General features: G+C 41.3%; 4 protein-coding genes and 5 non-coding genes across 9 annotated transcripts; 1 reads left to right on the forward strand and 8 right to left on the reverse strand.

The window, feature by feature from the left end:
- Positions 1 to 1847: 1847 nt before the first annotated feature.
- On the reverse strand, positions 1848 to 18030 carry LOC118795873 (protein ECT2-like). Its single transcript, XM_036554629.1, has 24 exons — positions 17910 to 18030; positions 17642 to 17721; positions 16448 to 16531; positions 15384 to 15566; positions 14696 to 14785; positions 13915 to 14022; positions 13125 to 13198; positions 12355 to 12485; positions 11456 to 11571; positions 11017 to 11079; positions 10467 to 10689; positions 9141 to 9262; positions 8585 to 8704; positions 8416 to 8484; positions 8080 to 8190; positions 7402 to 7498; positions 7055 to 7136; positions 6811 to 6889; positions 5971 to 6090; positions 4982 to 5120; positions 3912 to 4066; positions 3111 to 3218; positions 2721 to 2825; positions 1848 to 1937 (listed from the first exon to the last, which is right to left on the reverse strand). The coding sequence occupies exons 1-24, from the start codon at positions 18028 to 18030 to the stop codon at positions 1848 to 1850; spliced, it is 2670 nt and encodes an 889-aa protein (XP_036410522.1).
- Positions 18031 to 20730: 2700 nt separating this feature from the next.
- On the reverse strand, positions 20731 to 74730 carry LOC118795345 (guanine nucleotide exchange factor DBS-like). Its single transcript, XM_036553769.1, has 29 exons — positions 74535 to 74730; positions 70533 to 70616; positions 65386 to 65500; positions 63779 to 63869; positions 62892 to 63005; positions 61715 to 61831; positions 61129 to 61278; positions 60097 to 60221; positions 59803 to 59917; positions 59521 to 59640; positions 58210 to 58401; positions 57287 to 57478; positions 56470 to 56647; positions 54685 to 54788; positions 53146 to 53234; positions 40241 to 40307; positions 39596 to 39711; positions 37910 to 37979; positions 37695 to 37787; positions 37298 to 37390; positions 35571 to 35696; positions 34613 to 34834; positions 34099 to 34191; positions 32874 to 32952; positions 30618 to 30687; positions 30133 to 30230; positions 25324 to 25439; positions 24821 to 24936; positions 20731 to 22346 (listed from the first exon to the last, which is right to left on the reverse strand). Coding segments are annotated over exons 1-29 (3174 nt in total). The 5' UTR covers positions 74563 to 74730; the 3' UTR covers positions 20731 to 22345.
- LOC118795346 (lactosylceramide 1,3-N-acetyl-beta-D-glucosaminyltransferase A-like) lies at positions 43380 to 49058 on the forward strand. The gene is made up of 2 exons (XM_036553770.1): positions 43380 to 43655; positions 47482 to 49058. The coding sequence occupies exon 2, from the start codon at positions 47759 to 47761 to the stop codon at positions 48896 to 48898; it is 1140 nt and encodes a 379-aa protein (XP_036409663.1). The 5' UTR covers positions 43380 to 43655; positions 47482 to 47758; the 3' UTR covers positions 48899 to 49058.
- Positions 74731 to 94588: 19858 nt separating the features above from the next.
- On the reverse strand, positions 94589 to 100406 carry LOC118795496 (eukaryotic initiation factor 4A-II). Its single transcript, XM_036554020.1, has 11 exons — positions 100312 to 100406; positions 99000 to 99057; positions 98759 to 98891; positions 98305 to 98444; positions 97572 to 97740; positions 97263 to 97372; positions 96655 to 96798; positions 96146 to 96283; positions 95849 to 95938; positions 95413 to 95492; positions 94589 to 95314 (listed from the first exon to the last, which is right to left on the reverse strand). Exons 1-11 carry the CDS (start codon positions 100338 to 100340, stop codon positions 95170 to 95172), a joined length of 1236 nt encoding a protein of 411 aa, XP_036409913.1. The 5' UTR covers positions 100341 to 100406; the 3' UTR covers positions 94589 to 95169.
- On the reverse strand, positions 96353 to 96535 carry LOC118796189. Its single transcript, XR_005005869.1, has one exon. It is a non-coding gene; the product is annotated as a small nucleolar RNA SNORA81 (small nucleolar RNA).
- LOC118796190 lies at positions 96875 to 97052 on the reverse strand. Its single transcript, XR_005005870.1, has one exon. It is a non-coding gene; the product is annotated as a small nucleolar RNA SNORA81 (small nucleolar RNA).
- On the reverse strand, positions 97444 to 97515 carry LOC118796192. Its single transcript, XR_005005872.1, has one exon. It is a non-coding gene; the product is annotated as a small nucleolar RNA SNORD2 (small nucleolar RNA).
- Positions 98652 to 98722, reverse strand: LOC118796191. Its single transcript, XR_005005871.1, has one exon. It is a non-coding gene; the product is annotated as a small nucleolar RNA SNORD2 (small nucleolar RNA).
- LOC118796193 lies at positions 99237 to 99307 on the reverse strand. Its single transcript, XR_005005873.1, has one exon. It is a non-coding gene; the product is annotated as a small nucleolar RNA SNORD2 (small nucleolar RNA).
- Positions 100407 to 114125: the final 13719 nt, after the last annotated feature.

Consider the following 114125-nt stretch of genomic DNA (forward strand, 5'->3'; position numbering starts at 1 on the left):
AAGCAACCTCTGGTCTAAAGGAAAAAAAAGAGATGCTACTAGCAGAAGGCTGGTGAAATAGCGCTGCCTTAAACTGAGGCGATGCCTACAACCGGGAGCGCGGCACTGCTGCGCTCTTCATTACGGCGTTCATCACTTACGTGCCACCGCCCCCGACAGCCCTCTCCCTTCTGTAAACCTTACCCGCTTTCTCGGTGGGGGAGAAGACATTGAGGATGAAAAATCGCAGGCCTTTCCCATTTTACTTTAATCAAAGCTCCAGTCAGAACCATAAAGATCACCCGTCAGAGGCCTCGGGGCAACTAAACCGCGTCAGATTGCTGCTCGGGCAAATCAATATTTCATTGCAGGCGTCTCTATCATTTGCGCGGGTATTGTCCTCTCGGAAGCCTGGGCTACAGCTTCATGCTTTCTCTTCATTACAGCATGAGGAATCCGCGTGACAGACCGAGATTCTGTACAAAGTTCTGGAGTGCCAGAGATGCCTCTGGTTTCTGTTCCACGGGATCAATTATTAGGCTGAATTAATGTGGGTGACCAGGTGGTCACGGCACTCAGTGCTATTTAAAGACCTAAAATCTGCAGGATTGTGGCACTCCAACAATAAAGCTGCCCACCCTTACAGTACAGAATACAGATGACAATCACACATACTAAAAATAAACACATGGTGTGAACACAACTTCACCTGTGGAATCCTGAGAACTTCCTTATCCAAGACTTGTCACCCTGGGGGTAATATATTGAACTAAATGATACGCTATGCCAAGAGGGACCAAAGACAGACTGTAGTGAAGGGTGAGAGCAGTCACCCCACCTGGCCTCTATGGGGTACCAAACTGCAGCTTTGACCGCAATGCCAAAGAGCCAGGCTCGTTGGTATGGCAGTCAGAGCGCATACTCAACCATAGAGACAGCACTCTGTCACATAGACCAATGCTTTATAACAGCTAAAACTTAAAAAAAAAACTCTCCAAACTAGAACTGGCATGAAAGGAAAAAATTAAGCAAAACAACAATATCCCCAAACCACAATGATTCTACTTACCATGGCACCTCAAGTGGCAGCCCAAACAACACAAGCATGGATTTATTCTTTTATTGAAACAGAGTAAAACAGTGAAAAAGGACCTTTCACATATTCTTCACAAATCTGTTGACAATAGCACACAGTTTGCTGTAGTATACAAAGCATGTAATTTGCTTAAGTTTTGAGTGGATACATACTCATATATGCTGGTGTATCAATTGCCTATGATGGTTAACAGGTATTGCACTTAGGACAAAGAAAAAGTGTACATTATAAATACTTTAAAGAACAGTTGACATTTTGGAAAAAATCTGAAGTGACAGGGTATTGTCCACCCCCATTCTTATCAAGTAACCTGTCTAAAACAAGCAGACGTTCTTGATAAATCACGTTATGTCAAGCTTGGTCGTCCCTTTTCTTAAGCTTATAAACTAAAGCAACACGTTAAAAAGCTTTATAAAAGCTTTTTATTTCCTACATGTTAAGACACCGAGGAAAGCAGCAGCCTTGTTCCCACAAAGATGAACAAAAAAATTAACGGTTAGTTCACTGAAAATATAATGCTACATCAACCACACATCAAACACACAGCACAATTTAAGACAAAACACTAGCTGTCAGCTAACGTGATGAGGGCACAAGGAGGGTAACTTTGCAATGACAGACGAAACAGGATTATCTCTCATTTTAAGGCACGATTGCCTGTTGACAGCTCAGGCAGTTGGTATATACACATATCTTCTGTACCATTGTTTGGGAACTGAATAATACATTACTGTCGTAAACAGATACAAGGCTATTGACCCACCCTCCAGTATCATAAGAGGTGACTTGTAGACCGACTGTAACTTAGGTATTTCCTCTCGAACATCGACGGAAGGTCAACCATGGATGGGGAATGGAGAGCCTACAGATGGAGGAGAAAGGAAATGATCGTATTCCACACTAAAGCGGAAAAACAGAGTCTGTACATAAAGGAATAAAAGATGCTTTGTTGCAGATCGTCGTTAACATCAGCAGTGAGCAGAAATGAAAATTCTGAACAAGCCACCCTTGTTCCGGCGCGTGCCACCCAATTATCGTTTTTTGCGTTCCATTTTTAATGCACCTGGAGAGCTATTTAAAAAAAAGTCCAAGGTGGAAATGAATTGTCGTGCTGCAGAGGCAGCGTCTCACGGGATGGGCGCTGTGAAGGAGGAGGTTGTTTCATGCCTGCGGTCTTCAGAAAATAAATAGATTTCTTGTTCTACCGTGGAGCGACTTCGAAATTCCAAAAACGTATGCACAACACAGGAAAAAATAGTTTTTAATAATTTTCTTCCAGAGCCGTGGAACACAAAGCCAGTCAAAATGCTGATTCCAAGGAAGTTAATGAATACCTAGATACACATTGCTTAAGCATTTTTGGCTGTCTAACTTAACACTCAACGTTTTAAAATATAATACAAAATTTTAAAGAAGAAAAAACATATTTTCCTTTCCAGGTTTTACAAGCTCAAACTCAAAAGGACTTTTTAAAAGTACAAATATTCCCCAGTGGTGAGGTGTTTTCTAGATTTGAGCTGATAATTACAAACAACATCTGCTTGTGCTGAGTGGGCAGGTAGCTGTGAGAGACACATGCACACATGCTGACAGATACACACATGCACATGCACAGACATAAACACAGCAAAGGGGGGGAGCTTACAGAAAGGTGGCTCTTGAGTTCAGGGTCGTCAGGGGAGCTGGTGGCCATGAGGGCCCTCTGGATCGCCCGTTTAGGCGTTTTGGTGAACGAAAATGCTCTCGTGACCTGAAACGACCACGCACGCACACACACGCCAGGCCTCTGCTATGATTAAGATCAAGCTCTGCAATGACTCCTGAACACACAGCACCGTGGTCAATAAACGTCCACTTAAAGGAGACAACTGTCTAATTGATTCTCATTGATCTTAAGCAATTTAGTTAGGGTGGATTCACTCGTTTTGATCGGGGGAAGGGAGCCTGTCATTGACCGTTTTGTGCGTTATCATTTTGGACCATCTCAGAATTCAGATTGGCAAAGTGATTCTCATTTCACTTCTGTCCACCTCACCTTTTTTGATGTCTTTTTGATGGCTCTGGACGCTCGACTCAAGGTGCTGTCAACGTCCTTTGTGTTCACTTGGAGGGAGTCAGGATCGGCACACTTTATCAGCACATCCTGTTCAAAATGGAAGGGATAAAATACACAGAGCTGTTAAATATGGTAGACTTTGCTTAGCTTTCAAAATGCAGTTAAGACGCTGATGTCTGGCTCCATGAGCTGCAGGGACTAGTTGGTATTCAAAATGAAGCAGAGCCAATGAAGTAATTAAGCGTCAGGAGGAGTGGTACATATCGCCACCTAGTGGATAAAGCATGAAGAGCGAGGATGCCATATTGTGCAAAACCCAAACCTAGTTATTTATTAGATATTAGCCATACATCTCCTCATATTTCCTCGCTACTGAAATCACATTAAAGACAAGGCCTACAGGGCAGGGAAGAGATGTGCTCAATAATGTCTGAAGTATGAATTTTTAGGCACAATCCTGCTTTCCAATTCCAGGTACAGGGATAGTCAAATTTAAGATGAAGCACAGCGGACATTCGATTAGACTTAGCACAGCAAGAAAGGCCGAATTTACAACCACCACTAAATACTGGCAAGCTTAAAATGACCTGTGTTTTTCAGTCTCAGGCACTGCAGACACAACCTGGGCATAAAACACTAAACTATCAAGAGATAAACAACCTCTCCCATAAAGCAGAACCAGTCGTGTGTGTGTGTGTGTTTGTTCTTGCATGCAGAGGGCTCATCAAAGTGCTCCAGGCCCACGCCATCCCCGTGGGGACCCAGTGGGGGCGCTCTCACCGCGTCGGCCTTGCAGATGGTGTTGGCCACCTGCCGGCACAGTGTCCTAAGCCAGGCCGCCTTCGCCACGTCCTGGGCTGTCAGCTGGAAGCTGAACAGCAGGTGGTCCTGTTCGGTGGGCAGGTGCACCAGCAGGGCGAAGGCGTTCCTGCACTCTGTACTCGAGACACAGACACACCCCAATGGATGTCATTTAAGCTTCGCCCGTCCTTGATCTGTTCACCTCATGCTGGAAAAAATCGCAGGTTGCCCCTTCAAAGAACAGCCGTCGGCAGACAGCAAATACCGAATTCAAAACAGACAGACAGACAGACAGAAATTGCATTTTACAATAGAGGCTTCAGTGAAAGCCGCTTTGACTGTTTGCAGATTCGGCCACAATGTTACCTCTTCAATTGCTTCTTGAATGCTATTTTCACAATTTCCTGTACACTCTGTATACACTTCATCTAAAATCTCTGCATCAGTGGCCTTGTGTTGGTTCTATTCATTTTTTTTTCAGCATTTGCTGTCCATTTCCTAACCAGCGCTATCAGAAGCAACTTTGATGCCATGAAAAAAGGCCCAGCAGACAAGGCATTGCTGATTGACTTTAAGTGGTGCCTGCGTTTCAGAACCATGCCACTTCCCACGCTTTCTTCATGTGAAAGACTGCATGTCCGTCATCGTCCCCCCAACCCCCCCCCCCCCCCCCCCCCCCCCCCCCCCCGATCCAACAGAATCTAGGTCAAACTCAAATTAAACATGCTTTAAAGGCAGTGACTCATGAGATTGCGTTTCATTTTTGCGATGATCTACAGCAAATAAAAATAAAGCCCACTTCAGATGGAGCTCTAGGACCTTCCCATGTAGCAATTTTCCTGCACCACAAAACCTACAGGTCATCTTCAGGCCCTACCCGCTGTCCTTCGTTCCAAAATGGGGAAATTATGATATGAGTACAGCTGCTTGCACATGAACAGCAATGACGGTAGTAGTAGTTTTAATATCTAATATACAGCACCACATTTTAAAACATACCCCGCCCTACTGAGGGAGCAAGACAAGGGGGCTGAGGTGTTCCCACTCACCATCCGTGTCCCGCAGATCCAGTACCCTCCGGATCTGGGACAAGGGCATGAGGGCGACATGCTTGAGCGGGGCCGGGGCGCGCGCCTGGACCAGCGGGCTCCGGAACGTTCCGATCCCCTTGTGCCTCCTCCTGGCGATCTGTGGTGGCGACAGGAGCAACATCACAAGTGGTCATGCGGAGTGCGGTCAGGCACCGGTGCCTCTGTAACAAACCCGAGCGACCGCGCTCGTTAGTGACTGGACCGGACACGTGGTGCTGAACAGGAATCGGCAGCCGGGGGCACGAATGCGGAGGCGCCGACCGGAGATTAATTGAGAAGCGTGGCTTCGATTTTCCACCCCCCTCCCCCCCTCCTCTCCACTCATTACCTGGTGGGCCTGACATCGCTGAATCAGGGGGCTGACACTCTGCCGTTGACTGCTCACCCCTGTCTAATGCAATGCCGCTAATTAGCAGCCAGATAATAGCTGTGTCAGCAATTCATTGTGCGGGCATAAATAATTCACAAAAAAATACACACACACACACAGACTCCACACACACAACTGCGCTGCCCTTCGCGGCTGCGTCTGCACATTGCGCGAGCTGTAAGCAGATGGCCCTCATGGTTTTCGACATCAAAGGGAGTGTTTGAACAAGAGCCAGCGCTGAATGCAGGGCGAGAGTGTCAACTTCAAAAGAGCGGAGGGGATATTTGAATATGACAGTTTCTGACACGTAAGCTTACCAAAGTAATGCCCAGTGTTAACATAACAGGGATTCCCGATCATGCAAGACAGAAGAGCAGGATTACAGCAAAGACCCTGCCCCACTCCCAGCCTATCCCCACTCCTCTTACCAGCAGAGAAGCTTGGTCAGCAGTTTTTTGTCCCCCCATTGTGGCAAAAACATGCAGAATCCAAACAAATTAGTTGAACAAACTGCAACCTGCATGCCTTGCTAACTGGCCATACCCCCCCCCCCCCCCCCCCCCCCCCGGTGCATTACCTCCAGGCAGTCGCTGAACAGAAACAAGGTCACGTGATCCCCGCGGTCACAGGGTTTGTCCCCTAAAGCAACCGTCTCTACCCGCTGGACCAGGCTGCGATGCGAGGACAGGAGGTTTGCCTGTGGAGGGTGTACCCAGAATGCATTTCACTCCCCCACGAAAACAAACAAGGAGCCCCCCTGCTTTGCTCAGGAACAGTGTCAAATCCACCATATCCATCATTACTCGCATCGATACAGACACAGGGAGACTCCGGGAAAAATGAACACATAGGTGGTATGCCCACCCCCACCCCCGCCTCAAATGCCTGTGCTCGTCACCTCCAAAGCCCTTGCAATCATGAGTGTTTATTCGCTGGGAGTACGAAGTTCCACAACAGGATTCAAGAGGCGCACTTGCAAACCACTCAACCATTGCCAGACCATGCTCCCTCATTTTCCTTTATAATCACTTCAAACCCCATTCAAGAGAAAACATTACCTGGCTATCTCAGCCTCAGTCTCTCCACACAAAGCGGCACAGAGCACCGCACATGCAAACCCCAGAGACATGACTACAACTAAGCAAGTAATTAATGTAAACTAATGAAATACAAAGTAGACATTGCAGGGTTTACACATTCACAACAAGGCTATACATTTAGATATATCTGCTTAAGTAGACAGGTGCAGGTGTATAAACTGGAATGCGGGTGTGACCTGCAGTAGAGTGATTTTTAGTGGCTGGGGTCCATTGTTGTCTTAAGGGTAATTGAGAATAAAACAACCAAATATACATTCAATTCCTGCAACATGAAAATATGCACGATACTGATATCTGTATATCTAAGCATAACTTACTGGACAACCATCGACTTCGTAAACAACGTCGAAGATCTGTTTCTGTCCCTCTGTCTTCCTCTTGTCCTCATTTATGTGGCTGAAAGATACCCATTGTCAAATGCAATTAGCTTCCATTATATAACTGCTTGAATAGCTCACGTTGACAACAACCCTAAACATAAAAATCGAGGCTTCCTTTTTCAAAGGGATGCAAGCAGAACGTTTGCAGCGGTATCCACTAAATTTAGCAAGCTGGCCTTACGTCATAACCTCCTTGAGCGATTCCACGGCTTTTTCCAAGGTGACCTTATCGGGATTGTCCTCTGGAGTGTGCTTCTTTATATCTGAGAGCAGGGAGGAGCAACACAACATTTATTCTACCATTGAATTGGGGAGGCAATTTCAAAAACGAAACAGCTAAAGCACCGATATACAGGGAACATAAAAGGAGGCACATACAGAACCCACCCTAAAACTCATGATCACCGGCAAGCATTTCATGATCAATCAGAGGCTTATTAGGGTCGCTGATAAAGGAGCTAGCATGTTTGGAGCCTTCGTGGCTGGCATATAGAGCGCTTCCGATCCACGTGCTGCGGAGAGTGTTACCGTTGAGGAGGAGAACGACGCTTGGCAACCGCTGCACCGGGCGAATCAGCAGCTCCGCCAGCGTCTGTCGCCCACACTCCGGCTTCGCCTGATTGATCTGAAGATAAAAACAAGCCTGCGATGACTCACACACACACCTGTCACCGGCACCACCTCCCCACCTCCACAAACAAGGGAAGAAAAGTCTGCGCAGCAAACATTCCCCCTTCTACTTAATCTAGCCACAGCGCGCTCTGTCCTTTAAATTTGAGCAAGGAGCTCGAGCACGTCACAACGTTCCTTTTTCCTCACCGCACAGTGAGTTCCGCTACGGTGCTGAGAATTCAGTGTTAATTAGTGTTAATTTAAGTGTTGAAAGGGAAAAATGTTATTTTTAAAGAGGCTATATATGAAAAGGCAAAATTGTTAACCAACAGAAATCCCTGAGACACTAAGCTAGGTAGAGTATAATAAGCATGTGAAGTTGTATGGAGAATGACTGATCAGAAACTATTACCATAAGTAGTCCTGATGCACAACAAAGGTCTTGGCAGATTCAACATGCAGATTAAACAACAACTAATACTGAGTCGTAAAAATTGCAGTTATACTGAGTGGTGACCTCCAAGTAATTCAACTGAGCCATTCAGAACAAAGCAGTCACTGAATAGAGCCCAGAAGTGCTGCGATTGTTCGCACCTTCAGGAAGGCGTGGAATCTCGGTTTCTGCCTCTCACATCTTACAATGGTCTCTTTGCTCATCTCAAAGAAGTTGACAAACTGTGGGTAAGCCTTAACCAAGTCTTTGGACTGAAACAAAAAAGGAAAAATGTTTTCACAAAAGCAGTTGTAATACAGTTAAAAAAAAAGCTTACCACTGGTGTTAACTATATTTTATTTTGAATTTTTAAATTCAAACTATAAAGCCCTTATTAACGGTGAGATTACTCAAACTGCACACAAAAATGAACAAAGAACAAACAGCTGTAAATAAGCTGACAGACATAGTTTACATCAACATGTCATTCCACTTACATATTTGAGAATGATATCGCCAACACTTTTCTCCTCCGACCAGTTAATGACCAGCTCTTCCAGATCTGCCTAGCAAATGCATGTAACAATTACAAACACATCCAAGTTAATATGACTATAATTAAAACATTGTTTCATTTACTTTGAATGTTGGATAACCCCTGCTTACCTTTATCCTTGTATGTACTTCATATATATCTGGGATGCTACCAAAAATGGTCTTGATTTCCTCTTGAGCCAGAATTGGACCTCCAACTAGTCCCTCTTTCTCCAGTGGATACTTAAACAGCTAAAGGGAAGAAGCATTTTAGACAATTTTCCAAACTTTAAAATAAGAAGCTTTTTACAATTTATAAGTGTATTGAGATTAGGAGGAGGAAGTGTTTATAATGGCACAAAACTGCTGTGTCACAACACTGTGCTGCACTGAACATTTGGGCCCATCACATGTTGCTCTAGCATCACTGTCAGCTCGTTCAATGCGGGTCTTGTTGGGCAAGCAGGGCTCCGCGGGCTGTCGAACCAAGCATGGCCAAAAGAACACAGAAAAGCACTGGGAAGCGTCACCCCGAGACGCCATCGATGAGCCTTCGGGCGGCTGTGTCCCCGCCTTCAGATGGAATCCATCTCCGCCACCCCAAGGACCCCGAAAGAGACGGATATCGACTCGCTGAATAAACTCTCCCGCTCTCGGCTGGCCAGAGGCGCCAGCCCGGCCCGCCCACCTGTAGGATTGTTGTGAGGATGCCCACGTAGTTGCTCTCAGTCTGGTACAGCTCCTTGGAGACCTGCCATCTCGCTGACGGCTTCGGGGGGGCCCCCACGCTCTTCAGTGGCCTGGACAGTTCTGAGACAGCAACAGCCGACAGTGCGTGAACACAAGGTAAACGCACTGGGGTGTTTGAAAAGGACTAAAATACACCTGGGCTTCACAGCGCAGTTCAATAAAGGATAAATAATAAACACAGACATTTCTATACTTTATGTTTGTCAATGCCTCATAACTGTTATACCCATGGTGCACTGCCAGAGTAAACCCCTTGTAATGATTCTCACTGAGCTCTGTGAGGCCTCACTACTGTATATAACACTGAATTATTTATTTGCTTAGCAGATTCCTTTATCCAGGATTACTCATATATCCCCTCCTTGCTGCTAATGACGTAACTGGAGCTAAGAAGCTCAAAAGTGTTGCTTAAAGACACCTGGAGGAAGTGGATATGTTTTGGAGGAAACAGACAATGAAATATTCAAGCATTCTGAACAATGAAATATTCTCCATGCATAAACCATATATTCCTATGCTAAGACTAAGTCTGCAATCTGTATGGGCATCAGATTCTTCCTCCTATTGACTTGCAGCAACAGCTCTGAACCAGTGGAAATCCTTCACCACTGCATTTGCTAAGTAACTGGCAGCCACTTCACCTGCTGGGCATGTGAAAATCCGCAACGATTTAGACGGACTCTTGTGGTTCCCCGAGGTCTAAATCATGGATGGTACAGAGACTGCTTTTAAATGGATGTGTCCGTCATTCTACTCTGACCCTCCTCTGAGATCTGACCTGGACTCGGTAACACTGAAATGCCCAACGTGTCTGAAGAGTCACAGCCATCTGAGTATGCTCGTGCTACCAATCTCTACCTGTCTGACCTTATCTTCCTCCTCCTCACATTCCTCCTCTTTTGTCTTCTAGCAGGCCTGGCCAGGACTTTTCCTTTACCTGCTGTCTAGGTTCTGCTGCATTACATGTTCTGTAATTGGGAAAAAATACTGACCAGTCTAAGCACTATTAACCTCTGAGGGACTATTGAGACTTCCTTCTAGCCTTGAAAGCCATCAGCAACTGTCTATTCAGTTAAAGGCAAGTACTCTAAACAAGATGAACAACGTGACCTCAGAAATTAACCTCCTTTTATTATTTCATTCCTGTTGCGTTGTTGAAGATAAAAACAGTCCTGTTGTGTCAGTGTTGGCTGGTGGACATAAGTGGAAGACTAGATACTGCGCCCTGCCAATAGCAGTTCACCTCTCCCTTTTCCAGCCTAACCTCCAGGAGATTTTCCGGACTCAGGCGTGTTGGAGATGTCCAGCAGGGAGCCTATGGATGCCGGGTGCTCCCCTGACGGCCTCTTGCGGGGAGGGAAGGGGGAGATCTCCGTCTCTTTGGTCAGCTGGGCCAGCGTCTCCCTGAGGCGCCGTTTCTTGTGGTGGCTGTAGGGCGTGCTGAGGGACAGCAGGGACACGCACTTCTGCATGGCAGGGCCGTCTGGCTGAGAGAGACAGGCTTCATCATTACATGTAACTAACTACATGTAACTATAATGACAACTTACTGTGCAACTTGGGTCACATTACATTATTATTTAACAGATGCTGTTATCCAGAGCGACTTACATTGGTTGCAGTTTTTTTTTTTACAATGTTATCCATTTATACTGCTGAATATTAACTGAGGCAATTATGGGTTAAGTACCTTGTTCAAGGGTACAAAACATTAAGATCAAAGTCTTTGGTATATTAACCAAAGAACAGGTTTTGCTATTTATTTGTATGAGGTGACAGGCTTGACATCTTCACAAAAGACCTTTCTTTTTTACCTTTTCATATAAATACATTGATTCTCCTGCTCTGCCATCCATCTGTATACTTCCCCAGAACCACTATAACGAGGAGAGTCTGGTAAGTAGGGAAATTTCACATATTATCGCCTCAAACATCCAGAAGAAAGACACAGAAGCTTTTATGGAAATGTATTATATGCAAATAAAAATTTGCAACAGAAAGTAGTGAGACACATTGAAGTGGTAACAAGGACAAGTGGGCATATTTGTTGAAGTGAAACAAATTAAGTGAACAACTCTTTAAAGACGAAAATGACTTTTGTAAATGAAACCTTGAGACAAAGCAATTCTTAGTTTAATTCGAATACACTGACCTAAAAATACAGAGGAATGCCTCTCAAATCACCCATAGTAAGCTGGGTAGGGGATGTAGAGAGCTTTTTCCAGCTCCGATTACAGAAAAGCTATGAATTACCTCCTGCTTTACAATGTACAATCTTTTTGGTGGCAAGAGAGGAAGCTCTTTAACAGAGTTGTCCTCTACTACCAGGTGGGTGCACTTCTCATCTCCGACATCCAAGAAACGGCCACCTTATCAAACAAACACACACAAAACACTTATCAAAAAACACAAAAACAATTATGGCAAATCTTTCTTGCACTAAAAAGTATTATAATAATATTACATTATTAAGTAGCTTGCTCATGGGTCCAAAAGCAGAGCTGTACCTGGGGTTTAAACCAGCAACACTGTGATTACAGTTTGGGTTCCTGAAATACTGCTCTTCCACACCAATATTTTCATGGAAAAAACTGAAAGTAATCTTCCTGGGATTGTCAGGTGAAGATGCTAACTTGGAGGGATCCACTCCAAATAAAACCCTTTGAATCTGATTTACTAAGAACACTAATTAGGGCCACTATTTTGCGTGCAATTAAGAAATTTGCACATGCAATGGTTTTCACTCTTTGCAGGTAATTTGCTAAAAGTAATTATGTAAATGATGACAACCACAAACAACTGGATTTAAATATGGGCCATCCCTTTGAAAAAAAAAACAAACTGCACTTGCTTGAAGCTTTGGTAAATCACATTAGTTGTTTCACAATAACCCAATGGTATTTTCTCCTCACGCTATTTTACCCTTTCCCATAGGAACACCTACAATTACACATTCATCCACGTGGACTAGCAAAAAGCCACAGTTCATACATCTTCCACATTTCAGACATGAAAATCACGGTGCACAACATTAGTAGATAAAACCTTGGTGATGCTTTTGCACATACTAAAATGCCTGCAAGCCTTTAGAAAAACAGGCCCTTTGTGTTCATGTGTGCCACCTCCTGGGTGTGTGCTCACATAAACCATACCATGCCTCAGCGTCCTCTCCTCCATGTTCTTCCTCTCTTCCTCAGAGAAGCCCAGGAAACTGAGCACGCAGTCTTGGAAAGGAGGGACTTTGAATTCATTGCGGAACTCCTCGTCTCCCGCATTGAAGTCCCTAAGAGAAATGAAGCCTGTGTCACAGACTGTTTGATAAAATTGAGAGTTAAATGAAGAGAAACGGGAATAATGGAGACTGTATAAGGTTTACTGTAGCCATAGGGAGCGCTCTCTTATCCTACCGCTTTATAATTTGCCCTAAAGTTTGTCAAACTACTTCAAGGAAAAGTTGTTTTTTCCCAATATCTGCACAGCGTTCTGAGCTTGATGATTGACATGGCAAAATGTACAAAAGATGGGGAAAAAAAACACACTTGCTCAAAATGTTAAGCGTAAGGACAAACAGTGAAGGGACTGAACTGCTAAGTGACTGGGCCTGAATAGATGAATGTTTTTCCAACATGATGCCCGCTTTCTGATGATCTGACTACTGTGCGGCTATTGTTCTTCTAGCCTTGTAAGTTGCTGTGGATAAGAGTGTCTGCCAAAAAGATTATAAACAATAATAACAACATTCAGACAGGCTTTTCAGTCTTTTTCAGGGCTCACAAGCCTCCTGATCAAGGTTACGGACAGAAAAAACAAGACAATAACCAGCAGGGCAAACAGGACTGAGACAGCTTACCTCTGTTTTCAATGAATAGTTTTCAGAAATATCGCATAAACAAACTGGCTTCGACACAGACGCCACACTTACACCTTGTCCCTCTGTTCCCAGGAGTTATGGATCCAGTCTGGGGTAAGGATTGGCGTGCCCATACACACCGCCAGCTGCCAAAGAGACAACGGCCGTTTACCAAGTCACTTATAACACTCACAGTACTGTTGGTCTTCAGTGTGACTCAACTTTGTGGACACATAATTAGCTGCATGAGAAGCATGTAAAAGAATTTCAACACCAAGCGCCCCACGCGCTACGTTTTCTTTGCAGAGATTGGAGACGCCCTACATCTTTACAAAAGTGCCAGATCACAAACACAAGAAACAAAAGAGGGTTTTCACGTGAGCGACAACTCTGCATGAGGAACAGCATCTTTAGCCAAGGTAAAAAAAAAAAAAAAAAAAGTTCACTTCTTTTTTTAGACCCGGCTCCCTTTGAAAATGAGGGCGCGTTCCGGCAAAATGTAAAACACACCAGAGCTGAGTGGAGCTACGAGGAGAGCGGAAGACAAAAGTGCACAAACGAAAGAATGAAAGGAGTCCTCTCATCTAGGAAACCTCTCAGAAGAGGAAGCCCAACAGGAGACTAAAGAAGCCCCGGGAGCACAACCTTCAGAGCACAAGCACTTTGGAGACACACACTGCTCCGCACCTCCACTCAAGGCATTTGATCATCATCCAGTATGCACCTGATAAAGTACGTTTGGAGAAGTTCTGCTAAAGCATATGAAAAAGCCAATGCTACAAACACACCACTGATGCTTTATTCTTCAAATAATTGATTATAGAGTGAACCTGTGCTTGTCACTTCAACGTTGCACGCTCACCCTGTACTTCTCTCCGTGAGTTGAACATGCTATGAGGTGGGTGACTTTGGAGCTGAAGTCCTTGCGAATGGTGCCCCCCATGTGATGCACCAGGCTGACCAAAGTCACCTGCAGAACACAGTGGTGATGAAAGCAATCTAGTTAGATTCTGTGATAAAACTATGAAACCCCAAGGAAATATTTTGGTTGAACACACTAAACATCTGCCACTTCAGGGATGTCATTCTAATACCGGTCCATGCTACACATTCTGTCTGCTTGGCAGAACAACAGCAATGGAATAGCCTAATGCTGCCTGTTGCTATGGAAATGTTGTAGCATTTCCCTCAGAATTATAGAACTGTCAATGCTTCTGGCAGCTGTCAGCCTTAGACTGATGAAATTATTCTAGTAACATTTAATCTATTAATTCTAACATACATGTAATTATACATATATGTATACAACTGGGGAAATTTTTTTTTATTTTTCATTTTAAAAAAGCTACAAAGGACTATAGAAAGACTACATTGGGTCATTTGGATACCACTGTCGTGTAACCCAGACAATTCTGAAACCTGGGCTCATTCTGATATGACCAAACCATTCGCTTGGTGTGTCTCGGTATGGCCAATGGTGCACTTTCCCTGATGTTTAATGAATGGAAAAATAACTGAAAGATCACAAAATGATAATTACTCTGAACAGACCCTGGGGACCCTTTAATTTAAATCGATCGATGCTGCAATCAGAGTCTTCCAAAAGGCACAAGGGCAAGCTAGCGTGTCAGAAGCAGACTTACAACTTCCTCTTTCTTACGAAAGCCGGTGAAGCAGAGCACGAGGTTCAGCATGGTGGTGGAGTACAGTGGTCGAGAGGAGAAGGGCAAAGGCTGCAACACACAAACAAAGCAACCGTGGAACTAAGCACTGCCTGGAGGGGTTTCTGTCCTAATAAAAGACCTTTCAATGACATTTCTGGTATGACGGGGGGATCAAAGGCCACATTTTAAAAACAAAGTCGGGTTGCTACTGACACTGTTACCAGTTGAAATGCATAATACTTTCCTCCCCGAATCTGACGCTGCGCCTTGTTCGGCATTCAGAGTCCATTATAAAAATCTTACACTTTGAGCTGTGCGTGCTTATGTCCAGTTTACATGGCTTTTCCCAGCTGTGCATTGCTTTCTCTTAACCTGAAATCTGCAACTTCAGATTATGGTGGCAGTCATGTTCTTGGCTCTGCTGGAATCTAAACTTGGAGCAGTTTCTCTGCTTTGACAGTGATGAACAAGATCTTTTGGGTTTAATTCTAACAATCCAAACCCTTCTGAATCACATTTCGGGGTATCATCTGCATTTCGCCCCCGTCCCGTCATCTTAGCCAGCGAAGCTTAGTACACAAAAACAAGTCAAAACTCAAGAGTCAGAAATAAAATAGGTATATTTAAAAATAATCTCCGTTTTAAAAAGATTTGCAACCAATTTTACCTCCTCTCTAGCCGCGCAGTATCGAATGAGTGGCGGACCCACGATTCGGTTATCGTTCTTGTACAAGTAACTGTAGTCAGGTGACCGAAAGTCCGTCAGCACAAAGACTGTCTCAAACTCGGTGTTCTCTCCATCTCCAAACTCCCTCACGTTGTCCGTCTTAATGCAAGGCACATTAATGTCCTGGACAAAAGAATAGTGCAAAGTAAGAAAGCAGATTACAGCCTTATGACTGAAACAAATATCCAAGTGTTCCAACCATACACAGTCATTTATGAAGCTCAGAGTTACGAGGTCAAGACACATTGAACAGTGACAGAAAACTCATGATATAATTAAAGGCAGCCTGAGTTATTCAATTATACAATAAAAACCAGGGTAATCGTGTGGTTGGACACAACAAGAAATTATACCTTGATTATTGTGTGATTAGTACCTCCAACTGAACGCATTCTAAGAGGCTCACTTTAAAATATTTGGATTATTTTCCTGGACACTTCACATTAATTTCAAGTCCCGTATTTGCATGCATACTGTACTCTGTTTTCAGACATATTATGTGCTACCTTTACAGCATGCACAATGCTATAGACTACCAGAGTACACAAAAAAAAATGCAGCACAACCTGTCTGCCCAACCCCCCCCCCCCGGTTTCCACCAATAACTGAGACAAAGAAACTGGACCAAACTTCTCAAAGTGCTCATTCAAGTGAATGAACAGGAGTTCAAGATAAGCCTTTTGAATTCTAGAAAAACAGGAACTCTAACCTTGTGAATTCTGCTAGAAATGAATGAGTTTCTGCACATTTAGATGTGAGGACAAGATGGTACTTTTCAGAGTAAAAGTCCAAGAGGTCAAAGTGAACAAAAAGCACAAAATGAAGGCATAATTTATTTTGTCAGAAATGTTAACTCTGGTCACTAGGTGCTAGAAAATAATGATTAATAGTGATAAGGACACACAGAATTAATACCAATTTCCTTTCACTTGCCCATGCAAATTCTGCCTAAGATTCTCTTTAAGCATGCAACTGAAGACTTGAATCCAGAGACACAGGCCTACCATATTAACTATTGATTTGATCAACTCAGTGCCTGGAACTCCTCCTTTAATCTTTACCACAGGGACCTCCATTACTTTGATGGCCTGCAAGAACAAAGGATATGATATGGTGCGTTCAACAGAGAAAAGTACTTGAACAGGCACAGTGCAGTCACATAAGTATTGTTAGTATTTAAATATTTCTTACAGGGAACATGGACTTCAAACAGATGCAAAACTTATGACTCAGGGAAAATCTTTTGCTAAATTAATAAAGCTCAGAGCTAGAGGGGACGTTTTGGTGAGTCATTCGACAGACACCTCCCTCTGCTCAATTCAATAATCTTCTACTGACGAGTGGCATCTGAAATGGATCATTTAAAGCCTTACTAAGCCACAAGCTTCGGCTGTCCAGCATGAGATGGTTTTGTCAGAGTTCCGTGTCACTGTGGCCCCTCCCATATTCCTCTCTACACCCTCACTACACTGTGCACTCAGGGCAGCAGATATGACTGGGCTTTGGCAGAGCAGGTGGCGTGGAATTGCAGTGAAGTACCTGGGCTTGTTACCCAGAAATTACCGGTTTTATTCCCACATGGGGCAATGCCACTGTAGCCTTGAATAGGATACTGTACCTGAATTACTTCAATCAAGCTGTATAAATGGATAATATACAATATGTGACATATCTAAGTCACCCTGGACAAGGGCATCTAATACATAAATCTATAAATAAATCATTTAAATCCCCCATTGCCCTTTTATTCTAACCAAAGAAAAGATTTAGGCTTCTCCTTTTAAGACATAATCTACATCTCTGGAAAATTCTGGACAAATGTATGTTATAATGCTTATGTGAAATCTTACTCCAAGTACACTTGCAGATTCTAGTTTTCTATGTGCAGGGAGAAATATTGTGGTTTATCATGCTCTCACTGAATGGACCTACTGAAGTGATGATACCCTGGACCTATGAGGTCATCCGCAGACAAATATTACTGTGGTCACCAACCTCGCCTTGGGATTGTCCAGCAAACCAGACATTTCTGTCTAATCTTTGAACACATTTACAGAGTGCCTTCCTCCAATTCACAAGGACAGGGACACGCCTTAAAGAGGCATTAAGACAGAAAATACCAATAATGTTCCCCAACCCCTACCAGACATGAATTATGCATTTTTATCTATTAAATATTTATTGATCTGTGCCTTTACCTCCAATGTTTTCACAAGCTCTTCATTGCTTCCAGCATCTCCAACAAGTACAACTCTGGTCTTGACTTGCGGCAGACAATCTGCAAGCAGATTGATCATCAAAGCTTAGTGAATCACACTATATAGACCATATAAAGCATATATACACGGACCCACTTCAATAAGCACTTTCTGTGTGTGGGTGTACAGAAAAATCACATTCTCAACAAATATTCCCTAATATTGACGTTTTCAAAAGAGGTTCACTGGCTGAAGAGTCTTTAGCTACCGTCTGCGTCATCTGGTGTTAAGCCCCGAAACAAATGGTCCTTGGACGTATCTAGCATCCTGGAGTCGCACACTGAAGACTCCACCAGCAGACTTTGGGTTACTGCACTGCTACCAGCCATAGCAGCGTTTACTCCGGCCCTGTGCTGAAGAAGACATTATGTATTAAAATAAAGTCAGAACCACAAGGAAATGATCTTTGAAGTCCGCTAATAGCCCCAAAATACTTATTTTAAACATCTCTTTATTGTGCTAGAAGTAGTTCTGGATAAGAGTGTCTGCTAAAAATGCAATGTAATGTAAACAGAAATAGATGCTCTTCACCGGACAGCGCTGCCCTCTGATTATTACATGCGAATATAAATATTAATAGCCCTCCTATATTGAACTTCTCCGAAGCAATTGCATTTCTATGTACATTTCAGTATTTCTGATATCTAGAAGACAAAAGGTTTACATTTTTAGCCCCTGACACGGCTAATTAAAAACATAAATCATGTTTATAGATCACAAGAATTTACACACCGCTCCCTACTGCAAAACTAATCCTTTTCTATCTCAGTTGGTCCTTAAAATAAATGATCTACTCTGCTAAATATTGTGTACCAACAACTTACTGGCTAGTTTCTAGCTGGCTGAATACGAAATATTACTGCCATTGATTATAGATCGGACAAGCACATGCTAGACCGATGGATAAAGTGTCTTATTCGCCATTTCCCACTAAACCAGATGAATGAGGAAATGTCACAGCTGATTGACTCGTTTGCTAACAAGCTGTGTGATCTTGCAATGTACCTGAACGCTGAAACTGAAACGCTGCTACAGTCAGGATCTAGCAACCTGTAAGATTGACAACAGGTGATGATAAAACAGTTCCCCACGTCGATACATTAGTGTCAGAAAGAAATTTGCTATGCCGCAGTCTTACAACTTTTGATGAAACGCATCTTTACCGAGCACGCACAACTCACCAAGGAAACCACAGGAAATGCACCAGCGAAGTAAAAGCGTAGGACCCGTCAGCAGCAGACGAGTGACCAGCTAGCACTGGGTTGCAAGATAGCAAACTAGAAAGTTAGAGACCCTTTATCAATGAACTGGTCAATGAACGTAAACTCAACACTGATACTGAAACAAAACTCCGGCGGAAGTGTACAACAGAAATCCATAATTCAATCGTAAACCTCCATTTCCTCCATCACTTTTCTCCATATACACTAACTAGCCGGCTTCAGCAACATTCAAAATCAAAGCAAACCTCCGAAGGTTTAAGTTGATTGGGGGAAGAATGGTGAGCATGGCGGAAGTAGCGCGGCCACAGATGTCATTGGCTGGATCTTCAACACAGAGGGCTGTACATGTAGAAAGGAATGCTGTAGGCTGTAGCGTCCTGCTGTGACATTCCAAGTGCAACGTTCCGGCTTTATTCTGCACTATCCGCCGTAAAATACAATTCTGCCTACTATAAAAATACAATATGTAATAGTCTGAAATAGACAGCAGAACCTCTGTAAATCGGAAGGTTATGGGAAAGAACAATCAATGTCCAAGGAACATATTTCAGTAAGGTTATTTCAGCGATCAAAGCCATTAACTGAGGTAACATTAGTTTTTTGAATCTGAAATTGATATCAGTTATGTTACCACTCATAGCTAAATGTCATGGTGGTAATATGGCCTGTAAAATTTAAGGGGAAGTCTCCAAACTACATAGATAACGTTAGACAGCATAATACGAACAAGCATTGCTGCACGCACTCTCCGTAGCAAGTGGTATTACTTGAAACACGGTTAAAATTGGCTTAGGGTCTCATGACTTTTCTACGACGTGAAGTCGTTGAAATTATATGTACCCGTCACTTCACGTCCAAGTGTATCGTCAGGACCCCGAGGCTCCATCTAACCCAACGCATTATTTCTGTCAAGATCATGAGCATATTTGCGTCCCCAATGTTAACACTTTCTCTTATTCAAAAAACAAAACAGTACTGTTGAAATACAGGGAATTGCGTGTTCTGGGTAGCGCAGTTAAGCGAAACTTTAGCAACAGCTCTGTGTGTTTGGCATGTGCATTATCTAACATACGGGAAAACAGGTTTGAGATCACGTGTGTTTTGAAAAAGGCAGATTGCTTTCGTTGGTATGAATCCAATGTCCCCTGATCCGTCAAAATGCAAGCATTTAAAGTGGGCTTGTGTAATAAGTGGCTTATCTCGGTGTTTCATGCAGAGCAATCATAGATCATGTTGTTCAGTAGATATTAGTATTTTGAAAGTGTGTATCCTACAGGTATGTATTAAGCAGAAGGAAAGCATATTTTCCAGCTTTCAAGTATGCATGAGAGAAATGGTACAGGGGTAAAACAGTTCTGGTGTTGGGCCAGCTAGGTCACCTCTCTCTAGAATTACAGTTTGCCGTGGCCAGCAGGGGGTGCATTGTGCTTTGTCAGATAATTTGACGCCAGAGGCATACCTTTTGAGAACAACGCAAGCGTTTCATACTTTATAGCATGCATTTCTTTCGACCTGTTTTATATGAGGAAAGCAAAGAAAGATTAGTTCCAACCACCTACTGCGAGACAGCATTATGCTGTAAGCCTTACACTAACAGCCTTTCTCTATCAATTGGGGGGAGGTGCTATGGGAAGCCTGGAGTTACAATGATAAATGCAGTCTTATTATCACACCTGAAAAGCACTGATCACCGACAAAACAAACACATAAATACTGCATTTTATTTATACATAGCATTTCTCTATATATTTAAAAATGTACAGAGGTCATATACACATTTTCTTCTTCAATGACATTGTCCTCACATACACAAAATTGCATACATAGTCTAGGATTCATTTTGCTGTGTTTCTAAATTACAATATTGAAAATAAGTTTATTTTAAATACATCTTGATATAAGCAAGAAGCAGCTGAACAATTATGACTAAAGATACTTGGGCTGTACTTGTATTTCTCCTGGTAAAACTTCTTTAATGAACCCTTAGAACACATCACATCTCATTTGAAAACTCCTTTTTCAGGCCCTGACAAACAGTCTTGGGAAGAAGGAGGCTGCCTGACAGGTCCAAAGCAAAACTTCATGTGTGCTTCGTGTTTCATCATATAAAAAGATATAAATCACATTCATTTCTCTGAAATAGAAAATAAAACAAATGACACTGACAGTATGCTTCTTGGTCACAAGTGGCAGAAGTTATCACTAAGTGTACACGTACTTAGCCACCCTAATTCGGTTTTTAAATTCTCAGCTGTTTCACAAGCTGGGGCTATATTTCATCACACTTGTCAAACAATGTTCTGGATCAAGGCTACTTTGACAATAGCCTTAGCTACAGACTTCTTAATATAATGTAAACACTGTCCTGACTGGCAGCCAGTAGAATTGCTAGCTCCTGCCAAAAACAAATAAGCTCTACTAGTTTTGTTATTCAAAAAACAATGTTTTTCATTTGATAAAGTTTGTCATTTAAAAGGTGTCACAAGTCAGACAAAGTCTCAAAAGACCCCCCAGATGTCGTTAAATTGAAATTTGTTTTCTTCTTCCTGTGTCATTATGTTCATTATTGGTCCACAAAATGAGTTCAACACAATGTTCACAAATATACTGGCTATAGAGACATTTCTACTGGCATAGCAGTAAGGTCAGTAGGACAGATCACTCACAGGTCATCTTTACATATAAAGTCTGTCTCCAGATCAGTTCTCTGGTCCTGGTTCCTCTGGTCCCGGTTCCTCTGGTCCCGATATCTGTGCTCCTGTTTCTCTTTGTGATTAGGTCAAGTAATCTCTATGTCCAATCTCTTTTGCCAGCTATATCCCACCCATCTTCTATCCAACAATGATGCCTGCTCTGCTCCAGGGGACATTTTAGAAATACAAGCCAAAGGCATGGCAACACTGCTAATAAAAGCATAAACCCCACTTTAGTCTATGATCCATACTCCTCAGTCAGCGGTGTGGCTTTTAAATGCACTAGGAGGCCAAAGTTGAGTATTAATTTGAGTATTTATGTGAGAAAAATTTGGGTCCATGAATGCGTGGCTGTGACTTGTTCCTTAGCATGGTGTCAGACGCATCTCACTCCTTTTTCTGGGACATGTAATTCTTTATTACTGGTGAGTGCAGCAGCAGATACAGTAGTGTCTTACACTTGCGAGTGGGACTTGTAGTCCTTTGGGCTCCAAATTTAGAGTACAACACCTACAGTAGTGTCCCCCACTCTGAGTAGTGGCAACGCTAGAATGACAGGCAGCATGTAAAGTCTACAGCTGTCTGTGAGGAGATGAGGCTACAGTGAGGACAGAGACGCATCTTGAGCTCAGTGAGCCAGTTTGGTTTCTGTAGCTTTTTTCCCCAGCGTGTCATTCTCCGTGTCCTCCGTGTCTGTTAAAGCGGCAGTGCACATGTCGCTGAAGATATCTGGAAGGGAAAGAGGCAGGAACTGCACTAAATAAACCACACTCACAAGGGGTAAAGGTCTCTGTCTGTGTAGCAAGCAACAGGCATGTGCGGGTTTGCATTTCATCAACAGTAGCAGCGCTCACAATATTTTTCAGCCAGACCAGCAGCATAGCCCAACAGCGACAGTGATCATCAATGAAAAACCAAACAGACTTGCCTGTACCACAATATGCAGGCTGCAAGTGACAAGCGCAACATGCAGAAGGTTTTGCAAGGCATTCATACAAAGAACAAAGCAGTGGCTATACAGATGAACATCTAGGCACATCTGCAGTTTTAGCATTTTTTTTTGCTCAGAGGGACTCGCTAAGTCTTTGTGCAACTGTGGAACACCCACGCAAAATACAGAAACTGTCTTGAGAGTTGTGTTCTAGCAGCTCCAGTTATAAAAAGGCAGTGTTCCAAGCCACCAAGACAAGAAAAAAGTGATTGCTGCCAGGGTAGACTTAGTGGAGAGAAAGACCATGCGACAATGACAGCAATCATGCTCTCTTGTAGTCAGTGGCTTCGGTTTCTCATTATCAGTCTCAGCTACGCTCCGCTACGGTATGCTCAATGCTGCGGCCTCCTGAACCTGCTAAAAGTACCAGTGTTACTGTAAAAGGACCCTCCGTCTGCAGATAGGATTGTGGGTGGAACCATACCGCTCTTCTCTGTAGTAACGTTCTGGGCTAGCCTAAAACATGAAAGAAAGGGCTCGCTTTATAAGAGCCATCAGGGTGTTATTGTTCAACATGACCTGGGAGTGGACAATTGCTGCGTTCCCTTACCTCTAAACACAGTTGAACCATTTATGGCTTTTTAAAAAAAACTAATTGCCGGAGTCAGCTAACAGTGAGTGTGGGATATTTACACTTTTGGACAAAAATGATTTGGCCAGGTTAATCTACAGCAATTTTGTGGAGATCATCTGATCATCCAACAGGTAGATCTTTATATAAATATTTAGAGATTTCAGGTTTCTCAGAGGCACTGTATATGTGCTATCACTGATATGTGTCTAAGACAAAGAACTGTAATTTTCTTATGACTCTGCCTCCCTTCAACCATCACAGTCCTTTTATGGAAGTGCGTTCAATGGTCAAGTTGGGCGTACTGTTTATCATCTTCTCCACCCTAAGTCTGGCCGCACGCAGAGCATGCATTTGATCTCCCAGCTGTCTGTGCGCTTTAAGTGCTGCCAATTGGGCTATGCTGGAAGAAATCACTTCCAGCACTGACTGCATGCTGGGCTGGGGCTAATGCAATAACCGAGTTTAACAAGCGTGCCGTCCTTGTTTCTGATTAAAAGACGTTGCCTGTACTGCAGACAGCATTTTGAATTTCCTTATCCTCTAACCGGAGTGAAGTGGTAAAGCAAACACCTTAGAAACACTTGCTCAACGTATGACAAATACTGTCATAAAAACAGTATTTAATATTTAAACACCCACACCTCCATGGCAAACAGATGCCGTTGTTGGCTCATTTCTTTATTCAGTGTACATTTACTTTACAGTATTGAAAAGCAAGGACAGAAAACAAATACTACTAAAAAGAACTCATTGGCCCTGGAGTAGCGCTCATTCATACAACAGGCTAACTAAATTATTCATATTTTTAAAGGCAAGCTTACTCACTACCACATTTTTACATTCTGTCGATGAGAGGACATGTAATAGCTTTGTTTAATGCCTACCCCCAGGGATGTCAATGACTGAAGGTGGTTATTAAGATGATATATGAGGGAAATGATAAAATATGAGCAGATCCAAAGGATTGACGTAGTAGGCATTAGTCACCTCACATGCACTGGCAGTAGTGAGAGCTAAGCCTCTCATCCACTGGTGTTCACAATGCTGTCAAGTGTGTGGCTGTTTGTTTACAATTGCTGCTTGGAAACATTCAGAGCATGGAAACACATCTATGCTCAAAAACATTCAGTTTTATTATCCCGATAATCTTATTTCAAGCACTGCAATATGTCTATTGAAATATACATTTACCTGCTTGAAGAAGCGTAGGGAAAATGAGTATTCATGCAACAAAACTGAATGTCCTCCCCTATTATCCCAAAATGAAAAGTAGTGCTAATGCCTGGAAAAACCACTTGGCTAAAAGCAGCATCCGAATCTGTAATGACCCTTATCTTTCAGTCACTTCATTTGGTGGGTTTCTGGGTGGCTGTCTCTCTAAGGCCATGATTCAGTCTAGTCCTATTGTATTTGTGTCCTAACACAAGCATTACTATTATTATTTTTTTTTCTTACACATCAACTTAAGTTCAGCGGTCATGGAAATAACAGAACGCTGTGTGACAAATGAAAAGGTGATGCTTTCCTGACTCTATAACCGAAAGTTAAGAACAGAGCACATGGCTATTAGACTGAAATAAGGTCTAAGAGTGGAGAGATGGGCACCAAGGCAACGGGGGCGGTTCCTTCATTACTCACCACTGCCCGTTTTCCACCTCCCCTGGACACTGCTCTAAATCTCCTGGCTCCAGAGACACATCCTGCACCATTGTCGCCTCGTGCATCAGCGGAACCAGGAAGCGGCCATGGTCTTCCTAACAACAAGGAGAGCAGATCGAGATTGCAGCCGGAGGTGATTTTAGGCCATATTTGTGAGGGATTATCCCCTTTTTCTCCCATAACTAAAAAAAGAAAATATCGGTCTCCCACCATCTCCACCAGTGCAGAAGGCCCTCTGTTTAAAACCGATATTGAACATCAAGCTGATTATAAATGAAGGTCAGGTCAGGTGAGCCACAGGGGAAGTCCTGCACCCCTCCGCTTTCGTCTTTCAAGAATCGAGCTGTGTATCCGTGTGAACCAGGATCAGCCGCAGTTGGAAAAAGACTTGAAGAGGAAAATCTTGCATGAGGGTGATTTGGCGGGCTTGGTGAGAGCAGGGTGGGGAGAGCAGAGCAGAACTTATGCTTAGCGGAACTCACGTTTTTGTCATTCACCTCCTCCTCTGCGTCGGAGGAGTTGGACAGCTCATCAGTGCTAGATGGAAGAGTGTCAAAGTCTTCAGAGTCCATTGGACTCCGGTGTCTGTGGCCCCACCCTGAAAACAAAAGAAGAAAAAAGCAATGGCTAGGTGTACCAATATTTCCTGACAAAAAAACTAGAAAGTAGAATACATTTCAGGTATACTTTATAAATGGAGACTGTACTGTACAATGCAGAGAGACACAAGGACACAAACATGGGCTGCATGAAACATCACATGTTGAACATGCACCTTGCACCTAATGGCACAAAATATGGGTAAATCATAAGTGACTGAATAATGACAGCTTCATTTATGAATGCAGTTTTAGGGAAGGAAACAACACCTCAAGTGGAAAACATTGTGCTCAGGTTATGTTGAGGGATGCCACAACATATCATTGCAGTCTGTGCACTGACACATGGGCGTGATACAGTGCCTCAGTTGTGTCCGTTACTCAAGTGTGAAGTACTTAGCACTTGGGACTCCTTGGTATGGTTACATTCACATACAACAGCATTATACACATCACCTGGAAGGAAAATCAAACATAACACAAGCTCTGATTTCTTGTCACCATAAGTATATGGGACACGGCATGCTTACTACTTCATTTCTACACACAAAATGCCACATAAACATTTAATAAAGTCAACTGGAATTGCATTCATGTCAAGCATTATACAGAATCTTCATATATGTCTCCCATCCACCTTAATAATGTATCTGACACCATGCAGGGAACATAAATCATTATGACCACACATTACACAAGCAGGACATAATGAAACGCAAGCTTATTTACCAACATTGACAACAAGTACCAGGTTTAGTGTGTACACTCCCGGACTATAAGGCTATACCTTTGTAACAGCATGAGGTCACTCTGAACTTCATGTTTTAAACAAGATGACCTGTGACACGGCAATCTGTACACGCAGGCACACACACACACACACACACACACACACACACAAAGGAATATGCATGCAAATACATCAAGCAAGCAGATTGTTTTGATTGATTGATGAGTAATTTGACTAATAAAGATAGCATGCTTTTATAACACGCTGTGTTGCCTGATTATTTGACTGGGAGAAAAATAGCCATTTAAGAATTACACAAAATGTCTGCCAATTTACATTTTCATGCAGATACCGACTCACACTATATGTATCATTGTGTGGTCCTTAAAAGGAACCTTGCCCAGTTCTTGATGGATTAGGTTAGGCCCTGGGGTAGGCAATGGAAAGACGAGGGAAAGATTATGGTTGGATATGGCAGCTGTTCATAAATCAGACAGACAGGGCTTAATATACACAAATACATGCTTTCTATGGGGTTCAAATGCATCTAACATACAGATAATGCACATTTCTCATGACTAAGACTTTGTATTTTATGAAAAGTAGATATCAAGTATACTCTTAAGACTTCAGGCCTACCAAAGAGAATAGGGAGATAGTATCAAACATGTCTTTCTCATATGTCTAAGAGACTGAGACAGGCAGCATGAAAAGATGAAGAAAAATTGCAGACACTTGAAGAATCGACTAGTCCACAGCCGCAGATGAAAAATCAATGGCGGATATGCTAACGAGAAGTACCGTATCGACAGGTATAGTTCACAGACTGAGGTTACATCAACACAGCAATAATTGCCAACATAGTCCATTGTGTCCATTAGACAGATTCTTCCTCTATCATTTTTCCATAATATGCAGAGCTGTATGGAATTATCAATAGGCTAAATTGCGGTGAGCACACTAATGATACACTTCTGCTCCTTTAGGAAACACAACACATAATTTTAAAGTGACACGCACATCCAGCTGGTAAAGTTGCACCAATACACAAATGCAACAAACGACATACCGTACAAATTAGTTAATGTGTGCAGTGTTCACTAAACAGTAAGCCCAGGGTAGACAATTTTCAGACTTGAACAAGCAAGCAGTGGAACAAGCAAGTTACCACCCAGCAATTGTTGATCATTCAGTTAATGCATAGCATTCTCACAATGTTGCCGTTGTATCGCAGCAAAAGAATAAATTATCAGAGCATTAGAGAAACTTTGGCACATCTTTGCATATTCACAGAAGAATTGTTTTGCCCATTCATCAAGGAGATTCATGCCATTTTTTGCTAGCATTGAAGTTGGTACATACTAAGATTCTCAAACCCTGAAAGCACAAAAAGCATTTAGAAACACATCATACAATGACCAGAGTATGAACTTGCTTAAAATGATGCAGTTCTGTTTTTTTTTTTTGGCCAAAAGTTGCCACTCTATCTTCAGACTGTGCACCTGAATGCTGACAATTATTAACATTGTCATTAGTGAAACTGCAGTATTATGCATTATCCTCTCAATAATAACACCAAAAAGGACCTCAGACAGAACCTCAGGAATTTTGTAGTTTGCAGGCAGCGCAATGGGAAGGAGTTACAAACAGGACAAGTAGTGAAGTAAAGGAGCTGGGCTTATAACTACAAGGCTGACATTTTGACTCCAAAATGGGGCACTGCTGTTGCATACTCAACCCAGGTCCTTACACTGAATTGCAGTAGTAAACATCCAGTTGTGTAAATGACGCGATACCTCAAACTGCTTGAAGTATGCAAACCACCCTGGATAAGGGTGTATGAAATAAATAATGGCAACACATTCCAAAGGCATTCAATTTTGTTGATAAAACACTCTGATAAAGCTAAGACAGTAATTGCAGATGAGAATCTCCCCTCAAAATGGTATCCTGTGATACAATGTGTAACGAAGGGCGAGAGCAGTCACCCCAGCCGGCCTCGAACCCGGGTCTACGGAGTACCAAACCTGCAGGTTGACCGCAACACCAAAGAGCCAGGCTCATTGGTATGGCAGTCAGAGCGCATACTCAGCTGTAGTGACAGCACTCTGTCACACTGCCCTCCCCTTCGGGAAGCGGCCCACGCGCTTCACGCACAGAGGTGTACCTCGCGCATTCCCCCACTGTACTTCTCCCATCCCAGTGATTAATTTTTTGTCTGGCAGAATAATATAATTTGCTAACTTGACAGAAAACCAGCTTGCAACAGAGGCATATGATCTGCAGCACTACCTGTTATTAGCAGCTGAAGCAGAGAGAAGCAGTGCTGTAGATGGCCTGCAATAAAGTAGGCATTGCAGTGATCGAAAGTTTCCTTTCCAGAAGAGCACTCTGTCCCTGTCACATGTGCATTTGCAGGACAAACTCCCCAGTCTTCCCTGGCCTCCCGCAGCGCGCTAACTGGACATTTTGCTGAATGTCACACTCCACTGATTCGGTAAGTCATCAAAATGGTTTCCCGTCTTCCTATTTTTTTTTTCTTTCCAAAAAACAGTTTCTCGAGAATTTTGAAGCAGCACTCTGCTCCCGAGTCAACTCTGGTTCACCGAGCGAGAGCGGGAAAGGTTTTTAGATGGGAGAACCCCTTAAAACAGTGTCATCTCTAATGGACAAAATGGGGAATCATAGTCCCCTGTCTGAATGGGTGTTGATATCCATTAGGGGGCAGGGGTCCTACCCTCAGTATACAATCTCCTGCACAGCCACAGATTAAGAGCTTACTTTGCAGCAGCCACAGCTTACTTTTATAAGCTATACATAAAACTGAGCACACCAAAGGGCAAGCTCAACACATCAGTACCTCATCTCTTGTTTTCGCAGAAAACCTCCACGCTCAATGAAAAACCCATTTCATTTCTTCTTCTGATTACTGTTTGGGCCCACATGTGTTCTATATAACACTGTATTTCACTATTCTCTTATTACCAGCACCAGTCTTTGTATGACCAGAATAAATAATATCCTCACACAACAAATCAAATATAATCAAAAATTACAAAATTAAAATAAAAAATTCTTTGTGACAGAAAATGTTACACTGTTAATATGAACAAGTCAGGGACTAACAACCAAGTATGCATCCACCACCCACTGAACAATGGTTTAGCTGGCAAAATATTCCACAGCTTTGTCATCCAGAGCCCATTTCAACCAATAAAATTATCAACAAGTATTCTTACACTGTCCTATCTGACAGGGTGGCCACAGTCCTTTCGCGCCTGCAGGGCAGAATGTGTCACTGTCCTCGTCAAAGGGCCACCACTCTGAAACACTCTGCCAAACAGGTCAACACAGGATACGCTGTCACTCGATTGCTAAAAGCTGGCAGAGGCCCATGGGGTCAGAGGTGTGAAATCGTACCCATTACCTCATTCTCTCTGTGACTCACCGAGGAGTTCTGAGCTGAAGGTGGGATCAGCCAAGGGCGATGGCTACAAGGCCACAGGCAGGAGAGGCTTATTAAACAGTATCTCAGCTCCCAAGCCAGCGTTGTGCTGGTGATAATTTGCTGATGACAGCTGCCATTTTTGCATTGAGCACCCATAACCAAAAATGCATAAATAATGGAAATTTCAAGTCAAGTCTGTGGGTCGGTCTATGAATATTCATGGGTTTCCACTCAGGAAGATAAGAAACTGCCAAGCGACCTAAATTGAACCAAGCTGAGGGATCTCACAGAAGTGAGAGAGCAGTGTGCTGACAGCAGGATCACTGTGGACAACACCACTGACTGTCAAGGAATGTGTCTTTTATTTAAAACCCAGCCAGAGTCAGCCATTGTTGAGGAGGCCCTTTAACTATGACTGACTCATCCTCGATGTGTAACATCCACCATATCCAGATACTGTGAGGTGAGTCTGTAGTGAGGCTGCTGTTTGTTTTGGTTCCACAGCTGGGCTCACCTCTCCTCGGTTTATGGGGAGGGCTGGGGCTTCTCCTCGTGTTTCCTGGCTCCGAGCAAGACGAGTCCGACTGCTTCAGCACTCCTTTAGTCACATTTCTGGCAAACAGCACAGAGTTGGTGTCAATCCACTTTTCAGTAACAAGAACGTTATACATGTGAGAATCTGTGCAACTTAAGTCATGACAAGTTGATAACTATATGAAGCTCCATTAGCTTGACAAGCGAAAAACATGTAAGGCCAAGGAAAGATTGTTACAGAACACGTAACATAAAAAGTAATCAGTATGTCTACGAATGTATGCTTGTATTCACATCCACATAATAAAACATATGTATCGTTATAAAAAAGACATATCATTCACTGTTTCTCTTTCATACATTTATCCATTGTATCTCTCTTCTGTTCATTGCCCATGGGGGATGATGTGTCAATTTTTAAAAAAATAAAATGGCATTCCTCTGTGTAGGAAAAAGTCTCTTTACCTGGAATTGGACTTATTGAGAGAAGTGTGGTACACAACATCACTGATCCTTTGGTGCAGCTGACTTGCCTCTGTGAACAGACAACAAAATTATGTCACATGGGAATGATGTCACTGGAAACTACAGGAAGAGATTGGACTTTACCTTTGACCACCAGCTTCTTTCTAGAACATGTCTTTGTTTTTTTGTTTGTTTTTGTTAGATTAGTTAGTTTTTTTTTTTTTTTTAACAATTTAATGATGATATTTGCAATATATTAAGAGGAAGAGAAAGGTGAGAAAAATACATTTTCCTCTGAAACATCGACTGAGCTAATTTATCTAATGCATATCAGGTCAAGTCAGTTAGGCAGATATGGGTCAGATGGGCTGCTTAAAAGAGAAATGTATGATTCATGACAGTGAAAGAGACAGTGGCTTTTGGCCAAACGCCAAAACAGTCTCATCTTCCACTAGTCTCCCAACGGTCTTTAGAGCGTGATAACCGAGGTAGACTCCCTCCGAGCTGAATTTCAGCTCATGCTGGTGCAGAGCTGCCGGCTGTGAATGAAAGTGTTGTTCACGTCCGTCTCCCGGCAGTGCTGCCCCTCTGTAAGACCTGGTCAGTCTTGCCAGCGCAGTGTACAGCAGCGGGATGTTTTCCTGGCTGTCAGACAAGAGGCGAGGACCAGGAAGGGTCTGTGCTGGGTCGCAATGTGTGTCTGAGCTCACCCCCCCCCAAACACCTACCATCGCAAACTGATGATGCATTCACGAAAGGGTTCTTAAGACCTTAAGAGCCGCCTTTGCTGATTATAGATAGACAATCTGGAGGCCGAACAAAAGACTGAAGCCCTTTCATTTTGTTTCAAATGGCAAAGATTACATATAAGCACGCTGGTTGATGTTTGATATAACATTCACATTTCTCCTGTGTTTTTGGTGTACAATAGATAAGGACAATCCTGACTGAGGTGAATACAACCCATATAAACTGTTGATGAATCTCAAAGTTGGCAGATATTATTTGATAGGGATTGTTCAGGGTATGATTAAAACACTACGCAATTTCTTTTTTTCTTTTCTACCTGATGTTGCTATAGTCACCACAGCTTAATTGCTGTCACTGATTAAGAAATTATACCATGCTGCTAACTAGTGAAAGGATTGAGTAAGACAACTAATGGGACCTACTCCTAAGCTTGTATTTTGATCACGGAAGTGCTGTGAACAAGGACATGATGTACTCTGCTATTCAACAAAGGTACCACTGGTGGACCACAGACTCATATCCATATTGTAAAAGAAACTACAGTACGTTCTTCCCGTAACGGCAAGGGCATAGATTTGCATATGGACGGTAGGGACATGTCCCTACCAATATTTCAGCGAACTCGTTCGCATTATCTTTGGAGTGAAGTCACATTAGATAATTCCGATGTGCCCTTGGTTATTGTGTCCCTACCCATGTTGAGACCAAACCTACGCCCTTGTGTAACAGTCTTTTTGAAACATCTACTGACCTGGGATGGGTTGGGAATTTGCACATAGACTGTGTATCTGATATTGGTAAATTATTCATCGGAAGCACAGCCTATCTTTAGATGTTCAGACCCAGGTATTAAGTCATAAACTGAAGCATGGGCATTCAGGAATCTGCTGGTAACAAAAATGAATCTTAGTGTGCATTATCACTATTAGTATTACCACACACAACGTTTTACAGTGCATCAATGGAAAAAACCTGTATGACAATGAATGAAATATGTGGCTAATAGTGGCTCTTTTCTGTCCATCAACAGGGTGAGATGAGCAATTCCAAACCACGACTGAACTAATGAAACACTGTAAGCGATCTCCTGTCTGCATAACAACTACAGAATGGCATGTGGAATATACACTCAACCAATCAGCTATCCTCCTAACTCTTCTGCTGAATGCAGGCTGGAAGTGAAAGATGAGAAAACATTACAATACATTACATGCATTTAGCAGACGCTCTTATCCAGAGTGACTTCCAACACAATAGAACATAAGTGTATCCATTCAATTTACAGGAGCAACAGTGTCAGACCAGGCTAACAACACTCCCAGACCAGCGAGTAAGAGCATAACATTATTTGAGCCCTACCACAAGGTAACTTGCAATCTGAAAAAAAAAGAAAGAAAAAGCACAAGCACGTGATATATGGAATATTCCCAAGGAGCAGCTGCTCTCTAGGTGCGGCTCTGGAGGGGTAAGGGGTAAGTAGTTGAGAAAAGACGTGTGAAAACATACCTCTGCAGGCCTCCAGCTGTCCCGTCAGCACTTTGCGGATCTCTGACACCCACGAGTTCTTCACTTCCATAGAGGGGGCCTGAGAACGGGACGGAACATGAGTGTCTTTTCCAGTAGGGCTTCCTGGCCCAGGCCTGAGGCCACACTGGGCTGTGCTCCCTCCTCCAACTGAGCTCCTTATTCTTTAGGTGTGACAGAGCTGTCCATTGAGCGCTTATCTGGATTTGAAATCTCCTCACATGCAATCAGCCACTAGTCCTTTTAGAGGGAAACCTGACGTGATGCATCTGGTGCCAGTGAACAGGCGCAAAGTGCTAAAAGGTGGATTTTTCCACCTTTTTTCAGCTGCCCCCTAAACAAAGTCAAGGCGGCTGCCATTAAAGAAGCTTTATTCATTTTTGAATGAATTGTTCCGGGTCCTAAAAAAAACTGAAGAACTCATTGGCATTCATTATGTGCTTATGCATATGCTTTTATATTTTATATTACTGTTTACATTGTCTGTTCATCTAATTTGTATGACATATTCATATAACTAAATTCTTTTTAGCAGACTATTGGTTTCTACATATCTACAATGCATAAATTAAGACTAAAGCCATACCTACAGTGCTGTGGATGCAAGCTATCACATGCATTGTCATCACTTCCAGTATCACTGGCAATTAAAAATTATTTTTAGCATTTTTAATAATTGTGTTACATCCACCTGACTTTCTTGTAATGAAGCAAGTCTGCAACACCACCATATATTCTTCTGGCAGGCACCGCTGTGATGCCTGCAACATGTGATACAGAGGGCAGATAGACACACCCAGCAAATGACTAGGGGATGGACCAGGACACAGCCTGGACTCTGTGCGACAGAATGCAGCCCGTCTCCACTGACTCCATTCCACCGCTCCCATTTTGCAAGCAAAGACTGCCATCCAGTGGCCAATGCAGGAAGTGACAGTTGAGAACTCACTTCTTTGCTGTTCACTAGCAGCCATTATGTCATACTGAGAAATGGCAAGGAAGACACATATATCCCTTTTATGTATCACAATATTGTGTGAAGATTGACTGAATGAGACATGGTCAATTACTGAAAGTCAGCAGTCATACTGCCATAAGCAGAGAAGAAGCTGGAAAAAAAGCAACTGAAATTTTGTGATTGAAATGACTACCTGTATGCATTTCCCCACAAATAAACAAGAACTCCAACACAGGTTAGCCATCATACCTGAATAATGTAGACTTCCTCCCTTCCATTATACCATACTTCAAATTTTTTCATGTCCCCCTTCACATTTTCTGTGATTCCAACAGCACTCATCTGCAAACAAACCACAGGAGAGGGTCACAAGGGCGCGGATTATCACCACAGCCTTGCTGCTAGGATACAAGCGGGAAGGGCCTGCTTAAAGCAATGGTTAAGTATGAAACGCTCGGAGACTGTGGAGATCTCAAATTTCACACGTTCGGGTTTTTCAACATCTGCCACCTGCTGATAAAATTACTTCCTCCCTGTTCCTCTCGCTTCCTGTTTCTGTACGTTGAGACTCACATTTCAATAGATGTTGAACTGAATGCAGATAATGATGCACTGTTTTGCATACTCATAAATTTTTAAGCCCAGCCAATGGCGGAAATACAGGAATTTCCAGTTTTCACAGAGGGAAGCCTCTGGATGAGGGTAAATGCATGAACAAAAAGGCAAAGTGCATGCAGAGAGGGAAGGGTGGTCGTGGACCCACCTTTAGGGAGTGTTTGAAGCTGTAGGAGGGGGACTTCTCGTGGCCCTCCGAGGGCTCCTCCCTTCTCTTGCAGAAGAGGAGCATCTTGCTGTAGAGGAACAGGTGTCTCTGCATGGGCTTGAAGCGGGCCAGGTCTTTCACCTTGCTGTGGACCTTCTTGTGGTCGGTCCACACGTTGAAGGAGCCCTGCATCAGGAGCTTGCCCAGGTCGTTCAGGTTGCCCTAGGGATAGATGCATAGTAACATTCAGAGGCCCTACACAGAAAAGCAGAAGTGTATCAATGCTCTTAATAGACTATCAGCTTATCTTGAACCATCACTGATGGAAAAAAGTGCACAGTAAGTTTCAGGGTGCTATTATTATGCTGAATAAAAAATGACTTTGCAACGGCTACATGAATTTGACTGCTTGATAGAAGAAACAAACTCACTTTGAGTACTTTTTTAGTGTGCTCTTGTATGGTAGTGATAGTGACAAACGCACAATGATTGCTGCACATTTGTTACCTAGGAGCTAAAAAGAGATCAGATTACAGCCTTGTACAGACATGCTTGGCACACACTTTGACCCTTAGTTTGACAGCCACTGAATTACGGAGCTACTTGGAATTCTGATCTTTGATTTGCACAAACCCTTTCATTAGTTGCCTTGAGGAAGTGCACATCTGGGTCCTGATCAAACCTTTAAAACACTCCACAGTTTATCACCAGTGATAGTAGTCCAGCTACTGAGGTAATCAACACCACACAACACAAAGCAGGCTGCCATTAATATGAGGGAAATGCATAACAAATGAGAAAATGACAGACACTGGTAGACTTGATGGCAGTTGTTTTAAATTTTACTGGACCTGTGACCAAGACTGAAGTGTTGTTGTGTGATGTTACAGTTACGGCAAGTTACCTGCACAAAAAAACCAAATGAACAAAAAAAAAAAAAAAGTAAAGCAGCACACACCTCAAACCCCGTGATGGCAATCTGATGCATGGAGTCGTTGACTGACTTTATGATGTCAAGCACTGTTGCCAGGGCCTCCTCCAGCTCCGCGGTGCCTTCTGTGTTTTCACTGCACTTGAGCATCTCCTGGTCAGAACCAAAAGAATCACATTAAAAGCTGTCTCATTAAACAGAGGTTGCTGACCCTGACTTATTACCAGAATTACTATCTGACTTATTTCAGATTTGAAAAAGATGTCAGATGAGTCCTGGGTTTTTGTCACTACTCTTGTGCTCTTGAGCGCAGATCTCCACTTAATTGCCTCAGTGAACATCAAATGTAAACTAAGACAGCCACACTGGATGAAAGCATCCTGGCAAGCAGCTAAATAATGTAATGTAAGAAGTGCTTTTGTCATGAATGGGTAAGCAGTGTAATCTGAGTGTAGATCAAACCAGTGACCTTTGCTACTACATCATAAACTTCGTCATAAGAGACATGATCTGTTCAGTGGGTGTTCATGAGGTGTGACCACCATTCATAACATGCTCAAGGAGACACTGAGCTTTGCCACAAATGCATGATTGTAATGACTAACTTCACTTTTAAAACTTTTAAGGCCATCATCATCATCGGAGTGCTAACCCGTAATTGGCCCTTCCTTTGGAACAGATAAACCATACTGAGCTCCTGACTGCCAATTGAAAAATGCAAATCCAATGGTTATCACACTGACTTATAGAAATTTTGTAAGAGTAGTGTCACACATTGCGGGTTACAGTCCAATCACACACAGTGACTTTCCCAATGACTACGACACTGAACTATTGATTATCCCATTGAGTCCACAGGAAATCTCTCTCTAAAGCTCCCACAGTTTAGAAATGGCAGTTACACTCCCTCACACTCCCTCCAGCAACTGCAGCTGGCTAAAAAGAGCTTACTCAGGTCAGAAGAAGCTAGAATTGCAGGAGCAGTAAAGAGTACTGCTCAGGTTTGAACAAATACCATTACTGCTATAAAGAGCTGGATTATGCTCATGCCTTCAGTGATCACATCCTGACCCTCACAATCACATGTAACTGAAAGCGCAAAGGTCATACAGGGCACGGCAGCAGTTGTGCCTCATGTTCACAGTGACTGCAGTCAACACGTGTCTGCGAATCAGCTGAAGAAATTTTCTCTCAATTCACTCGCTGAAGTGGTATTAGCAATCAACAGCTTTAGCCAATCACAGAGTAAGTTAATGACCCTTACCTAGTTGAACATACAGAATATGACACACATAAAATTTAACCTCTTCTCAGTTAAAGCTCTCATGAGAAGCTCTCATGTGCTCCAATTATGTAGAAAGAGCAAATTTATTCATAAGAAAAACTGAGCAAATACATGTTAAGCATTTCATGCAATGTGGGGAAGAGTTAACGTAATATGCATCGAATACAATTGTTTTCTGAATATATGTTCACTCTTTTGGACATAGTGTATGAAAAGCTTTAATTCTGAAAAGGTTCATGTTCATGTTTGTAATATTTTCTACAGTGAACCACATAAAGTCATAGATTGTACTTGTCTTGGTCTTTTGTTATTTTGGTCATAGTGTGTGCTCTTCTAATTCTTAAAATTAACTTTAAGTATTTCATTTGGAATTGTGATCTTTTGCTCTAGTGCCTAGAACAACCCTTTTAACTTATATAAAAGAGTCAGACTGACAAACAAAGACAAATTTTGTGCCAAGTCAACTTGCCCTCAACATCAGCTGGTACTTGGTGATTCTTTGCACAGGTTTCAGTAAGTATGCATCCAGGGAGAGCTTGTGGTCCAGCTTTTTTTGGCATTCCTATGAAAAAAATAACACAAAAATCCTAAATATTGGCACTCAGCAGTGCATATCCAAAGCTAATACAACAATGAAGAATCCTCTCCTTCTACAACCACCCTTCATTCTAAAGTCCAAGTCGTTTTTTTTTTTCCAAGCTGGGAACTGGGAATTTTCCTACTGACGAATGCCAGCATTTGAAAGTAGAAGCATTTATAAATTTAAAATGGCCTGGTAAGGGTATCAACTCACTAAGCAAATAAATATGACTTTCATTTTAAATTTTGTTCCCTCTACTCTCACATCATTTTGGTAGAAGAGCCACCTGAAAGAATGCACTGTCTCCACACTGTCTCCACAGAGCTTCAGATCGAGGCTTGTTCTGACAGTACTTCGCATAGATCTGCAGGTCTTCTTTCTGAAACACACCACAGACAGAGAACATGTCTCCTTGTTGTACAGAAACACACTCTCCATGCAAGCTAGGCTGTAATGTGTCAAGCACCCCCAACCCGAAAATGTTGCAATGAATGCACTTACTCTTTTCAAAAAACACGTTCCAACCAATTCCGGATTTTCAACACAATTCTCAAGCTCTTTCAGAAATGTCCTACAGATGCAAACACAAGAAGAAATGGGGAAAAGAAAGGGAAGATGGTGATCTTAACAGTCAAAGTCACAAGTACAAAGAATAAGAAATGGCAACAGGAAGCTGAGACACAGAGATGTTTACAATGCCCATTCTCTGCCAAGTTACAGGATTCATGCTTGGGAAAGCTGAAGCTGAAAGGCAGGGATAATTATAGTAAGTTGTCAAAGACAGTGAGAATTCCCCTCTGTTGGAGAGAAGTCTCAGCTCGCCTTTGTAGGGCATGTATGTATGTCAAAGCTCTTGAAAGCTCACCCAGGAAGGCTGAAATTCTTGGGAAGCGTTAAAGTTGAGATGACATTAACCTAGTTAGACACAATACCCCTCGCCTTTTTCAAAATGGCCTACTTACGTTTAACACATTTTCTGTCCTGTTGAACCACGTTATGACACAACATTTGAATACTGTAGCCCATGCAAAGTGATAGGTGAAAGAAAAATAAAAACATGGATTGTTATCAGACCGCCTAGGACTGACTACCTCTGTTCTTCTAATCTTCAAAATACATAGCAAATTATTTTGTTAAATGCAAATGCCCCCATTTAAATTCAATTACAAAAGAAGCATTCATTCACAGTTCATAATAATAATAATCACTTGTTCATACAAATGATGCATTTGAATAAAACTGCATCCAAATACAAAGCAGATACAATAATGGTTCAAGTGAATATCAAAACCAGCCCATTTGTGGAGAAAATGTAAAGTTTCAATACAAAGCTCATCTTAGTTTAAATTTATAATGTTGTCCAGCATTTAAAAAAGACTACAGCGATATACTGTAACATTACTCTGACCAAGAAACATATGTAAAACCAAGCAAAGCCCTAAACATAGTTGCACTTTGACAAAATCAAAATTCTGCCCAGACGCTGGTGTCATAGATAGCTAGCCAGCCTCATCTATCAAGCGGATTTGCACACAGTACAATAAGGGTAAATCCAGTTGTGCTTTTGAGTTGCAAGTAATGCAGAGCTTCCGGGCATGAGAAAAATCAAGTGTTTGAACAGTATGTCTTCCAACCCTTGTAATTATGATATTCTCACCATTTCAGTCAACATGTAAAAATTTCAGATGAGCTATTAAAATAAACACTATTGTTGATAATTACTTCCAACATAACTGATGCAACCTAGTCCATTTTTCTCAAGAATGATGGAGTGACAAATTGGCCTACTTTGCAAAATAAATAGTTTTTAAGATCAAATTGTTTAAATTAGCTGTATGGCTGGTTAGCTATTGTACAGCATGCAATGTTTCGATCAATCACTTCATAAAGCACTGTCAGACGCATGCAGTATTGGTCGTCTTCAGGAGTATTAGGATGCTAAAGAAGGTCAACGACTTGCCAGAGCTGTGAACTGTTGGCCATCAAGTCGCTGCCTTTGCAATGTAATTTGCATTTAAGGCACAGCCCTAATATCTGATGTACACCCAATGCATGAGACTTGAGGGGTCTGTTATCTGTTCAGCAAGGCCTGTGTTCACCCAGTGAAAGCCTGTTATAAATCCAAGCCATGCTGTAGTATGAATGTGCTTGCATGCATGTATATACACAGAGAAGGACATTCCTTACCTGTTGTGGAACTCGTAGATTTCAGAGAGGTTGCCAAAAAGCACTTCTTTTTTGTTTTCCAAAGCTGTTGGAACTAGGCGGGATAACTCTGTGTTCTCCAGCTCAGCGGCGTATCCCTGCAACATGGAGCCCCCAGGCAAATAATCAGTAACAATGACAACAAATGATGATAGCACCATGGACACTGTTATTGACCCAATTAAAATATTTTACACATCATATGAATACACAAGTTAATATGGAAAACAAACCTCACAAAAAGCCATCAACTTGGAATAAATCTCATTTTAACTGCCGCAATTGACTGTGATCTGGCAGCCGCCAGACAACAGATACGGGACACACCTTTTGTAAACACTCGCTCCCTTATCTCACATACAACAGTTCTTTCGTCTGAAAACCGTCACCTTAAGCACCTCACATTCCTTAGCCATCATGCTAAACAAGACCAAAGCTGTAATGTGTGTGTGTGTGTGTGTGTGTGGGGGGGGGGGGGGGGGCAGTTTCTGATGAAAACGGGAATTTGGGTTTCCTTGTGCAAGTTAACATGCAGGCCTGCTGCATTTGAAAGGTCTCCATGGCACCTGGCTTGACAACGACTGATCGTGTACCTTGGTCACAGGAGAGCCAATTAAGACAACAAACCTCCATAATACTTTGCAACTCTTCCACGTATAACCTCTCCGTTTCAATCATCTCATTCAGGATGTGCCTAGGGAGACAGAGGAACAATCTGTTAACAGAGTGTTATTATGAGATAATGTTATTGTACATTGAAAATCATCAATATATTAGTAATGCTGGCAGTACAGAGATCATGTACCATTCTCACCATTACTAATGCAATCATAACAGTGTACAGTACAAAATAATACCCTACTTATCACTGGTGAATTTATCGATTGAATCTGTATTTGTTGAGTGATACAGGGAGTAAGCAACATCTAATGTAATATCAAAGCTTTCATGCATGCATTTTTTTACTTATATCCCAAAACTTGTTCATTAAAAGAGGTTTAGCAGAGGTATCATTTGCTCTGTCTAATTAATCTATTAAAGAGCACATTGGTCTAAACTGAGGTCTTACTTTTGTGCCCTGGTGGCAGCACCAAGAAGTAGATTGCTGGTTGATTACGGCTCAGGTTTATTGCTCAGTTAACATGTTGACATACCAAGAGCTAGGCATCCATCACATTAGGTGTCATTGTCTAAGTCTACAAGTATTCATCACAAAATCACACACAATGATTAAAACCAACGATTAAAATTAAGTACTCAAATGGAAAACCTAAAGACATGAATGTTAGGTCATTCTACTTGAATCTGCTTTGCAGTTTGCCCAGTACATTGTACTCTTTGTTACTAAACGTTGTGGTGAACAGCAGGCAACAGAGAATTGGGGCTGCCAGGAACTAAACTGCAGTCTTATGTGCTACAGCACCACATTGCCACATTGGTGAAAAGTCTGGATCCATAATGAGGTCACAGCATACTCTCGCCAAACTCAGCCCTTGCCACATAACCCTGAAGCTGCATAACCCTCCCCCATCTACCTGACCGACTTCAGCGTGTGTATTTTCACTTTGATGCCATTGTGGTGAAGCAGAGGTGGGGGGCCAGCTACTGTGAACTAAATAAAGGTCATCTGCCCACAGTGCATAGACGTTACCACATAATCAAAGGACTGTACCTATCAGCAAGGATGTAGCATAACTACTGTTTTTTAAATGGAAAGTTCCACATATTTACACTTAACATTTGTTACGTTGAAAGGATGTTTTCAGGACATGTGGGAGTGATTGAATGTTGGTACGCCGTCTTTTGATCCAATTACCCTTTTGTGCATAGCCTCTACAGCAGTTCAATGCAAAGCTTTATCATCTTATTTCAGTAGCAAGCCTCATTTTTTACAATTTGATACCATTAGAAACTAGTAACCCTGCTATCTATACTTAAGTGAGACAGCAGAATTAGTAAAGCAAATCATGTTGGATGCAAGCACATCCCTGGAGAGCAAACACATGCCGAGCCAATGCTGGCACAGCTGCATACAGAATTCGACCATCAAGCCAACATTGGCTTTAGGCGAGGTGGGCCAGTGGCAGAAAACAAAACGTCAGCTGATGATCAGCGAAGGTCGCAAGGGTAGAGTCGCAGTTCCACCACTGCCCCAACATCAGATAAACGATGGCACAGTTGGACGCTTGCCAGATTTGAAGCCATGGCAACGAGGAGGAACATTCTAGGTTAGTCATAAGGCAGGTTGGCCATTGCCTTTCAATTTCCTCTGTGGGGAGTTCAAGAGAGAGAATTAACTTTAGCAGAGGTGAGAGAACTTTAAACCTTGCAACTAACATTTTTAAAATCTCTAAAATTATGCTGGTGTTTACATTTGAGTTAGTGAATGATTAGCCCTTTCGCGCTTAACCGGTGTGATTAGAGCACTAGATTGGAAAATTTCTAGATAACGTTAGCTTTGAGGAAGCAGTGATTTAACGCTACAAAGTACAGCAAATGCACCGGTGAAAACTAGGAGGAGCTTAATAACGCTAATGAAAACACAACGAACCATGTAACGTAACACGCGCGCTACATAGCATAAAATAAGTAACCTACGAAATGGTTAAGTATTGTGTCATGCATAATTGTTAATAATTTTTAAGGCATACGCAACTGGTACTAGAACGTGTTAAATTCTGTCTTGAGGTGCGAGACATGTCGTTAGCGAACTTTGCTAATGCTAACTTAATTACCATCAATGAGGTGAATGAAAACTAGGAGTAGCTAGCAAGCTAGCAAACTAGAAATTAAATATATTACAACATACCTAAAATCTTCCTAAACATCCGTAACGAAATAATTGATTTAGACTGAGGGTGGGTGTTAACAGTAGCCTATTACAGATTACCTCTCCTCATATAGCTATAGGTGCATCAGCTAGCTGGGTGTCTGTTGGATAAAACTATAGTGTTAACATGACTTGAAGTAGCGAATTGTGCTTCCATTGTTGGCCACAATTTCACAAAAATCTTAATCAGACCGTTCTTACAAAATCAACTTTCCATCATTTGCTTGTAGAGTTTTATTTATTTATTTATTTTTACACGATTTTGCAAAGAATTTAAGTGACCATGTATGTATTTATCGTGCTGGAATTTGCTACATAATACACAGAGACTTTATTCATTAAAGACAAGCATTTTTGTTCGTATTATAACTGCAATCGTGATTTAAAAAGTTAGCTGCATCAATTTGAATGTACTCCATATGGGGCACACATTTGTGGGAAAGTTTGAAAGCTGAACGAGTCAGTGGGTTTAATTTCAGCAGGGCGGGGTCAGACAGAATGGAGAATGACTAGCCTTCTAGCGAAACTTTGACTGGACTCCGGGGTGGTTCCAGGGGTCAGACGCCTGCTTCAAACATATTGATCATGTTAGTTAATCATAGCCTTCATCCCCCACCAGGTTTAAGAACCCTCAGCGGACTGAAGGGAATAGACACCAGCGCTATAAAGTGGCTGCCCCGGAACAGATGAGACGTTTAGAGAAGAGACGTCTCCTTTTGCTGGAATCTGTGCAGATAGCAGCGTACATTATACAGACAGCGCGAGATCTTCAGATAGACCACACATTAAACATTTATTGCTGTATACATTTTTCTCAAGCAGAGAGGAAAAAACCTACATATAGTGTGAGAGTGAACGAAATTTTTATGTTTGTGTGACATATCATGCCTTGTGCTGCTTTCTTCTCTTGATACATATCAATAAATCAGCATGAGTTTGGGGCTGGCAGTGAATGAGAGGGCAGAGCTTCCCCTCTGAATGAGCTTCCTCCTCCTCCACGCCCACATAAAGAAAGAGCAGCCCAGGCAACGGTCACAAACGCTTCAACTCGGCTCAGGGAAGCGCCGTCTGGCTGCCGCTAAACTCCACTACCGCCTCCATTCACCAGAGGACAAGCAAACAGTGGATTTCTCTACTGTGAAGTCGACATCTCTGGAAAGCCAGCGCGCTCTTTCCCAGCATATGGACCTAACCACAAATTTTCCCAGGCCGGTAAGTGCTTTTCCTGAGGGGACTGCCCCCACTCCCCAGTTGGAATTCTATTTATACTGCAGCAGACTATGGAGAAATGCAGGCAGAGTTGCTCTCTTTCACAGGCTGATTTTAGAATGGGGTGGGAAAAAATACATTGGAAAAACTTTCTGAACATGTACTAAGGGACAGAAAGGGAAGACATTTTATATTTAGAGCATTACTGAGTGAAGGAAACAGACACCACTAACAGTCTCTGCTGTTTAAAAAAAAAAAAAAGAAAGAAAAAAATATGGAAACTGCTGGAACGGCATTTTTCCAACGTACAATATATCGTTCTGTAGCAAGGCCACAGTATATTAATGATCTACTCGGAAAGTTTACAAAGGTATGTGTACGTTTTGGAAGTTCTTGACCTAATATTGTTGGGTGGGGACGTGCACACAGTAACACACCTATAACATGGATTCTGTGATATGGTTCCCATCCATTTCTCAAGATAGGTTTGAAAAACGAGGATAAACATTTGCTGTTCCAATGTTAACATTAACACCAGGTTTATGCAAGGATATAGAAATGTACTGGTTGTTTACAGTTTGGAGTCTGTTCTTACCCTCAGAAGGATTTCTCTTTACAACATGGTGTTAAGTTATTATACCTAAATATGAAGCAACTGAAATACTGAACAATGAGGGAAATGTGTGCTGGTTAAGCACTGTATTAAACACAGGTAATATTTGACAGCTTACATGCTTTTTTTAAATAGAGCTTTTAATGGGAAAAAACCCATCTGTGTCATTCACATATAAACAGATAATCACAACTGTTGCTGAAAATATTTGCATCTTAAGGAAGCTAAATGGACAGAGAAACAGAAGTGTCACCTACAAGCCTATGTAAAACTACATGCCATTTTCTTTATCTGAATGTCCTCCAGCTCTGAAAATAATAGTGAAAGTGAAAAAGAGGGATCACACTAACACTGGTTGTAGGAGGTTTTCTTACAATAAATAATAAATGCCCAGTTTTAGATCAGTGAGTAGTATGAAACAAATAGTACTAACAGGTTTTTCTGGTATATAAATGATTTGCAGAGCTCTGTCAGAGACAGCCTCACTGGCTGCAGGCAGACCGTAATGCCGTTTTAAAGCTTTTTAAATACACTGACTGATGCGGGACACTAGAGCCAATGATCCCTGCGGTATTGACACTGGGGCTCTCAGAGGCGTGCTTACCGGTGCCTCATTGTTGCCGTTGCCGAGCACAAACTTGCTGTTGTAATGGCATTGTTTTGTCGCTCTGCTTTTTTTCGCGGCCCTCAGCGGTTTTCGACAGGGCCGCCACCTAAACCCCTCCATTATGGGCGCCTCGTGGCGCATTTGCTGCGTAGGCTTTTGCATTCATTTCCAGGCGCGGCAACATCCAGAGCACGATCAAGAGATTTCTCAGCCATGGCCCCAAACTCAAACAAGACCCCAGGGCAGGAAAGCACAAATGTGTTTCCTGTTTTACACTAAAAGGATACATCCCTGAATCTCCGAGATGTTAACTTCACCACCCTGCTACAACAAACATGCCCTGCACTGCCAGTGTAGGTATTTTATGCACCATACTACACACAGAGCCATTTTTATCATTGCACTGATAGCTTTGTACATCTGACCATATGGTGTAGTAAATCTTCATTTTTAGCTCTGACCTGCTTCGTTTTTGCTTCACTTATTTAACAAAGAATGTGTAGACTGTGCCTTGGGGGACCTAGCATATTTTCTGGTGCTATTATTAACTTTCAACTTGCATATGACCCTGGAAGGTAGAAGGAATCTGCCTCAACTCACATAGTGAGTGAGAAACTTACACTAATAGAAACTACTCATCAATGAGAAAATGTTGCAATATTAGGGAAGCAGCGATACTAAATTTGAAGTGAAACTGCTTTCGGTCATATTATTTTTAAAATGGTTATTTGTCACAGATTTTTATTTTGGGGTCCCTGAAGTAGATTGTTCATTAACTTCATGATTTCATTCAATCATAAAAAATAGAAAGCAATTTTGAACCACCACAGTAAAAGTGTTCCGGCATATTGACATATCCATTAACTGGTGTTTTAAAACAATAAAGGGTGAGGTGAAAAGGGTCAAAATCCTGCTAAATACTTAAAGAAAGAGTCCATTAAGAAATTCTGCCATTGATCAATATTGTATTCGGTGATGTCATTCTGCAGTAATTTAGGTCATTAACTATGTAAGCAATCTGTGTGAGGAGGGTAGTTTTTGAAGGTCACATTAGCCAGCCTCTTTTGGCAAGCACATTATAGAACACGTGGATTATGTATGTTCCCATGTGTTATAGTCTCATGTGGACTGCAACTTCGTTTTAGAGTAAACAAGGGTGACAGATATACACCTCTGCATGGCCGATCTCCGGGTCTGAACCAAATAACAGTATTGATAACTGTCCAGTAACTGTCCTCACAAAATGTGCTTTATAAGAAACAGGAAACTGGCACAAGAATCCTTATTGTCTCGTGCTGCTCAGCTTCCTTACAGCTTCCTTTATGGGAAATGAACTCTACTGCATGAAGAGTAAAAATATGCTGCTAGTCTTGATTTGCCTGCCAGTGATTGACCTTTGTCACATGCCACATATAGAATTTTGTTTTAGGTAACATCGTTAACATAGTGTTCTTAAAATAAAGTTATTAATCCTAAAAGGAATTTCTTTGCCACCAGTCACAGAGACACAAAACATAAAATAACAGGACAGTAAAAACTTGTAATAACAAGTTGCAGAATTTCAGTGCGTGAGCTTATTGCACGTGTTTCACATATATTGCACATAAGAGGTTTCACAGTTAATTACACTTAATTTATTGCACTGCGAGGGATCATATGGTTATGGGGAGGAGTTGAACAGTTTTATTGCTGCCGGTAGAAAGGATTGCTTGGTGCACTTTGGAGCCATGGAGCACTTTGAAGATGTCTATACATTTTCTATATGCTTATTTGTGCTATGATTCGATTGATACGGGGAGAACCATATCAATGAATGTTTCAAACAAAACATATTAGTAAAGATTTACAGTGAGATTACATTTTACCTAAAAGTTCTACCCAAGAGGCAATTCATACAAAAATGTATGGAGTCTGAAGAAGACATGTCACATTCGTAATAAATCTGTAAGAATTAAACCTTGGGCAAATGTAATCTCTGGGATGGTTCTGTTGTTGAAATGGCTTAGCAACACATGATTTAGCGACCCTGAGGTGTACAATGAAAAAAGAACTCTCAAAGTCAAATTGTTGTCATCCTTACATGTCAGACTTGAATAAACAACCTAAGCTACAAAAGTTTCTAAAGAAAGGCTGTCACAGAGTCAATGGCGCTGTACGAAAAAGACAATCTCACACTACTGAGTTCTGATTGATGGTAACGTACTACCGGTGTTTGTTCAGATCGGAAATCAGCAGCAACGAGGCACTTTTTCTGTCATTAAGTGGTAAACAAACATTTCCCCTCGTAGAACACAAGTTAATATGCTGCAAGCCTAAATGTTGCTCATACATTTGGGCACAAGTACATAATTCAGCGCAATGGTGCCTGCATGCACCTAAATCTTTATTTATCCTGGTTACTCTATCCAGCATTCAAAAGCGCCTCTCTCCACTCCCAATCTTTTGTTTGTAAAAAAAAAAAAATCAAATGCAAGATTGTCACTGCTGTTAAGGAAAATTGAATGAGTGCTCCCATTGTTCCCGCTTCTTTTGTTCTGGTTGCCTAGTTTGTATCTTGTGAAGTGTTTATCCTGTGGCTGAAAAATATGTGTTATGCATTTCTTTTACAGAGTTGAGGACGTGATGGGCATTGCGGAATGATTGTAGCATTCTCCCAGCCATTGTGAAGGCGGCAAGCACCCGCCACCATGACTTTCTGGGGCCCACTGACGGCACTGTGACTCTGAGGAGATGGTTCTATGTCCCCTGTGCCGTGCAGGATTGATACAATGGCACTCGGACATGCTGGTCATTTGAATAATTACAAGAGCATCGACCACACGGAGTCAATCACTTCCAATCGGACCTGACAAAGGAAGGCAGGAAGCAGGTCCATAAGATTGCAGGATGTTTATGAATTTCAGGAGGATCAGGAAGTGTCAATGCGTGCAGCTGGTGACAACATGCTTCATCCTGTCTATTGTGATGGTGTGCTGGGAGCAGCTGGACAACAATGTGGTGAGCCACATGAAGTCCTATTCTTACCGCTACTTAGTCAACAGCTACAACTTTATCAACAAGAGCTTTGCCATTAGCCGCCAGGACGCGGACAGTCTGAGCAGCTACCCCTACCTCATCAACCACCGGCACAAGTGCGCCGAGAGGGACGTGCTCCTGCTGCTGTTTGTCAAGACGTCCCCGGAGAACGTCAAGAGGCGGCGGGCCATCCGCTCCACCTGGGGGAATGAGACTTACATCCGCCAGGAGCTGGGCGCCAGCGTGAGGGTGGTGTTTGCCCTGGGGGTCCACCCAGACCCGCAGCAGAGGGACGGCGCCCAGCGGGCTCTCCTCAGGGAGGACCGGAGGCACCGGGACCTGGTCCAGCAGGACTTCGTCGACACCTTCCACAACCTCACCGTCAAGCTGCTGCTGCAGTTCCGCTGGGCCCACACCTACTGCAGCCACGCCCGCTTCTTCATGTCAGCGGACGACGACGTCTTCGTCCACATGCCCAACCTGGTTAGGTACCTGCGGGACATGGACCAGAAGGGCGTGCGGGACTTCTGGATCGGCCGCGTGCACAGAGGCGCCCCGCCCATCCGCCGCAAGGACAGCAAATATTATGTCCCTTATGAGATGTACAAGTGGTCCTCCTACCCGGACTACACAGCGGGGGCGGGGTACGTGGTCTCAGGGGACGTGGCTGCCAAAATATACCAGGCCTCACTGACGCTCAATTCCTCGCTCTATATCGACGACGTCTTCATGGGAATCTGTGCCAATGCCATGGGGGTGTCACCTCAGGAGCACGTGTACTTCTCAGGAGAGGGAAAAGCCCCTTATCACCCCTGCATCTATGACAAGATGATGACTTCCCACGGACACGTGAACGACATCCACGACCTCTGGAAGGCGGCCACCAGCGTCGAGGTGCAAAATGTCTCCAGCGGACTCCTCGGCAGGCTTTATTGCACGGCGGTCCGAGCGGCCCTCCTCTGTAAACCATACTATGTGGACACCTACCCCTGCAAGTCTGCCTTTTTATAGCTTGCGCTGACACTTCAGCATCAATCCGAGCGCGAGTCAGTAGCAAGTCTGAGCACGGGCAATAGTGTGGCTTGAGGGCAGTAGTATGGCATAGAGGTAAGGATCCTGGTTCATAACCGAAAGGTTGCTGGTTCAAGTCCCCACTGGGGCAAGGTACTTAACCCACAATCACCTCAGTAAAAATCCAGCTGGATAAATGGATAAAACTGTAACCTACGTAAGTCGCTCTAGATAAGAGCGTCTGCTAAATGCAATGATGTAATGTAATGTAATGAGTCCCACAGCCTTCTTGAGCCAATGGCCCAAGCTTGTGTATGTTTACCTCCTACTGTCCTCTATGGGCGGAGGGGAAAGATGCTCGAGTGCTGTTTTTGTTGCATTCTTTGGTCTCGCTGAGGGAGTGAAAGCACGCCGGATGGTGTCACAGATCCACATTACCCCTGTTTCTGGTCGAGATATTTCCCATGGCAGCGAAAGAGTGACCACGGGGGAGCAGAGGTGGAGCGTGAAGCTCTCCAGATAAGCTCCTGTCGGGATGCTGCCCAGACATAACGACGACTGTCGGGGTTCTAATTCAATTTCCTGTCCCAGCTCATTAAATTAAAATGATTGAAAATGCATTTCCACTGCTTCGCTTTTTGCCCTTGTCCCTTTTGTAACAAGCTCGCACCAGCTTACAGCAGTTGATACCCATGCACGGTTGAAGTTCCTGCAAAGCGGAGCACAGCCCAACCAGCACACACATCCTGCCACTGGTATTTTCCGAGACATCACAAAATCTGCTTTCCAAAACAGCCACATCCTGCTCTTTAAATAAAACCATATGTACTCTGCATCTCCATGCTCTCAGACCTCCGACCATTTCAGATGTCTGAAAAGCAGTGCTTTATGCAGCATAGACACGAGCTGCAGTATATAAGAGGTGGCAGAGGATTCACACAGTTGTAGTGAGATTACAGGCAAATATACACTCATTTTAAATGATCATAAAAACCACAGCTGCTGCATTCCTTAAATTATTCCATAATATGAAGAGTGGACACTAAGCTGGAGGTCACTGCATTGGTAGAGTATGTTCTGGGTGCATGAAGGTGTGTAAATGTGTATGAATATGGTGCATTCTTTCTCATGTATCACATTATAAACATCAACAGGGAAAATTGTTTTTTTTTCCATTTATGGTAAGAGATGCTCTTAATTGGTTACTGAGTGCTACAAATTTATATCCAATTTGCACAAACTGACAAAGTGGATTTGAATAGAAGTGAAAGCACCTCCAACGTATGTGTGTCCAGAGAACACCAAAAACTGAAAGTGAAATGCAAGTCTTACATGATGCAAAACACGCACACATGCAGAATAGCTTTACATGTGCACTAGAGTGAACATGTGAACCATTTGAGATGGTTCTTGTTTTTTAAGTTGAGGGTGCATTTATTTGATAATTGTTTTTCATTTTTATTTTTTCCCATACAAATGTTGTGAAAGCAGCAAAATTTTAAAGTCTTGTGACTTTGCTCAGGTTGTATCTTATTTGCTTCCCTGAAGGTCAATCATAGGAAACCCCTGAGGTGAAAAATAAATGTCTGAGGGTTTTGCACTTCAGAAGACAAGCAGATGTTTAATTATTTTTAGCTGTTGACAATGATGGGGTATTTTTTGTGATGCTCTTGACAACAACGGTGGCAAATGTAACCTGTTTATGCAGATTTACATTACAGGATCCTGTACATTCTGCCATGTATTAAGTCAAACTGAGTCGTATTGCAGCCTGGAAATAATGATTGTTTACATGTGGCAAAAGTATATTACCAAGTTCTCATGTTGTTTGACTTTGTTTGACTTTTGTGCGTCGAATTTGTTTTTGGTAATGATTTAAATTATACATATACAGCAGCTCAACTGGAATAGGACTGCCATGAAGTTCTTTCTTGACTGTTTGGTAGTGGCTGCAGGGACAGGCCCATGCCACTGGATAGTTCTGATGTGCTCCTCCAGATTTATGGGTGAAATACACCAGCTTTTTGTTAAATAAAAAGACTACCTATACAATAAATATTTGTACAATGTATAATTTATGTCTGATCATAAATGGAAGGCTACATTCCTTGTATATCACACAGAGGAATGTGCCCTTCTACTTTTCAAGCTACCTACAATTACATTCACACCAAATCATTTCAAAAGTACATTAAAATATGCACAAAATGATGTAGTGCATCCCAAGATTTTTGAAAAAGACTTATTTTCAAGACTTTGTTTTTGGACTCATTTTATATGTTGCATGTAAAAAATTGTGGAAAAACATGCATTTTCCTTTAAGGTCATTTTAAGATTTATTATTTTTATATGAATATAAAGTTAACTGTAAGGTGTTTCCATAGTAGAGCAACTTTCTTCCCATTGTTTTTTTTTTTTTTTAATCAGTCAGTTCAAATGACCATTTGCCAATTGGAACTACTGTTCCCACATAATTATACCAAAATATTTAATTTCAGGAATACATAAAAGTCTAAACTGAAGTGACTGAGAGTAAAGATCTGGTGATGTGTTGTTTCTCTTTGCACAAACTGTGCTGTACTTTCCTCTCATTGGTTTACATTCTTGTCGGTTAAATGTGTGCATGTTCAAAGAGAAATGCAACATGCCATGTTATCAAGGTCATCTGTCTGGAAAAAAATTTTTAAAAAGTGAACCATGTCAAAATATATATCCTCAATGTCCCTTTTACAATGAATAGGAAAACTGAAAGTGCATCACAGTGAAGGATATCAACTGTGTACTCTTTTAAACACTATAATGTAAGACATGTTATCTTCACCACTGTTAATCCCTGTTAATCCAATCTTTTTTGCATGTAAATGCTGAAAAAAAAGAGTACAGATGTACACTGATAGAGCACTGCCTTTCCCAACTTGCTTTTCACATACTGTATTCAAGTGCAGTTTCTACACAGTAGGCTAGGTAATCAAGGCTCATACAATACCTTTCACTAAAAAAGATTATACTGCATACCATTGATTTTATGAAATTATTCAATCAGAATTTTATTTATTTTCTGACTTTGCTGAAAATGATTGAAATATGCATTCTCACAAAACCATTGGGTACCAAAACAAGTCCAAAAAAATCTCCAAATAAACTAGAAACTGTGAAGTGTTCACTTATTCAAATATTTAAGAAATCGAAATGTTTGCTTATTCAGGCACAAAAGCAAATGAAGTGTTCACCACATGGAAATCTTCATTACAATGGAATGTTTTACATTCCTGGCTGCTCTTGTAAAATAAATGCAAACAGTACAAGAGCCTATTATTCAGCTGAGCCCCGTTACTTACTACTGAACAAGGTGCTGAGCACCTGAGAGTCAACACACCCTTCCACATGTTTACGAACTGGCAGATATGAGTACATGGTCATGTTAATAACCTCAGGCCAGACAACGCTGCAGTCTATTTATTTGTGGCCTACCAGGGATAAGGGTTGTTGTGACCACGGAAAAATGGTGTTAATATGTGCACAAGGTGGCATATAAACAAGTGCAATAAGTGCATATTTAACAGCATGTGTGTCTTACCACAACAGTATGAAGTGTCCCTTCTCATTTGCCATGGATTACTGTGATGATGATGATGATTATTATTGTCATTATTATTATTACTATTATTATTATTTGCTTGGCAGATGCCTTCACCCACTTGATGGTTGGTGTACATTTTTTGTATTATTCATTCATACAGCTGGATATTTACTGAAGTTATTAAGGTTAAAAATTTGCAAGTGTGCAGTGGTATAACAATCATATTACACCTCCCTTTGCATATATACAGTAAGAGACATGGTTTAAAAGTGCACGTCTACAGAATGCAAAACTGCATCCAAAACCAACAGCCACTCACTGTGATATCTGTGAATTGCATCATCTATACAAAAACCCACATGCTCACGACTGACAAAAGCCACCGTCTGTCTGTCTTCCTGTTTGTCTTCATTTGCAATAAAACATGTAGCTACATTTTATGCATACATGTAGGCCTAAATAACAATGTACTTCACAACAGGGAACAATATTATCAATGCTGGAAATGTGAACAGTTCCTGAAGTATAAAAAAATATGTACTGGGTTCAAATCATATTATTTCTTTCTCTGAAAGTGACACAGTTAACCTTCATAATTGCCCAGGCACAAAAACGAGCCCGGAAAGAAAATGTGTTTGTGCTTCAGCCCAGACTGGCAGCCTCTTACCTCCGTCTGCTCAACAGGCTTTCCTCTGTCTCATTTGTCGTCAGGGCATGGTTTGATCCTCCCTGGCTGGCTTCAAGCATTACTTCAATCTGAGGTGTTGGGGAAAAACAGCTATTAAATGACTGTACATCGCAGGTAATGACTACAAGATACATGTGTCAGATGGAGATACTGTGTGAATTTACACAAGCATTGATGATGTTATACTAGATGTTAGAACTTATGTAGAAACTCTCTCCTCTTAGCTGGGTTTTTCCACTTTAAAAAAGGTGTCCTTTTGGCCCAGTTTGATTGGAAGGAATACACATTTGCCACTAAATTTCAGTTAGTTTCGACATGTATGAAATACGTGTTGTACGTGCACACAAAGGACAACTACAAACCACAGACCTGTTCAAAGTCTGCTACGTGTGAGAGCAATCTGTCTGCTTCCAGTAAGAGACAACTAAAAACCTCCAAAGTTGCTCATCATTTTGAACAATTAGTTCACTGTATTTTTTAATCATTTTACGTTTCTTTGAGAGCAGCACTGGCAAATTGACCAAATCGGATGAAAACCAGAATACATAAAGGTGTGCTTGATGGCTGTTATACAGCTGCATTCTGGTAGTGTAACCACATTCCTTGGCCTAAACAGGGGAGGCCTCATTTTTGAGCAGGTTTTCAGTTATGTACTAGAAAATTCAGCAAATTCAGCACTGCTGGGGGGGCAATGTAGCAGCTGGGGTGGCAGTGTAGCATAGTGATAGGGAGCAGGGCTTGTAACTAAAAGGTTGCTGGTCCGATTCTCTGCAAGGGCACTGCTGCTGTACCCTTGGGCAAGGTACCTAACCCAGAATTGCCTAAGTAAATATCCAACTGTTTAAACAGATAACATGTAAAAACCATAACCTATGGAAGTCACTCTGGATAAGAGCATCTGCCAAATGACAATGTAATGTAAAGTCACAATTAATTTGAGTACAGTTGATAATTCATTGTATGTAACAAAACAAATAAAACATTAACTAAAAAACACTCCTGTTACAGTTTTACAAAGTATCATGCCCTGATTTGCACGGAAAGTAAAAAACTAGATGCAAAAGCCCTCTGTTGGCTGTCTGAACAAAGAAACAGACAATAATGCTATAAATCCAGGTTTGTAACAGAAATTGAGCCTGTACACCCATGAATATGGGCCTGAGCCATGAGTTGGACACTGCCATATATGTTTAGTGCACTACGATGGCCAATGCTTAGTTTGCATGTTGTTACAGCTAATGAACGTGTTGTAAGATGACTGCTCTGTGTCTCTGTCAGCACACATGGTACAATTGGGTTATAGTGGTGCCTGCGGAAGTTCTTCCTCTCGCACAGAGGATATTTCAAAAGATTGCGAGTGTAAAGATGAACAGTTGAACAGCTTGGTCTTGGAAATATCCGCTCAGTAAAAAGAAAGGCTGAGTTAAGCAACAAAGGCAATGGCAAAATTTATGTGGGAGTGTGCGTGTGTGTGTGTGGTCACCCAAAGTAGACCATGAGACAAATAGCTCGGCTTACTTTAATGCTGCCTCTTGGTTTGCGTACGCTTTTCTTTTTCGCCGGGTCAACGTCGCAGGGATGTTTCGGAGCACCAGAGTTCTCAGAACCCCTTCGGTTTGGCGCTGTAACATAGCAGGTGTGAATCGTGTGGTTGGAGGGGAGTTACTGTGGCTTTCATCAGAACAGTCGTGTCGCATACCTTCCCCCGTTTCGAAAATGGAAAACATGTGCCTTACACATACCCCTGTGTTCATTTCATTTTGCCCTGCTTCTTTACAAGTTTACAAGTTAGACAGCTTATGATGTAATGACAAAGGCTGAAACTTTGAGTCAGTTTAGAATGTCAGAAAACAGATCATGAATGCATGCCTATCCGTTTTTAAATAAAATAAAACATAAATCAAGCACACATAAAACAATCATTTCATGTGTTGGCTGTGTGTGTGTGTGTGTGCATGCGTGCATATGTCAGTATAAGGAAAGCTAACAGGCAGACTTTTTGTTGACATTGGCCAGTTATCCTTGTTGCCTGCAAACAGCAGATATGTAACCCCTCTAGAAAAGAAGAAGAAGAAAAAAAACAGATTGCTTGTTTACAACCCCTCCATCGTCAACCTGCTCACGGGACTGCTTCCAGTTTAAGAGTGGTGCGTGCAGTGTGTCTATCCAGCACCCTAATCTGAGAATCTGAAAATCTGATGCAACAGCAGCAAAGGACATCTGAGTATGCCGGGGCGGGGGGGTGACCATACTATACTTCTCGACAGCAATAGGTGAGAGTATGGGGAAAAGCATCTTACAGAAGTTATATTGCATATACTGTATATAAGCATCTCAGGGCCAATTGGAAATTGCATGCGGTATTATGGATTATGGATGGTAAGATTCACCGATTCGCATCAGTGCACCAGCACAAAAGTTCACAATGCCATTGCCCCGATTAACAAAGTGTGCACTGGATACAACTTGGGATGCATCGTTCCTAACATCTTTGCATTGATAAAATCTGATTTACTTATATATAATTATTAGCAGAGGCCCTATGCCTTTATTATTTAGAAATGTGACCAATAATTTGTGCCCAATAATTTTATACTTAAATTGATTCCGCCTCTCTAAACTGTTTCTTAAGCACGCTTTCTCATCTCCACTGCTGTCAGTGGCCAATTCTCGTCAAGTCTCTCAGCCAAGTGTCGCACGAGTTTGAGATGTGTCTGGGCGAGTCACAGATTATCATGGAGGAGGAAGAGCTACACGTTCCACCGAATTGCTACAAATCAAATGTTTGGCGGCGCTTCGGATTTTTCAAGAGAGACGGACAATTTGACAAGACGCATGCAATAAACATGGCACTTTTTTAGTTCATTTATGATTTGCTGTCTGCTTAAGAAGAACCAAAGAAATAAAATCAAACTATCTGTACCATATTGAATTGCATAGCATCATATTCTTTTGCATTGCATCGTACTGCGTTGAATCGCATTGTGTTGAATCAAATCGTGTTGAATTGCACTGCATCGCAATAGGGGTGAATCATATCGTATTGCAAGAGTGGTTGCTTCATATGTATCGTTAATGTATCGGATCGTTGGCAATGCATCGAGATGAGCATTGTATCGGCCTCAGTGATGGAGATGCACATCCCTAGTATGGGTGCAGTCCTTGCCTTGTGTTTACCAAGTGTAAACTGTTGTGTCTCATTTCAGCATCTGAACAGAAATAGTGATTCTTATTCTGGGGTATCAATAGCTTCTGTTCTATGTTAGCAAGATTGCAGTGTTCCCAGGGCTAGTGGTTACTTACAGGTACCAGCTCTCCTTGATGGTAGAGGTGAGGAGCACTTGGGGTAAGACTCAGGACGAGGGGCCACAGGCTGCACCGGCCTAGACTGCTTGGCGGTCAGCCTTCTCAGGCTGGCCTGTCGCTTCTCAAACATTTCCTGGACGTCCTCCAGCCTCCGCAAGGCCTTGTGCACACTGACCTGCTCCAGAGAGACAAACACAGGGAAGCAGCGAAAACTACATCAGACTGGGGCTGGCATTAAGGCGGCAATTCCGTGCCAAGAACAGGACATTCTCTAGGATACATTTTTTAATTACTCTGTTATTTACTACTGTCTATCAAAACTTAAATGTCTTAAAGTACATTGTACAATTACAAGTATTCTGTGTAATTCTATCTGCCCAGTGAGCGGCCCGAAGCAGATGGGCTCCCTCTCTGAGCCGGGTTCTGCTCAAGGTTTCTTCCTGTAAATTAGGGAGTTTTTCCTTGCCACTGTTGCCTTAGGCTTGCTCTCAGTGGGTCTCAGGCCTGGGAAAAAATGTAAAGCTGATTTGTGACAACTTGTGATGTAAAAAGCGCTATATAAATAAAATTGAATTGAATTGAATTCCATCTGACAGCGTAACCTTGAATAAAAACCATAAGAAAATATGATGTTTATACTCTGCTTTAAGAACGCTGTGAGCAGGAGGGTGTTATGCAGGTAATGACAAGCTCTTAGCACTTGCTTAAATAGTAGAGAACAACCTGCCCTGTGGATTGAAGGGGTTGCGTGGGTTGTGTCAGCATGTACACATATTTTTATGTACGTGTTACAGAATGACTTTTGAGTCCCTACCTTGACTTCGGCCGTGAGAATGACCTCATACTGGTCGATCAGGTCTTTGAGACTGGTCAGCTGGTCTTCCTTTGCAGATGCTAAGAACTGCTGGATGTCCTGCAGGGCTGTCTCCGCCCCTTCCAGTGATTGACACTTGTCCACTGCCTGGGAGGCCAGCAGGTATACGCCAGACTCGCACCACTGGTTCACCTGCGATGACATTAGGCACCTTTAGGCTCATCCAATGTTGCCAATATTGCCCACCCTCCGAGTCCTATCCCTTGTGATTCTACTAAAAGCAACTTTCATAAGGAAGCAGTTTTTTTTCTTTTTTTTTGCTGTGTAGTGTTGACAACATTAATCCCACAGTGTATGTACAATGGTACGGCTCACATTTATACTACCTGACTGAAAAACTGATATTGTGCAAATTGCTATGATATACTCCACAGACAATTATTGATCAGCAAAAATGCAAGCACACAAGTATGTGTACGGTTGGATTTATGGGGAGACTGTTTCTTGGAATATCTAAGTTTGAAAATGTCAAGCAAATGCAAGTGCAAGCAACTTTGAGAGACATGGTTGTTGGTTCCTCTTAAACTGGATGATTTGTTTTCTGGGCCTCTACATGCATGTCATACACATGTGTCCATAACTGGTACATTCGATAAAACTGGTGACAGTATATATTATGTTTTTGTACAAAATGCATGAACAGGCTAGTGTGATTGCACAAACAGGCAAAGCTTATACTTCTTATTAAAACAACTGAATTGAAAAATGAATTTTAATTTAGCATCGAATCTTCAAACTGTTATTACCGATTACCCCTGGTTACCAGCCCGGATGCAGAAGTACACTAATCTATGTTCAATCTGACCACAGCAGCAGAAGGGTAGCATATAGATGCTGTCACTCATTGCCATGCTAATTTATACCTCATCTATTCGTCTGAGGATTTCAAGCGATTTTCTGAGCAGGCCGATCTTCCTTTTGGCCCCGTTTGTGAAGTCATCACAGATGCGCCTCAGTTCGGTGCACGCGGGTCGAATGGAGTCGGCGGCGTAGTGGTCGTGCTGGATCAACCGGTCGCCATGCAAAGCAAGCTGCTGTGCCGTCTCCAAGGGTCCCTGTTAGGTGCGAAGCACAGAGGACTATTCATCCCAATTATTTACAAGGGGAAATCTGCTGGGCAAACAAACTTGAGCTACCTTTCCGAAGTCCCAGTTGGACAGCAGAGCAAGTACATTACGCCACAGTCTTAGGAGATGCAGTGTCAAAATTCGTTAAACATGAGCATGGCATTACTTTAGATATCCTAAAAAGATATTCAGCTCGACATTCCCGCTGTCGACCATACATCTGGCAGGTTCTGGTAATGTCTGTGGTGCTGTACTCACCACGGACTTCCACACTGTTTTTGATCATGCCTCTTCATGCATATTATATAGTAGTACAGAACAAAACACTTTTGTCAGTTGCAGAGGGAATTTTAAAACTGAAGCACACCAAATTGAATGTATGCTCAGTCCGTGTCACAGCGGAGTTTCACAGCTCCAGTTGTGGTACCACAGAAACCACAGAAGCAGCATTGTTGGGTACTACCAGTCAAACTGGCTGTAGGTGTGAGAGACAGCTGCAACTTTGACTTTAAGAACCTCTGCCCAAATAGCTCAGTGGTTAAGGTGCTTGCTTTGAGCGCTGAGTTCTAAAGTGACAGGTTCTATCCCAGCCATGTTATCAACTCACAACGACTAGGAGCCCAGAGTGGCAGAAAAAAACTAGCTTCATTCCACTGGGGATAGGGACGGGTGTTTCGGCAGGGGCTGTTTGTGTCGCTGCTCTCCAGCTCCCTGTGACTTAGATGGCTGCCAGTTGCTTGGATGACGTCAGTGAAGCCAAGCCCACCCTCCAATTGGCACATAGCTGACTGTCATGCAGTTGGCGACTTGTAGTGTGAAAAATAAACGTGTCTGGCGTGTGAGTGTATTGGAGATATGCATTTGCTCCTCCCCCACACTCCTGCATGAACACGGTGGTTGTCGCAGTAAGATAAGCATAACATAGCCAAATGGGCACCCTAAAAAAATAGGGCTGCAAAAAAGGAAAAAGCATAAAATTCAATCCCTACTTGCGACATGCCTTGATCCTTGTGGACAATGGCCTGAGACGTTGCAAGAACAATGGCAGAAACAATCATGGTCAATGCATGTATTGATTAAATAAGTATCATGGTTAACGGAACTTACCTGAGCTTTCTCCTCTAAGGCCCTCAGTTCCCTCAGCTGCTGCTCCACTTGACTGACACAGCCGCCACAGTCTGAGATGGCAGCCTGCATATCCATTAGATTTTCCAGTGACGCTTTCACCTGGGGGAGAATGTGACCAATCAGCAACCACACAGCCAAGGAGCATGATGTCAGCTATCTCCAGTCTTCACTTATGGATTACTGCCACACTACAAAACCACGGAATCTTGCCCATTTCTTTCAGGAGGATATGGTCAGTAACATGTGAGTGCTTTAGCTTACTTCTCCATATTCTTGCTCGAAACGCCTGAACTGCAAGCACTGCTCCAGTTTCCGGTGGTGTTTTGCCCAGTTTTGTTCAAAAGCGGTTTCTCTCTCCTCAAGCTGTGCAAGCAGCCTGAAATGGATGCAAAAGATTTCAGAAATGAGTTTGCTTTGCTTTGTCAGGAGAGGATTGTGTGACACCTTGTACAGGGAAAATCACACCTTACACTGAAACTACTATTCAGAATATCAAGCCATTTCAATAAAAATAACCCTGCAAGGATGCATACACAGAAAAATGCAAGAACAAACCTTTCTATAGTTGTTAAGTTCTCCTTCTCATCAGGGGTAAGCTTACAGATTGCATTCCTGATGGCTTGTTCTTGGATACAGGAAAGAAGACTTGACCCTTGTTTCACTGCAAGTTTAAGTTCATCCTGTGAGGATGAATGGATATGTACATTATACATATCTGCACATGTACTGCAAATCAAATCAAATCAAAGTGGAAAAATAAATCCTGCCTAAACATTTACAAAAACACACTGCCTTCATTGCAATGTATCATTGCATTTTTGTATTTAATCACTTAGCCGGCTCTTTTGACAATGGTGATGAATATAGCTCATTATATTACATTGATTTACACATCTAAATATTTCCTCAAGTGATTAAGGTTGACTGCCTTTTCAAAGGGCATAATATATTCCCTTATCCAGAATATTAACTGGCAGTGTTTTGGTTACAAATTCAGTTCCTCAACAGCTACAATTTGGAAACCACAATCCAATAAATTGGTGGAACACAGCAACTTCACATTTTTTTCTGGATGAGTTCATACAAGCGCTTCAGTTCCATAGAAGGCTGTTGCAAACGTTAACCCTTTGATCCATGATTCACATAATCCACTGGTTTGTTGCTAAATGACACAAAATATAGCGTTACTGTAAGTGATTCAAAGTGTGAGTGTGTGGTAATATACACTGACTATAAGCAGGAAACCATGTGTCTGGTCTGAAAATACTACATACATGAATCATCTTCTTTGGGAATGTAGATATCTGTTTTAAATGGCAGGAAGAGATGGAACTAAAACTTCCAAATGGAATAGTTATGGGGTAAATATAAGCAAGAATGTAGATGGAGTTAAAAAACTTAAGCATTTCTTAGTTTTCAAGTACGACGGTTATTTATGGTTAAGTGCACCTAGAGTAAGGGGTCCTGCAGGATAGTGAAAAGGAACTGAATGCATTACGACACATTTGTGGTCAGAAAGGAGAACCACGGCCAGAAAGGGGAACAATGGCCTGACTACTTCACAGCTCAGACAGGCCGTCTCCTGACCTTGAGCTTGTCATGTTTCCCTGTCTGGGCGTCCAGCAGGTCTTTGGCGTGTTGTGCGTCTTCAGGAAGTTTGGTGTCAGCCAGATCTGCAGTGAATTTCTCTAGTGTTTGGGCTGTGGTCCCCACGGTCACTGCAAAGCTCTCGACTGCCTGCAGAACAGCACACATTTCAATACCCAAATAACATCAGACCTAAACATAATGCATTATTCCAGTGACGGGAATGTTGAAATTAATAATGCCCCTCTTAGTGGCAGTCTTGTTATAGTTTCGAATGCCATCTGGGTTTGATTCCTAGCCAGAAGTTGAGTTTGTAACCCTGAATATTGTGTTCACCTTCAGTTATTTCAGGAAATGCCCAGGCTTATAACCAGAAAACTAATGCAATGTGCAGATACTGAAATCACTGATGGTACTGGGTTGACTAACAGTCTAGAAACAATGGAAAGGTTTTGACTGACCGCTATTTTCAATGAGTGAGGGGAGCCATTTTCAGTAAAAGGTGTCTTGACTGGAACACACAGGTGTGACAGAGCTAAGCATCCTCTTTCGATGAGCAGACCAGCAATGGAGCCCGCCGACTCACTGTTCTCTGGTGAATCCACTGACTGTGGCAGTACTCCAAAGTTCCCCCGAGGTCAGACGTCAGCTGAGCTTTGTCAATATGGCTGTGCAAGTCGGAAAGCGAGTTAAGCATGATGATCTAAGGAGAAAGACAATAAAAGGGCAAATAAAAGACCCGTTAATAAGATGGGGAGAGAGAAAAGACTAATTAAGGTATGTTAAGCCACAGTTGTTGCAACTTCCTCTAAATGAACCTGGCTAAACTGAACCTTTTTCTTTCACAACCGATCGGCCGATGTTCCTCCTTGCTGAACCAATACTTCAGTCCCACATTGCCTTATTGATGCATCTTCCTTATGTCATCTTCCTGTAATACTGGGTTTAGTCATCACAGAATAACATACAAAGGTTGACAGTAAATTCCCTGGGTTATGTCTTCATGTGCTGCAAATGCTGTCATACATCAGTCTGCCTGTGTTAAGAAGAGCAAACATATGTAACGGAAATCAAAAGACCATCTGAAGTATATGTTGACTAAGTTTCTAAAAACACAGAAAACTGTGCAGGTAAGAAACCACAATAAATAAGTCCAAACACACACGCACACAACAAAAATGTACTCTTTCTGGTACACTACTATAAAAGCACTACCATTTTCCCACTTCTTCTAATTAATTTCTGTTCATACATTTATAAATAGGTAGACTAGCTATGAAAGGTTACCCACATATGCATAATAGCACTTCATTCCAGCTTTTTTTTAATCAATACACATCCATTAAGAGTAATGCTCAAGAGGAAGAAAATGCCCTCATTATGCCCTTATCAGAGTGGAATGGAGGATGTTAAATGGGCTTAAGGAACATTCAGAGATGAGAGCACAGATATTCTGTACTGAGAACATATTCAGCTCGTGCATTTAGGAAGCCTTCGTCAATAACAGGAGGTACCGGTGTTGCTGGCCTTCCTACACAGAATACAGGTTTTCTGTTTTAGACCACTCCTCATCAAGAACATACACGAGCCAGCAAATCAGAACACTTCTAGCCCCGACAACGACAGAGGCAGAGCTTTCAGTGTTGAGTACACCAAGCTGAATATCTGTTCAGAATATAGAAAATTGGTGATGGTCAGCATATCTTCATAGAGTTTTAATGGTGAAGGAGATGGATTACAGCGTGGGACGTGCTTACTGATACCTTCATTTTATAGTCGTCGCGGTGCAGTCGGATACCGATGTCGGCGATGGCCCTCTGGAGCAGGCGGGAGGGCCGGAGCACCAGGACCTGCTGTAGGGTTCCTGGGAACCCCCCCTTCAGATCAAAAGCAAAAGCATCACCCATGAGAGGAAGACTCTTAAGGCGTTTAAGTAAATGCCAATGTGTATTCACATTTACTGAATGTTCAAACAGGAAAGGTCTCTCTCCTTATATCAACACAAGTCAGAGGATAACATACAGCTATATGCATAATATAGCACAATATGAATAATAATGTACAGACTGCACACCATCGTTCATTTTAAAGGAGCATATACCAGTACAATTAATTAATTTTTTTACATCATTTTATTGGCATGCAGCAGACCCTCTTATCCAGAGTGTTAGGTACTTTGCCCTAGGGTACAACAGCAGTGTCCCAGTGGGGAATCAAACCAGCAACCCTGTTACAAGCCCGGTTCCTTACGACTACACCACCCTGCTGCCCCATTTATTGTTAATTTTTATGATCAGACTGTTTTATTATCAGACTGCCCTTTTTTATTACTCTTCCTGGTATGAATTACATGTGCGTAATTGTCACATTTCCAACAATAGTAGAAGGTCTCCAGTCATTATGCCCCGGATCAGAAGCAGCACATGAGTCTGGTGGTGCCTGGATCCAGCTCGACCCTGCCGTGCACTTCGGGGAATTTGCTCACAGAGGTGCTACAACTTTTAATGGGATTTTTTTTCTTCTTCTTCCTCCTTCAATCTCTGCCACCTCTCAGACTAATTACACTGACATTTGCACACATGCTGTGAGTGCGTAAGTAAAGGGGAGGGGGGGGGAACAAGGTCAGTCTGCTAAATATAAATCCACATACCGATATCCTGGCCAATGATGACTTCACCATGCTCCATTTGTCCCTTCGGCGATCTACGATTATGACGAACCCGACGCCAGCGGCTTCCTGACTGGACACGAAGGGACAAACACATGTGGGAGGGTGAGAAAATGCTCCTAGCAAGGGAGGAGAGAACTTTGTAAAGAAAATTTCTGTAGTAATAGCTAATGGCTGTAGCAAGGCTACAGTGAACTGAAATAGGAAATGCAGAACATTAGTGTCAGAGCAGAGCTGTTTTTTCTTTTTTTTTTTTTTATTTTGATCATTAGCTAATGAGTCACATGAGTCCTACTCACATTTCATTATGCTGTGGGTTTCCTTCCTTTTGTATTAGTCATTTCCTTTGCAGAAACCCTTACCCAGAATGACTTATATAGCTATATGTTTAGTATTGACCATTTATACAGTTGGGTATTTACTGATGCAAATTACTTGGAGTTCCTTGATCAAGTGAACAACAGACCTGCCCTACTGAGGATCCAAACCTGCAACCTTCTAGACGCAGGCCGAGTTCCCCAATCATTACACCGCAGTCCTGCCCATCACAACTGAGCCATTAACATGTGCTTCATTCATTTCTTCCCTCAGACACAATGCCTGACACATGCAAATGCAATTTCATCTCAAAAGGAAAACCTAACCCTTGCGCCCCCTTGAGGCAACACACAGAGGTGCGTTTTCAGATTTCAGATTCCCCTCAGGAACGAGCAGCGTGTCGCACAGTCACAAGGCACAGTCACTCGGGTGACGCTGGCTACGACAGCACAAGGTGCATTTCTCACTCACAGCACAGAGCTGACTAACTCCAACGTCACTAACACACTGAGAAAGAGAACATGACCCCCCCCCTTCTCAGGTTTCAGACGCATGTACCCACGCACACACACAGCCACAGTGCCACTCCCACTAATGTCTCTACCTCTAACGCTTAGCCATGTTCATTGTTGGATCCTCATGTTAGGTTTCAGTTATTGTTCCCTTTCAGAGGCCTTCTGATTTAGAAAGGACGTGTCAGATTTCACATAACATCAAAGTACAAACAAGCCCAGAACACAGGTTAGAGCGCCAATAGCCAAACGACCTTCCCCCCTCAATTGTCCCTGGGCTGCGGTCGGATTTATGTTTCACACGTAGTCTGGAAACTCTCGCTGTGTGATCTTTCGCTTGGCTTGTACTTGTATTGAGGCCCAGATTGCATGGTATTGTGTGATGCTCCACTTCGCTGTCAAAGCCAGCAGAGAGGTCCTGAGAGAAATTTGACCTGCGTGACTCAATTAACTTTATTCAGACAGCTGCTCTGCAATCCTTACACGCGCTTCTGCACTCTTAAATGGCAAGAGATTGCATGGAGGAATAGGAAATTCCAATTAAAAGCAATCTGATATTTACTTTAAACTAGGAACAAGCAATCTCAGGTTTGAGGCTGGAGTCGAACCCAACAGATACAACTTATATTTACACTTAGATTTACACCCAGACATTGTCAGGGGTGAAATGAAAGTTTTCCAACATTTTTGGAATAGATTTGCATGACCATAGCTATGGAAAAGACAAACAAGGCCAAGAAAGCGAGATGGATGGCCTACCTGGGGATGCTGGTCAGGTATGTGACCACATTCAGGAAGTCCTCCTCTGAGATGTCGTTGAAGCCAGAGAACTCTGGGAACGTGATTATGGGGGCACCGTCTTTTCCTCTTCCTCCTACAGAAACCCAGTAAAGATACTGTGACATTGTTGTTTAAGATTATAGCTCCTTTTCACTGTGAAATGGTATCATCATTTAACTAAAATTAAGTCATTCATCTTTTTTAAACAGCAACACAACCAACCAGATAATAATTTCACACCAAATAAATCCAGCAAATGACAATCCATTTGGGGACATTCAGGTCAAAACTTTAATGTATTCATTAATTTTTAGGGAGGAGAGCTGACATTTGTTTTGGCTGTTGCTTTCCATTTATTTGGTGCTCACAATTCCAGCATCCCTTCAACCACTAGGTGGTAATATTGAGCTACCTAATGCAACAGATCCAGGTATACCATTTAACAGATGGTCTTGTTCTGGTGTCATTGATAAATTATTAAACATGGAGAAATAACATTTAAGCATGTTCTTTGTATGTTTAGCAAGTATAAAACCTGTGTGTAATCTCTTAAACAGGTTTGGGGTATCCAAACTGAAAAACAGCTGATCGAATAACAAACATAACTATCATTTTTATACATTTCATACAAAAATTTACAATACAAGAATAGACAAAAAATTGTGTCACACATACTAATATCTCACACTTCATTACGCACATTTGCTCAATTAAACTCAGCAAAACCACTGAAAAGATGAGAGATGTGAGGCCTAACCTGGAAAACAAAGGAAACATACAAAGAACCAGTGATTAGACACCTGCCAAAAACTGATCCCACACCTCTTATTACTGGGATCAGTTTTTGGCAGGTGGCATTATCACTACCTAGCACAGACCGCTAACCATTTAGCTGCCCCCTAAACTTGAGTCTCATACTCGAGGAGATAGGCTCTGTGCAGTGAAGAGATATCGAAGCTGGAACATAACTGCACCAGCCGGACTGACGTCATGGGAGATGATGAGTAACAGCCCATGGGGGTGAGGCTGTGATGTTTTCGATCCACCCTCATATGTTTTTGTTGTGTACGCTTGGGCCCGTGACCATTCTGTCTCTTTTACGTGTCTTCCACAACAACAGGCGATAAAGAAAGAAAAAATACAATCTAGAAGGTACACAGAATAGTCAGCTTCAAAGATTCAACACTCAGATGTGTCCACATCCTGTCAGATGCTGTTACGTTAGACATGAACTACACTGACACCATGCAAAATACCGTCTCAAAGGTACACAGAATAGTCAGCATCAAAGATTCAACACTCAGATGTGTCCACATCCTGTCAGATGCTGTTATGCTAGACATGAACTACACCGACACCATGCAGACACCTTCGCAGTATCTGTGAAGATTACTTTTCTCAGAACAGATAGCTGAGCAAATAAACCTTAAGTACTGTTCATGAATTAATCACCAGCAAAAATAAAAATAGAGCCAATCAAATCTGATTAAATGTGAAGATACAATATAAAACCAGACAGGCACTCTAACCCATTTGACTGGTATGTATCTACCTAAGGTATTTGAAGCTTTAACATGCGTTTTGGAGCTAGATAGTTAAACCTCCCAATTCAGAATCATGAGGACCACACAACAAAAAAGCCCTCTTATAACCCTGAAAAATTAATTTAGCTAGTTTTTAACTTTTAAATTTGAAACACATTTTTCATGAATTTCAGCTTCAGTTTTTTTTTTTGTTTTGTTTTTTTTTTTTTTTTTGCTTGCGTTGTGCTCTACCTCACTTTTAAGTCGCTTTGGATAAAAGCATCTGCCAAATGAATAAATGTAAATGTAGGTGTAATTATGTTGCCCAATACATACAACAAAAGTACTGCTTGCTGTTTATTCAAAGTTAAAGACAACCATATGAAAATTCCGTTTAGAAACATTTTAAGTGGTGGACGCAATGTACACGCAGTGTTTTAATGTGAAACTTTCTGGTAAAAAAATTGGTTGGGACATTGGCCTGACCGACCGGAAAGTGTACCCATCTGGAGTGGTTTGACACGGGTGTGGAAACTATCCTCTTACTGGAAGCAGTGATGGTGGATACAGAATCCCTCCCACTGAGGCTCACTGCTCGGGTGCAATAAGCTAAATCTGGAGTCATTACTGCCCACTGATACTCCCTCTCCATCTGATGCATGCAATGCTCCAGGCCATGCAGCCCTGTGCCTGCTCAAGGGATCTTACTCAAGACACCATGTGAACGTCACAAACCCACCATGCTTCAGTTAGATCTGTGGTGACCCAACTCTTTCCTTTTCCTGCTGTGGAACAGATGGAATGCCTCTGTGGCTGAACACCAGCGTGTGCCATATTTTCCTGCAGGCTTCGATAAACACCTAGAACTCTGCTTTGGTTTTAGAAAAATGATTCTTTCTCCTGAGCATTTGGATCAACTAAGAACCATCTTTCACTTTCTGTGCTTCTGTGTTCTGCTTTGTATTTGGTATGTTCTTATAACACGCTGCAAAACTAAACCATGCTGTTAAAAGGGAAAATGTAAATACAGAATCTAAGAATAGAGGCCCAGGTATAGAGAGCAATGACGTTGTGACTGCCTCTCTTTCTCGCTCTCCCTCTGTTCCCTCCTGCCCTCTCTCTCTCCACAAAAAGATTTTTTTGGCATGATTTATGTGTTGCCAAAGCAACAACCAAGAAAACATGCATAGAATGAGAAATTACAAATAATACAAATAATTAACAATGCCTACAAAATACTATAATAATACTATAATTATAATACTGCTGGTACTGATAACAACTTGATGTCAGTTTGGTGTTACCCACTGCCCCAGGCTGTAACCAGTGGAGCACCAGACCCCCCCCCACCCCCTTCCCCTCCTCCTTCCCCTCCTCCCCTTTTTTGAGAACTGGGAGTCTCTCCTCTTCAGGGAGCTGTTGAAAATTGGGGGAAATATCTGCAATTTTGCTGAAGATTTTTTTTGCTTTGTTTTTCATAATTTGTGTAGTACGTCTTGACTTTTTAAAGTTGGCATTATGAGTGCACACTTTCTTCTCTGGTTTTGCCTGTGACAGCCTGTCTCTATGGCAAGGCTGTGCTTGCTGAGTCTATACTTAGTCAGTGTTTTTCTTAGTTTTATGGATTTTTAAAGTGGTCAGATACTCTGTGACGGTACATTTTCTTTTGTTTGCGTTTCCCAATGAGAAATGCACTTTTGTTTGTGTTTTGTTAGAATTAGGTTCACCCTAATCATATTAGCTGCTATTGTGCTGTCCTGAGGCTGTTTGGTGTTAGTAGGTGTTAGTGTTGTATGCCTCAGGATCAGCTGACATGGAGAGCTCTTTTTTGGACTCTGCTCTAGGAATTTTAGGGGCTTATTATGATAAGAATGGGGTTTGCTGGCTTGTAGGTGTTTGTCTCTGTGTCTCGGTCTCTCTCACCCTTTGTTCACACTATGCTTATTACCAAAAAACAGTCTTCAGCTGATTTTTAATTAGAGAGCAAAAAAACATACACTACAGGGCACCATGCAATCAACTGTCCTCTCAAGTTCCATTTCTTCACATGCCATATTCTCAAACACACATTTGTCACAACAGCCCAAGGCTATCATACATTAAAAGGAAATCATAGATGGTGATTCACCTTCCCATTCCAGGTAATGGATGCTTCATAAACAGCTTGTCTGATATGGAGGCAGAGCTGCGCATGTCACTCAGTGTCTGCTAAATATCCCTTTATATTCCTCTCACTGCGAACAACGTGCCAAGGAGAACATCACTGTGAAAGAGACTGTGAAAGCTACAACTTCAGGCATGACCTCGTAATTAATGGCCCTAAAATACAATATGTACCCAATACCCTGAGCAAAAATGTAGTACTCTGTGTGCAGATAAACAGACTCATATTTTAAAAACAGGAGGCTGGGTGGCAAGCAAAGAATCACAAATGTTGCATAACCTAACAGGGAAATGGCCTGTGATCTGAGATAACCTGACCGTCTGTGAGATGCTTTTACATTGAACGAGAACTGGCACTTGTGTTCTGTATTCCATCGAGGAAACATTACACATCATTACATGACAAACGCAGCCATTGTTTCTGGTACACATGAAGATGTACAAGTGTCACACGATAATTACTCTGTGTACATGCTGGATTTTAAATTGCAGTTTTGGCACAGTACTGTTTTAGATAACCTTGGGAATTCAAGTACGACAAATCACATGCTTGCATAATTTGGCATATTAACAACTCGCTATGTGGTTTTGACCAACAGCTCAAGGAATTTCTCAAATCACAAAGGTGTATAACTGATTTAAAAAGATTTACAAGATTTAAAAGATTTGGAGTTTCTGCATGAAACATAATTAAATCTTTCTCCAGACCTATCCCATGTGTATCAGGTTGTGTAAGAGAGGAAATTACTTCATTAATATGATCTAATCTAGTTTATATAAGACACATTGATAGTAAATTTCTCAGTTCACAGAACTCCTCACATAGTGTCAGGGGTGGAACACATTTTAGGACTAAAAAGCAAAGAGGAAATGCACAGATAGTAATGCAAGTCAGTGCTGTAACTGTGATGTGTAATCAAACCACTGTGCAGTGCACAGAAAATGAAATTATTTTTTGGCAGCAATGTTAATCAGAGGTCTTGACAGACCTATTTAATCTAACCACAATGCTCTCTGTCACTTGGAATGAATTTAAGAAAGCAGCATTTCACTATTTCTCAATTTCAGCCAATGCCCAACTGATCACACACTAATAAATGCAAAAGTAAGTAAGGCTTTTGTGGTGCTGTAAGGGTGAATCAGAGTCTAAAGTTCCTCTTCCAGACTTAAAAATTTCAATTTACAAATATTTAACATTAAGCAAAAATATGCTGAAATCTGGGACTTGGGGATCTTAGACTGAAAAATAAATTTCTACCTACCATGTCTCATTAAATTATCACTCTTATAATGATAAATGATGTTTCAATGTAGTAGATTGTGTAAAATATAAATACAAAAATATGACAAAACACATATGTAAGGTTCCAGTCATGGAGTAAGCCTTGACGTCTATCACTAACATAAATCTCTAAAGATGAAATAAAAAGCACTGCTTACCAGAGAGGATGGCGAACTGCCGGTGGAGCTGATCGATGATGTCAACCGCCAAAGGGGGCCTGACCTCCTGCTGCATATTCTCATCTATAGCAGAGATACAGAAGAAGAAGAGCAAAGGGTGGCTCAGTCAAGCGACGCTCACAGAAACACGAGGGGAAAAGCCCAAGCACCGTATGCTGACACAAAGTAGGTCCTTGCTAATTAATGTCCCGCGCCAAGTGCACTCCGCATGCGACAGGCTCATGATGTGTGGAAAAAAATGCTTCACTCGCGGTTCAGTATGCGGCCATGCTTTTCCACCGTCGCCTTGGCTAGCTTTGAGGTCGCCCAGTCATGGGAGGGGGTGTGACGGAGAGAAAGGGAATCAGTGGAGAATGGACTGTGTGCCGCCCTTGTGGCCTTTCAGTCAGATTGCATTTCGAGTAAACCGCCGCCCCAAACAAAACGTCTTTTCATGGCCCCGGTCTTTAAATCCGGGGGTCATCCTGCCAGGGACCTCCTTTATTCCTGTACTTCATGGCTCTAATGGTTTGGGTCGCCCCGAATCACACTGTGACTACGCGCTGAAGTTGCAGGCACACAAAAACGCCTCTGTCCAACTGCATAAAGGAGGGCATTAACACAGCCTACATTTTATTAAAGCCTGGATACTCTAAAGTGAAGATTCACAACCAGGCTAAGTATAGCATAAAGAGCTCCACACAAGCAAGGTTTAAAGGCTAAAGTTGTGGCATTACAGACTCTGTTCACACTCGGAATCTCAGACCTACACCCTGCACATTGCACTCATCAAAGCCAGATATGAGCCACTACAGTCCTCCTAAACAGCTACAGATGTTTGAAATTGCAGTCTCTTATACTGGGGCAGACATATGGAATTCATTGTTTGTGTTTAGAAGAAGGACAGTAAGAAATGTTTTCACCCAACTTTACTGAAGTTGTACCAAAAAATACTCTTTAAATTGCTCAGGATGAGTGTCTTCAAAATAAAGGGCAATGATACATTCTTAATATGTATTATTACATTATTTTAAAGGACTGGACATTAATATCGTTGCCGTTGCTTCATTTTGCAATGCAGTGTTTTTATGAGAATCACATTTGTCCAATTTGACTTGATTCTTCTAAGCAAAATGGAACATTTTTTTCAGGGTGTGTAATGGTTCGTCCTAAAGGTTTTGATTACAGGCCAGTACACGGTAGGGAAAAAAAACACATGAGTAAGGCAGAACCACAGGAGTCAGAGCCAGCCTCAGCAAAGGCACGTGTTTTGGTTAACACATCCCGTCCACTGACTGGCCCAACACCAACGAGAAATATACAGTACAAGAAATGAAGAGGAAGGAAGACTTGCGTCAAGAGCATGTTAAAACTCAAGACCCACGTCTCTTGGGCTTTAGGTCATGATCCCTGACATGGATCTATGACGGATGTTTTTAACCCTTCAGAACAGGTCATTGTACACCCCTCCCAGTTGGCCACCAAGATATTAAGTCTGAATACACAGCTGAAAAGAATTTAAAAATTGAAATATCAAAAAGAGAGACCAAATCAACCAGATTTGACAATGCCAAAGAAATTCTTAAATAACATTTCAGAATAGCACGTTAACCACATTGATGACAATTTAAGTCAATCTTTATGTTATAAATAGCAATTAAATTAAAACAGCTAACAATGTTAATCAAGCAAACCCTATGATGAAGAGTACCATTATTAATAGTTTTGCCTCTGTGCATTTTTGTGCTATGAAAATAACAACTATAACAGGAAATAAAAAAGAATGGTGCAAAATAATAATAATAATAATTAATACTAAATGTCAGTCATAACAGATAGCGTGCCATACAGACAACTTTATGTCAGTTCAAATGAAATAATTTAAAAACCAAAGACAGAAAGACACACCAAGACAGAAAATGACAACAGAGACAAAAACAAACTTAACAAAACCATAGCAAGAAAAGGCAAATGCCTTTCTCACAATTAATTTGAAGGATAGTTTTGATTGCAAGCAAAATTATATAAGATCAATTTTTAAACCCGTTTGACACGCGGAGTTTCACAGGAACATTGTAAGACAAGAGGAATGTCCTTTTAAAATGATCAAAAATGTCAAAAAGGGTGGAGCACAGTGTGGTTCGCTGCATTCTGACTGCTGAAATGCAGTGCCATAACCTCACTTTCGCGCTGTGTGGCAGATTAAGCTGGTTACACATGGGGACTCCACAAAATAACACCATGGAAACACACAGGGGAACCTTTGTTCTCGGCAGACCACAGCAGACAGTCACCCAACCCGTGCTTATTAGCAGGATCCATCCTCATGTTTCTTTTATCTTCAAATCAGGACAAAAGGCGCCATTTCCCTCTGAGTATGCAGCTTCTTCCATAACCTCAGCTTTTGTGCCATTTTGATGGTATAGCTTGCTCAGAATTTTCTGTTTCAGCATTCTTTACATATTTTGGACAATAGTTTCTATAGCTATGCTTGCTCTGGCGTGAAGGCCTTGTGATCTCCTTAAGAATATAACCGATATCACCTAAGGATGTAACTGCCATTGTTTTAAAGATGTTATCCATTTGTTTAGTAGACCAAAGTGATTAACATATTTTCCATCATCAGTATTATACATTTAAATGCTGAATGATCACTGAAGAAACACAGATGAAACACTAGAGCAGCCACAGCAGTGGAAGAGAACCAAAGACTTAAACTTGCAACCCTCTGGTCACAAGTTCAGATCCTTAAATAATCCACAGTTGTCATTCCAAGCCAGCAGTAATCTAGTCATGAGTGTAATGTCCTATTACCTTAATAAGCTACCACTGACACCAAATTCTCAGTCTCTCAGTGAAAATAATTCAAAAAAAAAAAATGCAGCAACATGCGTACAGGGCATCAAATCTCTCCAGTCCATTTAACATCATTTCATGAATGAGAAACCAGGCGTTCTCTTGTGTGCAAAGTAAGATTGCGAAAGTTCCTCAATATAAATCCTTTGACTTTGAGTAATATCCACATTATATGAATACAGACATGAGAAGCACATCACCAAATCTACATATATTCCATATATTCCAACCAAACTAATTTATTGCTTTCATGTTTACTTTGATGCTTTGTTAGATGTGGCTTGCTAGAATGATACAACAAATGACCACCTTCAAGGACTTATTATAAGTAGAGGTGAAAGTGCTTGTATTTGAATTACAGGGTTGTGTCATTGATACACACCAAAGCCGTTCGTGGCCTTATGGTCTGTAGGCCTTGAGTTTACAGATCTGACATAAATGGGGGTGTATCATGCAAAGGAGGATTATGAGAACTTACGGGCAACATGTGTTGGACAACAAGCCTTTTGTCTGGTGGTTAGATCACGCTGTTGGCAAACTTTGCTCTGTTTCCATGGGCCAGCCTTTTTTGATAGCAAAGAGAAGCTCACTTGAAGTATCTCCATTGAATTTGGATGGTGTGAAGTGCAATAATTTAACTTTGTAATGCACATCTTTCTACCCATATTACACTCAGATACTTTGGTTTGGATTCATTCTTGCTCAACATGAAAAACATAATTCTGTTTCTTTGAATCTACTTTCACCCCTCCAACAAAATTTTGTCCTTTTGTTTAATGGAATGCCATCCTTTATTGTGAAAAAAAAAAACTTGCCAAGTTTAACACAATGATGCTGGTCTATGCCAGAACTATGCCAGGGTAAGTGAGCTATCCCTCAGATCCCCTACAGAACTCTGGAGAGCATAACTGGTAATTACTAACAGCACGACCTTAGACCTGGCCCCTGCTGTGCTTCCAAAAAAAAAAAAAAAACCCCATGATGTCATGTTCTCTTTTTCTTGCATTCCTTCACATGTTCTTGCTGGGAGCTTGTGTGTGTACACAGATAGCACATGCAGACCAGCTAGAACAGAAACTAACCAAACCCAAAACACTTTGAAACACACACACACAAACACAGCACAGGAAGGTTTAAATCACTTACCAGTAACTGGTCTAGTTCTCTTCAGCATAGTGGCAACTGTGGAATGCTTCACTCTTACTCTGAAGAGAAGAGCAAGTTTAAAAGCCGGTGACAGCTGACAGCGTCTGAGTCTGGGCTGGCTACCATTTTAATCTCTCACTCTTTGAGCTTCGTGAAACACACCAGTCCTGGCAGGAGACGGGGTTTTGCGGGGAGCAACATCTCTGTGGTCACTTTTTCCAGCCTTCTAGCTTCTCCGGCAGCACCGTTCCCCTCCCTGACATAATCTCTCAAGGCTCAGTACACATAAGACGCGGGATAACCAATCAGAGCTCAGGGTGGAAGGAGGAGGAAATCCATTATTAGTGCCCCTCTTGCTTCACACTCCTTTTTTACCATTCGGCATCTGTCTGTGACAGCAAGGGAAGGCGAGCGCTTGCCGGGCATTGTGAGGTGACCGCGCTCGTGCTAGAGGATGGGTTCTGTCCAGTCGCTTTCCTCTGAATCTCCAGCTGATACAACGCAGTTCTGTTTGCGGTTATGCCCCACTGCGCAAATGAATGAGTTGTTTCTCCCATTATCCCTGACTGCAGCTGCCTGGGAACATGTGGGTGTTTATGATTCAGGGGAAGCAGGTTCCAAAACAGTGGTGGCAGCTGCTGTGGCATTGTATGCAAAAAAAAGAGGCCTTTTCCTTCTTCCTTATTATACATTCCTTAACACAACAGTAGCAAAACCCAGGGGGCTAGGTGGATTTGGATCATTGTAAAATGTAAAAAGTAGTTGAGATTGCCATTAGAACACCCCTTTGGCAATAAAACGACACCATCATTAGAAGAAATAACAAGTGTGAAGAAAATGTATTCTACTAAATCCTTTATTTATGCAGAGATATTTGGCAAGATGGCAACTTTCTCTAGTTTCACTGTGACCCCTACAGCTTCTTAAAAAGTACATGGACATCTGGGGTAGTTTAAATGAGCAGCTCCTCTTGCTTTGAAAGGTAAAAATCACAAAGAAAAACTTAATCTGCCATTAAGATTGTTGGCAAATTATCTTGCCATCTCTTGGCAAAGTAGTTTACAGCTGTTTACAGCAGAGGTATAAAACATCAGTTTATCATGTCCACTCTAGAAAGTCTGCTTGTGACTGGTTTCAAAAAGAGACAGGAAGGCTGCTTGTTACTGCAAAACAGAAAAAAGTGTTAATCCTGACTGTAGGAAGGTTATTTACCTATTTATGGTAGAAGTCCATGGTATCTCTTGCAATATCATTTGCCTGTTTGCTGAGCAGTTTTATTTATTTATTTGCAAAATTCATGCTCCACAATAGGCTCTCCAACCATGATTTACGTAACATTCAGTGCTCAGTGCCATGACTTGAAATTCTCACAAAGTATTCCGACTTACTATATCTGTGTACCTCACTCTAAATCACGTCAGGTAACACTCTTGTTATGTTCTATAACATGTCTAATTGTCCAATTAAGCCCTTGGGACCTTGAAAAGCAGTCTAAATTTATAGGGGTTCATTTGTAAGCAGCAAACAGTTGTGAGCAGCAATAAAAATAAGTGCTGGATTAAGGGACGATGAGTAATCAATCAGACAAGGCTTGCTGTTTGATTTGGGCAAGGAGAAACGGATTACTATTCTATACTTGATTGTTCACTGCTATTTTTTCAGAAGCAGAAGCTCTCTCAGAAGCTCTCTGCACTTGTCGTCTTCAAATTAATTCTGATGCATCGGCTTTAGCCTCAACCCCATTCGAAAGGTCTCATCAACTGCACGTGAAACCCAATGTGATTTGGAAAGGCATAACGGGAGTAATAATAACAACGGCTGTTTATTTTCCCTTCAGAGACCATGAAATGAGGACACTCCCTCACTGGCCAAAGATTCTCCCAGATCTCCCCCCTTTCCCAACCCTGGAACACCCAAACAAAACCAAAAATAGTGGAGCATTCCAAAGGCAGACCGATTTCCTCATCCACTCAGGTTCGCTCATTCTGGCCTGAGTGAGTGTGCCACAGGGAGAACGGGGGGGAAAGCCTCCAACAAGTCTGAACTCACTTCAATGTGTAAAACAGAGATGTGGGGACATTCCTGCACATGAAAGTAACTGACACTGCCCTTCCTCGCTGAATATTTTCCACAGATGTCATTTTCAGAACATAATGGGTGTAATTCTAAAGCTGCCTTTGAAATATTGGGGAGTTCATGACATAAATACTACAATGCTGCGAATACTATTAACAGTAATACCATTACTGTGGGAAAGACAGCACTGCTGCTTCACAGACAAAGACTACTCTGTGTTTACCTCTGATTTACAGGAAAAAGGCAGGAATGTGGCGCCATGATAGGATGTTTCTGACTGGCTTGTAGAGAAGTACAGTAGAACTAAATGAAGAATTAAATGATTAATGCTTCATTCTTTGAAAATTGGGGAAAGTCTCTTTGTTCCTACAAAGCCTAACATTACAATTACAGCTTTCAAAGAATGAAGGATCAAACTTGCAAGTAACAAGGTGCCTAATTAAATCTCACTTTCGAGAGAGAGAGAGAGAGAGAGAGAGAGAGAGAGAGAGAGAGAAAGACTACTTGATTTTAACAATTTAGGTAAAAAAGGGGAAGAACTATATACAAAGCAGAAATAGAAACACTTAAATGAAGAGGAGAATGAAGAAATACACAAAAATAAAACAAGAACAAAAAAAAACTTATTAAAAACATGGAACAAAGAAGGATTCACATATACATTTTGTCACCCTCCATCCACCTCACACACATACCTACAATACTCCAAAACTCTTCCAAAATGGCCAGCCCCCCTGCCAATTTGTATAGTCTTAAAAACAAAGACACATAAAGAACAACCCCTTCACAACCTTTTCTGGTTCTATGGACACACATGTCTTGATATTGTTCCTGTATGTCACCCAAACTCCAACCTACGCCAACAAAACAAAATTAACAAATCAGATAGAGAGAGAGACAGACAGAGAAGTGGGGGATATAGGGTTGTTTGGGCCATGCTGTTTTGCTTATGCTCATAAAGACGCTTGAGACACTGTGTGGCCTCCAGCTGGGTTTCTTTTCTGCAAACCGTTTTCTGAGTGCCTGCAGGGAAGACTGTTTTTTAGGCCTGTGGCTACTGGACACACGACTGATGCTGCGAGACAAACTGCAGTCCAGGACGGGGTGGACAAAAAACAGCAGCACACTTCAAAAGTACTATTCTATCTGCTATGTGTTTTCTCCTCTCAGCGTGTTGTGCTTTTCTGGGTTCCCACACAACATTATGAGTCCCTCAGATTGCCTTTATCTGCTTAAATGCTGCGTGAGAAACAGAAACCAAGTAATCCTTACGTAAATTTGTTAAGATTTCCTCCAACATCCTCCTACATCCTGAGATACTGGAAGTTTATTCAAACTCAGCCACAATGCCTATGTTTCAGATTTTGAGAGCCATGATTTTCTCCTCTACTTATAAGTATCACTACATAAAATAATTGACCTTTAAAATTCATTTTGTTCAACAGGTAAAAACGAGACATGCTGGAAGTAAGAACAGAAAGGTCAACACTACGCTTAGGAAGGCATGGACACCCTTAACTGCACACATGAATTGATAATACTCTGATAAGGATTCATTTGGTGTTGATGTCCACAGAAATACGAATACAGCTAAGAAGCTGTTATCCCTGCCTCACACACACATGCACTGCACTGTGAACTGACTGAACAAACAGCCACATACAGCATTTTGACTAAACTACTATACTGACCTGCTCAAATCTATGTTTTCACACCAACTGTTCAAACAATACTGCTGAAGAAAGCAGGTCAGTTCTAAACAGCTTACCAATAATCCGTGCAAAACCGAATTTGCTCAGTTGCATTAAACAAGGGTATTCAGCTTCAGGCATATCCGTGAACATTTTAACACCTTATCCTGGGTCTATTTTAGTCGTTTAACCAAATACATACAGACAGTACAATATAAATAATCAGGAATTAAACCGTAAGCTATGACTATAAGCTACTGGAGAGCAGCACATCTCTGCTTCAAAAGACGCAACAAGGCAACATGACCCAATCTGTATGAAAATGGTAAAAAAGAAATCCCCTCCCCTTTATCTTTGAAATACATACCTTATTTATCTACACGGTTATTAATTCAATATACATATTCATCATTAAATTTCAGTCAGTGTCATGCTTACATTTTGACTTGTGACTTACCAGATGAAATGCAGAGAGGATATTCACAAACAGACAGTCCACTTTCAGTGAGGGCAAGTCTCTTATTTGTATCATATCTAGATCTGTCCTGTTTAGGGAGTCCAACGTCCCTCTCAAGTTGAAATATCCAACAGACTAATGCCCCAGGATTCAATGACCTCTTTAACCATGTCTTCACTAATTGACAGTGTTACAAAAGCTGTGACAAGTTCTAACCTTTTAAATACACTTTAGCAAAACCTTTTGATAATGTTTTCTGTAGTATTATTAATAGCTAGTATTATTATTAGACTATTTTTCATGACAGTAATGATATGTTAGACTGAATGCATGTAGGTGAATGCTCCATATCAGTTATAGCCTTTGGCATATATTGACAAGTAATCAGATCAGGCAGTCAAGCCATATGCACTATTCTAGTAACAAACATCTGGTAAACATTGTACTCACTTAAATATTTACATTAGATTAAAAAAACTGAAAAGCACGGTATAAAAATGATGTGGTAGTGCACACTGGTATTTTCAATGTCACATTACTTTGAATCCAAAACGTGTTAAGCTATGCGCATATTTGCCCAGGCTTCCACAACCAACTTCATAAGGATTTAGCTTCAGTCCATCTCCTGACCTCCTTTCTGTGGTTATAATTTCAGTATCTTATAAAATGAATGCCCTGATATGAAACCCTGCACTAGTGATGATACCACAGGGCCCACAGCTCACAAAGAAGGACTCTCTTCCTTAACTTCAACCCACTGAATGAAAGGGTAGAAAAATGACTCAGTCACAAGGTAGCCCAAGATCAGAGAGAAAATAACACACACCTCCAGGAGATGGATTTCATGTCTCTTGTTGAGAAATAGCACTGGGAAGGGTAAGGCAGCAACAAACAGGTTTAGGAGAGCAGTTTATCTGGAGGGAAAAATATCATGCAAGTCACCAAATCTGTCATCAAATATATCAATGATGGCATCACACCAAGATGCGTCAAACAAATCAGGGACGTAAGTCCCACCCACGTAGCAAAAACTTGATCAGAAATGACCTTTTTCACATTGCAGCTCTTCCTTTTAACCACTGTAGCACTGTTATTGTGGTACTGTGAAGCATTCTTTCGGGTTGTTTTTTTAATTGGAGGGGACAGTTACAGAGGTAGGAAAGTTGATGTCCATAGCACAGCAATGCCTCAAATATTAACAAGCATCTCTATTTCCACACGCTGTTTTCACACGTGGTCCGTTTTGCTGGTCTGAACTCGATTGCTATTATTCCCCCCTCCCCCTGCCCCCGCTGGTCTCCTTTCACATTACATTTTTTGGTTGCGAACCCTGGTCCGTTTACGTCATCAACGCGTAAGGCAGCTTTTATTTACCAATGTCACAAGGCAACAACGCAAAAGGGAGGCAAAATAGCGTTTACTTCCTGGTTTTAGATCGGATAGCTTTCACACCAAACGCGAACCACACTGGGGTTCAAGTGAACCGTACCCCAGACCCCCGTTTTCTGGAGGACTCAGGTACGGTTCCGCGTACGCACCCGAGCTCGGAAAACAGCTTTCACATCAACAAAACGAACCAAACTAACAGCTCAAGCGGACTCGGGTCCACACCAAAAGCTCTAGTGTGAAAGCACCCTATGTGTCACCTCCTGTGGGCTGTCAGTCCGCTGCCTAGCAGCCTGTGACTATGGCTTTATCCGCTGTCACTATATCACCAGAATACTGAGGCGTGAAAGAGAAGGACCATTCACACATTTTATAATTGTAGATTTTAAACACTCAAACTGCCTGAAAGCTTCCTGCTTCCCATGAGGCTCTGGGGAGGTCCTGTCAAGAGTGACATCCATCTGTTGGCATGGGGTCATGCTGCTGGTTTCCCCGCCCTGACCTACCTCCCTGCTCACCTCATCCCAGGCATCCGGGTCCCCTCACTCTGGCCGCTGCCCTCCATTTCCCTCACAGCCAGCAAGAGATCACCAGGGTGAATGAAGCTAGTCTTTCTTGCCACTAACACCATCATCGCTAGTGTAATAATATTCCCTAAAGCATATGTTTCAGAATAAATTTCATGCTATTAGCAGACGCTCTTAGCAACTTCCAGCTCAATAGAATATAACAGGATAGCATGAAGGAAAATGAAATGGTATAGATATTTTTGTACATCAGTTCCAACAAGGTGCTATCAGGAATATTCACGGCTTTCAACTCCTGGTCACAGTTTAGTGCCTCAGGCGTTATTAATTGCATAGTTATTTAAGACATTACTGGGAAGCTCCATGCTGTTCCTTAGCTTCCCATATTACATCATCAAAGTGCTTTCTAACAAAGAGAGGGTCTCCTCTTGGACTTGGCTATGTTATTTTAAATGGCGGGGAGGAAGCAACCGATAAACTGGGGTCCACAAAGGGGGCAGTATACACGCCAAATCCAACAATCAGCCGAGTTTAAAACCAATGGATGTGGAATAAGCACATTAAAAATAACTATCCCATGTTTGCTTTATGGTATTGAGGGCTGCCACAGAAATGAAAGCTGTTGTAACTCTTCTGTCCCTGTATACAAAGAACTCCAGTTGGGGCGTCAACAAGTTGAGCATATTGGCATGATTTATTATAATATTCTAAACAATGCACACAACAATGAAAGCTTCCCTTTCCTATCCCACCCAGAACAGCATTCATCATTGTATACAGCAACAGAAACATTCTGGGATCAAAGTGCTGATTTTCTTTCTGATGATACTGTAATGGATCAAGATGCATTTTTGAAAAATGACAGCAACATTTTGTTTTAATTTGTTCAGGAATGGCTTTACTGATTTTTGGATTGTGTGTGATCAGATGAGAAATTCAACAATGATTGGACAGATGTCCTTGTCCCTGCACCTCCCCTCTCACCTCCTGATTGCAAAATAAAGCCATTGAAAAACTACACATTCTCATAAATCCGTATGGTCAATAAGATACAATGCTGGAGAACTGGATTAAGGCAAGTGCAATCCACTCTCCCCTGAACACAAGTCTTATTTCTGATGTAGCCCATTAGCAACACAAGGATCAGGCCACAGTGAGAGTTAATCCTGCCCTGATGCCTCTCTTTTGAAGCAGATCCTCAGACTCTACTGTGCCTAATGGGGCTGTTCGATGCACACAAGTAATACCTTATGAGGACAATTGGAAGTAAAAAGCAGGTGGATGAACGTCTACTTAGAAAGCTATAGAAATGTTATTTTCCTTTCAAAATGCTCTGCCCCTGTGTGCTAGCTCTTAAAGGTACTATAAATGAGGACCCCCTCTCTCCGTCTCTCTGTCTCTCTCTCTCATGCACACACACACTGCTTTTGGCCACAAGGAGCAATACCACAAACTTCAAAATGCCCCCTGAACATATGACACAAATTCAGAGAGGGTTATTTTTCAGGTTATGTGTTTGCCTGTGATGCTTTAAATTTTCTTTTTTCCACAGCTCAAAACTTATATCATCATTTCACAGTGTAAGTATAAAGTAATCAAAATATTGCAGAAAAAAATGACAAGTTTTGAAGAACCTATATGCCTTCCAGTGCATATTTCCCACCGTCAATGCTTAAAGACCATGTGATATTTCACTCATAAGACAGACACCAAAGCAAAATCAGACATCTGATTTAGAGACTCATTATTCAATGAGTAGCATAGGCAGAGAAATCTATATTTCATCAACGCTTAAATAATAAATGAACAATAATAAGCTCTCTGAGGTATAGAGCATGTGTGCGTGGGCTGTGAGCAACGAACAACCCTCACTTAGTTGTCTGAAGGCATGCAAACCTCAAAGTGCAGAAAAAAAAACTGCAAAAGGTCAACACTAAAGTTGGATCGAAAATGACACAGCCTTGTGATTTGAGTGTTTTAAAATAAAAGTGATTAATTTTTAAACGAGCCAAACCATCTGGAGAGGGTGAGAAATCACGAAGTAACTGTCGTCATCTCACACTGTGGCTGCACAAATTAGATGGATCCATTCAAATGAAGAGAAGACTCTGTGTAACAGTTTTAAACAGGCATTTTAAGAGAACAGTACCCCCTGGGCAGTGAATATGGATGGATATAAGGTGACATCTGGGGGTGGGGGCAAGCCTTTGACCTATGAAGATAGCCCACATACATGTGCTTGCGCTTTCACTGACAACAGATCTTGACCTCTATTGTAAGGGGCCCTAATACTGTGGTAATAATCTTGGAGAGTGGTTTGACTGTACTCAAATCCATAACAGTGCTGGTTTCTCGCATATCTGTCAATAGATGCCGAGAGGACCATTCTATTGAGCTTTGGTTAATTGAAGTCCAACTCTGGCCTTAAGCCAAACCACTTTAGGAAGGGGAAATGCTTTTCAGCAGATACTTTACAGACAACAGTGTAAATAATAAGATATTGCAAATATACTTTGCATTCTACATCCTATTAAAAAGCTACACATGCCAGGGTAAATATACATTGATACAGATGAGGAATCCCTGCTGAGGACCTCACTCTAAGACAACTGAATTTTAGTGTTTTCATAACCACAGTAGACAGAAAGCAGTCAGGCTAATGCAGAACATTTGTCAGAACATTTATTTACATTTATTTATGTCAGAACATTTATGTTCTTTCTTACATTCAGTCAGTGATAGGAATATCATGACATTATTTATTGGGAAGTCTGAATGAACAAATTTCACATCCAATCAAAATTTCAAATTTCAATTTTGAAATGCCGTTGTATTTAAAAATATAAGTAAATATGTGTTGCTATATCTGTGTATGAATAAAGGTGTATCGAAATATTGAAATATTTGTGCGCATGAGTTGAAAAACATATCAAGTAGCAATGCCCGCAGACTAAAAACAAGACACAGAATTTACCTTTATGCACATATGGGCGTATCCTTTTGATCCTGTAATTTGAATATTAAAGTGCTGTTACTGTGGTCCATCAGATGCTACCTTATGTATAATAGGTGATAAAGAAGCAAAAAGCTGAAAAGAATGACAAATCATTGCGAGGAGTGCGCAGGGAAGGAAGCTGTCTGACCTTCCTGCTGACCACCGGCTGATTACCAGAAACAGCCTGCGTTGTTTTTCAGTCTGGGCCTCTGAGACTTAGAATGAACCAAATTCATAGGACAATAATGCCACGTGCAGTGGGTCTGATGTTAATTTGGTCACATAAACACCAAGCCTTGCATTCACTAAAGGAAGGACAGGAAATCAATTATTGACATTTCTCAAACCAGGATGGGAAAAATTTTTAAATGAACCATGTGTATGGAATCATACTTTCTAGGATTTACATAATTTAAAAGCAGGATGACAAAAATCATATCCTAAGAATTTTCTGGCAATAACAAAGCAACTGAATTATATTTTGTTTAATTCCAGTGGATTAGGAAAATTTTATACAAATTATTATTTTTATTATTACTACTACTAATAATAATAATAATAATAATAATATTCTTTTATCATTAATGATGTCAGTGATTTAAAATTTGTAATAAAGTCTGACATTTTCTTATGCTCGTTTTACAACCTACATTCTACAAAATTGAGAAGATTACACAAAGATTACACAATATATCACAAATATATGACATTTAGAAGTTTAGTTGACGTTCTTTTTCAACACAACTTACACAGCAAAGCAACAGACAGAAAATTAATTGGAAGCAAGCTTCACAAAGTTGTTCTTGTCATGAGGCTGAATTCAAACAGATATTTTACATTAAACACAACAACAGATTGTCCATTCCATTTAAATTCCTCCCAAAGAATATCATGTTAGCACCAAACCATGAATGAAGGAACCAGCTGGGAAACTGTTAAGGTCTTTGATCAAAAAAAAAAAAAAAAAAAAAACACTGTCTGAAAGCTATCATGCATGTTCTGTCAGGCCTGGAGAGGCATCTGTGTAAAGCATGTTTCAAACAGATGCCTCTGGAAACTAGCCTACATATTGTAGCAATTAGCCTGACACTAATGTGTTTTCCAGTTGCTTTGCATTTAAGATTCCTTGCCTGCTGTATTTCTGCATCCATCCCCTTCCAATAAACCCTTTGAAAATTTGTAAGCCAGACTGCTTAATTTCCCTGGCATTTTCTGCATTACTAAGAAGTCTGACTATGCTAATCCTCTTAACACAATTAGGCAAAATGAATGAATAACTGCGTTTCCTTTCCACTGCACCACTGAAAATACCCAAATGACAACTTCAGAAAAGAGCCGGAAGCGACGAGAATGGATTTGTCTCCCAATTAGTGTTTGCAGAGGTGCATAAAACTTGATTGTAAAACAATTAATCATCTGTGTGTGTTGGAACTAGCCTTCCCGTTAGACAAGATACCTAGCTCCTAGACTTGAAAGGGTTTCCCCATTTCAGTGTGGCCTCCTGGATCATAAAGGAGGTATTCATTCTTTTCCTTTGGGTGCTGCTTACCCGCGATATGATGACCTTTCTTAGTCACGGTCCACGCAATCTTAAGAAAGGGGAAAAAAAAACAACACACACATTTTTTTCTGCCTTTTCCTGCTCTTTCTCTGAGGCATGTGTGTCAGACACGACAACAGCCAATCAGAAACTTCATGTAAAAAGCAAGTGGTGAATGTGGAAGGCCAACCGTTACAGCATTACCCTTTCTAGATGGAGGTGACCTTGCCAGGGCTGGACTGGGGTGTCCATTGATCTGTGTAATGAAAATGTTTCTGATATATTGAAATGTAAATGACATAAACGAAAGGTGTAATTCATAGTAAGATCCTTTCTAAATGAGAGGTGAGGCTATGGATGACAAAACTGACAAATATATAATGATTACCAAAGAGGGACCCTGACTCCATCTCTTCAACTCTGCCACATTGCTACATGTGCAGTGGTCGATTACCACTTAAATAACAAATATCAATATCACGTCCTTATCATTATTTATGTGTATTGCATTTCTTATTTTATACTGATTATGAAAGTGAGGGACCATTCTTGAACCTGACATTTAATTCCCAGGTCAATCAAAGGACTTCATTCATATTAATATCAAATGCAATATTGTAAATGCAAGACTTGAAGATTTAGCAGAGGAAATGGAGATCCATACCATTTAGTGATTGTGACACTTAATGGTATATCCTCCATTGACACAGCACTGTCTGATTAATATGAATATGACCATGACTATATATGTGTATGTGTGTGTTTCCATATTGTAAGAATCTGTCTGTATTTCACATTTAATGTGCCAATGAACGTTATTAATATTCACAAGCACCGTAAAGTATACAACATTCTGAGAGCATTCTAAGGGCAAGATGTCATAGGCAACCTATATATAAGCAACATATATGATCAAATGTGTCTCAGTTTTGCAACTGTATGAGTTTCTCGCTTACTGTGAGCTTTACCACAAATCAACCTTCTGTGCAACTGAGATTAAGACTCAGAAGCCTGCCATGGATTTCACCTCAAGGGGGCAGTGCAGTTTCAAAACACATGTTTACATTATTTAGTCATTTTGTAGACAACTTTATTCAGTATGACAGACAGCATATAACATATACACTATAATATATATATATATGTTATATGTCATATAATATATATTATGACTTTACAAATGGATGTTTATCCCTGGATGTCCCCCAGTATTCCCGCTGCTATTTTCTGGTTACAAGCAGAGTTAACCACTAAACCATACGGCTGCCAACCAATCATCCTACCAAGTAAGCCTGCCTTTTTGAGCGCTGACCAATTACTGCAAGGCTGCATTGCACAGAGGAACAAGTAAAGTGGCCTGCTATTTGTGACACACAAACAAATCTGTGCTTCAGGGGATGTATTCTAGGTCAGATTCAAAAGAACAGCTTTATTGAGCCTACCGCAGCATATGACACAGATGACAGGGGAAAAAGCAGAAAGAAATCTATTCTCATTATTACAACTTTGTGCTTCATTGTTTTTTTCATCTTTAACAATCTCGAAGTTGATAAAGCCTTTCCCTATTACTGCTAATATTTGCCTAACATTCAATCCAAGGAAGTGGAAGGACAGTTTTCAAACCTTACAGAGAGGGGATTCTTAAATAATGAAGCAGGCTTGCAGGGATCATTCCTCTGATGCCCTTGAAATTATTTGGTGAAAGATACACACACACCCATGAGGAACAAGATAGTAACTTGGAGTCTTATAATAATGAAGTGAAATCACAGATCTGGATTTTAAAAAGTATTATTCTGGGGTGTTCAACAACACCATGGCAAACATCTACATTCATCAGAATAACACCAGTGAAACACATTTGCTCAGTAATACAATTCAACTACAACTGTAAGGTTGTAGCACTTGTAGCATTTGTTTGGATAGAAGTAATATTAGTCAATTTACCATTAACAGCTCAAATAGAAATTTTGTTTTGTTTTGTTTAATACAGTATTAGTGTTTTAGCAGAAGCAGCTCAGAGAATTAAAGACGAGCGGTCAGAAACCATGTTTATCCCCCCACTAAACAGTCTAAAGCTCTTATCGACCAAAGAAAAATAGAAGAGGCTAACATGCAAACAGAAGGTTATATAAGAAAAGGTAAATTAGAGACTTGTAAATATCTGGAATGTTATATTCTTTTTGAAGCTTGCGCAGCACAAGGCAGGCTGTAGCTTCCTTTACGTGCTACCTTTGCTACTACAACATTTTATGGTCATACAAAGTAGATATTGTAAATACAAATATATATTTTTTCAAATATTATTCAAAGTGAACTGAAATGTAGGGTTTGCATTGGCCTGATAATGTAGCACTGTAAAACTTTCAGAAGAGCATTGCTATGGAACTCCAGAGAAATTGTGTCAAGAGCAGGAAAAATACTGTGGTACCCAATTTACATCTAGTCAGTTAGCAGATGCACTTATCTGGAGGATGTACAAGAGGAGTACACAAGAGCCAATGTCAAATACACAAGCGTGAGACCAGACATGGCCTCATCACCTGCTCCAACACTGATGTGCAACACAGTATACTTGACACGGGTGTCCCATTGCAATGCAGTACCAACACAAACCCAGGGCCTCCCTAGGTCAGTGTAATGGAATGTTATTGTAACAAAAGTACTCCCTAATACAACTGAAATTAAATACATCAGCACAATATTGCTAAATTCACCCATGCAATATTTTGATGTTGAAAAGTTTATTTGCAACACACAACATTACAGCCATGTACAATCATTGAAACATGAGACTTTTTGTCGGTTTCAGAACAATACCCAGTTCCCAACCTGACAAAATCCGAAAAAAAGAAAAACTCTGAAACTGGTCTAAGTTCTTCCCCGTAATATCTACTACTTGCGATACATTGTTTCTTCGTAACATAGCAAGTCAGTTTAACCTCCACAGTACACAAGTTTGTGGTTGTACAGTCGACAGCCAAGGTCAAAAGGAAATACGTGTATGCAAACAAACTAACACACCGTATTTCCCATGTAAATTAACATAACAGATAATAACAGTTTTATGAGCACATTAATCTGTCCCACGGTTCCTCCTTACGTTACACAGCGTGGAATGAGGAGCACAGACAGATCTGCGTCCCAGTGGAGCTGAGGTGTCTACCCTCGCCCCCCCCCCTGGGAATTTACACACTGTCGGTAGAAGGGGCACTCACCGGCTTGGGCGATGACACTTTCCGCACGATGCCCGAGTTCCTGCAGAGACATACTGTTTTTCTCCTGGCTTAAGCGCGGCGGTCCACGCCGAGCATCCAGGCGCCAGCACCGGAGGCTCCCAGCACGCAACAAGGCAAATCCCACACCGGTCGTGACTCAGTCCGGAAGAAATAGCAGGGAAGCAGACTTGGGAGCTAGAGGGGCTGCTTTTCCTTCTCAGCTAAGCCACACCGGATAACGCATTCCTATAAGTACAGCATTGTGTGTGCAGTTTGCGGTTTTGCATCATTCTGAATAACCTCTAAGGGCTTGCCATTATACGCTGACAAACACCAGGAAGTACATCGGAGGGCAGATACCTGCCTGCAGTGGGATAGAGCTATAGTGGATTCTTTCATGAAAACATAGAGTTATGGTTTATAGAATGGGGCTCGTTTCCACGACTGCTGGCAAGCACCAGTTGAACTCACCTGCCACCCACCTGAGGTCACCTGAGGAAGCAGTTAGTGCTTAATATGTATCAGCCGTGCGTATATTAATTGAAAATTAAACATACGCCAGAATAATACATATCTTGAAATTACAGGTTTTTATATTAACAAATCGCACTAACGCAGCTGCACTGCCCTTCCTTCAGTTTTGGAATGCGGTAACGACAATGAAAATTTGCGAATTGCTTCATTCTCATGTCATGCATTTAGTAGAAGGTTGGAGGCTCCTGACCTTCGGTGTTCATTCGCCAACGTGAGTGTTACCAAACGCGTTGGGCAACCAACAGTCAAGAGTGCAGACATGCATTCATGTCAACTTTTAAAAGCAGTGAACATTTAACATTTGATCTCGATTTCCAATTTCACTGCAAAACAGCTACCTTTCTGAAAGAGCGTACTGTATTATATCTATCCCGGCCATCGCCCTTCACGCAATACCACAAAAAAGTATTGCCAATGGCCATACGTTTCCATTTTACTGAACGTCGTCAGCGATACACAGAGTGTAAGGGCAATTGTACAGCGATAATTGTACAATTTTACCGATAGGAGATTCTCAACACGTTTGAGCCATGGTTTCGTTCTTTTATTTTATTTTATTTTCTTTTCTTTTCTTTTATTTTATTTTATTTTGAGTGCAACATTGAATGAGAGAACATCAACTGAATACAAGTACCAATAGGCTCTTGATAATTTCTGTTATGGTGCATTAACCTCACGTTTTGGGTACGTAGAACCAATTAACGCCTGGTGTATTAAAGAGTGTACAGGTGTTTTCGAGAAAAAAAAAAAAAAAAAAAAAACATGGTGGTGGTCTTGACGGACTCACTGGGGGGCGATACTGTGCCCTTTTAGGTAAAACATATGGAGCACTCAGGAATTGCAGTGAATTGACAAGGTGCAGTAGACGAACTGAGGCTTTACACCGACAACAGCTCGTCGTTGACATGTTCTTCTTGAGCTCTCTTCCACACATCTGAACCATTTTGAATAGATCTTTGGAACCTGACACATGAAGTGCCTTAGCTGTCATATCGTTTATACTGATTGTTAGCAGTGTCTTTTTCTTAAGCAAACGCATATGTGTAGTAGCAACGAGGATCAATTTACTTTTTTTTCTAACTACTAGTTTTAAACCACAATGTATTTGTCCACCGTCATAAAATTCTTTCATTGAACTGGTTGCGTGAATATAGCTCTCTTAGCCTTATGTAACTGACTGCAGTATTACCTGTGGTCTTCTAAAGAAACTGTAGCTGTTCAAATATAGTCCCCTTACTATCCATATTATGTTTCTATTGCACTATTAATAGGCAGGGACCTGTTCCCTGGGCATGACTCTAGGCTCTGCTTTGTAGGTCACTGGCCCCCAAGTAACTGAAACCTGCATGCTGGAGCAACACAGAGTATACCTGGTATTTGCTTACTCCCGCACATTTGTGAAGCTGACCCCGTGTTTATAAGCCAGTCTAGACGGTTCACAAGAGATCACTTTACTGCTCTGCCGACCGTTGCAGATGGCAGTGTTTTTGAAGAAGATTGTCTTAATCATAATAGAGGGAGTATTCTGCCTTTGACACAGCGAATGCATTATTCAGTACTGTACTGTCACACTTTCTTTACACTCTGAATGTATAGGTCATGTACATATGCACACAGAGAAAGTTGATTGCATTTTGTCCTGCGTTAACTCATATTTAATCTTTCATCCTACTCCCAAGAGAGAAAAAAATAGATACAGACCTGTTTTCAGTGCTCTGGTATAAAACAATCAGAGTGTTAATAGCACCTCAAATACTTTGATGAGGAATTAAAATCCAGGGAATGTGTATTATTGGACATAAGAAGTATTTATAATTGTCCTTTTACTGGCCATTGACTTGGTGTCTGCATCTTAAAGTTTACCTAACTCAACAGTTTCTCTGTATGTCATTTTCAAAAACCTGTTATCATCTTCAAGACACTGTCTTTCATTCTATGTTCCAGGTAGATAACTATGCTAGATGCTAAAGGTAACAAGTGATAATATTTCAGAGACCACCATTAGACTACCTTTAAGATCTTGTTCCTAACCTGCCCTTCATTTCAGATATCTGATGTGCTGCTTTTTGTGGCCTGAGTAAGATACCTGTCAACTGTTACAGAAGACAGGTTAGAAACAGAGAAGAAAGGTTCCGCTGTTGCCAGGCAGAGTAGTAATCCACTATTCTAAAATTTGCCTAGGAGAACATTAATTAGTAGCTGAGATTAGAACTGAAATACTGGTAATAAAGAAAAAGAAAAAAATCAGAGCCATGTGAATGTACCATAATTTGATTATAAAAAAGTGAATCACTGAACTGTCCAGGAATTGTCCAGAAAAACAGCTGCAAGAGGAATAGGGCCCTATTATTCATTTTCCTGGCTGAGCGTCTGAGTGAATGCAGATCCCTCTACCTCTTTACACGGAAACAGCCAGAGTTTCATACCGTTCTTGCCTGCTGTAAAAAAAAAATAAAACAGTGATGGGGGTGGGGGCAGTTTTTTTTTTTTTTTTTACAAATATTTGCCCTCAGCAACCATAGAATATTCAAGCAGCTAATTATTTGTATATGCTCAAGCCCAGTCACAGCTCCGTCGTTTTGTCCCGCAGTATCCAGGCACAGTGCCCCAATACTGCTGACTGCACAACATTCTTGGTGCCCGTCCAAAAGGCTAATGTCCCTCCATTTGTCCACACAAACACAGGCCTGCTCATGGCTCCCCTGCCGCTGCTGAAGTAAAGACTTGAGAAATGTACATTCACTCTCGGGCTGGGGAGCTGGGCAAAGGTCCAGTTACGTCATTACAGTTAAAGAACAGTCTCATTTATAAATAACCGTGGAAAGAGTGCCGCTTTTTACAGCTGATTACTGTGAGGTCTTGGTATTTTCGAAAAGGGCAGTCGTTGCTGGCTGTTGGAGGTTTCAAAAGAAAGAGACATCTCTGTGATAGCAACACTAAAAGAGTAGTCATTTTTCCTTAATCCCGTCAGTTGCATCATGCAGTAATTGCATTGTAAGTCTGGTTTCTCATTCTCCCTTTTCATTCAGTTAGTATCATTCCATTATTTGTTTTATTGTACAAATCGGTTGCTATAGCTAAAGTTTAAGGGGAGGAGGATACCATTCCTATAATGTCAAAAGCCTGAGGGATTAAATGCAGACAATATTCACATAGCAAGACTTCTAAACAAGACCATTTAAAATGATATGCTACAGTCAGGCCAATAAGTTCCTCTCAGCTGCCCTTTCACTGCAGAGTACAGCTGGACTGACTGGAGCTCAAGGCTTCTAAAGCACAAGATCCAAGTAGTCTGAGAACAAAAGAAGAATTTTGCATAGCTGACTGTGGCAAGAATACCAACTGTGTTCATACTAAATCTCAAGAACACTGCCAGGGTTCCTCCCCATCTCCTCAGCTGTGTACCTGCATTTTTAATGTAAGACCACTGTACACTTCCATGTTGCAGCCCTTTGGGTGTCCACGGCAGGCTGTGGAGAGCCTTCACCTCCCCCAAACTGAATATTGTTCATTGTTAGGTTGTGTTAATTGTTGAAATGTTAAATGTTCGAGGGCCCTTTTTCTTCTCTCCAATTCAAACCTATGAATAGCAGATCATATTTCATCAATTACATCAAAACCTGATTATTGTTAAGTGACTGTTGTCAATGTAATTGTCTGAGGTGCATGTGAAGCCAGCCACTGGTTAACGGACCACACCTGCCTAATCAAAGCTGCATTAAATATAGGTGTGGGACTGTTGCTGGGAGGATCTTGAGACTTGTGGTGTTTCTGTCCAAGGCTGAGTTTCTTTACCTTGTATTTTAAAATAAATAGTTTTTTTGTTTCTTCTGTTTTTTTTTTTTTGGTTTGTGAGACGTGTTGGCCAGCTTCCTCACCATGTGGTTTCAGTGTCATTACACTCAAATTAAGTAGTAGGAGGACGCTGTTTGAGGTGCTTTTCAAAAACAGGGTGCAGAACAGTATTGCAGGACTATGTCCATGCGCTTTTGAGAGTTTGTTTCTAGGTCAGATCCCAGAGTCCAGAGCCCCTGCCTTTCCCATAGCAATGCTGAAATCCTGCATAGTCAGCCTCTGGCAGGGAGTAGGAAGTATCAGTGAAAGATGGTGCAATGTCCTTAAACAGGGAACGGCAGCAATGCTGCCCTGCTGATTATCAGCCAGCTGCACATTCTGGAAGTTGCTGTGCTGCTTGAATGTTACACAACTCGGGTATTACCTGAGCCACACCTTTACGTAAGTATCCCCCGCCAACCTTGTAACGGTGCATGGTGTGTTCATACCACACCATTTTTTCCCACCATCTCATAACTACAGCAAGTAGTGCTTTCCTATACATCACACATTTTGACACACTTTCAATATGCTGCATCAACGGTCTTTGTAAAATTTACACAACTTGAGATGTTTATGCTGGACACTCACATGGCACAGCACAGGAGGGCCAGTCTAAGCCACCTGCATTCAATGTGATGCAAGAGACAATGAATCACGATCAAATAAGGACTGCTAATCTGCCCCTTTGTGGAGGGCTCACTTTCATATGCATTATCCGGTAGGCATGACCACATTTTTTTCAAGCCAAAAGAAACAATGCTGAAACCACTACAGAGGATTGGCAAGCATTTCTGAGCCTACTTCAACCCAAGACACGTGTACAGTGTATTATTATGGTGATGAGTTCATGTGAGCACAGCCATTCGAGGTCCTTAAAAGAATCCATGTGTGCTTGAACTGTGATGCTTGCCCACAATCAGAAGCTGCCTGTCTCCCTATGCAGGCAATAACTAAGGAGCAAATTATCTAATTATTCACTGTGAGGTAAACGCTGTGTAAGTCAGTGGCTCAAAGCATTTTCTCCCATTGCTATACCACCAGAGCTTGTGTAAACGAAAGATGAATTACTGTGGATTGAGACCAACATTAGAAAACTTATGTAATCAGACTAAGCAACCACCTATTAAAATGTAGGTGGGTGTGGCCAATTTTGTTTGGAAAGTTCAGGGACTAGTGTTTTCTGGCCTGATGCTGTCGAATTTCCAAACCTTTTCGATTCTACTTTTCACAGTAGCGTGAACACCTCAATGCTGCCAAAACACTTTGATTTCAAAACTAGTCTAACACTTGATATTCTAAACCCTGTACCTGCTTGTACTTATAGGGTGTTTCATGCCGTGTCATTCCAACCACTAAATTGCCATGTCATTACATCCCCACACCCTAAATAAATGCCACTCCCATTAAGGTTAGCTCAAATGACTTACGGAAATGGTCTGGATGATCAACAGGTCAACTTGGTGCCCTGCTCATTCATGCCAAAGGAAAAAAATAGGGGTGCAAATTGTAGCAGGGAAAATCCATAAACTGGTAAGCCTGGCTTGACTTACAAAGCACCAAGAATTTAATGCTGAAGATCAACATTTTAATATTCAGCAGAAAACCGTATGTATACAACAAACATGCACAAAAATGAGAAACCAACCAGTATCTTAATGGAAGTGGCACAGACTTCAAGATACAAGTACTGCAGCTTAGCCACATTCATGCCATTTCATAGGAGAAATGTGCATTAAGGGGTCATTTAATGGGGGCAAAGTTCACTGGAGTTGAGTCATAAAGGAAAACACAAGTAACCTTATACTCCTCTTTATTCTGAAACGGGTCAAATACAAATAAATCAATTTGTCATTTAAGTGCTATTGAAGTTATTAAAGCCCACATGTAAAGAGGTCTTCAGAATATACATGATTAAATAGTTAAATTAAATACATTCAACAAAATGAACTAGAAAGTGCATTAATTTGGAAGGTGTTCAGATCTGGCCCTAGTTTAACTGCAAGTATGTTAGTTCAACGTAGTTGGCCGACTTTATACAGCACTTATATCTTTTAGTCCACAAGTAAATTATCAAACGGTAGAGTACATCTAATACATACAACTTTATTGAGCTAGGAAAAAAATACTGAATAAAGAAAAAATGTAAAGACCCCATGTCTTTGTAATCCCGCCCCGGCAGTCAAACTGTTGAGATTGAGCCTACAAACTGTCCACACAAGAGCTCACGACTTAACTCTCGTTTTATCAAATATCCAAATTCTGATCCGCTTTCAGCATTGAGACGAGATTCAATATTTTCCAATAAAATGAACACAATGCACGCGTTTTATTCGACCACAGCGAGCACCGCATAAAAGAAATCTCATCCAAAGGGTTAAATCAGGTCGGCCACGTTCATCGGCATCTCCTCGACAGTCGTATTGTAGAAGGTCTCGATATCCCGAAGAATCCTCTTGTCCTCCTCAGTGACAAAGTTGATCGCAACACCTTTCCTGCCAAATCGACCCCCACGACCAATTCTGTTCAGAGGGAAAACGACCGCAACCAGATCAAAACTCTGACAATCAGTAATCCACTTCTCGGATGTTTAATTATAAATTTGACTGCCATCACTTACCTGTGAATGTAGTTTTCACGATTTGTGGGCAAGTCATAATTTATGACTAGGGACACTTGCTGGACGTCAATGCCACGAGCCTAGAAAACATGAATTAGTTACTCCCAAGAGAAAAGGAACTGTAATCTGCAAGTAAGTAATGAATTTCAACACTGAAACCCACTGTGGAGTGCAGATGTTTGATCTCCCAAAAGGCTGAGCTGCTAGGGAAAGACCACCTTTGCAGAAGGCAGCCATTTTGGTTTCAGCTTTCTCTTAGTATGCATGAATTTTCCACCGAGCTGTAAGCAGATACCATTTGCCGCAGGCAGAGTACTACCATGTGACTTTACCATGTGCACAAATTCAGCTGCAAATCAGTTTCAGAGTTAAAAGAGCTGTGTCAAAAACAAAGTCTCTTCACATGGAGGAAAATTAAATTAAAAAACAAACTCACCAGCAAGTCTGTAGTGATCAGAACCCTGCTAGATCCTGATCGGAACTCCCGCATGATCACGTCTCGCTCCTTCTGGTCCATGTCACCATGCTACAAAATGGTGTCAAAGGTTACCTTCCAGCCCAGAAACCAAATCCTCCTTCTCATTAGAATCAGACCTGAACACTCCATTTAACAACATTTACCAGAAGGCAAACCTCTGCAGCGACACAAAGTCTCCACACTGATACAGCAAAAAATGTCAAGGAGTAGCCTCAATCTCCCTAGGTTTCATGCAGAAATGAGACCTCATCTCACCAGGGCAGAGACAGTGAAGTCCCTTGCGTGCATCTTCTCAGTCAACCAGTCAACTTTTCTTCTTGTGTTCAAGAAAATGACAGCCTGGGTGATTGTCAGAGTCTCGTACAAGTCACAGAGCGTGTCCAATTTCCACTCCTGTTGGCAGACAGAGACGCAATTGAAAGGTGTGACTCAACCATAAACTACAATTTTACTTTGGTGAAAGAATGTTGCACAGAATCTTGAGACGAAGGACACTGGACATTAAGAAAGAGGTCCACCCTGGTCTCATTCCCGATACTGTGCAGTTGTTCTCCTTCCTGGGTGTACTCTGACTTTCATTATCGCAGGAACCAAGCCAAAAGGCTTGGATCTCACAATTTTAGCAGAGTGCTTTAGCAAGAAGGAAAACTCCAAAACTGGCTCTGCCACCCAGCCTGTGGACTTTAATTATGCATTTAACTGCATTACTAATATGTCAATGTCTTGCTGATGAGGACTAACCAAAGTAGCTGAAAAGTACTTACCTCCCTTTCCACATTGATGTAGAATTGCTTGATACCCTCCAAGGTAAGCTCTTCCTTTTTCACAAGGATGCGAATTGGTTCACGCATGAATTTTTTGGTCACCTCCAACACATCAGCTGGCATCGTAGCTGAGAGAAGCACAACCTGAGAGAAGAAGCATAAACGGCATTTACAACATACCTTGGGCTCCTCCACAGGCGTTCTAGACTTTTTTTGTAACAGATGTGGCACTGGACTTTGAGACATAGGACACTGGACATTAAGAAAGAGGTCCGACCAAATCTCATTTGCAGCACAGTGCAAATGTTCTTCTTCCACTTTTTACTCTGCTAGCATTATTACCAAAACCAAGAGAACCTGGTTTTGGAAATTTTAGCACAGTTCTTTTATTTGGAAGAACTCCAGTTTTACACATCAACTACATATGTTTCCTCCCAGTAAATACTATCTGTGTAACCCTGTTTAAGAGGAACGGCTAGCATACTATTTTGACCATTCCTCAAATATCAAACCTCATCTTGGTATATGCTTATGTGAAAACCAGACAAGAAAATTAGGCACAAATTGATATGTTTGCTTCCAAAAGACACTGTAAAGAAAGGACTCACTTGGATGTTGGTGCTCAACTTTTGGAAAATTTCATAGATTTGATCCTTAAATCCTCGACTCAACATTTCATCTGCTTCATCCAAGACAAACATCTTGATCCATTTGGGAGCTGTGCAAATAAGACACTTCAGTTGGCAGGGGTCCGTCACATCTAGGACTCAATCTACACATACATTTCCATAGTGATCAGGTGAACAGAAAGCATCTCCATGACAGGTCAGTCCCGAAAGATGGTTGAGCATCATCTCACTATTAAGCCTAGCATCTGTGTTTGTCAGAGGCGGACACATACACTGAAAAGTACTTACACAGGTATCTCCGGTTGAGCATGTCGAACACTCGCCCTGGGGTTCCCACCACTATGTGAGGAGCTTCAGCCTGCAGTTTCTGCATCTCATTCCGCACATTGGTGCCCCCGATGCAAGCATGGCAGGTGGCACCCATGTAGTCACCCAGAGCCAGTATTACTTTCTGAATCTGGAGAGGCAGACAACATACATACTAACCATACCTTACCTTACAACAAGGAAAACACCTCTACCCAATGTAATCATAGCGTACTACTACATAATGCTGTTAGCTTTGCAAATGCAAAATCTGTACAGTAACATATTTTGTTCATTGTAAGACAAACTACTATTAAACACTATGGATAAAGACATCTAAATGACAAAAATGACCAATACAACTCATTCAGCTCAATTACTTGGAGACTAACTGGCTGAGGCTGTGACTGCAAGACCATCAGCAGGCCAGGCCAAGCACCCATGTCATGTGTCAGATCAAGGCATCCAAGGCTTGCACTGAACTTTGTTTTGCTGGGGAAACGAGACAGCACTTCACAGCTGCACCGCAGTTCAACTGACAAATACACAAAAGAACTAATCTGAATTTGCCACGGAAAGGGCCTATTTACTATTTACAGTGGTAGTGACAGAAGTTGGGGGAAAAATTAAAAATAGTACCTTTCAGATCTTCCAAATATGCCGCCTTGGTCTAAAACATGTTTCAGTTTATGTTATGACCTCAGGTGCAGCATACCTGTTGAGCTAGCTCTCTAGTGGGAGCCAGCACTAGAGCCTGCGTCTCTTTCTGGTCTATCTCCAGCTGCTGAAGGATGGAAATGGCAAACGTGGCCGTCTTGCCAGTTCCTGACTGGGCCTGAGCAATGACATCATAGCCTGCAAAAAAAAAAAATCACAGGAGATTCTCAAGAAAGAATGGAAACCGGGCCAATTGCAAGGGTTGCTTCATGCTCTTTTACATGAGACCTTTTACTATAAACTAAGTGGGAAAATCAGACCCATCTTGAACTGCAACAATACCAATGCAACAACTCGTGTTGAATATAATGAAACAAATATGTTTTGAGATGGGAGACACTGTGTGAGTGATCAGTGGAAAAAAGTCATCTCCAGTTCTGGTCAGTCCCGAAAGATGGCATAACATCATATCACTCTACAGTATTTCACAACTTCATATTTTTATTCTGTACCTTTGATGCATGGAATGATTGCCCTCTGTTGAATGGCGGATGGTTTCTCAAAACCATATGCATATATGCCCCGAAGGAGAGTCTCCTTCAGATTCATGTCATCGAAATTATCTGTAATCTCGTTCCAGTTGCTCTGTGTTGGGAAGAAAATAAATTATGTTAACACGTGCACAAAGCTAACGAGTGATATCCAACGGAATGACAGGAAAAAAGGAAAAAAAAAAAAAAAAAAAAAACTGACCTCGATGACACCATCAGGCTCCATTCCCTCCGGGCCCCCATGGTCTCTGTCTCTAGAGCTTAGAAATAAGAAAATGTTTATGTTGTTTATTAAGTACACTACTGTACAATAAAGAGGCAGCCATCCAGCTCACCATAAAGATCAAATAACGCGCTGATCGTAACTGATCGCGAAGAGGTAGACAGCTAACTTTCAGCGGTGCATGCACCCACCCCCGCCACGTGGAATGCCGGACGAGAATGATCAGCAGAAAAAAATGGTCTCCATAATTCGTCAGTCCCGAAAGATGGTATGCCATCATCTCATACTTCGTCCAGCATTACCACAACTCAGCTAATTACCTAGTTATGTATACTATGATGTCGAATAGATAAGGCAGCACCCCTTCTCCACATTAAAGGCCCGACTAGCTAATGTAGCTATCCAACTAGCTTCATTTTAGCGCCTTGCTTGGTAATTTAGACAATACTTGACATTCCTGGCCCAAACAACTGCTAAGTTATCCTTATTATACACCCAAAATTTACGTAACTGGACAACACAACAGGACAAGGAACAAGTTCTCTAGCTCCGAAGGTCAGATAAAATGAGCCAAGAATTCGCCAAATGGTGCACATCCCGCTGTCCGGACAGCTGGTTTTGCGTATGTGTGGCTAACATTACCCAAAAAGCTAGCCGCTTTCTACATTCGGCGAGTTTAACGTTAGACAAATAGTTTACTAGGCAAGTAATCCAGTTAGTACAAAAAGTTAAATACAAAATCTGCTTGGTCGAATAAAGGTACAATTTAACAAAACAGCAAATTCTATATGGCCGGATTAAGTTGCAATAAAATGTAGTCTAGCTAACGAGTAAAATACCTTTCCGACATTGGCCCTGCTGATCATATGCTGAAATCGGTGGGAGATGGCCTACCATCAAGGCTACAGTTAGCTTAGATAGCCAACAAACGGAGGTTTTCCTATAAATCCAATTAACCAACAATCTAACTAGTTAGTCAGCTACTTAGCCAACAACCTGAAGAAACTCATTCAGTGTCATCGAAAAACAGAAGTGTCAAGGTAATCATATGTAGCACTGGCTAAGTAACATTAGCCGACATACCAGCGAATACCGAGTTACAGCTTTTCTGGTTCGTGAGGCTATGTCCAAATTAGCCGGCTAGCTAATTAGCTAACCTGCGATGGCTGTCACCAGTTAACGTGTTCACTCATTTATTTCATTTGTCACACCAGCTGAGACGGTAACATACAAATTTAGACAATAACGGCTGATATGTTTAATTATTTCAAATGACGGACTCGCTAGCTACCTGTTATAATCCGCAGAACCGCTTGACATGATCCGGACGAAGCTTCAGTATTCAACTGAAAAGGAGGTTGAACAGGAGCGCAGATCGTTTTATCCAACCGGGACTCAAACTTCCGGCATGTGAAAACAGTTTTACTGTTCAAAGACAAATTAATTTGAATACGTAATCGTATTAATGCATGTATTATATTTGAAACGCTGGAATATGAAATTCCGCAAACTCTTCTTGTGTTCTGGTTTCAGTGAAAAGGTACAGATTTACGAACTACATACCGGAGCGGAAGGATATTGCAGTAAAATTAAAAGTTATTAGGGTTGCTACGGGGTCTCCTAAAAATCCCTGCACAGAAAGGAAACCGGAACACCCATCCTCCGACACATGTGTTTGAAAGCGTCGGGGTTTGATTAGGTGACTATTGACACAAGTCAAGATACCGAGGCTGTCAAAGCTCAAGTCTCACTTTAGAAACAATATCACTTATTTTAGCTTTTTGAAAACAGGGTGTGACATCAGATTGGGTAAAAAATAGAATAATTTATTAGTAATGCGACATTGCAAGCAATTTCATTTTTAAAAATTCAGAGTTTAACTGAAGAGAAAAGAATACAAGTGGCACACAACAGGATTTTTTCCCCCCATTTCACTTTGCAAGAACTGTTAGGGAGTTCAGTGTTACTTTCCAGCCATGTTGACCTTCACCAAACTACCACAATTTAAAGGCCTTTTGAGGAAGGCACATAAAATTATACATTTGTGCTGTCCTACATCCAGAAAGTGGTTTCTGATCCTTTAGTTGATGTTATTTACAGATTTTGAGGCATAGTCTCCAAAACATAGGCTAAATAATTTCATGGCCACATTATTGCAAGAATTAAAGAAAGTCAAAAAAGCTGGACAAAGCCATTTCATTATGAAATAAATATTAGTTTTATTTAACTGACTATGCCATTATTTAACAGATTGTGCCACTAACCTGTATTGTGTGTGTGTGTGTATCTAGGAAGAAAATTGGTGAAAGCTGGTGAGAATTCAAATGTTAATGCCTCCTGCTCATGGATTTCACTTATTTAGACAAATAACCCCACAATTCATATGTGATTCTGAACAAAATGTAGACTAAATCACAGCAGCAAGTCAGAGCTTAATAACCCAATTTCCTTTGTTTTATTTGAGGTCATGTTCTTCTGAAGCCAACCCAAGCCTACTTCAGAATTTGGTCAACACATTGAGTACATTAAAATATTGATGACATTACTGGTCCAGATTTTGCAATGGGACATCAGCATTGCCACCTTTGACATTGTATTAAGAGGTGTTCCATCTCAAAATCAGCATCGTCAATGTCTCCACTCAACTGTCTCTTCTTTACCTTGTATAAAAAATACCTATGTCTTCATCATCTGAAGAGTAAATGGTATCATGCCAAGAAGACACCATCTGTAGATGCTCTGCTGTAATTGCCTTTCACATCTCCTCAGGTCTTGCCATCTTTTCTTCTTGCTTGTTGAGTTGACCTTACACCAGATGTTGTTTTTTTGGCTAGCAGATGTAATGTGGACATAGGCCTATGCTTTTTGCTTCTTCTGCTAATATTTACAGCTTTATTGGTAGGAATTTTCTCTTTCCTCTGGCATATTCTTACTGTTTCATTCGCCATATTCGTAGCAAGTTAGAAGATGTATACTGCAGCGTATTGTGGGAAGTGAGGAGATAGGGAATTTCAATAGCTAGTTTGCAGCAAATGGCATTTAAATGAGTACTCTTAGTTACTGCCCTGTAAGTGTAAATTTTTTAGTATATGGTATGTAAACTCAGCCTCAGCGCACAGCCATTTGCATGTTTGTTAGTAAATGGCAGCTTAAGGGCCTAGTTCAATATAAGGCCGTTAATTGTCGCGAAGTTGCAAAGAACTGGTGGATCATAAAAACTAGAACTCCCCCTAGTGGTGACAGCATGCTGGTGCAATTTACAGTTCAAATTTCAGAAATGTCCAGCACTTTCTGCATATTAGTTAGCTGAGTTACTGAGTGGAGCCAAGACATTGATACAGTGTAAGGATTAGTTAATAAAAGATTTACTGTATTATATTTATATGTACAGGGATGTTTTATCTTATCTATAATTCTGTTCATTTTGATCCATAACAAGTGCTCTTGACTGTTGATTATCGATTGAATATCGATAAATCTGAGAAAAAAGTTTCTTTTCCTTTCCTCTAAGGATTAAAGGACCCATTGTTTTCAACAACAAGCTATAAAGGATTTTTAAACTAGTGTTAATATACAAATTAGTGATTGACAAACAGCATTTAGTATGAGATTCTGTAGAGTACAAGTACAAAGTATTTTATGTCCTCTCCCAAAATTGTAAATTTAAAACAAAATAAAAATCAAAGTGTTACGTGGTCATTCTTAGCGAATGTTTCAAACATGTTTCGAATATTGACAAAAATGCCTCATACATTTTATAAATGGCTCATGACTTAAGTAATTCATGTTTTGAGTAAAGGTTTGATTGACAGTGCACCCAATGCCAATAAATTGCAAATAAACTTGGTGTGAAAGTGCCCTTAAAGAGCACCTTCACTTATCAGGTGTATGTCACATGGGACAGGTGGAGACGGGATGGCTGGTGAGCGAGGCGAAAGAGGGGTGACATAATCAAATGAAGGATGCAGTTATTTAAAAATAAATAAATAAATCACACCATGAAGCACTGGGTATGAAATCACACATTGTGGAGTTTTGACCAAGAAACCATAATTTCACATTCTAAAAGTAGACCTGATCATCAGGTGGCCTCAAACGCACATTACAAATTGGCACTGATGCTGAAATCACCAGCAGTGAATCCTCATCTATTCCTGTTGCTCTGGAGGACAATGTATTCCATTTATATCCACTGCGTTTTACAGCAAAAGTATACATCAACTGTTTTGAGATTGGTGTCCTTTGTACATGTTCTGTTTTACATGCACAGATTAAAATCTGTGTTTTCCATGGCTGTAAGAACTAGAGGTGTACAGGGCATAGTTACAATTATTGTACAGCAAAAATGGGAATATGCTGGAATGAGGGGGTGAAAGTATTTCTGTCGGTGTGCGTGGTGCTGGCACTCCTTTGGGAGGATGGTTCATTATATAGGTGCTTTCAATCTTATTGCAGGAGATGTAACTATAAAAGGAGAATCTGACTTAACCAGAGATTGAATCAGCGAGAATCAGCACTTCATGTTCCCTCCTGGTTTGGCTAAGTAATTAAGGCTGCTGTCTGCCACAAAAAATGTTCCTCATGGCAAAATGACATGTTACTCCAGTTAGAGCAAAGAGACCACCATTTCAAAAGTGTCAACTAACCTCTCAGACCACACATCAGTCCATAGGATGGCCATGAGTTTGATCAGATTTTTTCTGCATGTAATTTGCTGTAACACTCATAGCTGGCCTAACAAAGTATAAAGGACAAAGTATAAAGAATAAATGGTTTTATGTTGTATCAGGGAAAGAGTGTAGTAAATGGCTGTCTCAAATATGATTCCAAGGGTACTGACAACATGGGGAGAAATAAGAACCCTTTCATAGAACAGATTATCTTTATGCTAACTTGGTTCATAAACACAAGCTGCTGGGAAACCTCCTTGGAAATCTACTATGATAGTCTAGCCCCCTCTGCTGTCTGCCTTGTGTAAATGATTTTCCAAATAATCGGTCTGAAAGCGGTTGGATGGATTATAGCGTTTTTACCGCTGTGCTAAACAATGATATTGTGTTTGGAAGGACAGGAACATGCTTTCTAAGGCTAGAATTGCATCTGAAAACATCCATTTATGCAATAAATATTATGTTATACACAATAACCATGCCTACAGATCAGCACCCAAAATGGTCCTGAGAGAGTAAATCTTATCAAAAGTGATTTGTTGGTCACACCAAGCATTTTACATTGATACAATGGTACTCTCCTTAGTCTGTGAGCTGGGCACATCCAACAAAACACTATCTCTTGGGTTAATTCTCATATGCTTGATTGCTTTTCCATAAAACCAAAAAATTTCAAGTGTAAATTAGATCTACATGTAAATAAACTGTAATGTGAACTACTATCCTTCACAGGAAAGCAAAAGGTACCCTCTCAGCTATTTGATGTTCTGCTGTCCTGACCCCCATGGGAACTTCATTCCACCACTGAGGGACCAGTACAGACAGGGATCGTGTCTGAGAGGAGTGACCCCGTCAGGATGGGACAGTCAGTTGCCCCTAGGTTGCAGAGCATAGTGATGTTGGCAGAACATATGGTTTGAAGATCGATTGTAGGTATGAGGAGGCTGTCCCACTCAATGTCCTGTATGCCAGCATTTAAGTTTTGAGCTTGATGCGAGCTATAACAGGAAGCCAATAAAGTGAGGTGAGGAGGGGTGTAACTTAACTATGTTTAGGGAGATTGTAGACAAGTCATGCAGCTGCATTCTGGATTAGTTGCAGCAGTTTGATGGGACAGACAGGAAGACAAGCAAAGGAGGAGTTACAGTAGTCCAGGCGTGAGATCAGGGATCAGGGCCTGAACTAGAAGCTGTGTTGAATACATAGTAAGGTAGGGGTGGATCCTCTGGATATTGTACAAAAAGAATCTGCACACCTGACCCACCACTGCAACCTGAGAAGTGAAGGACAGTTGGCTATCAAGTATAATGCCAAAGCTTTTGACAGTGCTGTTGGTGAAAAGGCTTGTCTAAGCTAAGGGTGAAGTCTTGAAAAGGGGAGGACCTGGATAGGATGTAAAGCACTATCACTCCTTAATCAATAAGTCATTTATTACACTGTTGTTTGCTTTGTAAACTTCATTATTCTGGCTGAGCTGCATAATTACATATTATCCATTTACACAGCTGGATGTTTGCTGAAGAAATTCAGGCTGAGTACGCTTCTCACAACAGCAGTGCCATGTGGAATCTGTATCTTCAGCCTTTTGGTTACGTGTCCAGTGTCTAACTAGTCTCTCACCTTCTAGTTACTGAGATTTTCACTGTGAGGTCTGTTTAGAGCCACACAACCTCAGTCAACTAATGTATGTGTGATGTTGTTCACTGTGGAGCTGTGACCCTATTGCAGAGTACACTTTTTAAACTAATTTCTGTTATATATGCTTTACATTTTGTTTAGTTTTTTGCTGGACAGATAATTACATTCTCTAGTATGTAATTAATCTTTATTTATTCAAGTGAATCCCAGTGAGATAGAGATTTCATTTTGAAGAGAGACCTGATGTACATAAAATAAAATAAAATAAAAACATTCATGAACAAATAATCGAAAAAGAATTTACAGTATAATTTAATTAATAAATGACAGTAGAAAAATACAATATATGTGTCAGATTCTTTCAAATATGTTCCTAGCAACCTATTTTTTTGTAAACTTTTACAATACAGGGTACAATAGGTTTTTGTTTGGTAATGCCAGATGGACTGTGGTCTTTGTATTTCTTTGTAAAACATCCAACTTAAACAGGTCATTTGAAATTTGGGAAATTAACTTTGGCCTTGTTAGTAATTTGTTATTTTGGAAGGTAATGAGCACTTGTGCATATTTTTGATGGCGGTTTTGAGTGCAAGTCTCTAAAAACAAAGTCTTACATAAAGCGTAACAAGATCAGTAAGTCCTGCCAAAACCCTTAAAAAAGCATAAGTTCAGACCAAAAAAGAACCCCGAAAAAATAAACAATGCATAAATAAGGACCCCTATCTAGTAATTTACGGTTTGGTAGAGTCTGTGTGTTGTTCTTGCATAAATGTAAGCTTCAGTGTCACCACTGCACCATGTATAATGTAGTGAACAGTAGTGGGAAAATGTGTAAATAAGCAAGCAGCTGGAGGAATCGCAAACCGCTGACAACATGGATCGTGTCATTTGTAAGGAACAGCTGGTCTGATCCGCCCCTCATCAGACTGTCCCTGCCCTCAGTGTGCAGACTTCCCGTATTCTCTCCGTATCATTTGCTCCACACTATGTAGAGCTACTTGCTCACAACACTATGCGATTCAAAGATTTGGTTGTGACTCAGTCTAACTGCCAAAGGCCTTGTCCCAGGACTTACTTGAGTAGTAAGACTTATGTGAGCAAGCGTTACACTTACATTTTAGAATGTGGAACATCCCTGGAAGAACTGAACATGCTATTGAAGTATTGAAAAATGTAACACTTATTAGCACAACTCAAAGTTTAAATTAAAACATAACAGTATCTATAGTGTTTATGTAACGGGTGGCATCTTGCTGCATTGTGTATTGAATGTTATGTGGGTCGGCGAGCGAGCGAGTTTCAAACTGAGGTTCTCACTGCTCATTGCCAACCCCTTACAGCCAGCGGCGTTACCAGTTGAGCGAAAGGCAAATTGCCCTTAGCCTGTCGGCAACAACACTACTTAACCAGGTCTCGGGGAGTGACATAGCCGCTGCAACTGTTCGGCTACCTGCTACCCGCTACCTAAGGCTTTACGCAGGACTCACACGAGCTTATCACTTCAGCTCTGCTACATTTAAACCTTTCTTAAGTCAACTGTGGCAGATTTGTTTGGTTAGATATGCCAAACTCAAGAAACAATGACCAGTATGCATTGCTGGCGTAAAATTATTTTTGACAGCAAGCATTTTGTGGACATTTGGATCTTGGACATTAAAATCCAATTTGTTTGTAACTTTGTTTGTAACTTGGTACAGTGTGGCCAAACAAAAACCTTTTCCTATAGGATCGATACTCAAATATGAATGTAGTATCGTCCCTAGGAAAAAAGGTTTTGTTTGTAATACTGTACCAAGTTATAAACAAACCATATATTTGGTACAGTGTGTCCAAACTAACTCTTTCCTAGGTGTGATATTCAAATATGTATTTTTTTTTTTTCTAGAAAATTTCACATTAATTACAAGCTCCAATTAGGTATACACAAGTCTTCAATAAAATAATTCCCGGTTTTCACAAATGAACAGGTACATACTTAACAGTCATTAAAGATTAATTAAAGAAATTCTGAAATAACGGCTGTTTGAGCATTATGAGGATTAACACCCAGGTGCCATTCCGATCTTTCACTACACGACTTGGGACATTTAAAGCATTCCAATTCTTGGAGAATTGCAGCCTAACCTCTCAACTGCCCTCAACAGGAAATCACAGAGGGTTCTGGTGCTCAGGCACTCGCTAAAACAAAGTCCAAACCCAGGCAGACTGCGCTGCCAAAAAGCCTTAGGCCTAAAATAACTGCTCTGTGGAGCCCTGCCCAAAGACACACCAAATGCCTTTAAAAAAAATCCTTTTTCTGGGTTTATTTGTTTTACAGCAGTTCCTTTGGAAGTTGGGTCTCCAAATACCAGTTATCCCATTGCAGTGTTCTGGAGAGGTAAAATTCTAAGGTTCGATGAAAATGAATGTTCAAACAATGCTTAATTTAAAGGAATAAATGAACAATTAACAAATAGTACTATATGTACTTTTGAAAATGTGTAGCTAGTATAATTTATCACAAGAAAAAGCTGAAGTACTTTGTCATTATTCAGAAAAGCCCCTTGCCATAACTCTGAACAAGGACATGCTTGAACCACTTTTGTGTTCACAAAGCTGCCAAATTAACTCCATTAGTCACAGACCACAGAAGTATGAACATCCATACTGTAGTTCAGCTTTGGCTGAACTTTTGCAGCTGTCAGCATCCAGTCCAAAACATATCTGAACTGCCTGTACTTTATATGCAAATACTTTAGTAAATGAGCTGACTTCAATTTTGGATGATCTGTAAAACTGCTAAAATTCACATTTTCTGTCTATACTTCATCCCAAACATATGCATGTGACATCAGAGGTAATTTGACCTTTCATCTCACATACTGCAGTTCAATGTGTAATATATTTAAGTTCTTCAGTCATAAAGTTGATACCATACTTACAGTAACAATCAACAAAAAGTGTATACAGAGTCATTCATTTTTGTTCACACTCTATTTCAACATCACGCAAGGGCAGAATTCAAGACAATATAACCATTTTTAAATTAAATATCAAGAATGCTGTCATTTATTACTTTTCTGGAGTATGTTCTTTTTTTTAACTCATTAAATAAACCTTTTGCATACATCATAGTCTATTTTTAAAAACTTTGAACTGCTGTATTTATCTAATATTACATCAACAGGCTTAAGATGTATATGAAAATGAACTTTTAAGTATCCTGCATTAGCCTACATCACTAACATGGCACATAAATAACTTGTGCTTTCATCAGATAGAGCATGAAAGAGCTTTATAGGGAGCTTTATAGGATTCTAGACTCTTTAGACTCTTTAGATTATCATGAAGAATGTAAAAAGCTCTGTAGCAAATCATTTCTGATAAATGATCAGACTGCTTTCTGAAATTATAATGTGGGGAATTGTTTTGATTTAAGTGAAAACATGCCTGGACCTCCTTGGAATCAGAAGTTCCTGGAATTCTTTGAAGTTTAGCATTGCCTTTGGAGGCAAACAAAATAATCTGATAAGCTCATTTTTCCTCATTTCACAGTTAAGGACAAGCAAGTTGAAAACTAATTAAAAACAAATACAAAATAAACCCACAGTAGACATTCTGTTGCAGAGTAATGTGTTTATTGAACTAACACATTGTTCTCAGAAGATCTTGGCATGAGAAGTTGTATCAAAAATTGAGGTTGATCATCAGCGAACATGGTCACAACCTTACCAGAGGGTGGCGCTTATGTTCGTTGTTATTTTTTTATGACCAGCAAAACTGGATGTCACACGTGACATAGGATCCTCTATTGCTGACATAGGTTGTAGTATGGCCATGGAGACTCCCCACCACTATAGTTTCTCATTAGAGAGGAAACACTGAGCTACTCATTACAACCACACAGATCACAAGATGATCTGTCTTGATGCCAGAATGTGCTTCCAAGATGTTCATAGTTGAGACCACCATGAGCATGAAGATCATGATGATTTAGATACCAGTAAACAACTGGCCTATGTTTAAAAACCTAGAGATATGTGCTGAAATAAACAACACATTCATCACTAATAGAGTCTTCTCTGTTATTATATTGCCATAGGACACAAATCCGGAATGTCTGAGCATGTAGGGAGTAGATGATCCTGTTTTTTTTTTTTTAAAGAAACTTGAACTGCTATTAATGGATACTTTCACATCAGCAGGCCAAAAAAAAGGCACGCAGCCAGGAGGACCACTGCAGCCTCCTGGAACTGGACAAAACCCCCACCCGAAACGGGGTGTGACGTCCGTGCAGCCAGACTGACGGCGGGTCACCGTCACGGAGCGCCGTGTCAGTTTACACACACCAGGGCCCTGGCGCGCAGCCCACGCACCGCAAGGCGAATGACCGCACCGCGGGGTGTCGCCACCCGTCGGCCCCATGTGGCGGCCCCCTGCCGGCGGGGGGGGTCAGACACTAGCCTGTCACAATGCGGACTGGTGCCAAACCTCTAATCACAAGCCAAGCGTCCGCTGCCATCGCTCCGATCGGGGGGCACAAAAAATCCCCCTCAGCTGTTTGCTGTTTGAGTGGAAGGGCATGTGACCCTCGCAAAAAAAAAAAAAAAAGCTGCCTTTCTTTGCAGCAGCGTCCCCCACAAATACCCTCCCCTGATCTGAAATTGTCCAAGATGTGAGCGCAACAACTGAATTTAAATTTAGTTGACAACAGCTGAGATGGTCAATGAGAAAACTCACTTTTTCATGAGGTAAAAATCCTTTTTTTGTGTTGTACTTATTGCACATTATGAGATGTACTCTTAGTCAATGTTAATCAATCGAGAAGTCAAGACATACTGCAAAACTAAATTTTTATTAACGCTAATGGTATAATTGGGTGGTGGTGTTCAGTAGCAGTTAAGGACTTGCAGGTTGAAATCAAGTTTGAGGCTCTGGCTTTGTACTGTTGGGAAAGAGAAGAACAACTTTCTTTGTTACATTATATATGCTGCTGCATGAATGGATAACATTTGATATGTAAACTACGCAAGTCACCCTGCATAAAGCTGTCTGCTAAATTAACAATGTAACATAGCTGTGTGTACTACCTCAGGTGAGAACAATGTCAATGTCAATGTCAAATACAGCACAGCAATATACTAGTTTCTTCATGATAAGTTCATCCTGACTGGCTACTTCTGTTGACACGGGATGCGCTAGGAAAACACACAAAAACCACATTTTCAGTAGCACAATATAACACTCTCTTATGGTCTCATGACACAAAGAAATGCTTATGGGAGTGGTCACCCACTGCAAAGAAAATTCTGCTTTGCATTCCAAACCTGCGGTCAGCGGTAGATGAGACCGATAAACAGCGGCAAACACTTTAAAGGAAGTGATTCCTCTGAACCTATAAATTATCCGTTACTATCTGGATGGTTGGTTTCTATGCAGGCAAATATGTCTGTTGCGATCCAATGTCACATGAGCCTGACGAACCAGGATATAGTGGCCTTTGCATATCTACCAATCAGTGTTTCCTCTCAGTGACTGCAGCACAACTGGACTGGCGCGCTGTGGAGCACACTTGGAAATGTCACTCAGTTGTGTTATTTGTGTGTCCATACAAGGGGCACACGTTTTGTGTGGCTCTTGCCTTGGTGCTAGGCCTATGACATTGCAGTGGGGCCAAGAGGAAAGGAGAGGGAATTGTGGGGAGGGGTTTAGAGGCATAGCAATCCACATTCTGATGGTCTGATATGGTTGCTTTTGGCATGAGCATTGGCTTGCTGCTGGCACATTCAATTCAGACGAGGCTGTGGCGTACTAACAGGACCTGACAGTCAATGGAGAGAGTGGAGAGGGAGAGTGCCAGAGACGCAGTTCAGCTGGTGCTGCTTTCAGGAGGAACAAAGCCACTGCTACATGCTGCTGAACTACCTCTACCAAGTGCAAGTTCCACCAGAAAAGCATGCTAGTTTACATTCATAGCAATTTTTGTTTAGATACTTCCTGAAAAGTACTAGGCAAACCAGAAAATTTATCTGAGCGTACTAATGAGCCACATGGTGTCAATGGCGGGTGAGGCACTGCATAGTCCTTCTTTAGAGCCTGCACAGTGAACATTGACTGAACAATTCCAGGCAAATTCAACCAGCTGCAAACGTGTGACTTTGGCATTCTGGTTGCCGACAACAGGCCAGCGTTGTATGTTGGATCTAAAGGGCATCACCAATTAAGCGGAACAAGCAGGCAAAGGGTAACACTGTGGGGCATGATGGGAATGACAGGCCACTGTTCATAACATTTCTCTCAAGCTGTGACCAATGATCCCTCCAGCAAGTGCAGATGATGCCACAGAGTTTGTTAAAGCAGGTCTAATTACTGCGGTGTTGCCTTTCTAGAAGTGGAAATTCTGTCTGAGCCACAGTGCCTCTTTGCACATTGCCCGGAGAGGAGAGGGGCTGTCAGCGTTGTGCTATGATGTTTTTGGGATGTAGCTCCAACTACAATGTCTCTGGATCTAAACTAACAGTGTGACCGAGGGGAAGATTTTCCTATCTGCCTCTGACGTCTGACGTACACAGAGGATTTTGGGCGCGACAGATGAGAGAAACCCGATCGGTTTACAAAGAACTTGCTGGACAACTGCCTTACAACACTTGCCTTGCAAGAGCAATGATGTTACAAGTGAATCTCATTTTTATTACAACACAAACAAATATTGTTTGCATTTGATTTGCTATATTTTTATGCTTAAACATAACACAACATAAAAACATGAAACATAACATACACACTGTGGTGTATATGCGGTGCAGTTTGTCTCTAAGAATAAGCCGGCTTCAAAGCATCATACATGTTTTTTTTTTTTTTTACCTGGACATGGGAAACACTGGCAGCTACTCTTACAGTGTAAGGACTGTGAGTTAAGCACTTCTGTGAATAAGCACTACTGTTCTGAATGTTCATTTCTATTTTCACCGCAACTTCTGAATATGTCATGCCTTACGGTAAGTCACAGAAAATCAGTGTGACAGGGATTCAACTGAAAGTGAAACTACTTTCACAACTCTTACAAAACACCACGTTTGTGAAACAGCTTTTGCCAGAAACATCTCTCACGGATAACATAACCCAATTCAGAGGAACTTCCAGTTGTAATCTTATATGCATGTAGGAAAGCAAATTGATCTAAAATTATTATGCAAGTGAGCAGAGCCCCTCAAATAATAAACAGATAAATATGCAGAGAGAGGACTTGTGCACATCATCAACTAAAACTCCAATGTGTAGACAGGCAACAGCGGTGCAAAGAGTGCAAGGGGTCCAACCACAGCAAAATGTAGTTGGACAGGCTATAATTGTGATTGACAGCGGTCAGCTAAAGGCAATGCAAGGCAAGGTATTCACATGAATCAGAGTAATAGCATTGGTAATCAAACAGAGCAATAATGAACGATCATTTAAAGGTACAGTCACTTAATAGTTATTCTATATAATAATGACAACATATCCATCACATTTATTACTCTACTAAGTTAAGTGTGAATGGGCCTGTTAAGTGCTTTAGCAGCAGACCTCCTGGGGAAATCAGATTGATGCTGGAAGTGGTTTTTGTTGGCCAGTAGGGGGCAGTCTCCCCCCTGGACAAAATAATTCCAATGCCCCCATGCAGTGATGCAGGCTAAAGAAGGTGCCATTCTTCAGATGAGATGTTAAACCAAGGTCCTGACTCACTGTAGCCATTAAAGATCCTAGAACACCTACTGATGTCGCAGCGATGTTAACTTATTTGATTCTTGGCTCGTACTTGTCTCTTATGTTGTATTTGTAGCGCTTTTTTGCCTAGGTAGCATAGCAGCACTTTGTTGTCCCAGTGACTGTATTTGATATATGTAACCTTAGATCAGATTAGTGCTGTCTTGCTATACTGACCTTGTGCTCAGCTTCAGCACTATCTGCATTGTATGACCTGTACACATCTTGCCCTTGTGTCTGTTGTTTGCCCACTATATGCACATTTGTACGTCGCTTTGGATAAAAGCATCTGCTAAATGAATAAATGTGCATGTAAATGTAACTCGGCGTCCTGATCAAATTACCAAAACAGCGTCTCTATATCTGGCCACCTAGCCACCTAATCATCCCACCTAAAACTAAATAATACCATCCCACCTAAAACTAAATAATACCATCCATTCCCTAAATTACTTGCTTCCCTAGATTATTACTGCTATTACTATTATTACTCAGAGAACTGAGTTCTAAGTTTACCTTCCTGGTTTAAATAAGGGATACATACAAATGTGAACAGGAATTGAGTTATCAAATATGGAGACAATTCAAGACAAAGTTTTAATTAATCATCAACAATGCCTATATTTAAAAAGTTATAAAACTGTTGCAACTGGCAAAGTCATTATTACTTCAACTAACAGGAAGTACAAAAGTTTAACATTATTCACCAATTCACAGGAATTATGCATGAGTATTTATACAAAAAGGTTGTCCATTGTGCAACTGAAATATAAATGAATGTAAATCAGATACACAGGGCCAACGGCATATACTTACAGAGCACTATATTTATACCACTAAAAATTCATAGACCATACATACGCTTGATATTTAACAGTGTTCACCAATGAACATTTATGTAACATGCTTGTCATGACAGCTTCTAAACAATATGTGTTGATTCTTAGAAAACTAGACCAATTTGAACTGACACTCTTCTTCGCACTATCCCTGATTCCTTTATATGCCAATTTAACATTTTTGCTTTTGCATCTTCCATGTCTTTTTTCATGCACTGTCAATTGTTGTATAC

The sequence above is a fragment of the Megalops cyprinoides genome, chromosome 20 (assembly GCF_013368585.1).
Source record: "Megalops cyprinoides isolate fMegCyp1 chromosome 20, fMegCyp1.pri, whole genome shotgun sequence".
In the NCBI taxonomy this organism is placed as follows: domain Eukaryota; kingdom Metazoa; phylum Chordata; class Actinopteri; order Elopiformes; family Megalopidae; genus Megalops; species Megalops cyprinoides.

Coding starts and splice junctions, on each gene's coding strand:
- LOC118795873 (XM_036554629.1), bottom strand. CDS start 18,030: ATGGCTGGTAGCAGTGCAGTAACCCAAAGTCTGCTGGTGGAGTCTTCA. Junction 6,890..7,054: donor TCGCTCAAGGAGGTTATGAC/GTAAGGCCAGCT, acceptor GGTATCTTTCAG/CCACATAAATGAGGACAAGA. Junction 4,067..4,981: donor GGATCTGCGGGACACGGATG/GTGAGTGGGAAC, acceptor TCTCGAGTACAG/AGTGCAGGAACGCCTTCGCC.
- LOC118795346 (XM_036553770.1), top strand. CDS start 47,759: ATGTTTATGAATTTCAGGAGGATCAGGAAGTGTCAATGCGTGCAGCTG.
- LOC118795345 (XM_036553769.1), bottom strand. CDS start 74,562: ATGCTGAAGAGAACTAGACCAGTTACTG. Junction 70,617..74,534: donor GAGAACTAGACCAGTTACTG/GTAAGTGATTTA, acceptor TCTCTGCTATAG/ATGAGAATATGCAGCAGGAG. Junction 40,308..53,145: donor AGCCTGTTGAGCAGACGGAG/GTAAGAGGCTGC, acceptor CTGTCTCCCTAG/GCACATCCTGAATGAGATGA.
- LOC118795496 (XM_036554020.1), bottom strand. CDS start 100,340: ATGTCAAGCGGTTCTGCGGATTATAACAG. Junction 96,799..97,262: donor AGTTGAGCACCAACATCCAA/GTGAGTCCTTTC, acceptor TTCTTCTCTCAG/GTTGTGCTTCTCTCAGCTAC. Junction 96,284..96,654: donor ACATCAATGTGGAAAGGGAG/GTAAGTACTTTT, acceptor GTCTGCCAACAG/GAGTGGAAATTGGACACGCT.